At 43.2% G+C, this 144,179-nt stretch overlaps 2 protein-coding genes and 3 long non-coding RNA genes across 6 annotated transcripts; 2 read left to right on the top strand and 3 right to left on the bottom strand.

Annotated features, from left to right (window-relative positions):
- The first annotated feature begins 26,772 nt into the window (after positions 1-26,772).
- LANCL2 (LanC like glutathione S-transferase 2) lies at positions 26,773-57,965 on the top strand. Its single transcript, XM_083825857.1, has 9 exons — positions 26,773-27,294; positions 36,875-36,992; positions 39,813-40,020; positions 42,381-42,528; positions 43,130-43,276; positions 46,969-47,151; positions 49,226-49,402; positions 52,837-52,909; positions 54,698-57,965. Exons 1-9 carry the CDS (start codon positions 27,121-27,123, stop codon positions 54,811-54,813), a joined length of 1,344 nt encoding a protein of 447 aa, XP_083681983.1. The 5' UTR covers positions 26,773-27,120; the 3' UTR covers positions 54,814-57,965.
- Positions 56,603-62,684, bottom strand: LOC310895058. Its single transcript, XR_014580408.1, has 2 exons — positions 61,250-62,684; positions 56,603-60,484 (listed from the first exon to the last, which is right to left on the bottom strand). It is a non-coding gene; the product is annotated as an uncharacterized lncRNA (long non-coding RNA).
- A 2,318-nt stretch (positions 62,685-65,002) lies between these two features.
- On the bottom strand, positions 65,003-132,180 carry VOPP1 (VOPP1 WW domain binding protein). 2 transcript variants are annotated; one of them, XM_083825856.1, is made up of 6 exons: positions 131,860-131,997; positions 113,555-113,664; positions 88,795-88,853; positions 72,185-72,262; positions 69,912-70,048; positions 65,003-66,248 (listed from the first exon to the last, which is right to left on the bottom strand). In XM_083825856.1, exons 2-6 carry the CDS (start codon positions 113,591-113,593, stop codon positions 66,067-66,069), a joined length of 495 nt encoding a protein of 164 aa, XP_083681982.1. In that variant the 5' UTR covers positions 113,594-113,664; positions 131,860-131,997; the 3' UTR covers positions 65,003-66,066. The 2 variants fall into 2 exon arrangements, with proteins under 2 accessions (XP_083681982.1, XP_083681981.1); XM_083825855.1 differs by lacking the exon at positions 113,555-113,664 and having other exon boundaries at positions 131,860-132,180.
- On the top strand, positions 72,271-85,478 carry LOC310895055. The gene is made up of 2 exons (XR_014580406.1): positions 72,271-79,154; positions 79,422-85,478. It is a non-coding gene; the product is annotated as an uncharacterized lncRNA (long non-coding RNA).
- On the bottom strand, positions 128,093-131,853 carry LOC310895056. Its single transcript, XR_014580407.1, has 2 exons — positions 129,577-131,853; positions 128,093-128,636 (listed from the first exon to the last, which is right to left on the bottom strand). It is a non-coding gene; the product is annotated as an uncharacterized lncRNA (long non-coding RNA).
- Positions 132,181-144,179: the final 11,999 nt, after the last annotated feature.

Raw genomic sequence — 144,179 nt, 5'->3', positions numbered from 1 at the left:
CACAGCTGGCTGTATCGGTTTCTGTCTAGTCGTTGAATCATCAAAAGCACTGGAGTTGTTTGTGAATTTAGTGATGGTGGATAACAAATACAGCAACGTGTGACCTCTGCCACTGCGCATGGAGACGGAGCCAAGCCAGGCCCAACACTCCTGGGCTCAATGGAAACATAACAGTGAGGCAGCTCTTGCACAGCAGGGTGGTGAGGTCCTCCCAGCCTGTCCCCCGTGGACAGCCCCACCGTTTGGGGATTGTAGAAATGCAGCTAGCAGAGACTTCCAGAGAGAAAGCTTGTGAAGTTTGCATGGGCTCTGAGGCCTGCGCTTGATGCTTTGTGCCCAGCCAGCACGTTGCTGCTGCTGCAATGACCCTTGCTGTTGAAAGCAGTGGAAGGAAAGCTAACAGTGCCCTCTCTTGGAAGAGAAAGAAACCGTACACAAATATATAGCTTTAATATCCGTCTCCCAGCAAACAGAGCAGAAAAAAATAAAAAATAAAAAATAGCTTGCATGGGCGATTTATTTTCCAGTCCATTCAGAGTACAGGTTCATGCTACATTTAATCCAGGCTAAGTACGGGCTGCTGCTTTAAAGGGTCGCTGCACTGATCCGATGGAAAATAAATCCTTCTCTCTGATGGCTTAGTTTCAGTGGATATGCAGTACAATTACATACACAAGAGATCTGACATCTGACATGGCAATGTGTGTCCCAAGGACATGACTGTACTCCTTGGTGACAAGTGTACGTCCTCCTGCCCTCAAAAGCTCTTGTGCATGTTCCTGTGAAGTACTCCGTTTCCATAGCACTCTGTTATTTTTCATGTCATGCAAGAGAAGCAATATTGTGCAGATAATGCTAAGAAGAGTTAAAATAATGCAGATAGGCTATGTCAGGACAAAGGAAATTAAGTTCATTTTTGGCTTGTGATTTTTGAACTGCTGGTGGGAAGTAGTTTTTCTCCAGACTTCCTTCTTCATATGAGGAAATTCCAGCATACATTCGACCTATTGCAAAGTAAATAAGCATGTATTTGGTGAAAAGTCATGGTCTTGTGTAATCCTTCCAAAGTAAAAACTTCCATATATTTTCAAAAATTATTATATTGGCCCCTGTCTTGCTAATACAATTTTTTCTATTACGTGTTTTATTGCTTCAGAACACAAGGGAGATTTGCCTAAAAAATCTGGACAATCTGTGTTTTGTTGTAAATAAGCATGTTGAAATTGAGTTATTAGCAGGTGAGGCTCTGAATTTTTCTCAGATCAAGTGCTAAGTGAACAAACTTAACTCCCATCACACATCAGCTGTGTAGGTGAGCAAAAGTAACAAAATGCTTCTGTGCCAAAAATGGGGTTCTTAGGGACCTTTTGTATTTGCAGAGGGCAACAGACAGATCTGTGAGACACATCTCCATAAGTGATAAATAAGAGACCATGGATCTGTGTTCCTCCTGAAAGGTGGACTGCTTTCTCCCAGTTTTCATATCTCTGGCGTATGGCAAAACCATGCTTGTTATATTTTGACAATCATTTGAAGAGTAAGCAAGTGGGCTGATACAGATTCACAGATTTTTCTAGGTTGGAAGAGACCTCAAGATCATCGAGTCCAACCTCCGACCTAACACTAAGTACTCCACTAAACCATATCCCCAAGCTCTACATCTAAACGTCTTTTAAAGACCTCCAGGGATGGTGACTCCACCACCTCCCTGGGCAGCCCGTTCCAATGCTTAATAACCCTTTCGGTAAAGAAGTACTTCCTAACATCCAACCTAAAACTCCCCTGTCGCAACTTTAGCCCATTCCCCCTCGTCCTGTCACCAGGCACGTGGGAGAATAGACCAACCCCCACCTCTCTACAGCCTCCTTTCAGGTAACTGTAGAGAGCGATGAGGTCGCCCCTGAGCCTCCTCTTCTCCAGGCTGAACAAGCCCAGCTCCCTCAGCCGCTCCTCGTAAGACTTGTTCTCCAGACCCCTCACCAGCTTGGTCACCAGCTTGATACCCCTGCTTGATACCCCTGCTGAGGAAGTCTTTGTGTGCCAAGGGAATGTTATCCCATTACGTAGCAGGCAGCAGCAAGATATACCTTCATAGTTACCTGATGGTGAGTCAATGGGCATTTGAAATCAATATTAGAAGGTAGGCAGGCAGCAAGCAATTCCTAGGAGAAACTGTGATCTATATGTCATTAAACAACAGTTATTAGAGGTATCACTAAGGCCAAATTCATCTTTGTATGTATCCTTGTTAGAGTGCTAATTACATTGGCTTCTCTGATGCTTTCCTTCAGTAAAAGCTGGTTCAGACCAATATGGCACCTCTCCCAAGGGGATAACAATCCCTGGGAAGCTTAAAATCATTATGCAGCAAGAGATGAGCCCGTTGAGATGCTGGCAGTGGGGATAGCCTGGAGGATTTCCAGCAAGCTGGTTACAAAGGGAAGCCAGTGTCAAGAGACAGGAGACTAGAAGTGGCACATTCAGACAACTGATCCTGTAATCCTGCAGGGACCTCCATGGTGACATTGGCTGCTTCACAGTGGGCAACAAAAATGTAGGTTCACAACAACCCTGGGAGGTAGGAAAATGTATAGTACAACAGGAAAATGAGATAAACACAAACTGGGCTGGTGTGGGTTCACCTAATAGGGAGGGAGAAAATAGGGTTTCGTGTAGCTGCATAAGAGTTGTCAGGATGGAAGAACAGCATCTTTCTTAAGGAGGAAGAGAGAACTTGGAGGAAGGATGAGAGAAGACATGTCAGAGGCTCTTTGACAGGCTTGGTGGGGAGGGAGAAACTGGTGTTTTAAAGAAAAGTGGGGGGTTGTTGTTTCAAATTTTGTATCAGACTTTGGTCACTGAGTGCTCTTCAGATTTTTTTTTTTTTTTTGGACTTGCTTCTTCATCAGAGGAGAATGGAAATCTACTAGATTTTGCTTGGAAAACAGACCCCTTTACTGAATGTGACTTTTGCAAAGAGATGCTGGATATGTGATCTTTGAGTCTAACTTCTTGCAAAGAGGTTTGTTCAGCAGATAGAAAAGGGCATAGGCACATACATAGTCTCTTGAAGGATGCAATTAACTATTTTGCAAACCTATAAGCTGCTTACATAGAGAAGATATTACCTCAAAGAGTGTTTAATGAGTTCGTATCTGACATCTCATCCTGAATGCTGGGTTACTGAGTATTGAAGTTATCATTCAAAATGTTTACCTAGAAAACTTTCTTGGGTGGAAAGACTGCTATTACTTATTAACATCTATTCCAAACTACTCTAATGACCACAACATGAATTTATGCTTTCTCACACAAAGAAGCACCAAAAAATTACTCAGCGGTTATCAGGAAATCAATAACTAGGTTTACTGCAAACTGGATTAGCCCAGGAGGATACATGCCCTCTTTCTCACACACTTCTTGAACACTAGATTTTAGCCACTGGGAGAGGAATGATATTCTGCCAAACAGACCTTTGATCTGATGACACACAGACAGAATTTTAACAATACTGATGGAAACTATAGGGCAAGCCTGGCTCCAGCCACACTTGAAACACTTTTGGTGGTTTACTCTCATTCACCAAGCAGAAGAATTATTCCCTATTGCTGCAGCTGCTTCAGCTCTCCAGGTAGTATAAAGCAATGGGGTCCAATTGGAGCCCTGCTGACTTACATCCACTGAGCCAATGGTGCTTTACATCAGTTTACGACCTTATGGCTTATCCTCTATTAAGTTAACTATAGTATTTAACTTGAGACATATAATAGGGACACTCTTTTTTATTGAAAACATATAGACAGTGACTACTTTCCCACAGATGGTGAGAAATCAGTGTTTGATAAACTTGCAGTGATAATGTATAATATAATTTCAAGAAAAAGAGGTAGAATTATACCATTTCACTTCAACATCATATTACTATACAATTAGTGTTTTAACACAGGTTGGGCTAAAAAGGCTGCTCAGCTGTGAATTTGGTCTTCACTGGGGAAATGTGTTGTGTTTTTCATTGAGAGGAAGTATATATCTTTAGAAATTTTTATTCTGTGCATTGTTCCATCTCAACACGAAGTTAATTAGCAACACTGCTGCTTTTCTCTAATGATCTTTTTCTGTCATAGAGCTTTAGCTGCATTTTATAGGGAAGACTCATTTCAGCATATGCAGAACCAGGGCTGGCAAATGAAGCAACAACCAACCAAGGAACTGGCAGTGACTAAGATGAAGTCTAATAATTTCTATTTGCATCTTCTCAAGGCAAACTCTAGTCTTAGCTATAAACATATTCAAATGTGTAAATGCCCAAAAACATATTTGTACCTATATAAACTGTTTTATAAACCTATTTCTATTAGGTATAAAGTTTTCCAACACAACAATGGCCTCACATAGTGAAAGTTTAATAAATTATGCTTATCAAGATTGCTGGCAGAATAGTATTAGTTACTTTATTAAATATAAAAATATAATCTATTTTGTGTGATGGAGACTGCTGTTTGCCTTGTTACATGCTTCAGTTCCTGTGCAAGCTTACATGGTTGATAAAGAAGGGCCTAGTGAGTTTAATGAAGAGAAAGGCTAGTATCTTGATTAAAACAGCAGAAAGTTCTGAGAATTAGACTTGATTCCTGCTGTTATTGCAGAGCGCTTGTGTTCAAATGAACAGCAGACTGTAATGCATGTTGTTTAGTACTTGGTTCTTTACCCTAAATATTGTTATTTTGTATGGAATTTTATGGAAAGAAGGTTTTTGTCTAACTTGCCAGTGGCAAAGCTGTTGTCACATCTTTTCTACCTCACAACAGACAGTATTTATTATGCTAAGCAGAACAGAATCACAGAATGGTTGAGGTTGGATGGAACCTCTGGAGGACATCTGTTCCAGCCCCCGACTCAAGAAGGGCCACCTAGAGCAGGTTGTCTAGAAGGAACATCAGTGTGTGTTGAAACCTTCAACAAGAAGAGTTATTCACACGGATCTTGTTCAACGAACTTCACTTCCTGGGTTGCAAGGTCATGTTTCGTGAAGTCAAGGGGAAACTCTGATGGACGTTAATGTTACAAACGGGGTGGTGTTGCAATTTGGTCCACGGTGGTTGCTGGTGGTGTGTAACTTTGCACTTGAGCCTAGCTTCCTCCTGCAGCACCAGGCACCCTCGGTAGTGTAAACCCATGAGAGAGGCATTAGCATAACAAAAGGCAGGCGGTACACTCACAAAGTGGAGCTGGTAAAATTGCCTCTGAAAATCTGACAACAAACTGGACTCATAGCAAACCACTTCAGTGCACCATGCAAAACAAAGATATAAGAAAACCCACCTTCATAATCACCAGCATGTTTAGCATAAAGAAAAAAAAAAAAGAAAGAAAGAAAAAAGGGGAAAAAAGCTTTTCATCTTCAAAGTCTTTTACAAATATTCATTAATTAACCTTCCATGTCTCAGTATTACAGCTATCGTGGGAAGGGCCTCAGGGAAAACGGTAGTAAAGTTTCTAAATATTCCTTTAAGATGTCAGTTGAAGCACAGATTTCTTTTTTTATTTTTTTTACTAACCACTGAATGCAAAACACTTCTAAAAATACTTCAAATAGCATTAACAATGCTATTGGAATGTATTTCTGTGTACACAACCTGTGTAAGAAAATATGCATCATTTATGTCCCACTTAAGTCTTTAACGCATGACTAATGGCACATCTGCCTCCTCTACTGGAGTGAATTTCTCTATATGGGTCTGCAAAGCCATGCATACATGCTTAGCTTGTTAAAGTAGTCCCACAGAAGCTCAGTGAAACTGTTCCTGGTGTAATATAAGTAGGCAACATTTGCACAAGCAAGGCTGGAATGAGTATAAATTGGCAGTTTAGACCATTACTCTTGTTTTCATAGGCAGGCCTTTATGCACAAGTAGGTTCTTTCGTCCCGCTGCAGTTACTATTCTCAGTTTTTTGTTTTTATTTTCCTGGGTATCTATCCATTTGCTCCTCAAAGGGTATAAGTATGGGGAGGCAAGTTTGTGGCTCATCTAGAGGCCTAAGCTTGTCTGTCCCAAAAAGTCCCACTGCAGTGGGGTTTGCCGCCAAGCTGGTGATAAGAGCATTAATTGCTTGTGCATATTTTAAAAGCGGAGTTCTACTCACTAGCTGATAATTAAAATCCACAAGTTAAAACTGTAGTAAAATCTATATTTGTGTATATATTTTGTATATATTTCCTCTTAGATTTATGGACATCAGAAACAGTGTATAGCATAATGTGAATCCTTTTGTGAAAGTTCAGAGGAATAGGCTTTTAAGTAGGCAAGTCTCTTCTAAAATGGGACTTTAAATAAACAGATCACTTAGGACCCAGTTCTTCAAAGTATGCACACACACAGAAATTCAGACAGTTTCCTAGCAGTGGTTACCATCTGACTCTCACTGTTTTCAAAATGTCGTTCTGACTCATTTATGGAAACTTTTCCTTAACACTTCATAAACCTTCTTAAGCTGTTTTAGAAAAGTGGTTATAGAGTTCAGATTTCCATCACTGGCTACAATGGGGTTTGAGAATCTACCTAAAAACAAATACTGAATAATCTGTTCATAGGAGTGTTTTCTTCCTGCTCTGAACTAAATTCTACGTGACTTTTTACTTTCTCTTAGATTTTGTTGTCTGATGCAGTTGTGACTACCTTAGTATCATACAGCTTTGCTGGAGACAATATCATTTAGTTCACTTCAAATGCAAATTTTTAAAGGCTCTGCCATGGTAGAATCCATAGATGTCTTCAGTTTTGGGGCTTCTGTGGAGACTACCATTGAAGACTGACAAAATTATTGCTAGCAGGCATCACCGACAATTAAATGAGAGCAGCAGAATTTTGCTTTTTATTAATTTATTTGCAATTTTTACCAATTTCAGCTGTTTTAGTCAAGGGAAATTGTGAAGAATTAAAACTAGATCCATAATGTTGGAGGTGAGTAATTGGAAACATCAGAAAAAATTTCTTCAGTCATGGTTTGCTAACCGTGTTGGAAACAAAGTAGAGTTGTCCAAATGGGGTATGACCTTTTCAGTTTTGTCTTGTGGAAATGGCTGCAAGACACACTAAAATACCAAAAGGACTTTTATCAATGGGATTTTTCTCTTTAACTTTCTTGCAGAAAGAAGCGTACGTCTGTTGATAGAGATGAAAGCCTTTATGCATGCCTGCACAGAGGAACCTCAAAGTTCATTATATTCACTTTCTGAAAAGTATTCACTGACGCTTTTGTCTCAGCTTCACACAAGGCAACCTTCACAACTTTTATTTGAGGTACATAACCACCGTTTGTTTGAATTGTACAAAGGCTTTCCTCATTTTTAAGGGAAACTTCCAGGATAAGAAAGTTCAAAGAGAGCTCGAGTTCACATTGCACTGGCTGAAGGGCACCTCCTTACCTCTTGTAAACCCACATAATCCCTTCCTTCTTGAAAGCTCTGTGGGACTACAGAAACTCCCAGACTACCAGCACATATTCCTGTGAGAAGTTCTTTTCCACACTGGGACCTTTTCCCCTGATTTACAGGCTTAGCCTGGAATTTGACAGTGCTAACTTATACCAGTTGGGCATCTGGGGATATTTAAGTCAAAATTCCTGCCCCTGATGTACTCCATTTAAAACTTTCAGGCCTTGAATCACTCCATATAGGTTTTGATCTCCTGTTTCAAAATTGCAAAGCTATTATGTCAGAAAGTTTGGTACTGTACCAAAGATTATGTTGATTCCTACACTGTGACAAGGAGCAAAATACATCAAAGCTCAGAGCCCCATCCTCACTTTTTCCTCCAAGTGATCAAACATTTTGTTATCAGACAAATGCTATCACAAGCATTACATGTTTCCTGTTGTATAGGTGTATCATCAGGACACACGTTGCACAGCTACACCCACAGTTGCATCACAAAGACAGCCCACTTAAAAAGCAAACAATTTCAGGAAAAAAAAAATAGACTGGTGCTAATTCTAATCTCATCTACTATTGAACCTTTATTTTTTTAGGTAAGCTTCTTAAAAGCTTACTTCTATAATCTGTTGAGGTCAGTCTATCCAGGCATTTACCAATACCTAGAAACCACACATTTCTTTTTTATTTTTTTAAACCCCCCACCTGTTTATATTCAACAACAGAGATAGAAAGGACTATAAATATTCATAGAGAGATCTTGAAAACCCACAGAATCAGCAGAGGACTAGGAATTTCTAAACTAGTGGTGCTTGACTGCTTTGAATTGGGGTTTGCTGAAAGCTGTCTTCTGACAACTGATTGACATAGGTCAAGTAGGTAGATGGATTCAGTTTAATTGTTGGGTGAAAACGATGGCATCATCAAAATGCTGGATCGAATCATCATGAAGGCAGATCTGATTTTCTATTTCAGGAAATAGTCCTGGAAGCTGGTAAAGTCCTTGACTTCCTTCCTTGACTTCCTTCCTTTTTGGGTTTTGCTTTTTTTTTTTTTTGCTTTTTTTTTTCTCCTTCACATTCTCAGTCTACTTGCTGTTTAGTCCATAATCATCATCTACACTTTATGGGACTGTTTACCCTCTCCCCACCTTTCCTTCACTCTGCAAGCCACCTGCTGGCTCTTCAGCTTCATGACCCTTCCTCGCCCTATATTCTTAGGAAGGCAAGATCTGACACAGCTATGAGGAGTATGCACCCTGCTGAGGAGCAAGATCTCATAACCAAAGCCTGTACCTGTCTCTATCCTGTCAGCCACTGAATTTGTTATGCTGATACTATATTGTCCCCCAGGGCTGTTTTGTTTCTTTCTTTTTTTTTTTTTTTCCTGCATGGAAAGCTGATAGCTTAGCTGACTTAATGAAGCACTCTGCAGCCTGATGACTGTGATTTATTCTGCTTCCCATGTGGTTTAATTCTACATTGGTTATTCTTGATTTGTAGAAGAGGAACAGTAATTGGAATGGGAGTCACAGTGGCTGCTTTAGATCAGATTATGCAAGAACTCCCTAGCGTCTTCAGTGGGCCACAGTTTTTCTCTTTTTAGGTTGTACTTTTTTTTTTCCTGGTGTCTGCCAAAAGTGCTTATTTTTGTTGAAAGTTCCAGCAAAAATAGCTCCTCTGTTTGGAAGAGGAACGTCGCGTCAGAGGTGACAGAAAGGAATTTTCTGAGTAAAAATAATCTTGCACTTTTAACAGTCCTGAAAAACAAAGCCACTGAACTAGGCTTTTTTCAGCAACTCTACTTTAAGAAATTGCAAGAGAAACTGATTTTGTGCCCACAGAGTCTTCTGTGTTGGTAAGCTGCACGCATCAGAAACTATTCACTGCACCCAACTGGATGCAACGTTCCCTGGGCTGCGAAATCAGATGGATACTGTTAGGGCACTGGGGGCTGTTGGGAAACCCTTGCAAGACAAAGAGAGACTCCCAGCATTTCATCAAAGTAGGTGCTGATTCAGAGATGTCCCCTGTGAACACTGCTGTACAAAATCTGAAATAGGTCCTTCATCACACAGTGCTGCTTAGGGGGCCTTTTGAGCACAGACTTGTCCTTCAGACCAAACCAAGTGAGATGAAACTGCTCATTAGAGTCTGAACACCTTAGGTTCATTTCTGATGGCGTGACTCCTCTGTAAGTGAGACAAACTAGACTATCAACCAGAAAACTGTTTTTATTCAAGTTTGATTGTTTCTCAGCAGTAGAGCACTACTTACATTTGTGCTCAAATACTTGAAGATTGGCAAGATACAAGTCCAGTATTTCATAAATGTCTAATGGAATAAGTACCAGTGTGGGAGGAACTCAAGGTGTGTCATGTACTGGATTTCTTTACTGCCAGACTGTACTTGGCCATTGCATGAATGCTGGAAAGAAGGGAAGAAGTATAAAAGGAGCATTTTTTCAGTTTTTCAAACTTCAGTAAGAAGAAGCAGGCATCCTAGGAATAGTCTCAGTGGTTTGTGGTCTAAAAATTTTACCAATGCTAGCAAGAAATTATTTTAGTGCGAAGTATTTAATATCCTAACGCACTTGTCTGAAAGCCTCCAAAAAACATTTCCTGAAGCTTTCCCAATATGCAGGCCTTTAATTCCTTTGGTTCTTCTATATGGGATACTTCCTATCCCAGGATATCATATCCTCAGCTCTGCCAAGCATCAAAGACAAAATTAATGGTTCTCCCAGCTCCCCTTGGCTCTGGATACTCCCAATAATTCTCTTGATGTTCTAGTTCTCCCGTGGTATCCAAATACCAACCATCACCTTCATTAAGGTAAAGACTTAGTATTCATGGTAAGAAAATGAATGTGGCTGAAAAGTTCAAATGCTGCAGCATGTGGTGGTGCAAGGACACAAGCATGTGAAATTTAAGAAAAATGAGAATTACTAGATAGGTATATTTGCAAACAAACAAACAAAAAAAAAAGAATGGGACTATGTTAAGACATCTGTCCAGCACATTGTATCTTGATTGGTGTAAAAATAACATCATACAATCGAATGGTAGTAATCTTACCAAAAAGGGCATTTTACTTCCCTGTGACAAAGTGTTTCTCAAGGATCCCTGTGAAATTGCATGGCTTCTGACTAATGCTATTATGGACTGTGTCTAAGTGATACAATTGAGCTTTGGCAAGATTTACAACCAAACTCAGATCCACTCATCTTTAGGTTAGAAAACGTTCAGAACAAAAGCACCCTAAACTACAAAACATGCTGTGATCAGAACCCGACCCTGCTGTTCAGTATGGTGACAGTAAAAACGTCAGGTATTAGAAAACACACACTCGAATACTGGATGCAAAGAAAGAAAGAAAGAAAGAAAAAGTCTGGCAAGCAGAACATATCTGACAATTCTGTTAATCTATAAATCAAGTTTTTCTCCTCCTGTATTTATGTGAACTCCTGGCTTGAAAGAAGATGTAGTGAATATGCATATTCCCTAGTACCCTATATAACTAGTGAGTCAATTCAGTTTGGCATTGAACATAAAATCTATTCCCAGATGATGTGCCTATGATTCTTTTGCATCCTGAAGCACTTGGCAAGAATCCTGACAAACAAGGTTAAATTCAAGAGAGACTCAAAATACCTGAGGCAGCTGGTTTCTAAGGCTTGATCAACTGGAAAAGAGGGAAGCATTCCATTTTTCAGGCAGAGAAAAAAGAACAAAGAGAGGTCATTTAAGCAGTGCAAACTCAACATAGATACCAGGAGTAAAAAAAACAACATTGACAAGCCAGGAGGCAGCAGGCATAAAATATCACATCACTGATGTTGCCAGTAGAACCAAAATAGCACAGGAATGAATCTCCACTGAACACAAAGGAAAATCTGGGAATGGTATTGACTATAACCAGCTTTAGCAATTAGTGAACTCTACTTAGGCAGCACTGAGAGCTGTTTGGTATTGTTAAGAAATAATGTTTCTTCTAAACGTGATGTATTTAATAAGGGAAGGATTATAATGAATTTCAATCTTTTCACTAAAAAGTCAGATCTTTTGAGGAATGTCCATTTTCCTTATTTTACTTGCTACTGCACATTCTGAAAGTGTCACAAGTACAAAACATCTATGGTATTTTTATCTGTTTGTTTAATGAGAGGCCAGGCCACAGCAAAACAAGCTGCATTTCATGTTACACTAATGCCTTTCAGCTTTGACCCTGGATGAGATGGTAGCATCCATTTGGCTCTCTGTTGAGACTGCTGCCTGGCTGAAGTGTGGAATTAATTAATACCATTAAGATGTGTAAAATGTACATCCTAACTATCATAAAGTTAATGCATCTTTTATTTAGAAGAGGAATAATATATATGCATTTCAATAAAAGATATTTCTGTTACACTGAAGCACTAAAAAAAAAACTATGGGTAAAGACGGAGGCAATCAATTTGTAACAGAGAGAAAAACAAGCCAGGATGTCTTTCTAACATACACCTTAATTCAAAGTTAAGTTCTTCACTACATGCAGAAATTGCTGTGTGATGCTCTTTGGTTTGCATTGCTTAGAAAGACTGATGCGCAAAGGTCCACTTAAGCCATAGAAATCTGAATCTCAGAGATGAATTGATAAAACATAGAGAACAAAGTAGTAAAGAAAAATATATTATTACATCAAAATACACTAAAACTTCTGAGTCTTCCCAATTTTTTCTCACAATACTTTTACTGTCAGTGAAATCAGTAAAGCAGCTATATATATATATATAGGCATTACTTTGATATTCATCTGGTCTTATACATGCATATATTCAGAATAATCTATGCTGACTTCAAGATAAAAATACCTATTGTTCAAATCTTACTTGCATGAGCTCTATGAATGTTATACAGCTACAAAAGCAGAAACCAGATCCTGACTTGCTTTGCTTTTCATCAAGAGAATTGTTTAATTAAATCCCATCCAAAAAGATTCTACAAGTTAAAGGCAAGATTTATCGTTGGTGATGACTATTAAGCCAGAAAAACACAAATCACACTCAGTTCTTAGATACCAGAATAAGTTTCTCAGGATTTGCAGTTTGACAGCATCCTTTTGTTACAAATTGAGCAAAAGATGCTCACTTTATTTTTAGATAAATAGGGACACTTAAACTGTTTTAGAGATTACTTAGAGTAGACATCTGTTTAGTGTAATAGCTCCTGATATGGGGAGGATAAGAGATCACGTTCTCTCAACAGTACAATACTGGGTATTGACTAAAATCTCTACCTTCTCTGAGAAAATGTGAGCTTAACTAGTTACGGCATAGGCTGCCACACTGTCAAGAAGTGGAATAATAAGCATTCTTGATATAGAAAATAGACATTGCATCAGTGCATGTTAACTCTTCTCTGCTGGGATGCTTGAAGTCACAGATTACAAAGCCTTTTACTTAATTTTCTCTTATTAATGGGGAAAGGCTTATCTGTAATACACTAAGAAGAACGACCAAAGTTTAAGGTGGACACCCTGCAGAAATCCTTCACTTCCTAGAGTAATAAAATGCCCTATATACATTAGACCTTACCTGTTTTATTGTTGATGGTCAGTGATATCTTCTGAGTATCAGTACTGAGTATCAGTAGCAAAAGAGCTAACCAAGTCTACCCTTCTACTACTTAAGACACCATGTCTTCTTTCTTGATGGGGCAAAGTTTTGCTGTTATTTCCTCTAAGCAACACCACCCCACCTCACCCCATTGTTAAACTCCTAATAGGTACGACATAAAAGATTGCTTTGAATAGCACTTCAAAGCCTCAGGCATTAGAAATCAAAGTTGCTGACCTTGTGGCTTATTTCAAAAGTCAAGTGGACACATATAAGACATAGGTCACCACGTCCCCTGGTCCAGCTCTATTTCATCCCCAGCCAGACAAAAAACAGGTTTCCAGAACGACCGCAAACCAGAGAGTAGACATACTAAAAATCAGATATTTCAGGTGTTCTTCAGGCCTCAGTGAAATGCAGAAAAATCACTGTTTTTTGTTCTTTCTCAATAACAGGAATCCGCTTAAGAACAAAGAATTAGATAATTTTATCTGCTAATATTTGTTATCTCCCTCACCCAATCCTACTTGTCCGCTATGTTGCAGTTCCTCTGAGGTTCAGGTGAATGGGTGTGTAAACCCATACATGTGCTCAAACGGGTAAGAACAGCATTTGCAGTCATTGGTGCGTGAGGATAATGACTCCAGTTTAATAGCCAGGAGATTAATGTGGTGTAAAGCTAGAATTCATTCAAACTTAATTCCCTTTGCATCTGAAGCTTTCTCAGGAGACACACTTTCCTCAGTACAGCTTCTTCTTTCCCTCCTACTCTGTGCCTTTTCTAAATGGCATATCACAGTCTTACACAGTTGTCCTGGTTCCAGTTAGGACAGAGTTAATTTTCCTCCTAGTAGCTGGTAGGGTGCTATGTTTTGGATTAGGATGAGAAGAGCGCTGATAACATGCTGATGTTTTAATTGTTGCAGAGCAGTGTTTACACCAGGCCAAGGACTTTTCGGCTTCCCGCTCTGTCCTGCCAGCGAGCAGGCTGGGGGTGCAGCAGGAGCTGGGAGGGGACAGACCCAGGACAGCTGACCCAAACTGGCCAAAGGGGTATTCCATACCATCTGACGTCATGCTAAACAATATATAGGGGTGGCTGGCCGGGGTGGGGGGCTGGCTGCTCGGGGATAGGCTGGGCATCGGTCAGCGGGTGGTGAGCAATTCCATTGTGCATCACTTGTTTCTTACACATTATTATTGTTAATACTATTATTATTATTATTACTATTATTATTATCATTGTTATTATTATTTTCCTGTCTTAATAAACTGTCTTTATCTCAACTCACAGGCTTCACTTTCCCGTTTCTCTCCCCCATCCCAGAGAGGGAGGGGGGAGGGTGAGCAAACGGCTGTGTGGTGTTTAGCTGCCAGCTGGGTTAAACCACAACAACAGTATATGCTGGGGTTTCTGCTAAAGAGTGGTAACCATGTAACAGGTCTTTTCCTATCAGACATCAAGATTGAGGATGCAACAGGGACAATATGTTGGTTACTAATTGGAAAAGGAAACCTTTTGCCCCAGACCATGGGACAGCTCCATTTGCCCACTGACCCCAACCCCCTTCTTGTGTTGGGGTCTCCACCTGCCTTCCCCACACAAAAGGAGGCATGGAACCCAGGCTCAGCCCCATAACTCTTGTTTGGTGAGGACATCATAAGGCTCCTGTCCCTACAGAAGTGCTGCCGCATCTGGGCCAGGACAATCCCAAGCACAAATACAGGCTGGGTGGAAAATGGATTGAGAGCAGCCCTGAGGAGAACCTGGGGGTATTGGCTGATGAGAATCTCAACATAAGCCAGCAATGTGTGCTTGCAGCCCAGAAAGCCAACCGTATCCTGGGCTGCATCAAAAGCAGCGTGGCCAGCAGGGCAAGGGAGATGATTGTCTCCCTCTGCTCTGCTCTCATGAGACCCCATCTGGAGGACTGCATTCAGCTCTGGGGCCCCCAGCACAAGAAGAACACGAAAGTACTAGAATGAGTCCAGAGGAGCGCCACAAATATGATCAAAGAGCTGGAGCACCTCTCCTGTGAAGACAGGCTGAGGGAGCTGGGGTTGTTCAGCCTGGAGAAGAGAAGGCTTCAGGGAGGCCTCATACCAGCCTTACAGTTCCTAAAGGGGGCCTACAAAAAGAACAAGAGGAACTCTTTATCAGGAAGTGTAGTGATAGGACAAGGAGGAATGGCTTTAAACTAAAAGAAAGAAGATTTAGATTAGATGTTAGGAAGAAATTCTTCACTATGAGGCACTGGCACAGGTTGTCCAGAGAAGCTGTGGATGCTCCATCCATTCAAGTGTTCAAGGCCAGGCTGGATGGGGCTTTGGGCAACCTGGTCTAGTGGGTGGCATCCCTGCCCGTGGCAGGGGGGTTGGAACTAGATGAGCTTTAAGATCCCTCCCAACCCGAACCATTCTGTGATTCTATGATAAATATTCATCCTTTACATTCCCAGCTTCCCAAGAAGATTAAGGTCCTAGCTCTCCAGTGGCCCCTGTACTAGACCACATCATTGAATAATGCAAATGAGTAAATTCTAACTTTGGAAGCCTTTACTGCCTCTGCCTTGGCTAACATTATACAGAGTGGATTTGGGAATTAAACATATTTCTCTGCTATTGCTTCTGGTTCTTGAGATCTTCATGACTCTTACAGCCTGCCCTCCTTGCCTTTCAGTTTCTCGTATGGTTGGTCTTTCACCTTAAAATTTTGGTCTTATCCTCCATTTTGTCTTCCACAATATCAAACGCTGTTCTTTCAGGGTCTGCTCATTCAGCCTGCTTTCTACCAGCCAGGCTACCAGCTCTGCCTGTGGAAATTATTGGGATTTCATTATATACACCATATTTAATTCTTCACAGACCTCCTACAGTTCCTTAATTATATCTTCTCCTCCACATATCATTATTCTTTAACTGGCCCCAAATTTAAATCAGTTAAATTTAATCACATTCCTTTCTTACTTGTGATTGTCTAACATCCATATAAAACAAAAGAGGCCTTATAATAGCCATGTATATTTGAAACTTGGAACTGAAAATTATCTGCAAAGATAATAACAGTCAACCCTGCTGTGTTCCTGGTCTTAATTTAATAGAATAATGGTAATGCAAGCATGGTACAGACCTCCTGGGATCACATAGTCCTGCCTCCTATGTGAAGGATAGGGCTATTACACTTAGACCATGTCTAATAATTTGTCTAGCTTGATCTTAAAACCCTTCCATAAACAGTCTTCCTCTATCTAGCATATTTAGGCACTGCACCACAGATACTTCCTAATACCAAGTCCCAAAATATGTACAACACAAATTCATTGAGTTTGTCATAATCTGTTTGCAAAGGTCTTTGAGAGTAAACTACAACCTCTCTCTTTAACAGGTCTTTGCATATGGGTTTATTAGTACATCTTACCTTTCGTTTTCCTTTTCCTAAACCAAGCATAACCATTTATTTCAATCTTTACTCACAAGTCATGTATTTGGATATTGTCTTCTGGTCGCATTCTCTTTGCCTCCTACCTTTTCAAACTCCTTCCTCTGTACACCTCTCAGTTTGGCAACACTTCAGAAAGTGTGGTGTCCCAAAATGATGTGTTCAGAGCCAATGTCAGCCTCCCAGGGCCAAGCAGGGAAGAATAATTACCTTGCATATGTTACCTACAACACTTGTCAGCACTGCACAGTGAGAGCTTTGCTTATTTTTGTAATGGTATCATATTATGACAATTTCATTCATGCACCATTAGAGCCATCGCATCTATTTATCCCCTCTTTTATAACTGATTCTGTAATTTCCCTTTCCCAAGAGAATTTGACTTTGTATTTGACTTTATTAGATTTCCCTTGTTGGTTTTGGGTCTTTTGTGCTAATTATTAATATGGCTCTGACTTCTGATCCTGTATCACAAGGAGCTTGTAATCCCTCCTAGCTTGCTGGAAACTTGTGTGTTTCATGATTTGAATTGTTAATTAAAATACTGAGTAGAAATATGATTTCTGCAAACCCCTGCTTTTAATTCCTTCCCAGTTTAACATCCAACCATGAAAGTGTGTGTGCTCACTGTATCGTGACTCTGGGTAGGTACACACTTCTCTTGTTTCCTTAAGAGAATGCAAGGCAGCACCTGCCAAAAGCCTTATTAGAGTCAAGACATATCTGCTGCTGCTCTCTTATCCATGAGAACAATTATCCTGTCAAAGAAGGAAATGAGGTTAGCTTGACATGATTTATTCTTGACAAATCTACTCTAGCTGTTTTTATTACCTTATTATTCTCTAGGTACTTATAAATTGGTTCTTTAATAATTTAGTCTTGTATATCTTTCGGGCTAACGGAGATAGACTGACTGCTTGTTAGCTCCCTGAACCTTCTTTTTCTTCTTTTTAAGGATGGCTTCTGTGGTTTTGTTTCTTTCCTAGAGAACTTTCTCCTTTTCTATTACCAACAAGTGCTAACAGTTCAGATACTTCTTAAATTTCTTAGATATTCCAGGGTAAATTCCACTCTAATACGTGTAACACATTAAATATTTTCTAACCTTTTCTTTCCCTACTCAGACTCATGCATCTGTGCTCTTGTAAACAACCTAATTGCTTTAGGCATTTGGTAATGATTTACCTTCATGTCATGCCTGAAGAAAAGATGTCATTGAATATCTTGTCCTCATCGTAGTTTCTTATTTCCAATCCTCCCCTATTAAGGAATAGGCTTGAACTTTATTTTTTTTTTCTCTTGTAAGTGCTCGTAGAATCTTTTCACATTAATTTTTATTACCCTCAGTAAGTCATTTTGTCATTTAATCATCCTGGACTCAACCACAAACCCTTGGTCTTCTTTTTTTGTAGTCAGCTTTACCCGGATGTCCTTGTTCCTTATTTGTAAATAATTCCATTTTTAATATCTGAGACTTTAAAGAGCTTCTGTTGCAGTTATTCCTGCTTCTTACACTGATTCCTTTCTCCTTCACAGCACAATAATTGGCTGTTTTGCCTTAAATACAGCTTCTTTCAGTAATTGCCATCTCTCCTGCACTCCTTTATCCTTAAATTACTTTCCCAAGAGAACCTACTTACAAATTCCCCAAGTTTATCAAAGTCTGCTTAACTGAAGCCCATTATCTTTATTTTGCTTCTCTCATGATGTCCTTTTCTTAAAATAGTAAACGATGATCAATAGCTTTGCAACCATTTCCTCCCCCTTAGTCCTTGGAATCTATCATTTTTACAGAAGTCAGGCCAGTGTGCTAACAAACCTGTATGTCTGAAATCTGCAACAGTTTCTGGTCAAATAAAAGATATGAAAAAGCCTGCAAAGCATGTCCCATTTAAGCACGGATACAATATTGTACTACTTGATGGTTAGCATTACTTCAGAAATATGCAGAAGTGATCTGCTTAATTCTGAAGTGATGTTGCAACCAAATTGCAACACACATGCAAAGTAGTGTTAATCTGTTTTGTTAGTTAAGGAAATCTAAACCAGTCAATGCAACCGTGCCAGCCGAAATTAGATTTTCTAAGGTGATAGCAATTACCACTCACATTATTCAAGCTTATAAAGTTCTGTACTGTATTACTTCTGCTTAGCACCTACATTGTCCCTTCCTAGCTGCAGAAATATCTACATTGGTAGTATTCAGCCTTATAGAGAATCGCACCCAGCCCAACAGCGATGGAGAGACTATACAACAACTAAGTCATCCCTTTATTCCGTGAGCCAAAATGCAGTTCAAAACAAGAATATTTGAGGGAAAAACGAGAGCACACTCCCATATCTTCTTTATCTGTACAATTTAAATAAGGCAGTATTAATAGCCTCTTTTAGATCACACCCAGGAGGGCACCACTTTCATATTTCAGCTGTCTTCTCATTCATTGTTAGACCTGGAAGTCCAATGCTGGATGACAGAAATATTTGTACAGTTAAGTACCAGGAGAGAGGTACGGAAATATAAACACGTCAGGAAACCAACTGAATGGGGAATTCACTTCAGACTGAAATAGCCCTTCAAGTCATAAAATGGAAAACTTCATAGATTCATCGTTTCCTAACTTTACTCTCTCTTATCTGTCAGCCCAGGGATTTGGCCTGTCAGTCCCCTGGCAGAATTTTAAGCAGGTTCAGGTGCCTGCTCTCCATCCCCACATAAACTACAAACGTGCAGAACTGTTAATGGCAATTAGACTTCAAAAGCCTGCTGAACGAAATCTCACTCAGGACCTCAGTGAATATTACAACCATCTCACTTGCCAATTCACCTTCCTCACCAGAAAGTTTATGATGGGCAAAAAAAAAGCCTAAGTCCTTTAATCACAAGTAAACAAAACCTATCTAAGTTAGGTAGAAGCTCTTTCACACCTCCTGAGGCCACTGTATTTCACAGAGGCACAGGACTATGAGAATCTTTTCTCACAATAACCACATTATAGCATTTTTTTCAAGATGTTCATCGAAGTCTTTGTAAAAAGCCTCACCGAAAGTCTGCTCCAAAACCTTCCCCCTCTGATAGTTAAGTCATGGGCAACATATAACTATTTTGTTCAGTTGCAAATATTGTCCTTAATCATTCTGTCTCCTCCCTGGTATAGATACAAATCTGTATTTATACCTCTCTGGTATTCACGGAGAGCAACTACACACCATTTCAGCTTTTGTTCTGCTAAAAAAGCCAGAGTGGTCTAGGCTTTCTGCATAAAACAGACTCTCTACTCCCATTCTCTGCATTTGCTCCAATTTTAATGGATTATTTTTTTTTTTTCTTTTTAAGCATGCCTGACAATCTCTACTGCAGAGTAATTATGACCTTGCATTGTGGTCAGTACACCCTTATCCTTACTGAAACTACCGACCTTACATTTATGGCTACCAGCTCTACTACAAAATTCTGAACCTTCTCTGTGTCAATGGTCATTCCATCACCAAAGTTAACTGATTTTTTTTCCTTATTTTCTGTACAAACATTGCTAATACAAATGTCCATTAGGATCAGTCAAAAATCCACTCCATTATCAACCCCATTTACTGTTCTCTAGCCCATGCATCCTCAACAACAACACACTCTTCCTCCCTTTCTGCCAGATCCTTGCTTACAGTACAATAATTGCATTAATCTGCTCCTGGGCTACATGGAAAATTACCTGTTATGCTACTGCAACTGTACAGATGAGTGATAGCTACTGTACGTGCCTTAGCTACAGAACCAGTTGTCTAATCAAAGAACAGTGGCAAGTTCCTCCTGTGTGAACTATGTATAACAAACCACATTGTATTTTCCTCCATTTCCATTTATGTCTCTCTCCCCTTTTAATCTTTTCTTCAACATTTCTTCTGAATCTTTGCATCCCACTGAGGTCATACTAATAGTTGGTCATGAAGTGCCTCGTTATTTTTCTTTTCATTAAACAGGTCCTATATGTGCCATTCACCAACCACACAGTACTGCCTGATTTTATAACTGCACAAATAAACATCACTGAGGGAATTGTAGCTACATTTGCCAGCTCTTATGATCCCAGTCAAGCTGGGTATTAAATAATTTGTGTTGCTGCAACCCCTACCCAGCATGTGGTAATTTGTTCTCCTTCACTTGTTCCCATTACCCTGCTTTCACTGCCACATTCTGTAACCTCCATGTTACTGAAAACAGCCAAAATACTCATTTTTCTTCTCACTAGACCTAGATTACACTTAATCTCCTTAATACTCTTAGCCTTCTCCTTAAGCTATTAAAAAACAAAACAAAACAAAACAAAGCAAAACAAAAAACCAGCACTCTTTCTTTGCTCTTTGTTGCTTACCTAGCTAAAGGAAAATTACTGTTGTTACAGCAGATGTTGACTATCTTTCCACAAATCTAGCCACCTTAATTTTGGGAACTCTGAATTTTTCCACATACTTTCTGATGAAACAGAGATGCAAATCAGAACTTGGAGACAGGTTACAAGAATTCAAAAGATGGGATCTGTCAAGCACATTTGGCAGAATGCATTTTTGGTTAGCATGGACCTGATGTGTTTCAGTTGTTAATGGAAAAAAAAAAAAAAAAACAAAAAAAAAAACAAAAACAAACAAACAAACAAAAAAACAAGCTGCCTCTTTTCTGTCTCTGTCTCTTCCCAACCTCAAGATGCAGAAATCCCAGGAAGGGAGAGGCTAATGGCATAAAGAAGCAACTGTAACAGGGGGACGTGTTTATTGTTTTGTTGACACCCATCTATCTCCATATGTTTTAGCCCAGCTCTTCATGCTATGATTTTAGCTCAGGCTTGGACCTAAGGCACCAGATGAGGCAGTTCCTGCTTCTGTGACTAAGACCGGGGCATGTAGCACGCAGTAAGGGTTGAAAAGAGCACTGTCAGGTGCTCTTCACAGTATCAGGCAGCATCTAGTAAAATACATGAGTGGTACACATGAGAAGGGCAGAATCCTGCTGAGTGTTGAATGCTCCAACAATGTCTTTGTAAATTGGTTTCTGATCCAGGCTTCTGAAAATAATACGCCCATCAAAAAACAAGCTCTCCACAGCTTGCAGGAACAAGTCTATAACATATGGCAGAAAATTAGACTTTCTACACTTCTACAAAAGCTGTAGTCCCAAGGGCTCTCAGAACAATTAGTGGGAATCAGCTGAGACACAGGAGTACATTTGGCTCTTCTTTCACCTTCATTCTGCTTTTACGATACAGGTCTCTAGTTAAATGCTTGACCTGACAGATTTTTTTTACTGCTGGTGGCAAGCCAGGTATCTTCAGGGCCCTTCTGGAAGAGAGCTGCACGTAACAAAGGAAGCTGTAACACAGTTATCTGGACAAAACAATAATCATCAAATGAATGGCAGACAAGAGATTCAAAATATCTTTCTACAAAGGTGGGGGACAGTGGGAAGGAGTGGGGTGTTTTTCAGACATGGGGCCCATTTCATTCCTTGCACTATGACCCACATACCTACACTGTGTTGTGGCTGTTGTGCTAGTTACGATTTATTAGCAAGGCTAATTAATTACTTATGAGAGGAATGAATTACTGTGTAAACTCTTCTCTACATCCCTGGGAGTAAGATGAACAGCACTGGCCTGACACTACAGCAAAGGAGTCCAGGTTAGATACAGGGAGTAATCAGCTCATGGGAATAACAGCAGAGATGACTGCCTCTAGTACTCAGCTCTTCTTGGTGGTGATTTTTAACATCTGGACAAACAAATGTGTCAGCACGGACCTCTTGCAGCTAGAAGGTGGATAAGAAGATTGCTTGTCCTCCCTCTCAGCCTTGTTTTGATGGTTCTGAAGGCCGGTGACTGCCCACAGCAACTGGTGGTGGTTGGTACAGACCGTGCTGGAGACTTTCTTGTAATTTCACTGCTATTGTTATCCAGGTTGTATTATCTTGAGCAATACTGAGCTGAACTACAATTGTGCTTTCAGTGTCAGGGTAAAGATAAAATCTTCCTCCATTTCCTTTAGTAGGAGCAGCATGGCACTTCACTAGACTTTGATGTTTTTTTCTTTCTCTGTCTTGTCGACCACACATTCCTTTGTCTCCCCTTATTTGTCTTCTCCCTTCTTGTAATGTTGTAGTTCTTTCTCATCCAATAGCAGTTATAAAGCTACTTTGCTTGAAGGTGCTTGTGTTTTGCATGTTTGGTCCCCTAAAAACCTCCACTTCGTTATTCCTCTCTATGCTGATGCGGTGAAAAACACTGAAGATTGTACCTAAAGCTGTGAAGCCCATTTTGAAGAACGTAACTCCCCCTAATCTCCCCCTGCATGAACAGGACAGAGAACATTCAGTGAATCACAGCACCATCCCATTAATTCTGGTGAATTTCTGGGCCTGGGTCTTTCACCTATCCTTATCTCAAGGTAGCGACTAGGCCTGCTTTTTAAGCCATGTTATGATCGTGTCATTCAAAGGATACCAGAAGAAATAAGAAAATAGATGTAACAGAAATAAAGTCAGAAATTTTAAAATCCAACTTGAAACAGTTTCCTTAGACAACAGGAATCCTCTCATCCAGCACTTGTATTGTTGCTCTTATGTATAGATACTGGCCATCCACAGGTAGCCTAACAGAAAACGTATTTCACCTCTGTTTGTTATGCTTCTTGCATTTGGGAGAGTTGTAGTTGCTTTTTTACTAACTGGACTGTTCTTTCCCTGGGTTTACAAACCTTGTTAGGCTTAGAATTAGCTCCTTTGAAAATTTAATGCTATGCCAAAGATTATTAAGGATAAGTTTTAATAGTAGTGAGTGTCAATATTCATCACGGACAGTTGGTAAAGACATGAGAACATTCACAGGCATCTTTGCATAATTTCATTATTAGTTCTGTTCCTCAGGATGTGAAAAAACAAGAACCACTAGGATTAAGGGGATAAGGAACTGAAATGTTTGATTATGGCAAAATCCATTCTTTAAAAACAGGCTGAAGAGCAACAATTGCTGCTCAGGCTTACCATTGATTAGTGTGCTCTCACCAAAACAGAAGTGCAACAGACTTGATGACAGTGCTTTTTCTGCTGCAAGACCAAAGATAATAACAGAAAATCATCATAATAATAAAAAAACTATATAAGATGGATTTATTATTAAAATATTTATTTCGTGGTGAGTAGCACAGTGTCTTAACAGATTCACAGAAATCTTTGAGATCTTAAATAGCAAAATTATGCTTTAATAAAGATCAGTTACTTAGAGCAGCCACAGAAATTTGTTGCTACCAGAAAGCAGTATGATATAGCATATCACACAAAACCATTTGTTCTTGTGAACTGTCATACACTACCTGAATCTGAATTGAAATACAGGACTTAATTTGGTCCAAGGTCTGTGAGTCTTTTGCAAGCAAATTGCAAAGCTTGATCCTGCAGATTTTATTTCATAACAAGCAGTCCACCATAGTTTATTACGCCTAACAGTTTTAAATAATTTAATTGCAGAATATGATACTGGACAGTGGTAGAGAAGGAAAAAAGAAAAAAAAAAAAAAGGGAACTAGGATATACAGCTAAGGGGATGGGATAGTAATGGTGAAGAGGCATATAGGAAGTCCTTGTATGCTATTATAGGCCTATTGCAGTGCCAGAGGAGAAAAAGGGTTTCTGCAGAATGCAAAGGCTGCAGCATGGACAAAGTGTAGTCTGAAGAGGAGAGAGGAAGCTAAGGTCAGTATGAAAGACTACAATTTTCATGACATATAAATGTATGATCCATGATTTGCAGCAGGTGTAAATTGCCCCATCTCCACTGACGTGCTGGCAAGATAAGGCCCTGCCTTGTTTTCCGTAGACACATACTGAAGAAAGCAGTGCCCAGCCTGGTCCTCTATTATTCATTTAGCACTTTAGCAGTGTTTGTTCATTCTTGAAGATCTTACTTCTCTGAGATAATTTCAGCTGAATCTCATCGATCTATATTTAGAAAGAAAATGAGATTAATGCCAGCTGGTACATTGGTTTCCCAGAATTTACAAGGTAGTTTACAATGGGTGCTGAAGTCACATGCTCATCACCCTATCTCCACTGAACGAAATACAGACAGGGCTCTTGCTTGCACGTATCTGGAGGCATTGCACACAAAAATAAATGATAGCTGTTAGAGTGTAATAAGAATGAACACAGCTGCTGAAGGAACCATTACACGTGTCACAGCTAGTGCTTCAGAGATTCCTTATGGTTGTTCATGCTGATTCTGTAAGCTGCAGATTCTGTTGCTCTCATGGGGCACAGTGTGAAGGGCAGCTGCGTGCTGGCTCTGGGAGGGTTGACTCTATGATATACAATGCTCCTTCCCCTCTTGTTAGTTACGATAATTTACTAAGTACACTGGGAATCAAACAACAAAATATGTGGGAAACCACAGCATCATTAATGGCTTATGAGCGGATTACGATTGTTTAGTCCTGGCCCAAAAAGAAACAGATACTTTATTTTACTGTTTTAAAAACTGGCACTAGTCCCATCAAGAGCACAGTATCAGACATTCAAGAATGCAAGGGGGGTTACAGGAAGGGAGAGCAAAGAAGAATTAAAAGAGAGGGTCTTGTGAATTCCTCCTGTGTTAAGAACAATTAGCCCAATTATCTGTTAAGTAAAACTTTTAATGATATACATGAAGAAACTGATATTGAAGCAGCGATCAGGCCTTAGTAAAATATTCATTGCAATTTTACCTACATGACAGAAAGGAAAAGGACATTGTTCAGCTAGAACAGCTTGCTGCAGGGCTGCATGTTTGCCAAGGCTGCAGACGGCAGATTACAGGAGTGCATAGCATGAGTGGGAAGAAAGGATGAGGGTACACTGCTTTCAGTAGCACTGAGATGTGTTCTGGATGGAAGTAACCATGAAATAATGATTTCAGTAGGCAAGACCTCTTGCTCCTTACTGCTACAGATGAGAGATGTGAATGTATTCTTGCTTAAAACATGTCCAGCCTTTTTGTTCCGCCTTCATCCATGATTCCTACTTAGGCGGTGGAGTTCTCTTTGCATCAAGGTTATTAAAATAAAGAAAAAAAAAAAAAGGAAAGGAAAAATCAAAATCACCAATTAAAAAGAACAAAAAAATAAGTCTTTTGAACTATACCCCACCTGCTAAGAACAAAAGAAGGTCTTGTACACTTAAGACTAAACAAACAATAACGTTACAACAAATTCAAATAATGGTGAGCATGGATAGAGAAGTTCCTCAGAAATCTCAGGTCCACAGGCACAACAGGGTGTTGAAGCAGCGAACCTGCTCTTGTTCAGTGCTGTGGAGCATCCTTCACTTCTCATCTGCACGCTCTGAGCAGATACCAGCTGGCATGATTTGGCCTTTACATTCCCATCTTTTGTGGAATGTGTAAGAAAGCAGAAGCCACACACATCTGTACTAAAGGCTCAATTCTAATCTCAGTAACAGGAACGTACTAGCTTGCACTGACACAGCTGGTCTTCGCTGAGAGCAGGACACCATTTAAGATGAAACCACGCTCTTTGCCTAACAAAATATCTACAGGAATACATAAATAGAGGACATACATAAATATACATAGAGGAAATACATAAATATAAATAGAGGAAATAGAGGAAACAGGAATACATAATAGAGGAAAACATAGAGTGATTTTTTTTAATGGTTACACAACAGTATATTTTATAGATGATCGTATAATTTTTGAGTTGATGGTTACTTTCACTTACAGGGTAAGACAAGCCATTTAGAATTTTTGCTTTGTCATCAGTTCAATTTCTAAAAATAAATAAAATGAATAAAGTAATTCTTAAAATGTGTATCTTGCCACAAGACAATGGATACGTTCCTTCTATTCACATCTATATCTATATAGACAACTCTAAGTTGAAGCCAATGCTGAGACAGGCTTCACCTACACTTAATCTTACACACTTAATATGTAGTTTGATAGCAATAGAATTACTCAGTGCATAACACTAAGGATCAATACATCTGCAGTGTCCAGATCTTGAATTAATAGTTTACTGTCTGGCTGAGCTACAATTGCACAAAAGCCATGGCATGGTTCAGAGTAAATATTTAATGGGACAGCAAGCTCTCCTGGGGAGGCCTGTGGAGAACCGCCGGGGCTGGGGGCACACCGAGCAACGGAGCGGGCCCCCTTGGGCGCTTTCATTTTATTTTATTATTTATTTAGTGTTTCGTTTTGAACACGGGCTGGCTTTGTTTTGTTTTGTTTTGTTTTGTTTTGAACACGGTCTGGCCTCGGGGAGGTGCCTGCTGCAGGCATGGCGGTGCGCGCGGTCACCACAGCGACACGGCCGTGGTGAGCCGAAGGCGGGACGAGGGAAGGAGACGGCCTCTTTCTCCTCCTCCTCCTCTTCCTCCTCCTCCTCTTCCTCCTCCTCCCCCCGGGGCCGGGGCTCGGAGGCTGCGGATGAGGCGGGCGAGGGCGGTGCTGGCGTGCTGCCTGCTCCTGGGGCCGGCCTTCCCCCTCGTCCTGCTGCTGCTCTGACATGAGCCGCGGCCGGGGGCCGGCCGGCCGGAGCCGGACCCGGAGGGAGCCCCGCTCCGCAGCCCCAGGGCCTGACGCCCCCGGCGGGGGACGATGAGGAGCCCGGGCGGGCTGAGATGGGAGAGAGCATGTCCAAGCGGCTGAAGCTGCAGCTGGGCGGCGAGGCGGAGATGGAGGAGCGGGCTTTCGCCAACCCCTACGCCGACTACCAGCCGCAGGCGGCGGAGGGCGCCCCGCGGGACAAGGCGCCGCCGGGGGACGAGCCCCTGCCCTTCGGCACCGACGGCAAGGTGAGGCTTCGGGAGGGGCGGCGGGGCTGCCCCCAGCTCTGCCAGCCGGAGGAACGGCGGATTTAGGGATTTCCCCGCGGGTGGGTGGCGGCAGCACGGCTCCAAGGCGTGTGTTCACCTAAATACGCACCTGGAGTGCTTTTGGGAACGGCAGGGTGCTCGCGGTGTGTCGGCAGCCGGCTCAAGCCAGCAGAGAGTCTGTGTGGTGGCAGCCGTCCCGTTCTGCTCTTCTCCTTGAGACCAGGCGCTGTCTGGGAGCTGTTGTTCTCCAAGTAGCTAAGCACAAAGCTGCGCTGGCCTGTCGTCACACAGGTTGGCTCGAGCTGGAGAAGGAAAGCCAGAGCACGGATCTTCTGTCTGTCTGTGTAACCCCGACCAGCCTTTCCTTTCAGCGCCGCTCTGTGCTGCATCATCCTTCCTTCCAGTAGAAACACTGCATGGTGACACTGCTAGACGTGCACACGGGCTGGGTGCAAAATCAACTTTTCTCGCTCACTTGGTTAAACACAAGCTTTTCATCCCAGCTCTGTGTTTCCTGCCTGTGATGATAAGCAATTACCTTGACTCTCTTGCAGCTTGGAGATCCGTGGTGATGCACAGCTGTCAGAGTAGCCATCAGGTAGCGGTGTAGTGCTCCTGACCATCGTACGAATGAGCAGGACACCTAGCTCGGGGTCAGGGTGAGGAATTAAAGGTCTCTGAAGGAGTAGGGACTGAAGTTGATAAAGTTGTGTGTGGCTAAGCCAAGCGCACAAAAAGGATCGCTTTGGGGGTCTGTTAGACCTCACTGCAGCTGTCAAAAGTAGAACTTGGCACTTGAAAAGGTTAAAAAGCAAGGGTAGATGAGGAAGTAAAATCTGAATTGTTTTTACAGAAATCCCAGGTAGCATGCTCAGTGTTGATCTAAAACTGTTTTTTCACAAAAGACAGTTATGGGTTCTTTATTTATTTGTATCTGGGTTGGTGTGTATAAAAAAACAAGCATGTATGATGATAAGTTGAAGTGTGAAGGTGAGGGGGAGGGCTTTGCTGTGTTCAAAGGTGTGAAGCTCCTGTGGGAAAAAAAACAAGTCATCTTCTATACTGCAATAAAGCAACATAACTACAGCAACTTTCAGTAGGCTTACTCTGATTTTTTTCAACTGTACGTTTCACTGGAGAAGGCAGATCTGTGCCTACGTTTTCTTTCTGCATCTGCAGAATCTGAGGAATTGTCCTACGTATTACAGAGTTAGATCATGGCTATGAGTATATTCATGTGTAGTTGTACTGTTGGCAGCGTTTGCTTATTGTCAGTCGGTCCTAATGCCATCCTGACTTTTTTGAGACTTCATGAGTATTTTAAGGTGTTCTTTTTTGTTTTGTTTTGCTTTGCTTTGTGTTTTTTATTGTTGTTGTTTTTTGGTGGTTTTTTTTGGCATTTAACAGGCTCCAGTGCTGTCAGAGAAACATCTTAGCCTGCCTAAAGCCCCTGTGAAGGTAAAAGGACTTCACATAGGGTGGGGAGTGTGTTGTGTAAACTGCTCTACACAGTAGCACAGGTTTCTTAAAAATTAAAGTGGCTTTCAGAAGCCCTCAGTGCATTGCGTCTTTTTTTTTTCCTCCCATCTGCTGCTCTGTGTGATGGTGAGAATTGAGTGACTCACGTAATGACAGCCAGAAGTATATGGGGTTCTGCTGTTGTCATGTGAGGCAATGCATTATTAATCCCTCCATTTGATTTCATAAGCTGCCATGGTTGCCATCTAAAATTCTAAATAAAATAAAAGGACAAGAAGCTCTTCAAATTATTGTCTGAAATGTGAGACAATTGGGACAGAGTGCTGCATACGAAGGTATGTGCATGCTGCTTGTATGCATAAGGTATGGTGCAGGAAGCCGGAGTGTATGGGAACAGCAGAAGAGCAACCAAGACTTTGGCCTGCTGATTTGCCATCTTAAGAGTAGTTGCAGTAATAATGACTCTTTGAATTAAATACACGTATATCCCATGACTCTTATTATTTTGATATGGACCCCATAGTGATACTTTAGCCTGGAGAAGTACCTGTAGATGTCAGAGTGGTCCAAAAGTTTAAAAAATAAAATAATGTAAATAGTCCTGGGGGGTAGAGAAATAAATACCCATAAACTCAGAACAAAGCATATTCCCTACTTCATGGGGAAAAACAGTTTGTCTTTTTCATTTAATGTTTAATGTGCTGTAACTGCTTATTGGGGAAGGTATTAATATTTGAAAAGCAGATGTTCTGATATTTTCCCTGCATCATAGGTAACTCCAGTTATAAACCCACCTGTTCTTAATTACAGGGTATTATAATACTACAACATTAGGGTATGGGTCCCTGCAGTTTGGAACCCAAAGAGTAATTCTTGTGAGCAGCATTGTGCTTTGCTTTCCCTTTCCAGCTGAACTGGAGCAGAAGCAACCTTCACCTTCAGTTAATGTCAAGACTTGTGGGCGTTTTGTTGCCCTTTAGCTGCAGTTTGGGAACTTAGGATGGGAAGATCTTCACAGGCTTGTACAACGCAGGGCTGGTGGCCAGTTGTCCTGACTCAGAAGCCATTTATCAAAACTTTCTTGTAGCAGAGGGCTTAGAAACTGTTTTGGGTTTCCTGGGAAGGGGAACAGTGGGGAAGGCTCACTGGCGAGGGGTGCTGATGGCTTGTTTGAGAACAGGTCTGTCCTGGCTCCTTGGGTGGCCCACCAGCATCAGCCTCAGATTATGCACCATCCTCTGAGCTAGCACAGCTCTGTGCCTATGTCCCTGGCCTGGTCAGATGCAATTTGGGAGCCACCTTCAGTCTGCCTGCAGGCTGTCTTACCTGATCACCCAGGGGAAGGTGGAAGCAAAACACTGCACAGGCAACCTGGTACAGATTCCATGTTAAGTACAAGAAGAGCACCCCTGACATCAAGACGTTATCACATCCTTGTCCTCAATTGAAAATTGTCTGGATTTGTTGTGGAATCACATGGGTAGTCTTGGACAGCACTGAAATTTCATTCAAACTTTATGCTAGGTCACTAGGAAACCCAAACAGTAACTCCTTTTTAGGCCAATTCTTTCTTAATAAGCTTTTCTCTGACTTGTCATAAGGTTTAAGAATATTGGTAAAAGGTTGTGTGTTTTGACAAATGTACACAATGAGGTTTTGCAGGAAACCTGTTTTAAAGCTCATCATGCTTTCTGGGAAAAGCTATCACTTAATGGGATGAGGAATATTTCCTTAGGTTATCTTTTGGGTGATTGAGTGGTGCTCAGTTTCCTGGTGTTTTCTCAATAACCTGTTCTGATAATTCATTTCTCTGGCTTTTCAGTCTCCATCCTCTTGTAAAATTTCCAATAAAAACAAAAGTCTACACCACTCTTTGTATTTGTTGGAATGCCTTACTGGGCCTTTCAGTTGTCACGCTGAGAGCACCAAGCTCTCTCTGTTATGGGACTGATTCTGCAACCACTTACACTAACGGGAATCATAATATTTGTTGCAATGGAGGCAAAATCAAACATCTAGAGCCAATAAATATTTCTTCCCACCTTTTTGTTGTGGGGTCTGCATTTCCTGAGATTGCTATTCTTTTCACCATTTTCTGGCATCCCATGTCAGGTATGTGCTATTTTAATACAGACTACAAATATATATTTTAATATATACATTAATCACACAATAATCACGTTCCTGTGTAAGGAAAGTTTGCTTTTCTTCTTGGGACTCTAGGTCAAAATTCAGCCTGAGAATCCCTTTTACTGCAGTTCATTGTGCATCACTACCTCAAAAACATCTGATTAAGTTGTCTCACATCTATCCAGTCTTCACTGGTTTCTAGTTTTATCTCGCAGACCTGTTTGTTAATGAGTTGTTACTCTGGCTAGTTGCACAAGCAAGTGTAATAATAGGTACCCTTTTGTGTGTGTTTGTGAAGATAAATGAAACTTTAATATATACAGTAGTTGGTTCTGACCACACAACATTGATGTACTGTCAGGTTCATTATGTGGAATCTACCTGCTGTCTATGCATCAGAATAATTTAGACAGTATTGGGGGAGGTTTTAGCTTTTTTGTGGCTTGTGGACCACCTAAAAATGTCCCAACAAGGGTGGAGACATCTGTGTAGTGAATGTAAATCCTACTCGCAATCTCACAATAGTTTTTGATCTCCTTGCCTTTCAAGAAGTAACACACTGCAGTTAGACTACCTGGTGGACCAGTGCTTTTCAGTATTGCTCTTTTGCTTTATCACCCTCCACTTCTCAGAACATGGGATGATGTTGCACCATATCTTGCAGTCTTTTTTTTTTTTTTGGCAATAAACTGAAGCTTTCTTTTATGACTCATTGTGATGATGTGAAGTTTTAGGCTTATTTTTTTCCCCATCTATCACCAATTAAATAGCTCATTTTACATGCAGGTGCATTTTTTAGAGGCACGGTCTCATTATTTCTCACATGCTTTAAACAATACCTTGTGTAACTTGAATGGATTGCTGCTTTTCATTCTGTTCTTCTCAGAGGTAGGGTGATAAATGCATTTAAAGCTTATTCCTAAACTGGCACTTGTAGTCGTTTGCCTACAGCTATTGTTTTTCTCTTTCTCCACCCCCTATTTTTTCTTTTTTTCTTTTTATTTTTTTTTCTTACTACCACATTTATGGAACTAAATGCCAGATCACTGAAAAACAGAGCAATGTGTTCTACAGACAGCAGCATTTCAAATAATTTTTCAGCATGTGGTTTTGCAGAACTGGCATTTATTTCTGGAAGAACCTAATTGAGAAACAGCAGAGAGTGTGCTTAACTGTTCCAGGGATTGGATGAGGAGAATTCTTAATATCTGGTATTTTCAGAGAAGAAGAGTTGCTCTCGGAACTCTAGCAATTGCTTGTTTTAGATTAAAAAGAAAGTGAAACTTGGTTTTCTGTGCAAAAAGGCAGGCCACTCCCCAGCTGAACATGGGATCCTGCTGCCATTCCTTCGGGGTTGCTCTTGCAGGAGCCCTGTGGAGGTGAGTGTGAGATCTCATCCCACGTCAAGAAACGTGTGCTCCAGCACACAGCATGCGAAACCTGGCTCCCTTTCAGGCAGTGGCAAAGTTCCCGTTGATTTCAGCAATGCCGGGATTTCACATTTCAGTACCGCTCTGTCTTTTTATTTTTTTCCCCTGCTCTCCCTTATCAGTGCCTGTTGTGCCCCTTGTGTAGTCTTCTGCATCAGTTTGGTTTTTGAATGAATCCTTGCTGCAGCGTCAGCTTAAGCTTTTTTTTTTTCTTCTTTGTGAAATGCTCCTCGCCTGAAAGACAGCCCAGTACCATTTTGCCTCCTGTTCTACACATCACCAACATTAATGTCACTTCTCTCTGAAATAACTCTTCTGTTTCATCTCTGTTTGAATCAGGTTAGCCAGGAGTGTTTTGCTTGTTCAGGAGGTAGCACCCTACGTGTAGACAATCTCTTCTCCTGAGACCATCTCGCTTCTCCTACGTGATCAGTCACCTCCTTCTTCAGTCTACTTTTGCACATAGCATCAGTCCTGCAAAAGGCAACCGAGCAAAATGAAACAGCTAATGATAAAAAATATATACATTAGTAGAAAAGCAGTGTTTTTGGGAGCCAGTGGTGGCAAGAAAGACATGTATTGGCAACTCGTTAGGAAGCTGAGCTCAGTTCTGTGTCTTGCCATGAGTCTGCACGAGTTACTTGGCATAGATGTGGCACAATGCAAATAAATGCTGAGAGGTGTTTTTGAAAAACACATCAGTATCTAAAAGTGTCTTTGAAAAAAGCAAATGAAGTAACTCACCCTGCATCTGTCAGACCAGAGTATTACTTACTTCTGTGCACAAAAGGAGTGCCATGCGTTCTCACAGTTGCACTGTCAGACTTAACGTAAGCAGTGTGGTATCTAGTCCAAATGTGCATGCTTTTAAAACTTGTAAGACTTTTAAGTTCCATGCTCCTCTTCCCTTCCTGAAATTGTAGTACAAGCTGCATACATTGCAGCCGTGTGTTGCCTCGTCTGCTCTTGGTGCTGCTTGCTTGTAAAATCACAGCTGCAAAACTGGATATGATTGTAATGGGGAGGTGGTTCAGTAAGAATCGGTACGTTATTCTAATGTCAACTGCAAGTGAAATTTTTTTAGGGGATTTTTATTTGCATCATGATGGGTGTGTGTGTAATTTTAGAGATGGGTTTACAAAAAAGATCACTTAAGTTCTTCTTAGGAACTTTGCAAATGGAAGAAAGCAAATAGGGGAAGGACATAATAAATGCTGACAAGGACAGCAAAATTTGGACACCGTGTCATTAGTGCCAAAGCTGAGTGGTGTTTTATATACCTACATTCCTTACGTTCTTTGTTGGCTTCAGAAGGCTTTGCATTGGGATGTAGGTTTGCATGCTGCCTTACTGCAGTGGAAACAACATGGTTCAAATAAATCACGAAACAATTCGCGATGCCAACGTATTTGTATTTTTCTGTGCTACTTTTTTTTCATGCTGATAACAAGCCTTTCTTGTTACCGTAAACAATATGGCACAGGGTTGTGTTGGGTATTATTGGGGGTTAGTCCTCATTTTTTGTGTTTTGTTGGTCTAAAACGTGAGCAGTGGTTGGGGTGGTAGTGTTTGTTCTTCCTTCAGCAGCAGAGGAATAATGCAGCAGTTGAATTCCTGAAGAGAGACGTTTCTACTTGTTAAAGATACTCTTCTGCTCCTGTTATCACTCAGTCTGTTGTGAGCCAGGAGTAAATGTCATAGTGGATATCAGAGGCCAGCTATCCTGGTTTTCGTTTTTCCCAATGAGAGTCACCAGCAGAAAAGGCTGAATGCCAGCTGGAATCATCCTCCTGAAACAAATATGCTCCTCGTGAAAATCAATCTGTGCTCAACGCGAGCTAGTGCGCTTCATGCTCAGCTGTAATGCTGCCATAAGATTCCTTGAAGGAGTCTTATAAATCTTAAAAACCCACCTTTCAACATTCATTTCTTTGTGTAATTAATTTATTCTGTGACATGTAAGCATCTGTTAAAAGCTTACAGTGGAATCCTACCAGATGAACAGCGACAGTGCTCTGTTGTTAGAGCTTCAGAGCAAAAAGAAAAGATAAAAAATGCAAGCAGTGGTGGAGGAGTAGGTAGCTGGGGAAAACTTTGCTGCCACATGTAATCTATTCACACTGGCACGAGCTTGGGAGTAGCTTTGTTTGGGCTGATAAAAGATTATAAAGTAATTAAAAAAAAATCCTTTCATCTTTACTTTTCCAAGAGCTGAATCAAGATAGGTAAGTTACAGATCCCACTTTAGAGAGAGGGAAGTGCCAGTCTGAGCTAAACTACTTCTGTGGGACTGAGGTTTCAAAGCAGAACCCGGGTGTCCCGATGTCCCAGTCCTCTCCTTCTGCCTCTAAGTAGTTTGATTTAAAAAAATAACCTGATTTAGTAACAGCAGGTGTGCTGTCAGAACAAAAAGATAACCAGCTTGCACCTGATGTGCAGTAGGTACACAAACCCCGTCTGAAGCCTTTGTTCACTCTTGTTGGATAAACCGAGCAGTGTGCCCGGATGCGTTAGTGCTGATTTCCTCACGCTGCTTCACCATATGCCTTGGCATGGCTGCCTGGGGGAGGAGAGATGCCCTGCGCTTGGGAGAGGTTTTGCTCTGTGTTAAGACTTCACTGAGCTGGCTAAAAGGCTCGAGGGGATGACGTTGTGTGTGCGCGGTATGGTTTCCTAACAAAAAGATGCTTAATGCCACAATAAGGCCAAAGAGCACATGCCAGATACTTACCGTGTTTGTTTCCTGCTTTTGGAGTTACCGGGGAAGGTTAAGGGAGCTCTTGCTCACCCCTAAGGCAGATGAGAGGGGTAAGTGTGTGACATGAGTTATAAGGGCACAATTTCCCTCTCCCTTCCTATCTCACCATCATAACATGGATTTGGACCCTAGAGATTTTGGAGTGTTTCAGAGGACCTGTACGATCCCTGTTATCTTTCTGATTTCTGAGTCTGTCAAGTGGATGTTTGAATTCACTACTTGCTATTTGAAGTTGCACTCCGAACAAGAGTGCGAAGCATGGTGTGTTTTGAGTAATTGGTTGTACAGCAGCATTTGGGATCTGCCTTTTGACTGAACCCTTCCCTGTTGGGACGTGTTGTAATCGAACAAGAACATGACTTCCTAATGAGCTACCTTCTCTTTCTCTAGTGAGAAACCATAGCTGCAGATGGACTGAATGTTAAACCAAGCCTTCACAAATCTGACTCGTTCTAGCTGATGCTTGGGAGCAGACCAAGGCAGCAAGTGGTGGATAGAGATGGAGCACTGTTCAGAAAGCAGTAGTGTGGGCTCAACATGAGCTGACAAGTAGCCAAACTGCATCATGCCATTTTTCTGGATGCTGAGACCATTGTATTGTTACTCGATTTGGGAGGTGGGAGAGCTGTGCTGGCTTTCACGTTGGTAGCAAATTTCCTTCTACCTGTTCCTGCCTGGATAACTAAGACATGAATGCCAATCATTGCGTGTTTAGGTTTTTCTGTAGAGGGTAGAGAAAGCAAATTCAGGAAATATTTCTTGGTGTCATGAAGTTTTTGTACATCATCAGAATGATGCAAATATCCAATAATGATAAAGCTTTTCTTATAGCCCAGGAAGGGAAGAGGTGGGGTTTTTTCTCTTTTTCAGGCTCTACTTATTAAAAACTATATATTTGAGTTAATAGGAAAAGTTTATCAGTAAGTCATACAATTTATAATATATGTTTATGATAAAACATTCTTGAGTGTTTTCCCAGATGTTCCCACTGCAAATGTAACCTCGTTCTGTGAAGGAACTTCATGAATATGCTTTCCTGTGGTAGTTAATAGAGAAATAAATTCTAGTTAATTGACTATTTCCATGTCCCGTAGTCTTAAGGGAATAGTCAGTTAAGTATCTTAGGTTTAATGGGAGAGGAAACGGTGGCAAAGATACAGTCTCCTGTGTAATATTTCATATATAGTATCTGTAAACTTTTCTTGCTCAAAAGTAAAAGCAAGCAATGAATAAGATCAAAGGTTTGTTTCCTCAGCTTCATGCTGAAGGCAAAATGGATGAGCTGAAGCTGCCAAGCTGCGTTTATCCATCTTCTTTGTGTCTAGCTTATTCTTTTAGGTAGTCATTCTTAAATAGTTTGCTGCTTTTAACAACCTCCTCTCATGATAAAGTATGCCAATCCTAATAGTGTTTTGGTGAGAGGAGAGATCAAGGAGCGAGAGGAAGGGCATTTTATGGCTCTTAGATAGATGACTTGCCTCATGTGTGGTGATCGCAGACTGGCAAATCAAACAGAGTCTTGGATTTAAAAAGAAAATGTGAATACATCATGGATGATGTGATTAAGCACATCATATAAGATGATGGTTTGCTTTTGCCTTGGCTGTCTCAAATATGAGCATCTATTTTTCTTTAGCTGTTTCCTTGACGCTGCTGATTGCGGCATATAGTATTTTTTCCCCCAAGCAAAGAAGTGGAGCAGCTGGCTTCTTGGATTCATTCCTTTTCTGACTCACTCCCTTTTCTCCTTTCCTGCTTTCAGGTCAGCGCTCAGTTCACAAAACGGATCCAGACAAAAATCAAGGACCTTCTGCAGCAAATGGAAGAAGGGCTGAAGACAGCAGATCCACATGACTGCTCTGCCTATACTGGCTGGACTGGTGAGAAAGCTAGAATGTGAATGTTTCTTAAATGGTATGGTTGAGTGTTTTCACTGAAGGAGCTTCAGATATTCTCATAGGAGCAGCAGAAGTACTGTGATACAGTCATTTATATGAGTTGTTTTGACTCTGGAACCTTGGTCACTGTTGTCTGGGAATGACTTTCACTGACTTCAGTGGACAAAGGATCTCGTTACAGAGAGATAATAAGCTTTTGTATATTGAGATCTTTATCCTGCAAAAGGAGTGGATTTTTTAAGGCGGCTGCTTCTTTTGAGCTACATCTCTCTCTTTTTTTTTTAAGGTTTTCTTAAAATTTGTTATTTTCACCTTTTTTTGTTCAACTGACTTACAGTAAGTTAGCGGTTTTCTAATGGTAACGGCATCTTCTAATCATTGAGGAGAGGTTGCTCTGTGCCCAGGAGCCTTAAAATCTGCAGATGGGTAGTTTGGCTCTGCTTGTTCTGTCTGTTCAAAAATGGTAAAATGAGCGTGCGAGGGGGAGGAGTATGGAGGTAGAGTTGCAAGATTTGTGATGTATATGAAGATAAACAAGCATGTGCTGGTTATCACTAGGCACTATCATTCCTGGAGCTTTGCATCAGCATTACTGATGCTGCCCAAGTGTGAAAGAGCCCTCTGATCCTTTAGGCAGAGCCTGCAGTTGTCAAGCCTGACACAGACACTGCTCTTCAAGCTGCCAAAACACTTTTCCATCTTGGCCTCCTAAGTGCCACTTTGCTACTTACAATGGCATATTCTATTCCTGCTCCGTCTAGCTCACGCTTCAGACACACTTCTGCTTTTAGCACAGCATGTTTGAAAAGTGCCATGAGGAGATCTGGTCTGTTATCCTTGTGTCAGGGAGGGGGGAGCAGCCTCGAAAAAATCTCCAGGCTTTGCCCGTGCTTAGCCTCAATTCTGGCAGTGGAAGTGTAAAATTTCTTCGCTTTCTTTCTTCTTGATATTTCAGTACAGATGGTGCGGTGGGTGGGTGGGTGGGGAAGTTTTGGACAACTCAGATTTAAGCGATAGATGTGTTTCAAGGTCTAAAAGCGAGCGGCTGCTAAGCGAGCGCAGAGGAGCTCAAGGGGTGGGCATTCTCGCAGCGACATTACAAAACGGCTCCCAGGGAGCAGCGCTCTGACACCGTGACTGACAACACGAGTCACAGCCGATGAAGCAGAGCGTGCTGAAAATGAGTCATAAGCTAAAAGTAACACAGCCATCATTAGCTGAAACAAGAAGATAGATGAACAAGTAACGCAGCCTAATGAGAATGGTGTTTTTCCATCCTGTAGAAGGATAACCAACATCTACTCCAAGCTGTAAACTTCTTTCAAGGTTTCTGTGGAGTTAACTCTGAATAAAAATACTTAAATGATCTAGATTTTTAAATACTTTCTCTCAAACTTCTTGCAGCATTTTACTTGAGTGTGCAAATCAGAAGGTAAAAGCAGTGCTGAAAAGAACTGTCCTGCTTGTTACGTACCAAGTCTAGACAAACCTTGCTGGCAGTGAACAGTCCTGAGCATTGGCTTGTATTTTATGAAGCATCTTTAAAATCTTGAAGTGTGTGTTGTTAAAGCCCATGTTACAGTCCATCTTGCTTATATGAGTACTGTTTGTACATGCCAGAAGTCTTGGAGGATCTGCTTCAAGGGTTTTACACCAGGAAGGATTAGATGAGCTGTGCCTCATGGCTACCTTCTGATCATCCCTTGATCAAACCCAAGTATCTGCACGTTTGTTGCAAGATAAAAAAGAATTGTAGAAATCCCAGACAGACCAAGTCTCAGAAGCAACGTTTTCTTGTCGCTGCTTTGATGACAGGGACGATAAGTAGCCCACAAGCTTCTGTGCCACTGAATCGACCTAACCAAGCTCTGCAACAGACCTCTTGGAGCCATCTGTAAAAGCCTGTTAAGGCTGATACGGAGAACGTCTTAGGGTGCACCACCACTCTTGTGCCATTCTTCTCATATTCCTCAGAAAGCCTTTCTGTGGAGCTAAGTGGGCCTGGCTTGCTCTCCACTTTAGTCATGGCACAGAAGAATGCTCTGCCTGCTCAGAAGAAAGAGGAATTTGAGGTCAAGAGGTAAATTTTTTGCTTCTGCACGTGTACGTGCAGTTGGCCAACAAACATCTTCTGAGATGGATTTGTTTAACTTTCTTAAGTCTACATCATTGCCATTTGTAGGGTTGGGTTTTGTTTTGTTTTCAAGGAAAACTGTATAATGAGCATAATGGAGTGAAGCTTGATTTGACCTTCCAGCATTCTTCTAGCATGTGTTTGCCTTATGGTTTTTACAAGCTAGCTTAAATTGTAGAAGCTCATAATCTTACTGCAAAATACTTAGAATGGTTATAAAGAACTTGGCAAGTTGAAGGCAAGAACTCATCAAAAGACCCATTTAAAAATCAGATGGGAAATAAGTCATTTCTTGTGTATGACAGACGAGTATTGTAAACCAAGTGTACTTGGTTGTACGCATGCTTGTTAGCCTAAAATTCTTCACCTGTGGTGATTTCTTCACCAGGCTTTAGTGCTCATCTCATGAGTGTTCTTCATTCTCTGCAAAGTGTGAGTCCACCATTGGGCTTCAGTCTAATACACTTATATGGTTGTCATAATTGAAATAGAAATGTAATTAAGATAGACTGATGCCTTCCTTTTGCATAAGCTAGGATCTTAGCTGACATGCTTTAATTGACCAAACACCTCTTCATACTTGAATTACTAGTTCAGAGGCACTAAAGATGGGGGTGTGATGTACTCAGAAGGAAAAGTAAATGAGTCTTCATGTGTTTTTTTTCCAGGCATTGCCCTCTTATATCTCCAACTGTATCGTGTCACAAAAAACCAGAGCCATTTGCAGCGATCTCTTGATTATGTGAAGAGAATCCTTCGCAATCTGAATGGCAGAAGAGTTACTTTTCTATGTGGTGATGCTGGGCCACTGGCAGTAGGTGCAGTGGTTTATCACAAGCTGAAAAATGACAGTGAATCTAAAGAATGTGTTGCCAGGTGAGTGGTTGGTGGTGGAAAAAGCCATGTCCTTCTTTTATAGAGTGCATTAATTCAGTAAAATTAGCAAGTGAAGTTGTGGAAGACAGGTTTAAAAAGTGGAGGCACTTTTTCCCCTGATGTATCTTCAGTAGAATACAGAATAGGCTTTATTACTGTGAAAGCTGGCTTACACGTGATTGGTGATTAGCAGGTTAGCGAGTCTCCTGTTGCTATAAGAACAGCACGGCATGGGCATATCTGTAGTGCATGCACGTTCTGATTTTGTCATAGTAAAGTGACATTTAAGAAAAGTCATACGCTTGTCGTCAGCAGCTTGTACAGTATGTGATTCTTCCTGGACTGCATGGGTCTTAATTACAGACGCACAACAAAACATGTACACTGCAGGGAAACACCCAGGCAGAAACACAGGATATTGGATTGATATGTACCAAAGATTTAATCAAGAAAAAGGAGGTATTTGCTAAACTGTCACAGGCAAGGACTCTAATTAGGTCAGATCATATGAAGGGTAGCTTGAAAAAACTCCATCCTCTTTTCAAAGTAGTCTAAATGTAACAAATGTCTTGAGAAATCCCATTTAGAGGTAGAGCTTCCTTAGAGAACTGACTGTCCGTTTGCTGGTGTGGAGATGACTGCTAGCCAGTCAAGGACTGGAATCACTGAAGTCCTCTGGGGTTTGCATTCAACACCAGCAATACACCTGGTAACAGTCTACCAGCATACCTTGCACGGCCAGAATTTGCAGGCTAGCTTCGTGTCAATATCTCCATTTGGGTATATAATTGATCTCTTTCTGGTCTAGAGTCCTAGTCTGATTAATATCAGTTGCTGCACCTGAGCAAGTATTTCAGTTTTGAAATGGGTGGAAGGTTTGTTTTTTGCTTTTAGAACTGGCATTATCTTGGGCATGACACTTTGGATGCAGCTAGGGAAGCAGTGTTGCTATAAGGCATGAAGCATGAGTACAGCAGAATGAGATTAGCAATAAATCTTCTAGAATCACCTCTGCTTGGAAAGTCATTTCCAGGAGGAGGACTGAAAAAGGAGGTTAGTTTGATTATTTGCTCCCTTTTATTCTTCCTTTTTTTGTTGTTGTTTACGAATGCATTCAGAACATGACCTGAGGGATACATTATAGATATCAATATGTATATGATTGCATTTCTAACTTTTTACTTTGTAGCTGTCTGGTTGTAGGATGACTTGAATAATAAAATTTGAATAACAAAACTTAACCGAGGACATTTTAAAGGTAAGTAATTTAATTCCAAGTCCAAAGAGTAGTTCCAAAAAAGGAGTGATAATACAAAGCTCTCTTTTTGTGAGTGCCTTTTCCCTGATATTAAGTAGTGATGGTCTAAACAGGACATTGGAGTCAGTGGTTTTGCTCCAGCATGATGCTAATGCTAACATTTCTGTCAAGTAATAGCTCTTGGGGGGATCCGGGAATTGAATTTGCTCTTAATCCAGATTGTCTTCCTCCCTCTCCAAATTTAAAATCTGACCATCTCTGTGGTTTCATCTAATTTCCAGTTTCATCAGAAAAGATAGGAAGAGACAGGTCCAGGGAATGGGCAGGAAAACAATTTCTCTGCTCCTCCTCAATTCTAATGTAGACTGGTGGAGTAATAGCAGGGAGTCTATTTGGAACAAATGAGAGTTGCAGTGGCCATCCCATGTGTTTTTTTTCCCCACTACTAAAGGCAAGCAAAACACTTCTGTATAATAGCAGTGCCCTTTCTAAATTTAGCTTTTAAGCATGTGGAACAATATGTGTCTAAAGAGGGGAATGCTGAGTGTTTTTCCCTCTCTTAAACATCCCAAATTAAGGGTCCTTGTTCAGGTGAAATACCAGGCTGCAGGAAGCTTTCATCATTCTTCCCATTAACTTGTAGCTACTTTTAAAGTTTAAGTGGCACTTCTGATTAATTCAGAGGTCAGAAGTGATGTAATTGGTATCTGTGAATCTTTCTGCTTTAATGCAAATTGGTTGTCAGCACCTCCACATTGGTGTTAGTGGTTTCTTTTCCAAGCAGTGCTCCTTTTTTATTGGAGTAGCTCTCCAGCCTTATCCAAACTCCCCTTGCCCATATACATCTGTTTCTGTCTGCACACAACCCAGGTATTTGCACTGTACTCACTCACTGCTCCAAGTTGCCTGTCTGTCAGGGTCAGCATGCATACACCGCTTCTATGTGTAGAGCTGGCAGCCAGCTGAGCTGGGGATAACAGAAGGGAAGTTACGGGGCTTCGGCACTCTTACTGCTTTGGGTTTGGTGGCTTATGTAGTGCATAGTCTAGTACAGTCTCTATAGAAAATGCTCTCTCTCTTCTACCATTTTTGTCCGATGCAGGTTGTTGCAGCTCCAAAGGACAGTCGTAAGCGCAGATGCTGAGCTTCCAGATGAGCTGCTTTATGGCAGAGCAGGATACCTGTATGCCTTGCTGTACCTGAATACTGAAATCGGTCCAGACACTGTCCCACAGTCTGTTATCAAAGAGGTAGGACACTTCTCTCTCCAGTGTCACAGCATCAGTGCAGTTGAACTGGAATTACACCTTTACATAATTCAAGGGATTAAGAGGGGGAGGCTGCAGAGGAGAGGAACCTACATCTGCAGGCTCAGTCTCATCCCTCCTTCCACTCTGTTACCCCTTTCCCTGTTGCCCAGCTGGGACTGAAACAGAGGTCAGTACAGGTGGGTCCACAGTTGGCCATGGAAATGGATCTAACATGGAAGTTGTGGAGCACATGAGAGTGAGAAATCGTTATGGAAAAACTTAACAAAGAAGTGTGAAAGTGTTTTAAGTGAAAAGAAGAGAATTTAATGCGGGGAAGGTGCATGATTGTTCTGCAGATACCAGAACCAGAGAAAGTAGGCCTGGAAAAGAGTGATAAGAAATATCTAATATTCAATTTCTCTTCTTATAAATAAAGGGTTATTCTGTCATTCAGGAGAAACTCCCTTTCTAACTCAGTACTCGTATCAAAAGGAATTGAATATCATAGACATATCGTTGTTTGTTGTGTGATTTTAATCACGACAAAACAAAACTCTGAATCAAAGCAAGTGAGATGGAAGGAGTGTGTTTTCCTTCTTAGGTAATAGATGCCATTATCGAGTCGGGGAAGAACTTCTCGAAGGAGGAGCGTAAAACAGAACGTTGTCCTCTCTTGTATCAGTGGCACAGGAAGCAATATGTTGGAGCGGCCCATGGGGTGGCTGGGATCTACTACATGCTTATGCAGGTAAGAGTGTCTTCTGTGGGCTGGGTCGAAACTCCAGAGATGTCTTGTTTTCCATCAGAAGATGCCTTCAGCTTTCATGCACATGCAGTGCGAGGTTGTGGTAGGTCAGAGTCTTGCAGTTGGGGTCAGACTCTGCAGCACAGAACTGCGCAGAGATGCTAGCAAAGGCCCCAGCAGCAGAGGAAAACTATGGCTCACGTATCCTTGTGCTCAGCACCATGGCTCCTCTAACATTGCTGCCAGGGCTCCAGCTGAGGGCTCAGTTCTCTGCAGCTTACTCCAGTCTGTCAGCAGGGTGTTCTGTATGCATGATGAAGATGTACATCCTTGTCCCAGAGTATTTTATACCATCTGTTTGTGAATATGAGTGAGTTGCATTTCAGAGCCCCAGCGGTCTAGAAGCTAAAGTTTCCTATCCTCAAGAAAGTCAGGTGTCTTCCCTCATCCTCATCTTGATACTCATCAGAAGTAATCTGATGCCTACAGTTAGACTAGCTAAATATTCATTTACTCACCACCCATTACTCTTATCTTCAATTTTTTTTGCTGTTTTTCAATGAGTGCATCACTGATGCCTCCTATCCTTCTGCCTACCATGTCCTTCATCTCTTCCCCTATGATTTTTTTTCCCCTCACTATTTTGAAGCTTCTGGAAAATCTGTTCTTAATCACACATTCATCTTCAATATGCTTTTATTATTTTTATATTCTTCCTTCTTCCCACCCCCGCCCAAAAAATCTAACGTTCCTGATTGTGTTTATGACACCTGCTCTCCTCTTTCTGTTGTCCTGAGATTCTTCTGTTTTGTATACCTCCTCTTTCCAGCACTTAAATCCATTCCCTCCCTGCTCTGAGATTCTCAAATAAGATTATGATGTTTTTCAAAACAGACCTGTATATGTTTTCTAATGCCGTACAATGTGAAAATAGAGCCTTATGTTTCATTACAGAAGATGGCCATAGAGCTGCAAATTCTGTATCATACCTTTTTCTGGTGTTGAAAGGTGCCGCCAGTCTGTGTACCTTTGTAAACGGTAATTTTCTTACCAGCTCATGCAGAAATGATGTTCCTTCAGGCAAGTGGAAAGAATGTACATCCTCTCCTCACAGCCTAGAGGTGTGTACAAATGTTCATTGCAAAAGTGACTCAGATGGTATTAGCTGTTGCCACTGCTCAGCCATTCCTCATTTGCAAAAGATGCCGTGACTTTTTCCCATCTGTTTGAGATTAGCTCACACCCCTTCCACCAGTAGCTCAGGCTAAAGCAGCTGACTTTGCTGTGGAAGTAGCTACTGCTCTGCTGCCTGGGGTCCATGTCTTAACTTCACTACAGCTGTTTTCTGCAGTGACCATCTGACTGGGGCCTCGGGATGCTTTAATTTATTGTGTCCTTATCTGCACTTCCTGATGCCTTTGACAGGGTGGTCCATACCCTTCCTATTACCTCGTCTTCCCTGGTTTCCTTTTTTCTTCACTAGATTTTCTGAGAAACTTCTGTTCCTTTGAAGAAGTCTCTTTAAATGCTCCATCCTTCATTTGCTGTTTGAGGTTGATACCAGAAATAGTTGTGCAATGCTTTTTGGTTTAAGCAGAAGCTACTCTGTCTACATGGTAAAATCGTAAAATATCTTTTCCTTTACATATAATTGCTGCTTTTCAGAATTACCACAAAGCCGTTGTTTATGCAGCATTAGATTACTGTCTTTTCACTGTACATTAAACATAGTGAGTCATTCAGAGTTGAGTCATCTGCTGCAGAAGATGGCACATTGGAGTCCATCCTTCCCCCCACCCCTCCTACACCATTACTTTGTATTTTCAGCAAAGAATTCACGAGATGGTTTGTTGGGTGGTTGTTTGATAACAAAGAAAGCGTCCAACATAGCACCGGAGATATGAAGGCCACTGATCATTTCTGTTTTAACACCTTTATGAGGGAACACATATTGCAGAATCTGCTTACAGAAGACTGCTGGAAGAACAAGAGCTCAGCAGTGTTAAATTACTCCTCCAGGATGCAGAGGGGAATATTCGATATGCTAGCAAGGGAGTCTCTAGCCCTAGCCTCTTTCACTAACACCGAGACAAAAATGTCTGTCTATTGTTGCTCTTGGCCAGATAGTCAGGACACATACCGCTAGGTTACTTTTTTGCTGTTGACAGTTCAGTGCTGAAAACCCCAGCAGTTTAGGAGAAAGAACTCACTTGTGCTCAGATCTTCATGGAAGCACAAGTAGAGAAGGAAGGTGTGTAAAGATCTCTGCTCTTCTTGGATTTACCTCCCAAGGATGGGCACAAGCTCAGTTAAGCCCTGGGCTGTGCTTGCCTTGCACAGCTCAAGACTGAATAGCAGTTATTGCTGGTGCCTGTCTTTGCCTTCTGCTGCAGGTTTCCCATGTGAAATGAGAATCCTGAAACAGGGACCTTTCATACCGCGAAGGTCAGTGTCTGTGTAAGGGCTGATCAAGATGTTCTTCATGAAAAGCTGATCTATATTCAGATCTACTTCCAGTTAGCAGCATGAAGGTGACTGTTCCACTCAGAAGAGTGTAGAGGTGGAGTTTGCTCTAGGGACCTGGTGGGTAGGAGCTCAGCAGAGATTTCCAAGCTGGGGTAAAGTAGAGGTTTTTGGTTGTTTCAGGTTACTAAAAATGCAGCTATCGAAAATACTCCTTCATTTAGCTGTAGGACTGCGAATGGTAGCAGCATGCTCACCCATTGAATGCAAATGTGCGGGAGCTGGTAGGAAACAGTAAAATTGTAAGACATAATTAGCAAAGTTATAAAAAAAAAAAAAAAAAGCTCAGTTATTGGTTTCTGTAGTCTCCAATTTCTGCAGTTGTTCCCACAGTGTGCTGGAATTCCATAAATCATGTAGGCTGTGTAAAAATAGAGAGCTTTGTTATGAAAATACTGTGAAATAGGCTGGTAGAGGAAGGAATATCAACTAAGAACCCAACAGATACACAGATCCTAAACTTTTAATTGCAGGGAGTGTACAGTTTGATGGATGTATTTGCCTCTTGGAAAGGACATAAGCTAAATAGAAGAAACGGAAAAGAAAGCCTGAGAAGAGCAATCTAAGCATAATTGTGTAGAACAAAGACATTTAGTTTACTTTGTGAAGTAGCTGTTGCTTTTGACATTGGAAATGCTGATTTATAGCCCATAGCTTCAGGGAGTTTTGTTTTCGATGGAAAACTTTATAAAACTTTGCTAGGTATGCCACTACATACACTCTTCATTTATTGGGAAATAGGACAGGTTTGTCTACATTAGTTATTTTTAAAACGTTTAACCAAGTGTGTTTTAAGAATGTGTTATAAGCAACTAATTTATAAAACTGTCTTTCTCCTGAAGTGCTTTCTCTATATGAAGGTATAGGTGGAGGCCTGGGAGTCTTGGGGTCTGCATTCTGTTCTCAGTTCTTCCGTAGTCTTTCTGTGTCACCTCAAGTAAGACAAGTAGCAACTTGGTGCCCCAGTTTCTTTGTCTCTACAGTTGCTGTAACACACTCTTCATAATGGTATTGCAAGCAGACATTAATTAAATCTGTGTGAAGCGATTGAAAGTATTTTGGATATAGAGCACATATGTAGGGTACTTGAAAATAGGGCACATAATTAAGTGTTGATACATGATTTGTTATTACTCCTGTGGTTTTGTTTCTTCTTTCTGTATTGTCTTCAGCCAATTGCAAACGTGGATCAGGAGACCCTGACAGAGCTGGTGAAGCCGAGCATTGACTATGTACGTCATAAAAAATTCCGATCTGGGAACTACCCATCATCACTGAGCAACGAGACAGACAGATTGGTTCACTGGTGCCACGGTGCCCCTGGAGTCATCCACATGCTCATGCAAGCTTATAAGGTGAATCATTCCGTGTTTATACAGACCTGTATTTTTACAGACACCTATATGCAGGCCTGTTAGATTGTAAGGCTTGCATTTTAAGTCTTTCTAGATCTAGGCTTTCAAACAAGAACCCTAGGCTAGGCACCTAAACATCTCAAAATATGTGCATAAGGAAGTTTGTAAAGAAGTTATAAGTGGGTAAAATTGCTTCTCAGGGTGTTAGTAGTTACTAGACTTTTGGTTTTCTTGGAAAAGGGCCATGTATTTAAATGACTTGATATCAGAGTCCTGGTTCTGAGAACATTGACCTAAATTCTTTGAAACTTTATCCAAGGTGCTCTAAGAATTATGTTGGTTTTAAAGAATGTAGGTTTGTGTGTCTTGCTAAAGCATGTCTTCCGTAAATTACTCCATTATTAAGATACAGTACTGGAGAACCTAATGTCGGAACAAAGATCGCAAGCCCCTTACAGGGCATAAATATAACCTCTGAGCTACTGTGAGCCTACTGTTTGCTCCCCTCCATCCTTAAATAGGTTTGCTATCTCTCTGGAGTTGTGCACTTTTGATTTGCATAACATTTGAAAGCGTGCCATTTAATTACATTTATGCAAATTAATTCCTTCTCTTGACAGCCCTCCTTGGCAGATTCCCTGGTCGGCCTCAGGGTGGGCTGATGAAAAACAGGTTTGGTTTATGGAATAATTACTTGTGCTGCTACCTGAAAAGTGAACTATAAATCTCTTAAAGTGCTGCTGAATGCAGCAACAATTGCAATTGCTTTTTCTTGGGACTGTGGTAGGAGGCTGACATAATACTACAGTCCTTTTTTTCACTTCTTTCCCAGTGCGATGCTTTCCCCAGCAGAAAATCTTTTCCAAGAGATAAGAGGGAGAGAACCAAGTTCTGCTTAGTAGTCTCCTTTCTGTCCTCTTTTTATGTTTAAGGTGATGGGGCATATGACGCTTTTCTTTTTCTCCTTAATCTGCTTTTTGAAAAAGCTACAAGAAAAATTGGAGCAGGTTTTGCTGCCTGTGTTTTCACACCGAGCACAGGGACTTGTGATAGCAGACAGCAATGTTTGTCCTGGAAATCAAATGCTGTTTCTAGGCCTTCGTTTGAAGCTTTACAACTGAGTAGCTGGCAAACCATGTTCAGAGAGAGGGACTGTCTTTATCAAGCATGTGGATTTAAGACTCCTGCATGTTAATTGCTTCTGTTACTTTATTAAGTCACATCCGTGAAGAGGAGGCCATCTCCAAAGGACTATATCTATAGTAGTGCATCAATTACTTTCTTTGTCTTGTTGATCTGTAGTGTGACCTAGGCAAAGGGGAGCACAGAGTAGTCTTACGAAAACAGAAGTCAGTGGTGCTGTTCACTTTGTTGTTTTTTTTTCTCTTCTTTTTTCTGCTGCCTCGATGGACTCTCTGTGCATCTAAAATGCACTTCGGTTGCATTCATTTTGTAAAATTGGTCCTTTGTCCAGCTGGCTAGTGCCTCTTGAGTATTTCCAATACAAATACTAGTCAAGGTAATGGATTGTTCCTACTTGTTCTTGGGATAGAGGAAACAGCCCTGTCTATGCAAAGAGAGATTCTTGTGCATTTTTCAACATGGAATTGAAGACAGACAGTGAGTAAACAGCAGGAATTAATCAGAAAGATCAGGAACTGGCCCTTTAGGACCAGATTTGATGGCCAGTGTTCTGTTACATTTCTTGGAGGCAAGAATTACTTTTCTGTATTTCAAATCAAATTATGTAGTGGCTGGGAAATAGAGGGGAGAAGCAGAAAAGGGTCATGTACCCTTCAAATAGATTACAGGCTGTGGAACCGAGGACCTTGAACTTGAGGGTTTTTTGTTTTTACTAATTACAGAAACTAAAACTTAAGTTCTTTCTTTTTCCACAAAGAGAAAGGAGAAACAACTTAGAAAGGCAAGTCTATGACGGATGGAGTCTTAAAATCCAAAATAAACTATATTTGAAAAACTCCACCTCCATAGCAAAACATCTTCCAGGTCCACAATCCTTTTGTAATCATTAATACCTCAATTTATATGTTTATTCTCTGTTTTTGTTCTGCAGACTTTTAAAGAGGATAAATACTTGAAAGATGCTATGGAGTGTAGCGACGTCATCTGGCAGAGAGGTTTACTGAGAAAAGGCTACGGGATCTGCCATGGTACTGCTGGCAATGGCTACTCCTTCTTGTCTCTCTATAACCTAACTCAGGACAAAAAGTACCTCTACCGAGCTTGCAAGGTGAGCTCTGCAGCATCCCAGCAAAATCACTCTTCCCTTTCACGTGTTTCATGTACTTCCATTTCGTGCCAGTGCAGTAGAGTAATTAGAGTGATCAGGCTAAGCTGTTGAGTGCTGCGTGTGGAGCTGTCTCGGGGGGACGAGAGCACACCATCACATGCTCCCCTTAACTCACACCTTTGACTAGATGACTTCAGCTGTGTATGTGGGCACTCGCATGTTAATAAAAAGAATGGTTGAAAAAACACACAAACGCACTTTGCTGTGCTGTAAATAGAGTCGGAAAATCAGCCTGCCTGAACAACAAGAGATAAATGTTATGTGGTGCTAATTATTCCATTGAGAGATCCACTGTCATCCGCAGCTCCTCCAGCGATACTGTTAGTAGTCTTTTGTAATTATTTGCTTTCAGACTAGTGTCTGTTTGGGGCTTTTAGAGCTCTGAATTGCAGTTATTAAATTGCTCACTTAGGTTTTTTTCATTAATATGAATTGCAGAGAAAGACGTAGTCATAATTTTTCCACTGGGAGCATCCAGGTTCTGCTATCAGCTTTCACTATGCTAGCAATTGACAAAAGAGAAGGCTTTCTCTGCCTCTGTTTCATGGTTTTTGGTTTTTGGTTTTGCTTTGTTTTCTACTTAATTCACCGATACTGGGTTTCATGCTGCATACATAGCTACTTAACTGAGGTCTACTTAAAGGTCAAGCAGTGGGAAATTTGATGAGTTGCTTTCAAGATGCTTTCAGATGAGCCACATGTAAAGCTATTGCATTCACCTCTACTGTTAGCCTGTCCATCATCAGCAGAGCTTTAAGAAGTGGCTGTTCCTGTCACCTTATGTTTACATGTGCATCAATCCGTGAGGACACCTGTGTGCATACATGCATCCTAGAGAATGCAATAAACCCCTAATAGTGCCATGGCAAATATGTGACCTTGTTATGTGTGGACTCACCCTCTGCTGACGTGTGAGCCGCGCTACCAAGCATACATTGCTTTCAGCACAACAGTTAGGCTCTCCCTGTCATCTTCCACTTTTGTACATTTCCTGGGGCTCTGTGCAGTATTAGCAATTCCTGCTCACGCTGCATTTCTTGCCTGGGGGAACCCTGTAGCTCTGTACAAAGCTAACGGAAAACAAGCATACCCAGATCAGAGCCAAAGAAGGAGGACACTCAGTTAGATACCTGAAATTCCTTTGAGAAGGAACATGTGGCAGTGAGCCAAAGACTACTTGCTGGAAGTGCCCAGTGCAGTCGGGTCTGGCAGCACATTTGTCGCCGTTCTGCATTTTAGCATCTGCAATGTTCAGTCAGGCCCCTTCTTAGGCTCTTGCAGGGGAAATCTTGAAATGGGCAAAGGAGTTTGTTTATCTTTGGCATTCTTGAAATCTTTTCTTTCTGAGACAGAGCATGCAGGGAAACAACCGTGCAGCTATATTGGTACCTAAAGGCAATGGAGAAGGCTAGATGGCTCCCCTCCCAAGGGTGTTTGCTCACACCAAAACACACGAGGCCTAGAGGAAGAAGTCCCTGGTTACCTCTCAGGAGCTGACATAGTGTTAGAGAAACTAACTGAAAGGGTTTGAAAGGCAGTTGCTCATGGGGGCCACTGGTTTACATGCCTTACTCTGTCTGCACAGCTTCTGTCCAGCATTATCAAATGGGCTCCCAGGAGGCTGAGCTTCTAGCTAGCCTGCCTGGGAGAAGAGAGGGGTCCTGGTGGCATCCTGAGCTCCAGAGAGCATCCAAGCCCCTTATTTTTTGGAGAAAGGAGGAGAAGGGGTGGTTTGATGTGTTCTTTGTTTTTTTTCCTCATTTCAAGACAAACCTTCTGAGGTCTGAAAGGCTGTTTCTTGATGGCAAGCTTGTTCAGCCTATGTGGCAAATAATGGCAGATGTCTTTGTACTAGAAGAGATCTCTTTTTCCTTGGTTTAACAAAGACATTAATGTGGTTTATTGGATCTGTAAGGTTTACTGAAGCTAAGGATTTATAAACAGTGATTGTGCTTTTGCTTAGTATCCTGGGGATGCTACTAATTTTTGTAATTTCTGTTGAAGTTCCCAGGCTGGCAATAATAATAATAATAAAGGCTATTATGCAATAAGATGGGGATTTTGCAAAAACTGATTGTAGTTTAAAACTTTTAGAAACGTGCCACAGACATGTTCTGTCCTCGCGTAAAAGAGAAGACTATATGGAGAATTAAAGTTTGGTTTGAAGAGCTATAGGGGGCCCCAAAATACTTCATAATTTCTCAATAACCGTGGACCACAATGTTTGTGAGTTTATTGCTGGGTTTCCTCAAGACATTCTCGCATGGGGACACACACTCACGTCCCAAGTGATGAAATCCATTCCTTAAAGATAACAGAGGGAGTGGGGGAAGAGGGAAAGCTGGGAAGGGGCAAGATACCACTCTTTATCTTCCTGTTTAACGGCTTGATGGTTCTGGGAGGCCATTCACATGCCGTGTAGCTCCAACTGTAGAGCCCGAGCACCCTCTAGTGAGTATGATGAGCTGTTCTCTGTAGCAGGCTGCCAAAATCACAGGGGAAACAGGGAGAGTTCTCTTGATTCTTTGCTCTGCAGGAATCTTGTACTTTTAGCGCTGTGTTTTGGATAAGCAGTGGTTTGCTTCCAGGCACAGAAATACCAGGGGAACATGTGGGCCCCGTCCGTGTCTGCTCTGGGGAGCCATAAAGGAGAAATGGATTGTTGCTCTTAAATTGAGCCAGATGGGGTTTGTGAGTAATGTATGTCTAGCGTGGCTACTGCAGCAGTGTTGATCAAACACAAGAAAGACACTGTTAGCTTGTTTTTAAAAGGTATTCCATCCTCTGCAACAAAATACTGACAACCATAATTGCCTAACTGTATTCATAACGATTTTTTGTAAGGCTTAAGGAGAGAAAATAGATAAAGCTAAGTAATGGCAGCTGGAGATTTAATACTCTAAATCAGTGCATGGAAGTGGAAGAAAACAGAAACGCAGTTAACAACTCTCAAGTCCTTAGGAGGTGGATAAATTAAGTGCCAGCACAGATAGGAACAAATGTATTATGGTATTAGAAAATTTCTGCCCCTGAAACTGTTCATAGCTGTTCTTGCAGCGCTCTTCATTGATGTGTAGTGTGGTTGATTTTTTTAAAAAAAAAAAACAACAAACAGTTAAGTACAGCCCACCTAATTATGTTGTTGTGAAGCTGAAACTCCTGCTGTGGAAATGCATATCCTAAAAAATAATTGCAGCCATGTCATGGTTGAAGTGAGACGAATTAATCTTGGATGGTGATTCCTGCATTGTTTCTCTGCTTACACTATTTTACATTTAATACCTATTAAAGTGCCTTCCCATGCAGATATTTAAGCTTGTGTTTATAAGTCTTCATCTTAAAATAAATAAGCAAATATTTTATGTCTTCCACAGTTTGCCGAATGGTGTTTGGAATATGGTGCACATGGATGTCGTATTCCTGACAGACCTTATTCTCTCTTTGAAGGTAAGATGATGGTATTGCAGATGGTATTGTGTTGTATAGGATAGAAAGGATACCTTGCAGTTTTGGTACGTGCTTGGGAGTTTGGAAATCTTTGGTAGTTCCTTTACTATTACAAAAAGAAAACCAAAAAAAATGCCAGCACCTCCCTCCTCCAAAGGATAAAAAAATAAATAAATAAAAAGAAAAGAAAAGCATCCCCTATCTCCCCTGTCAAGACTTTCCCTTCTGGTTGCATTTCAGCAGCTTGCAGCGTAAAGCCAGTGGCACTGTCATTCTTAAATAAAATTCTGCTGTGCTGATGCCTCTTAGCTTAAAGCAAATGAAAATCCATGCAACACTTCTGTGTTGGGGTGTTGTTCAAGAGGGACAGGATAGAGGAGCAGCCATGGGCAGGGGGTCTCAGAGCAATTGCTAGCCTGAAGGAACTGGACCGATACTAAAGCAAGAAAAAGCTATTTTATAATATGAGCCAAGATCACCCGAACAAAGAGAGAAATGCAGAGTTCTTACGGACTTTCCTGTAAGTTTAAAGGTGTTCCTAAATCCTTTCTTAGAGCTTTGTATATTTTTTTATTTGTAGTTTACTTTCTATGTCCTATCTCATCTTTATGCTTTAGAAACACAGTGGCAAGGAATCATAGAACAGGTAGGATTTCAAATAGTGCTGCTACTCTGAGAGCAGGAGCATAGTGCGCCATCTATCACAAATACGTGAAAATACAGCAGACCAAGTAGGATTATTTTACAAGTAAACCAACCCGAAGCATGAATGCGAGAGAGCAGTAGTTATATGCAAATACAAAAATTCCAAATACAGAGTTACTGTGTTAATGTTTATGAGAAAAAAAGTACAAAGATTCTTACTCCTAAGAGATCCCTTGTATGCATTTGTAGAAGAAAAAATCAGACACAGAGTCAGTAGTAAAAGAGCTTTGAAATTTGTTGAGCTGCAGTAATGCCAACAATAGTCAGGGTGATTTGTGCTTTAATGCTGACACAGATTTTATTTTAGTTTTTCATGTCAGTGATTTTTTTGGGAAAGATCTAGAAGCCTCAAATCTAAGACAAAAAAATCTGAATTTTGTTCGCCAGAATTGTGCTTGAAGTTGTTGTCCATTTCAGCACATATATGCATCCATGCACAGTTCCATGGGAAGTTGCATGTGGTTCTTACGGAATTGTCGTAATCACTTCATTTCTATCAGATGCCTGTATTTAAGGAAAGTTCCTTTCTTTGTACGTGTTCAACTGCTGATACAGTAGGATCTTAGTGTGATCATAAAAGTGAGCTTTTATTTGCATGCTGTCTTTCTGTAGGGTAGCTCACCCTAGTAGTTTGTCACCCTGTGAGTTTTATGAGATTTTGCTGGTGTTCGTGCTGCAGATTCTGGATGCCCTCTTTATGAATAATGAACGAATGAATCAGTACATCACAGGAGTAATACATTTTTGCCTTTGTTTTCTAACCAGTGAAATGACCAGTAAGAGCTGCTGAAATTATGAGACAGTCCAAATTGGGATTTACTTTTTCTTAATTGAAGTAGCATTGAAGTTGTGCCTCTGAGAAGACAGTAGCAGAGAGAACTCTGTTATTGCCTCAGTCTTTTTAAATGAAACTTGATTTTCTAGGCAAAGTACAGGTGAACATCCCTTTCTAGAGGCCCTAAGTTCACCAGTTCAAAAAAGACCTCGCAAGGTGCTAAGTTCAAACAGATGCAATTGCCTTTGTTGTCAGCTATGCTATTTTCATGTCCAAGATGCACAAAAATCTTTCTCATTATATTTTAGGAATGGCTGGAGCTATTCACTTCCTCTCAGATATTGCAGTACCGGAGACTTCCAGGTTTCCAGCGTTTGAACTTGGTCCTCAAAGGAGGGAAAACAAAGTGGAACAGGACAGCTAAAAGATTTTTAAAAGTGAACTGATGCCAAAAGAGACAAGACTGTTTAGTGCCTCTGATACTGAACCAACTCGACCCTAGCTGACGGATGGATAAACCCCGTTTCTCACTTCCCCTGCCGCGAAGGGACTGCGAAGTCATTAGAGCATGAATGAGAGAAGCCACATTTAAGTTCTGTTAGTGACACCTTCACATGTAGGACAAGAGAAGTCAAATTTTGAACTTTCTCTCTTTCGTTGTATTTGTCTTCTCCAGGTCTTTGACATGCTCTGCACGTTTATTGGTGTTGTCTGTTGATTCGAGTCTTCTGTTGTTAGCAGAGAGCTGTTCTTTGTGTGAAGCTCTGTCCTGTACCTTCATGCATGACCCATAACAGCAATGTCGCTGACCCCTAATAGCAGTGTTGCTTTCTGCAGTGTGGCTAGCCAGAGAGCTCCACTTCACACCAGAGAGTTCACTGTAAAACAGAGTCCAGCTTCACTGGTGAGCTGGTAACTTTAAAATGATGAAGAACACGTCTTATGTTCATAGTTTTCTGCATTTTTCTCCATGGTCCCTAGAAGCTGAGGCGATGGAGATCAGCTTTACTTGGTGAAGTGGTATGACGCCATCACGATTTTCAGGAGCGTGTCAGGTTGGAGAGGACCTGAATTAATTTTCTTTTGCTGATGATGTGGGAAGGATTTTTTGTTGTTGTTGTTTTGGTTTGGGGTTTTTTTTTTTGAAAGCCTGAAAGAGCGGCTGCCTGCACTTGGTTAGTGCGTTAGGCCCATAGTATGAGGAAGAGATGCTCAGCATGGCGTGAGCTTAAACTGCAGGCAGAGTCACCCGTACTAACCTCCCTCTGCTGCCAAGAGAAGAGCAGGGCAGCGTAATTGTGCTTCTTCACTCATATACGTGGATTTGTAATAAACCTCTCTCCAGCAGCACATAGTGTACAAGGAAAGGGGGAAGTCAGGGCTGTTTCTCATGCTGGTAACTGAGGATGGTAACTTGTTCCTGAACCAAGGAAGTCATTTGTTCGAGGCCTTTCTGTTCCTTTCCCGGCCCCGTTGCATTTAGCCCATGTAATATGACAGGAGCAATAAATACCAGCTGCTTGTGGAGGCTGCAGAAGATTAATGAGCAATATGTAAGCCATTGCTAGAAGCTGTAATTGAAGTTATTTCAACTTAAAAGCAAGACAGAAAATGCCCTTTGCCCTTAGTTTTTGACTGTTTTGCTGTTAGTGCTTTGCTTCCCCCTGCACTGTGATGGAGTTGTGAAGTAGTGGGTCCTCTCTCTGCCAGCAAGGTGGTACTCAGTTCTGCCTTCACGAGCTCGTATCAGTCTGGGAGGAGAAGTGGCGCATACTGTAAGTACACTTACAGCATGTTCATGTTTTCCAGGCAGTAAGTATGCGTGCTATTTGAGAAAGGTAAGTAAGCAGAGCACTCTCTCACTTGCTCAAGCTCTGTTGTCATTCTCCCTCTGCACCCTCTCGCCTCCCCCCCCCCCCCCCGAGATCCTACTGTGTTGTGTCATTCCAGGTGCTTATTTTAATTGGTACTTACATCAGGTGCAGATGTGACAGGTGGCTGAGACTTTGACCTTTCAGGCCCACATACATGACACATGCTGAGTGCCAATGCTTGCGGTCAGGCTTGGAAATGCATTGTTGCACCTACATAAAACGCTGACAGGTAGCAGTTGACTTCCTTGCGCTTCATAGTATCTGTTGCCAAAGCCATTAGGATGCTAATATTTTCGGGATTTGGTTCTGCTGTTGCAGTAGCAACAGTTCCAGTGCTGGGAGAGCGTAAAAGTCATGGCGTAGCTCCTCTGCTGATTTGCCAAGCAAAACATGGAGCAGGGGAGAGATTTCTCTACCCCTCTGGCAAAGGGTAGAAGAGTTGGTGGGGGGCATTGAACCCAGCTGCATCTGTGCCGCCAAGCAGGAGGGAAAATGCTGAAAGGCAGTGGAAAGGAAGGGAGCTGCACGGCAAGCAGCTGTGGTGAAATGAACCTGAGCAGAGAGGCAGAAAGTGGTGGAATCAGTGCAGAACGGGAGGAATTGGTTACAGGAGGTAATGCACAGAGCATACCAGCAGAGGCCAGCTCAAATGAGAGATTCTGCCGTGGCACGTATGCTGAGGTCTAACGCTGTATTTCTTCATCCTGTGGCTTACTGTTCCTCCTGTTATCTATTTCCTCCTATCTGTGGAGGAAACTGGCCCAGGTTAGTGTCTCAGAAATCCTAACAAAAGCAGACGTGGAGGTAGAATGCAGCCGTGATCCTCTGTTCCACGTCATCCCCGCTCCTTTTTCCTTCCTCTCCTCTGCAAATGCAGAACATGTGAGGTGGGTTAAGAAGGAAGGGTGCATCCCTTTGGCATGTCTGCAAGACCCTCCTGCAAATGCAGAAGCCACCAGCCATCCTGGTAGAGCCCAAGCATGTGTTTTACTGACTGCCTAGCTGGGTGGTCAGTGGGGAGGGTTTTTCACTCAGTTGTTATAAGCATTCTTGGCTTGGAATGACACTTGCAGGAGGTAATTTTGGCTAGCTGGAGCCCAAGGAGAATTAAAATTTACTGTCTGGCTTAAAAAAAAAACATGTATATATAGGTACATGCACACTTAAAACTGCTTAATACTGAGCAGATCTTGGAGGTGCTTGAGTGCACCAGTGGATGTAATGAGCAAATCCCCAGTGCTAGCTCTTTCTGTACCATAGCCAGCCTTGAGGTGGGGTGAGGCCCAGCACTGTCTTTCTCTGCAGAATCATCCTGGAATTAAGTAAGACTGGAAATAATGTATCACATTAGGAAGCTTATGACTCTGTCTGGCTTGTCTTCCTGACATGACTTTCCCCATAGCTCCTCCTCTCTATTTGTTACAGCTTCGTGATACACAGGTGGCCCATTTAAAAAAAAATAAATGTGTGAATGAGTGAAAAAATGCATTTCACCAAGACACTGTTTTCAGAAATCACATCAAACTAAAATGTGGAAACTGTCTTAATATTCCCTGGTTTGCTTTGTCCGTGTGTAGTAGTCCATCTGGTGCAAAAAGCAGTAATGTTAAAAATGGAGATGCTCTTTAGGCAGAAAAAGAAGAAAAATGCTGATGTTTTGTTCTTTGGCTTTATTAGTAAAGATCAAGTTGTGTGGTGGTAATTTGTGTACGCTTATTTTTTGGTGTTGTACGCCTTCCTTTCCTCCTGCACTGTGGTGTTTGAGAGTTGTTGCCCTGTTGGGACTACTGAGCTGCCTCCCGATTTCATAGTCCTGCAGGATGGAACGGAAATGCCAGAATACAGGCAAGTCTCTTTTTTAACCTTCACTTTTTACTACCGTTGAAGGCCTCTTCACAGTCATTTCTCACGGGTGATTTTAGTCTGGATTGCTTAGTACCTGAGTGCAACACTTCTTTGCTCTCTGGTGAAATAGGTCCCGCTGAAGTTTGCAGCTACAGCTTTACTTAGGACTGCATGTTTTTAAGAACACATACATGAAAAATCTCTGTGTTCAGCTGACTAATATCTGCTTTCCACCTTTAAGACAGGTTGAGGTTTTTTTCTAGCTAGGATTTAACAGAATTAAACTTCAAGTGCACTGCAGTAAAACAGTATTTCTGTTTCAGAAAGCCACTTTACAGTCCTCCTTGCCACTGAGAGCAACTGCTTTTTCTTTTGTTCTCTGTTTAATAGCATTATTTCTGATCTGTAGGTAGAGGCCTGATCTGTACAAATTTATTTTCCTTCCTCTTGAGGAAGTTGTAGCTAGGAATATTAGAGAAGCCCTCCACGCATGCATGTAGTAGTTCTCAACCACCAAAGCGCTGTTTTCAGACAGTAAAGAGTAAGGTAGGAGAGGATGGAGAGGTGGGAGGAAACCTCTCTGCTGTGCCTCAAGTAATAGCTACACAGTGGTGTGCTGCCTGAGCCACATCATGTCAGGGTGGTTTGACACAGCAGTCTCTTTCTCCTGGCAAAATTGTTCACTTTCTATCCATTTACTTTCATTTGTTTCACGTTGATTTACAGGCGCAGGAGCCCAGCCCGCACAGCAGAGTGGCCACAGTTTGCATGCAGGGAGCATCAGTGACCTGTGTTCAGCCACTGCTTTTCCTCCACAGCTGTAAATCCACCTGTAAGCTATTAGATGAGCTAGGGCTAGGCAGCAGGGGGTAGAAAAACACACCAATCCCTGTGACTTTCCCTGCTACACAGAGCCAAACTAACACACAGGTGCAGCCAAGGAGCTGCCTCCCTCTGCAGGGGCTGAGGGCTGCTTGTGCCCGTTTCTCTGCTTTCTCTGGAGCTGTCCCTTTTACCTTGCTGCACCCAGCAGCTTGGGACAGTGGCTGCCAGTTGCACCTCTCCTCTTTAATAGCACTATTATCTACTAGTTGCTTTGGAGAAATTGCCTTGTGCTGGCTTTTCCCTTGCATGCTGTCTCCAGTAGCTTCCCTCTGATCACATACAAACTGTAGGATCCCCTAAGGCAGCTACAGCCCCAGCTATAGGGCATCAGAGGGGAGGGCTCCCACAGCCACAGGGCTGGCAAAGATCCTGGCCAGTTTTCTTACCCATTGAATTAGCAGCGATGTGTTTTAGATAGATAAAACTGTTAGATAATCCACTATCTGGCAAGGTGTCTGCCAAAACATGGCTGCTTGTGTATATGCATGTAAAACTGAGCCATCTGTTTCCTTGATGTAAGCAGGGAAGAAAGAGCAATACCTTCTTTGCTCCTTTGTGTACCACATAGGCTGGAGAGTTTGTTGGAAAAAATGTAGTCCCAGCTGTTTGTTTTCACAGCAGTGTAAACTGTCATAGGGCTTAAAAGAAAGAAAAGAGCAAAACACCACCCACAAAACAAAAAAACTTGTCACATTACCATTTCCTGACGTGATAATGAAGCAGGAACAGCTGCAAGGCAGTGGCTGGTGGGAGCCCAAACAGAAATGGCAGGGTTGGTGCCATCCTTGTCAAACCAGGTCCTATTTGCAGCACAACTGATTAGTCAGCTTGCTAATTACTGGGCCACAAGGAAGCGGCTGCATTGTGTTGTAGGTGAAGTTTGCCCTTCTATCAGCGACGAGGCGCTTGGTCACACCAGGAAGGAGGAGGTTGAGAGGAGAGACAAGAATGCATGCATGGGTACACACAAATAATCAGAGGTCAAGGAGCTTCAGTGGCCACTCAGCTGCTGCTCTGACTGCTAGTGAAGAGTGACTCTCTAAAGCAGTGAGCTAGGTCTGCACAGCACTCACTGCATTTCACCTGCTCCACTTCACCAGTGAGTGATTCCTTATTTTGTCTCCAGACAGTGACCAGCATAACAACTGCTCTCATATATGAGTGGTTGTAGTTTTTTTTGCCACTTGCTTGTGCTGGTATAAAGCAGAAAAATAACAGACATAGTCCTTGAAGGGTGGAGATTCTTACCCAGCAGCTTAATAATTATTAAGCTTTTTGGGGGGCGTGGGAGGAGGATGTGAGCAGAGTGGAAGGGGAGTTGCTGCCTGAGAACATTTACATTGCTGCTAAATCTTGCCTTGCTCCTCATCAGCCCCGAGGTGCTCTGGCCACAGCCAGCCCTTACCTGAAGAAGTCTGAGCGGCGTCACCAGAGGCTGAAGGGGGAGCTTCAGCCTGTCTGCTGAAAGAAGCACGCCTGGCTGGTTTTTTTCTGAAGGGAGAATTGAGCTTGAGTGAGGCATCAGTCTCCTGCTGTGGAGATGTGCAGCACTTACAAGAGGGGGAAAAACCTGAAGTAATTCCCAAAAACACTCAGAGCAGCTGAAAGGCTGGTCCATGACCACACAACCCAGCTGTTCCTGTGCCTGCAGCACTGCCCCTCTGCCATGCAAGGCAGGGCTGCGGTAGAGGACAGGCTTGGGATTGATTTTCTGCCCAAGCTGAGCCAGTGAGCACTTAATCTGCAGTGCATGGGCAGGCAGCGCCCTACCAGCTCCCTGGCACGGCCTGCATCCATCACAACAGGCGAGGGGAGGCACATGGTGTCTCCACACCCTCCTCGCCCTCCAGCTTGCCCCCTAAACCACAGCGTAAGAAGGTTTCTTCTGCCAAAGAGCACGTTTCTAGAGCGTGGAGGAGCTTGTGTTTATCTGCCCCAAGGGTTACCCTTAGCAGTCATTGGGCAGCTAACCCATTTAACATAATCCAAAACAAAACTCAAGGCGTTCGGGTATCTGTAGCCAAAGCCTGGCCCAAGTAATGACCTGAAAGATGCTCAAGAAATGAGCTCATCCCTCCACCAGGGGAGCAGACCCCCCATATAGACATGTCCACCACAGAGCCCATTTTTCCAACCAAGCCAACTGATGAGGGACATGGTTTTTTTTTTTGGCACTGCTCCCTCTCTACCACAAGTAATTCTTATTCATGGCTCAGCAGTGCTGTGCTGCTGCTATATAATGATGGGGGCTCTCACCGGTTATGGCCGTAGAAGATAATTAAAAAAATAAGTGTTTGTACAGGTGATGCAGAGCACCAACCAGCAGCTGGAACCTGAAACAAGACAGAACCAAAAATGAGGCCAGGTCTGTGGCCATGAAACTCCCAAGGTCAGGGAGCTTTGCTGCATGAGCGAGGAGACGGCTGCCTCCCTGCTCGGAGTCTAAGAAACAGTGCAAACAGAAATGCTATGACTGTACCTGGAGGCATGAGCTGCACACAATGATCACGGCATCCTCACGAGTCTGTAAATACCTCTGCTTATTCCCTCCCCGCATGGTTCCTAAGGAGGTACAAAAGCAGAGCCCAGCCATTCATCCACAGCCTTTGCTGTGCTTTGCTGAGACAGGACCAATAATGAAACCTCCGACAGAGGATGGGCACGTGCCCTGCCCACCCCACAGCACAGCCAGGGCTTCTTTTCCAGGCCCTGGACATACAGGCAAGGTGCACCGAGAGTCAGCAGCGATGCCTTCTCTTTTGAAGCTGCTTCACTGGAGATTTCCTTGTGGCAGACAGGGACTGACAACCCTCCCACCACAAAGGGTTGCAGCAGCAGAAACCTCGAAGGTTTTCTTACCCGCAGTGACCACCTAGGCATGCTCCTCCCGATCGCTGCCCCATCACAGACACGAGATGTTCTGAGGATGCACTACCAAAAAGCAGACCTCAAGAGGGCATCACTCATAGTTCCGGTTCTCCCCTGGCTGGGTCTAAGCACCTCCACTCTGCCCAAGTCCTCTTTAGGGCATTTAAATCCCTCGTACCAAGCACTACTGCAACAAACAGGAGGCTGATACCCACCGATAACCTGACCTCCACACAGGTGCCCCCAGGACGCCCCAGCCTGGGCTCCCAAGTGCCCACATAGCCCTGGGCACCAAACTGATGAAAGCCAGACAGACCACCACCTCCACAGACCATGAGCCACCAAACCCCCCCTCCCCGTGCCAGAGGGATAAACAGTAGCAGCAAACAGAAATATCTGGCACGGAAATCCCTGTGGGTGAAGCAGTTCCCTGCCATGTGGAAGGTCACATTTGTGAAGAATTAGCCCTGCCTTCTCTCCTGCTTGCTACTCAAGAGATGATGCTTTTATATCTGCTCATTAATATAAAGAGCCTTAAAAATACACCTCAGGAAAAAGCAATGAAAATAGTTAGAGGTATTGCAACATCTAAACTGACTTGAAAAAAAAATAATAATAACCATTTCAAAAGAAAACCTGCACAAGTTTTAGGAGCAGTAGAAGCCTGAGAGTGTAGAAAGCCCAAGCTCTGCTCCATCCTCCAGCCCACCAACCCAGCTTTGCTAAGCATGCAATACACATACCCAAGCCACTTCACATTGTTGATATGACCCTACAAAAAGTTACAGGGCTTCTCCCTTCTTTCTCCTTCACCATTTTTCAACCTAACACATATAAAAAGTAAGGGGGGGGGGGGGGGGGGCGATGAGGAAACCTAAACACTTCCAAAGGCAAAGCGAGAGGAAAGGCATGTAAACAGCCTGCAAGTAATTCATAGGGATGCCCACACTGCTCCTGGCTCTCAAGAGAAGACCAAGCAATTCTGCTAGAAGAGGAGTGTATATCTTCTAGCAGGTAGCATCATCCACCAGTGCTCGCAAATAGAACAACCAGGCTTCAGGAAAACTTCACCAGAAGTAGAACTTCAATGTACAGCATAAGAATTCACTATAAAAGTTTTCTACTCAATGTTATCAAGAAAACATCTATTCTCAGAGATACATTTAATAATACCAAACTACTTAATATCTGCTAACATCACAAGTCTATTGTCATTCTGCTGACAGAAAATGAAACGTTGGATTTAAAATATATATATAGTGTCTACACAAACCTAGTGACATACACAGCTTTATATTTTGAAGAAAAATTTAGAAAATACATATAGTTATGGCATGCATAACCATGTGGTGGACCTTACATACAAAATGTATCTTTTCCTATCTTAAGTGTCCACTGAGCTTATACTGCAGATGCAGAAGTGAATGCTTCGTCCCTTATGATGCAGAAAGGGAAAGCATTTTAGTATCAAAACATATCTCAAAAGTATTTCTGCATTGCCTCAGGTTCAACGTGAGGGTGAGCAGAGGAGGTTCTCCAGCCTGCAATATAGCAGGGATGAGACAAGGTGACCCCAAGAGCTCTCCCAGCAGCACTGCAATAGAAGAGGGGAATTCACAACTCTGCCCCTTCCTTCTCGTCCTCCCATGCATGATGAAGTTAATGCAGAAAACCCTGATATTAGTTAAGAAAATCAAAGCATTCACTTGTCAGGCAGTTGTCTCCAGGTGTTTACATGAAAAACTGGTATTTGACACGAGAAGTCATTTCCATGTTTCACAACTTCAAATGAAAAGAGCCAAGTGACTGGAAAACAGCTCTGCCTATCGAAACACCTGCAATGACAGAAAGGTTACTAAAGATTTGGCTGTAGGTACACCATTTGCTCATATCAGCTCTGGGAAACTAAGATTTTTGTCCTTCCTAGGTTCACTGTTAATAAATTTCCAGTCAGAAGGCTCATCCAGACTGCCTTCATTTTTTCATTCGGAAGTGCAGTGAAGAGAACAATGAAAAAGTATTGGAAATTGGATGGCTGAATTTTAATCCATAAAGCACTCTCTGTAACAATAAGCAAGAGACCGGGCAAACTTCTTTCTGGAACAGAGCACAGGAATCCCACTAGCACAACAGAAAGCACACTGTCTTACCATACGCAGGGGTATTTTGCAGCCTAAGGTAAAATTATTCAACATTTTTTAAACATATGCTGTACTTAAGCAAACCTAGTAGGATACGGTCCAGGTGAACCCTGCAAGGACTGTAACACAAGGGCAAGCTCAGAGCGCAGATCTACCCCTCGCATTGGCTCTGATTTCCCTGGAGTCCCTCTTGGTGAGGAATCAGCTCAGTAACGTTTTGAAGATCTTTGAGGCCACCTGAGAATCACCCATCCTTATGCACCAGAACCTCAGCTCTCACCACGTCCTACAAGTGACGGTGTCACATAAACGGTTTTCCCCAACTCTGAGCAGCCACTGGTCATTGCAGAAGGCAGGTTACAGGGGAGGGTGTTGGGGAACATAACACCAACATCACAACATGAACCAGAGTTTCAATGCTTCTAAGCCAAGCAGGTCTCCCCAGCACACATCAGTACAGCAGGTTGCAAAATACTTGTTTCCCCTTCCCTGTCAAACAATGACTTCAGTTACAATTTCACCCAAGTTCTGCTGGAACGAGCTCCTCAGAAGTTCGCTCTGCTCCAGAGTACCACTACCAGCACCACCAGCATTCAGAAGCACAGTGTCCCAGAGTGTTTTCTGTTAGATACTCACGTTTATGATGAAAGGGATGCTCTTTCCTGTCATTTCCACAAATCTAACTTGCTGCCTAGGAACAAATTCTCACAAGCCACTGGCAAGCCTTAGCAGCACAATAAAACTCTTGCTCCCTGAGCAACATAGATCTTCGAATTACTTCAAATTACCTCGGTGACCTCTGTGCCCTGGCTGGAGATGGGTCTGAAAGCCCTCACAGGAAAAGGGACTCTGTTTCTTTGAAGGTGTCGACTTGTGGTCACTCAGATAGTCAGCCACAAGCATGAGATGACAAACTGGGAAACAAAGCAAAGCACGCAAAGAGCTAACGCAAAACCAAACCATTTGTGCATCAGGTTAAGGAACTGCTCTCAAGCACAAGTCCCAAAAAGTTATTTATTTATCCTAGAGAGGAGAGCATTTTACAAATCCGTCACCCGGACGTGACAGCTCTTCTTTGTACTCTTTGTGGCAGCAGCAAGACCATAATAAAAAGTATTACTTCTCAGTGACAAAACTCCCATCAATTTCAAAGGGAAATGTGCTCCCGTTCCCTCTTATTGTAATTGTTCTCCAAATTACAGAAGAAAATTTTCTTGAGTATTTCATTATTTCTAACCGTTTAGTCTAGAGGCACAAGCACAAGTAGTTCAGAGGTTCTAACACTTCCCTCTCACTACCCACGTTTAGGTCATCAGCTGTTTCACACAAGCTCACCTTCGGCAAAACAAGGGGAGCCAGGACGCAGCTCACACAGGCAGAGTCCAGGTGGTGGCCAAGAAACACGCGGCTCCTGGTCCTTCGTTTTTAGATGCACCATTTCAAGTAGCGAAGGTCTCTTCTCTAGGGCACTTGGCAAAGCTGCTCCCGTGACTCAGCCAACAGTGGTGCCCCAGTCACTCAGCACCTTCTATCACAGCGCCTCTCTGTTGTGCATCAGAACCAAGTTTTACAAGAAAACCATAAATAAAAAAGATGGTGGTCACCATTTCTGGTAAAAGCATTGCCCTGATTTTTCTATGTCTGCCCTCTTTCTCTGTAGTTTCCCTTAGGTGAGGGCATTTCTTCCATTTTAGGAGAGTGCACATCACTCTGAGGTTGCATAAAGAGCTGCTATGGTAGCCTGCCACAATGCGATTATACACGTGGTTGAAACAAACAATAAATAAAGAGAAAGACATACAGGTTTTAAATATAGGTTTCCATTAAAAGCATTACAAAGACAACTTCTTTCATTCTGAAGACAAAGAAAAAATTCACTTCTACTGAAAAAAAAGATTAAAAATCACCCCTTTGCAAGTAACTTTAATGAGGAAAGGTGCAGGGAAGGGAGGGAGAGAGGACGCGGAGAACTAGCAAGTGTTCAAAAAGGGCAGATGCCCACCATCTTGGTCATTTTGCAATGGCACCTTCTTCTCACAGTCAGGTCAGAGCGCCACAGAGTCCTCACGTGGAGGATTTCACCACCTGCTCGTACGGGGGAGGCGGCGTGTTGCAGTAGGAAGGTGGGGGTGGGTAAACCGGGTTTCCCTGTGGGGAGTTGGGCTGGACGTGGAAAGCCATAGCCATGGGATTCATCACAGGTCCACCTGGATCTGTGTAATACGGCACTCCAGGCTGTTGTGACCCTGGAAGAAAGAAAGGGAGAGAAAAGGTATCAACAGCAGCAGCAACGTCAGGCAGCAGTCATGCTCTTCCAGGGGTTAGGAGAGACCGTGTACCTGTGCTCTGTGCACTCACCAAGTGTCCACCAGACCAAGGACACGGAACCAAGTTTCTCCCATTCCAGGGAAGACCCAGACTGACAGGACTACATTCACTTCTCAAGATTTCACCAAAAAGTTTCAATTTTGCATGCCATGGAAATAACTTAGTGGAATGAAGGGCGCCACTGCCCCAGCAAAACGCCACTTGAAAGGGAGCCCTCCTTGGTTCTCCAGACAGAAGAGCTGTCATGCCTACAGAAAGGAATCTCAGATGGACCAAAAGGGGGTTCCTGTTGCACCTCCCGACTCTGGTGGGAAGTCTTCTGAGACAAAGAGGTCTTCACAGATTATTTTCTAACATCCTGGGTTCTCTTGTATGTCAGAGCACATCTCAGACAGACCCATTTCCCTCTAAGACAGGATATGGCTAAGGAGTAAACACGTACAAAGCAACAGTCTGAGTTGAAGCCAATTATGGCTGGCTAACAAAATGGGACAATATTGTTCAGCACAGATTAAATTTAGGAAACGACAGCAGAGCCTGCAGGGACAAGGAGCGGAAACTTACAATCAAACACTAAATTCCTTAATTGTGACACATGAGGAGTAACAGAAAGCGCTGCCGTGAGGAGTAATGGAAATAGCATCTAACCCTCCTCAGACATCACAATGTCCAGTGGAAGACTACTGAATGCAATTTTGGCAATTAAAGTCACAGAGTGCCTCTATCTCAATATGTTAATTAGTTTCCTTTTCTTCCTCTCTGTCTCTTTAAATAAGGCTGGACTGGAAGTTTATATATATATATTATGACTGAGCAACACACTTTCTTCTTTTGGTAGTAGTCTATCCTTCCTATAATGAAACAGCCTCTAAGGGATTTTCAACTCAATCTTTCATTTTCATGACTTGCTGACTCTAGGACTCAGTATTACCACAGAAGGAATACAGGCATCTTGAAGCTTTAGGCATCCTTTAGTACTTTAAGCATTCGGGAAGGACTTACATACTGCATCCAAAAATGCACCCTTACAATATTAAGATCAGATTGGTCAAGCCATAATGCCCATGGATGCAACTAATCCCAGAGCCTGGAGTATCTGGCTCAGGAGGTTTTTTTGGATGCTTATCAGCAAAGAGGACAGAAAGCAGATTGTGAATGCAGTTACTTCCTTCATAACAAGAAGGATTTTTTCTTTTTGCCTATGTGAGTGAAAAAGGCTACTCCACAGCCTCTCTTCCTTTGCTGTGGAGATGAGGAACCCTTGATCTGCTTCCACCCAGCATTAGCACGCAGCTGCAGGAGAGCCAGGCTGGGAAAAGGACCCAAGTGCTCCTTCTCCAGAGTCTGTGCTAATATCCTCTTAGCACAGAGCACTTTTTCTTAAGCTTTTTTTGTTTCAAACTTAAATCCTGCTCAGCTCTATAGTTTCCAGGTGCACAGGGAGAAAAGAGGTAAGGTAGCTAGCTCGCTGCACTGTTTTTTTAGAAAAACTGGTGTTTTCAAACCCAGCATTTTCATTGCATTTCTGCACCACCAGCTGTCCCTCAGAGCACAGAAACTCAAAAATGAAGCCATGAACTGGGGCACACGCACCACCTCGCAAGCCCACGCAGCCGGGGGTCACAACAGAGACACCAAGAAGGTGCAGGAATTCAGAAAAGGCAGGACAGCAAGCAAGGAACAGGGAAAGCACTCGGGATTGCTGAGAGACTGACTCCAAGTTCAGCAAAACAAGTACAAAAAAGTTTTGGTGGGCTTAGCTCAGATCCCAAAGCTTTTAGAAACAGCAACAGCAATCTGGAAGTAGGTGGCACAAGCAAGCTACCAAAGGTCTTGTGCTTATTTTATATCTGCTCACAATTTGTATTCCATGAGGTGTCATGAAAAACTAAAAACATGTTCTAAAATTAAATCTGGCATTCACCAATCCAGCCAAAGACGCTCCTTGTTTACATAATCTTGGAGTTATTTTTCAGGCTTAAAAATATCCTTTAGTTAGTTTCATTCCCCGCCTCCAAACCTCCACTGCTGAAAAATAAATACTCTCTGGGGAAATGCGTGGAAAGCAGAAAAACAGATGCTGAATGGATGCTTTCCAAAAATAAAATAAAAAAGAAACAAAAAAAGAAAAAAAACAACTTCGGATTTAAAAAAAAGGTGAATAGAGTGATGGTTTGTGTCTGTAACATCTCTTTATCCATTTAGACCTGTGACAGAGAGGGAGAAGTGCATGTCTATGAGCACACGCTGAAGAATGCGAGAAAGAGCATTTCAAAAATCTGTACAATGCATGAGGGTGTCCAATAGCACGCATGATGGAGGGGAGAGCCTGAATGCTCCATCTCTGTACAATGGTCATAGTCAGAGCTCGCTGAAATGGTTTCTATGACACTTTTCTAAGGAGGTTGTCTAGTATGGCACAGAGATGTGATGGTTTAGCAAAAGAAGTTTTTTAACTAAGAAGTTCAAGGCAAAAGTTCAATGCAAAATACTCACTTGTACTTCCACTTCCAAGGCAGTGTGAAACAAAAACAAATTGCCAGTTCCTAAAAACTTGTCAGAAAAGGTTGTTATCCTCTGGCTTAAGCTCGCTCTAATATATCTTGTGACAAAATGACAGCCCAGGAAGAAAAGTGCCATTGTACCAAGCAAGCCTGCATATGTGTGCCTTCACAGGCAAGCGTGAGCACTGTCTTTTGCCATCAGTAGACTGGTTAAAAATGTCTTGGTTTGGCCTTGCTGTGACTGGGAAAACGCAAGCACCTGAACATGCATTCAGGTGTCATCTCAGCACTGTGCATCTTCCAACTAGAGGCAGCTGGATTTAAAACGCTCCCACCAGGTACAGACATCTTCTGCTTACAGGTGAGTCTTAACTCTGCAGGATTCTCCCAACTGGGACTCTAACAGCCAGGGGGTAAGACATAAGCTTAGAAACAGTACTGCCAGAGAAGCCATCACTAGGCAGGTCCTCCTGATGCTCACAGCCATGACTGACCAGAGAGCAATCACATTGACAAAGGCAGAACTTTGCCACAAAAAAAAACCCTAGCATAGAACATGGAAGGCAAATCAAAAAGAGAAGACTTGCAATACTGCCAGACCACAGAAGAATAATATTGGGCTTTCCTTCACCCCTGCCAAATGTTATTAACTATATTTAAAACTCTTTCTTCCTATTCCTCACATGAAGAAAATGTCATTGCTGATTTTGGCTACCTATCACCTTGTCTACGCTGCAAAGTGAGCTCTTGCCATCCCATTCATGGGTACACAGCTGTAAAGATGCTAGGAACCATAATGGAAGGGAACTGAAAGTTGTGTTATCCTGGGTTTCAAAATACTGTTGCACACTGCTGCTGCATGATGCCATTTGGAAGGCAGAACTTCATTCATCAGAGGAGGTGGCTGAATGGTTTAGTGCAGGGCAATTCCTTGTCCAAATCCCCCAGTTTTCAAAAAGCAAACCCACCCACCCACTCCCAAAGGAAAACAAACAAACAAAAAACCACCCACACAATTTCTCATGATTTGGTAAATATAAGATATCAATGGAATTTGTTAAGCGAGCAGTCTCTGACCTGATGCAGTGTTGACTGGTTGTCTGGTGTAAGACACATTAAAAGTAGGTTCTTCTACTAGTGGAGGAGGGTACATCCGCCTTCGGATAAAGAAACCAGCTCCACAACAGAACAAAACTCCCATCATCAAAAGAAACCTAGGCAAAGAGAGGAAGGAGGTCAAAATCCACCTGCATTCAGGCAGCTCTCAAACTGAGATTGTTCACTGAACGAAACCTACCAGCCATCAACCTATGGCTTGTATTGGGGTTTCTTGCATCACAGAATCATTTAGGTTGCACAGGTTGTCTCTAGAGAGCAGACCTATGGCATCTGAGATCGCCAGTTCTTGGGGCACTTGTGGACATTTCTTGCGCTTTATTACTGTTCAATGTTTACTGGCATATAAAACACAAATCTGAACCTGAAACACCCTTGAACTTTTGGAAAGTTCAGATTCATATCTGACCTTCGTTACTGGATTGTTAAACTGAAATTCCACATCCGTACAGATACAAACTGCGCATCTTGCACCCAAGTCTAGCTCTCACAGCACCTCGGCTGGCCAGTAGGTTTGGGGTGGGGAGGTCTGGCTGTAGGAACAGGAATGTTATTCTGCAGCTGCTCTTAAAAGAAGATTCTTAGATGTTCTTAAATGAGTAACACTGCAATTTTGTCTCTCATGGGAAATAGGGTAACTGACATTTAAGTTCAAGCAAGAAGACTAAAGCATTGAGCAGTGAAAATGACAGGTTTTGTTTTGTGCTTCCTAGACAACATATACATTGTTAAAGAAAAGGACATTATTTTGCTTCAGTTCTCCTCAGCTCCTCTTCCAACCTGACCAAGGCTTCCTCATCATTCTCCTGCCCTGATGCTGTGAAAACAGGCATATGCAGCCACAGCACATCAGGAGATTTTGTTCTTAAGAGTACTTTAATTCAAACAGTGACTTTCCCTGTGTTTCTTTAATTAGTTATCAGATGCAGTAGTGACTGATGCAAGTTCCAGTAAACCTAAGTGGTTCTTCGACTTTAATTGCCACCTCATTTCCTTTATTCTCAGGGCCCTTTTCGGGAAGACAATAAAGCTGTGCTCTTTTGGAAAGGTTGGAGGCAAGAAGAGCATTTTTGTATTTATTTTTTCTGCCTAAGTTGGCCAGAGGCAAGCCTACACACCACACTTATCTTCTCTGGAGCACTCCCAGAGGCCTGAGAGGAACTGTGACACTGCATGACAGTGGGAGATATTTTATGCAAAGGGTCAAATTCTGTTCTTGTTTCTACAGTGGACATGAGAAGAATGAGGTCCTGTTTCCCTAAGCCAAAATTAATGTATTCCTTTTTGGCTGCGTTCCTGCAAAGGATTTGCTCTGAACAGAAAAACAGAGATTTACGACGTCACTCTAGGGATTCAGATGTAGAACTCTTCAGTTATATCAGTAAGGATTGTACACTGAAATCCCACAGTCTGCTTTGGGAAATCTCTGTATTATATCAGGCTTCTGTTTTTCAGTGGTTATTCATTTCAATTTTGAAGGCTTTTTTTTAAGCAGTCTTCAAATTCTAAAAAATTCCTAAAGCCAGGTTTTCTTGGAGAGCTTTTGCTTTCTCTCTACTGTAATGAGAAGGTTTTATTCAGGTGTTTTCTTAAATTCCTCTCTAAAAAGAATTTACCTTATTTTTTCGTTATGCATATAAAAGTGATTAGTTTAAGCTTTATCCAGAGTACTGAGCTGCTGATTTCGCAAGCTCAAATCTTTCTGCCTTCTTCTCCCTTGCTGTCATCTCCAGTAAAATCCTTAGAGTCATAAATGCACTACTCTTTCCTTTTTATTGAAGCCTCAATTCATCAGGCAAGACTTCCTTAAACCCTGCATAAGCACGCAACTCTCCTTATGCAACTCCCTTTTAAAACTCAGTGTCCAACAAAACTGGACAAATGCTGCCATTTGGAAGTAGCTGGGATGGGTGTAAGGACAAATGTGAGACGCCTGCCTGTACAGCCCAACAGGATGCAGAAACAGGAAAGGCCAACCTGAAACAAGTAGCCTCCTTTTCTAGTATTTTCTCACTGTTTATCATAGAAACACTTCTTTGTTATTGTTGGGAGCATCAAGAGGAATGTATAAGCAAAAAAATAAAGTCCTTTCATTTATGCGCACACGTATATATTACCACACACTTGTAACTATTTTAAAATACTAGGGCTGGCAATACCCTGATTCATGTCCTACAAACACGACAAGAAAAGACCACTGGAAACATTAAAATCAAAATTTAGCTGTGACCTACCAAAAATACCATAGTCGCTGGATAGAGAGAGCTCTTACACAGCATCTTGAACCACAGCAATCCTCATAGGAGCGACATCTGCACAGGAAAAAAGACAAAAGGATGTTAGGGGAGTGGTTATCACTCAGAGCAAAACAGCATCAGATCAGACTGGGGAAGGGAATACAAACTCAACATAAAACTTCCAGCAAATTCAGTTGTTTTAAATTAACACTACAGAGCTTAAACACAGAGAGGAGTCCCTGACTCAGATGCTGCTAGCCCCCCTGCCAGAAGCTTTATTTACAACATCACTGTGAGCCTGGGAGGCAAAACCTGCAACTGCTGCCCTGCTGGCACAAAGCGCAGCTGGGGCTCTTGATAAGGACAGACACCACTGCTTATTTAGGGCTGTGAAGGAGCTAACATCTCAGACAGTAACCCCGGCCTGATCTACTCTTGCACCCTGTCCATTTTCCTGGAGTTGCTCCTGGTCCAGGAAGTTGTAGGAATAAGAAAATACCACGGTCCTCACTCCTCGACTGCCATATATACATGCTCGCTGGGACTACCACCCAGTGTAGGATCCCAGAGCTACCACCAGGAAAGAAGTCCAGCTGAACTGCTAACAGCAAACTACACGTGGCTAGGTAAGGTTGTCACTCACGTGTACATGTCCATGGCACGGCACTACCACAACCCAGAAGCTTTGTACATGTTATTGAAACTGTCTTCCTATATACTTCTTTGAAAGCTGCCTCAAAAAGATTGATTTTAGCATTTAATTCTATATAACAGGACATGCTACAAAGAAAAGTGGTATTACTGTATTTTGTTTCACAGTAAATGAATGCTGCATGCATCAAACATGAACCATTTGGGGTTTTATTCACTGCAACAGTCGAGAATTACAAAGTCAAAAAGTGCCAGATCACTCATTCTTCACACATTGGCAGCATTCAAACACAGAAAACACCAAGTGCAGAAAAAACTTCAAGTGTACCATTATTAGCAATTTTAAAGGCATTTTTTGCTTTCCAGAAGTTGCAGCAGACTGCAGCTGCCAACAACTCCCATTATTTCAGTAGGCTTTCCTCCAACAATGCATTGCAAATTAATATTTCATATCGAATGGAACAGCTTTAAAAATATTACAGCACCAGCCACTGCAAGCACAAGGTACAGCTTCACTCAAACCAGAGCCAGCACATACGTTAACAGCAACAACCTCTGAACAATTTCTATGGTAACTGCCATTCCCAAACCAAGGAAACACGCTACATGTTTAGCAGGATAAAGGACAGAGGTAACACAGAAACCATGGGATGTTACAGACTTGGGTGAAAATATTCAGATTATCCGCATACCAAAGGAAACGAGGTGGGTATCACAACTGGATAAATCTTTTTAAGGGTGGTTATATCTGTATGTTCAATGAACACATTTAATTAAGCATCCGGGTTTGGGAAAATTTGCCCAACTAAATAATTGTGCTCCCATACTGGCATGCCAAGCTAAAAAAAAAACAGTTGGGTAATTGTACAGCCATTTACACAGTTACATGCTCAATTAACACACCTCCACTCAGAAAATTCATCAAGTCTCACAGGCTTCAGCCTGTAAATGGGGGCAGAGGAGGATGATCTACGGATACATAATCTGCCAGTGAAAACTGCATCCACCCTTCTGATGACAGGCAGGCAAGATTTCTTCTAGTAAGCCTGAGGATCTGATACTTCGGTCAGCACGGCAAGGTCCCCTCTTGTGCTCAGACACCCAGCTTGGCATTTGAGCGTCGTAAGCTGCTAACACCAGAGGAGAAAATACCCACTTTACTGTCCCTGAACCAGAAAGCATCCCCATCGCCAACATCTCTTTTTTAAAGCTCACCATGACCCTAACAATTGCTCATACTGAAAACTACCAGATATCAGAAAACTACCAACAGGACTTTGCAAGCCAACATTAACTTTGAGCCTGACTGGGGCCAAGAAATAAAGCATTCCTCCATGCTCCCCGTGCAGATCGACCCAATGGGAGCTTTAAAGACAAGCCTTAAACGCACTGACAGGATTAGGCCACTTACAAAATGGCGGGGCAGCCTCTGCCTTCTGCTAAAACAACAGTGACAGTAACCCTGATGCTGTTAAACACATTAACAGCTGTTAATCCACACCAATGAGCGCTTGCCCTTTTGCTGATGCTGCACAGCAAGGACTTTTAAGGCTCTTTGGGCCAGAAAAGCAGAGGAAACGGCTTGTTAATCCATCCAGAAGGATGGAGCTGGAGGTCTACTGTGTGGGACAACTGTGCTAGCATATAAAAACACTTCTCACCGATTCTTGCCGCTCCGCATTTCGAAAGAGTGAGCTATGCTCCGATCTGTGAAAGACAGGGAATGAGCACCCAGAATCACCAGGGGACTGCCCTCTTGTAGCCCTTCTTCAGGCAACTGAGGCCCCAAAAATTGAAGGGTTTGGGGGCTGTGGGCGCTCTGCACCTTGGCCTCCACACGCACACCTCACCACAGCATCTCACGGGACAGGGAGCGGATGCTCTTCTTTCTAACTTGAAAGCCCCCAAATAATTTTCCTGATCAAGCCAAGCCCCAGGAGCTTTGCTTTTATTAGACTCCAACTAAAATCCAGAGTCTGGGAGATGAGACATACTCCTCCTCCCCCAGCTTATTTTTTATCTGTTTTCTCTAGAGCAAGAAGGGATGGGAAAAGGCTATTTTAAAAATCTGTAATTATGGTCGTTCCAACAATGAATATTAAAAATAGCATCTGTGTGATGAGTGCAGTACCTGAATTGACTTTTTACTTTTAATCTCTAAACTATCTAGGCTACAAGTCAGCACCATTTTTAAAGTGTCAGTACCTTCAATTTTCTTCCTGCAAAAGAAGACGAAGGTACCAGCTGGAAGGCAGAAAGGCTCAACTGCTGAATGTTTATGAAGCTCTTGAGACCACTGAATGGCAAACAAACAGGCCATCAAAAAGGAGTTTTGTCTCCTACACAGATGACTGCATTTTCAAATGGTTGAAAATGAGATGCAAAAGACTGAGGAGTCTCTCCCTATGGCTGTGTTTAGAGTAAGCCCATTTTATAATAGCCAATACGCTTTCCAAGGCAACTCATCCAAGGCTAAGCATTGTGTTTACTGGGTTGATCTGTGAAGCTAAACCAGTGTCATGACTCAAGGGAAATCTCTTTGAGATCTGACACAAGTAACACTCACTTTTTACCTATAACAGCAAGCAAGTGATTTTGTGTCTGTGAGTATGAACACAGGTACGTAGGAGTCCAGAATCACGGATGGTACCACGATCGCAATGTGCTGGCTGTTCGTATTTTCCTCCAGTTGGTAGCAGCTGCTCAAACAGACTGGCAGAACAAGCGGCCATTTGCTGCTAGCACTGCTCGGGCACTGTTCGAAAGCTCTGCTCATCTTTTGTTCTTCGTTCAATGTACTACGAAAAAACAACACAACTTCTGCCAACATTGATCCTAATTACAACAAAATTAACTTACTTATAAAAGCCATTATTATTTGCAGGCAAAAGATGACAATAAAATCAGCTTATTAATGGAGCAACAAACAAGCTTAAGCATAATCAATCTTTGATGTACTATCTCTTACTGCCTGATAGCAAATCCCAGCAGAATTAAGACTTTGGTTCGGAAAAAAAACAATGAAGCACACACACATATATTTATTGAATTGATATGCATGTCCTTTAAATTACCCTTGTGCGTTGGCTGTGCTTAACAGGGAAGGACTGGTTGTGCCTAGTGCTGGTATACCTTCCACACAGCAATCCCAACAGTTATAGTCCCCTGGAACGTCTGTCTGCCTCTCATGCTGGATTAAAATTTTGCTTTGGGGCAATTTTACTTGAAAACAAACAAACAGAGTTGCTTGGAATTAAAAAAAAACATTTGTCACGTTTGGTTCTGTCTTCCTTAAATTGGACACATCAGTTATTACAGAATTGCATTCTTGAGGAATGAGCTATACAACCAATCTAAACTGGACTGAGCTCATCCCCTGCAGAAGACTATTCTAAAGCCAATTTCCCTCTTTCACACATAAACAATGATCCAAGATCTGCATTTCCCCAGGGCAATGCCTGCATCATAGATCAAAATTTAATCCATTATGTAGGATAAGACATGATCCACTAGTTGCTTTGCTAATCTGCAACTTCACCAAGCATATGTTCTCTCTTTTAGAAACTGCCCGCGACATAATTTATGATTTAGAAGGTACATCTTTTCATTCATAATTCAGTGAAGTGAAATGAATGCATCTCCACGTCTAACTACGTGCATTACTAGCACACCAAGGAACTGCTGTGTCAGGGATCAAAGTTACACTCTGTAAGATCACAGCAACAACCTTTTTACATGTGTTTTCACTTAAATCATGAAGCCGAATTTCATTCCTTAATAGACAAGCAAAGCAACAAGTTTCACACGAAGGGTACAGGGTATGACCCAAGCCCCAAAAACAAACCCTGTACTTGCATGTGTTCTGCAGATAACAACTGCTTGATTTAACAGTCCAGAAGCTATTTTTTCCATGTATACGTGCATCTACATAACCAAACAAGTCCCTTCTTAGCTGAGCTGCTGCAGGAAAGAACTGCATCTAAAAGTAATTCCCTGATCAGCACTTGATGAAAAATGGAGAAATTAAAGAGGTAAACAAGGATTACAGTCTTTAGAAGACCGTATGGTCATAGCGGTCTAACTTATTCCCCATCAACACCATCCCTTTGAAACGCAAGCTGTAATGTTCCTAGTTTTCCTCTCTAAACTGTTTGTATCATATGTGCCAAAATCTGATTTAACATTGAAGATGTTTGACTAGCCATGTCTTTTAGAAGCATAAAACAAAACACAAATTGTTAATCCACATGTGGTGGCAGAAAGCCTGCTCTAGACACAGGGACAGAGGAAGGAAGGGTGAAACAAAACCACGAAAAATCCACAACCAAAAGTCCTTTACATACAGTAAATTGTGTGATTTCTAACTTGCGTCCTGTAGACAAGCCTGACTGTGATTCCAAAAAAGGCTGCATGCCAGTGATAAGTTAAATGATTGCTGCATCATTTATGACCCCTTGGCAGAACCAAGAGTTAAATATAAGTAACAGAGGGCGTAGCAGAAGACTGAAATTAAGAACAGAAGAGAAAGATTTGTGGGAAATGTCTAGTAGCATTAGATGAAGCTAAGGAAGTTCCAGCTGTGGTCTTAATACTGGCACAGGCAAATCACCAGAAGGAGATCCACAAGTGTTCGTAAGAACTGAAAGGGATAAGCCACTGAGACTGGGTCACCTCCATGCAGAGCTGACGCTGGGCCTTCAAGTCAGGTCTGCTACGGTTAAACAGATGAAGGCAGACAGCTGAAGTATGCATACGTACTTATTTGTTCAAGGACAAAAAAAAAAAGTTGCGTGCTTTTTCAAATTTTTTTTTTAGGATATTTAATCTGCTTGAAACTCAGATGCCAGGATGCTGTGATGCTGAACAGAGAAAAAAACAAACAAAAAACAAACACCAAGCCACGAAACAAAAAAGAAAAAACAAAGCAGGCAAACATCACACAATGATCAGCAAAGACAATCCTGATGAAGCTTAGAGGGCTTGCTTGTGCCATGAATGAGGAGCAATGCCACTAAGCTCAAGAGCAATACCCTGCCACAAAAAAATCAGAATTAGACCTTAAGGAGGAGGAACAAGGAAGAGAATCAACACGAAGCATACTGGAATCCAGTATACTTCACCAAGCATATGGTATACTGGAAGTTATACTGGTATACTGGAATACCAGTATAACTGGAAGAAGGGGAATTATTTTTGTACCAAGTTCATTTCACCACTGATCAATTAATTTACAGCCATTTTGCATGCGCGTTTCCGTTTTTCAAGAAAAAGCAGTTTTCAAAACAAAGCCACTGCCTGTAAAACTATGGAAATAAAGACCCAGGTTACTGACTAAAGACATGGGGGAAACCACCAGACAAGAGAAGGAGCTTAACATTATACGTATGGTGGAGAGGTTGTCTCAAGGAATCCATTTTTGCTATAGCAGCCCACTGAGCATGGAAATTGTTGAGTACGCCCCTGAAAACACAGAGTCCAATTCAGGTGTCTCACCTAAGTAATTTTTCAGCAGCAAGTCCCAAAGTGGTTTAATCTCTCTCCAGAAAAATGCTACAACATGAATGCCATATCCCTCCACTGTCATCCACTTAAATGCTTGAGGAACAGCAACAAGTGCAAAGTCTTTGGCTGTTAAAGTGAAGTGATGGGCAACATCTGCTTTCCAGCCTCAGTCTTAGAGCTGGTTGTGTCTCCCTGGCATAATTTTAATTTGGCTAATTTTAAGGAAGGAGACAACCTCATCATGGTTACCTGTAGTCACAGGTTCTCAGCACCCAAAACCATCCATGCTGAGCATGCTTACATGCACACACGCTACAAATAAGATACCTTTGACTAGGAGTGATCTATTAAAAAGGTCTTTATCTTACCACCTGTGGCTAATGTTGAGGAGAACCAAAACTCTCAAAGGGATCACAGTAAAACACAGAAGCAAGCCTACTGCAGCCACACCTACATTTGCTATGCAAAAGCATGCATCTCTCCAGATAAAATTCAGGGCCCAAGAAATTGAAACAGATTGAAAATCACTGGTTCAGTAGTTATGTGCAACAATCTGGTTACCTTTCTGTCAGCCATTGGCTTTGCTTGGGTAAGTCACTCTTGTGTTTCTCTTCTTATACATAGCAAAGGTGATCTCTCAGTGCATGTAAGAACAGCATATTTTAATATGTAGGTCTGATTTTGGCTAATATAATTATAAGGAATATAACTGCTTCACAGATGAAATGCAGCTGGGACCTCAGTGGAACGTCTGTACTTGGACGTAAAAGACTGCTGCTGGTAACCAGGGGAGCACTCGAGACAGAGTTACCAGGTACCTGAAATCACCCAGCTCTTAACTAGTTAAAATGTAAGGCAAAAAGAAGGTCAAAAGGAGGAAAGGGGCTTTCAGGTAATTTTTTTCTACTGAGTAGAAATAACAGAGACAGAACTGATATTTGCTCAGATTAGATTTCTGTCTGCTTTGGGACAATTAAAATCTCCCACAATGAGACAAGATACTTGACCCCTGTCTTTCACATAAACATGAAAAATAAGAGCAGGCAGCAGATGAAAAATGAATTATTTCTCACTTCTTTAGGTGAAGAGCTTATAAAACGCTATCTCCTTGCAAGAACTCAGCAGAATACAGTAAAACCTTCCCTACTTCTTATGAGCTAAGAAGTATTTGCTCAGCTGCTACTATCAAACCAGCCACACCACAAACCTTCTGCTACCCAATGGCTTGCCATATCCTCAGCTCTCTCCTCTTAGACCCCAAGAGGAAAGCCACTCTGCAGAGGGATTTTTTGTTGTCTGTAAAGGTTGCAAATCTCCTGGCTTTCTGGCCCACACACACACATTTAGACATTTTCTCTGCTCCTACTGTGGCTTTGGGCTTTATCCATCAGTGGCAGTATACAGCACCTCAAATACCCATGTTTTAACAAGGCTGCAGGCTTTTCTTCAGCTGAACAAAAGCAGCGAAACAGCCTAATTTAAGGTTCTAGCAAAATGAAGACATAGATAAACTGTACCATGACAGTTCTTAATTTTCTGAAGTTGGACGTGTAAATTTCTCATACCAGCAGGAACCAGAAGGTCTCATAGTTAATCATCCAGCCCCATATTAAACACACTATTAGTACTTCATCTCTCTCCCAGTGGGCAAGTAGTCCTACTACATCTAATCCCTTATCTGCTTCAGGAGATTACGAGCAATCTGCTGGCAGGGGGCAATGGGTGTCCAGGAACCCAGTAGGTACTAATGGTCAACAGTTAGGTGCTAGCAAGTCTTTCAAAATTTTCATTCAAGGTCTCCCTGTCCAGAAAGGGTTAGAAACTTCAAGATGACTTTAGGGTCCAGTGCTCCCTGATGCAGTTCACTGGAGCTCAAACCACCTACCAGCCTTCCTATCCCTCTGACAGGAAGCCAGAAGAAATTGCCTCTCCACCTTGCATTAGGGTTCTTCCTGGGACGTGGAAGAGTTAGTGCTCTGATGAACATTTCAAGCCAAACAGCTCCAACTGGAAACACTGAGGCTCACTCACAGTAAGTCACAACTGTGAAAGTAAAAGGGAGTAGGACTGCATTTCCTGCTCCACCTAAGGCAGAGTCTGATTTCAGACCCCACATCTCCCAGAGGAGTACTTCACAAAGAGACAGACTGCCTCCTTTCCCTCCTTCCTCTCTTTTTTTTTTCCCCCCTCAGACTAAGCTGCCTACACCTTGTAAGCCTCCAACTCTGAGTGAGATGAGACCAGAGCTTCAAATCTCAAATTTGGTCAGTCACCTGCTTGACTGCCTGTGAAGGCAGTGATATTAAATTCTTCATCCCTCACCAGGAATCACTCTTACAAGCTATCCTTTTTGTAAATTTGATAGCCTGACTCACCCCAGGTTGTGCACAGGACAACTGATCCATCAACGAAAATTCAAGGCTTCTAGTAGGTGGGTGATTACGGTGCTCAGGATTGCAACATCCACAGATTTGTCAACATCAAGGGAATCCAGCACCTTATTTGAAGTAAGGACATGGACAACTGAAGCTAGTTGTGATGTTTTGTATCATTATTGTTTAAGACCACATAGGGCTTAGCAATGGTGGTGGGGTTTTGTTGCCTTTATATACAGATGGTATGATAGTTCCTGCTGCCCTCCTTCAACAGACAACCCGTGCGCTTTCGTTCCTGAGTTGAATTAAGTATACAAACAGGCCCTTCCTGTAGCTGCTAAATTGGTAGCCCTGGCCCAAATCCAGGTCTGTTTCTTTACTGTGCCAGCCATTTGAGATGTCTGGAATCGTGCAAAAACTGCTACGCTGCGTCCCCTCTCCCTCCCATGCTGCTTTCAAATCAAATGGAAGAATAAATCAACAGCTAGATTACTGCCCTAAGCACACACCTGCTGACATTTCGTGCAGCTGTAATTGCAATTGGAAAGCTAAGTGTATCATCAGGAAAGCCAACTTAATTAAAAGCAGTAAACATAACAGGATGCAGAGCACAGAAAGTAACGCCCATAATGCAACACAGCCCCTGTCTAGATGGTGGGTTTTTCCTCAGCCTCCTGTACACACTTTGACAGAAGAACTGCTTCCTGAGCTCTCAGGGTAAGGGTGAGAGAGAACTTGTCTATTGTTTGCACCTGGAACATTTTTCAGGTTCTTGGTAATGCAGAACTGTTGTTATAGACTGGCTACCAAGCGAATAAGGGCTTACATTCAAAACCCAAATGAATATGACTGTGTGATAATGTGATAAATACAATAAAATTTAATCAGCAAACCAAGAGAATTATGTGGAAATACACAAGAAATTTCAAAAGCCACAGAGAAAAAAAATACAATCAGCATTCTTCTCTAAAATATGAGAAAGAATGGACTGTTCCTGTACGCTGCAGAACATATGTTTGCTAGGATTATTTATGTTCAAAGCATTCATTTTTTAGATTTATAAGGTTCTTAAACTAATTCCAACTGAAAAATCAAATAGTTAACATAACTGTGTACATGTGCAGCTGTAAGCTATACGCAGTAAACTACCTTCCATGGCAGGAACATATTAGCCTAAAAATACTGTACTTCCATCTGCACAGGCTTTTAACATGAATTCAGGTCCTGCATCACGTAACAAGAATTAGAAGCGGTTACAAGATGACACTCCCCTTCTGTTCTTCACTTTTTTTGTTAGCAGCAATGGTAGCATTTTCTTCTGAAGAAAGTTTCCATGTTCTTTTCTGGAGGTCTTCCTTGTAATAGCACACCAGTGACCAGCCAAAACATACATACACAGGAAACACATGACAGAGCTCATCCAATGCAAAAAGTCTGTATTCAAGAGGTGGAACCAGGTACAGGCTCCGAAGGAGGAGTTTAGAAAACATCAGATGCGCAAGTAGAGATGATATTTGGAAAGCCAAGCCTCACCTAAAACTGATACTTGCAAGGGACACCAAGAGCATCAAGAAGAGCTTCTATTCCTACACTAACAGTGTAAGAAAAAAAAAAGGAAATGCAGACCTTCCACTGAGTGGGCTGAGCAATTTCATGACAGCATACACAGACAGGCTGAGGTATTCAACACTTTCTTCGCCTCACTGCTCACTGGCAGTATCTCCCAGGCCTCTGTGCTTACAGGTAATCTTGGAGAAGGTGATGGAATTACCAGAGGTAGATGAGGATCAAGTCACAGATTGCTTACAAAGGTATACAAGTCCATAGCACCAGATGAGCTTCACCCAAGGGCAGAGGGAGAGTTGGCTAATGTCATATAGCAACACCACTTTTCAGCATCTGTGAGAAGTCATGGATACTGGGGGAGATCCCCTGCCACTGGAAAAACATAAATTTGCACCCATCTTCAAAACAGGTCAAAAGTATGATCTGGAGGACCATAAGCCAGTCAGACTCGTTTCAGCTGCTGGCAAAGAAATAAATTAAAAAAAAAAAAAGGACAGAGTCCTCCTGATACATGTTTTTGGGCATAGGAAGGAGAATAAAGTGACTGAAAACAGTTGGCACAGGTAGATTTACCAAGGGTAAATCACACCTGACTTGCCTAAAGGCCTTTCTAGGGTAAAACAATGGTATCTGTAGACAAGCCAGAGAGCAGATGTCACTTACTTTGACCTTAGCAAGGCCTTCTGCACTTCAGAGAACAGTGGTCTATGGGTCCCACTCCCCCTGGAGAAGATGAAGTAACCCCCTGATGGTAGCTCAGAGGCCTGGACTTGTTCTGTTGACAAGCGTGTAACTAATTGGTGATATGGTACTCTCACCAAGTCCACAAGATAACACCAAACTTGTGGAGGATCAGTCAGTGAGCTCAAGGGCAGGGCTGCCACTCAAAGACCTGGACTGATTGGAGGAATGACTTGACAGGAACCTCATAAAAATGAACAAAGACAAACACAAAAGCCTTGCCTGTGGAAAGGATGAACATCCTGCAGGTCGTGGAGCAGATCTACTGGAAAGGCCCTAGGGGATCACAGCACATAGCAAGCTAAACACAAGACAGCAGTGTGCCACAGCAGCAATAAAGGCTAACAGAAGCCTAGTGAGATCAAGCAAAGTAACTATCACCCTTCACTGAGCACTCTTTATACCACATCTAAAACACTAGTCTATTTTGCAACCCCCCAGTAAGAAGAACAACACTGATAAACTGCAGCAAGCTCATCAGAGGGGTACATAAAGATATTCAGAGGCTGGAGCACTTGCCCCATGCAGAGAGGTTGAGGGACTTGAGCTTGTTGAGCCTAGGGAAGAAACAACTTCAGAGGAACCCAAGGGCAGCCTGCCAGTACCCAGGAGGGGGTTACTGAGAAGATGGCGTCAGGCTCTTCCTGGTGGTGAAGGGTGGGACAACAACAGACGATGAACGTATACAAAGGAGGGTCTGACTTAATATGTGGGAAACACACAAAAGAAACACACTTATTCACCACGAAGACAGACAGGCAACAGACTGTACTGCCCAGAGAGGCTGTGCTCTCTTTTTCCTTGGAGGTTTTCCCAAGACCCAACCGGATAAAGCCCAGGGCAACCTAGTCTGGCCTCATGGCTGACCCTATTTCTGAGGTTGGACTGGAGATCTCCTGAGAGCCCTTCCCATCTGAATTACTCTCCAGCTCTCTAGTAAGAGTTACTCTCCTTTCCTCACTACTTCTCTTAGAATATCACATCATTAAAAACTTCAGCACATAATAATTCATCAGGATGATCTGAAATAATGCTAACTCAATATTGGATAACATCAAAATTCTTTTCTCCCTTTAAATCAGCCAATCCCCCTTACTGTGGGTGACTACTTCATTAACCTGCCGTATTTCCATTTCCCTGAACATGTGCTTACCAGTCACACTCAAAAACATTTGTGCTGCTTTATAAATATGCCACAGCGTCTAGAAAGGAAAGGATTAGAAACATGCAGGTTCTAGCATCTGGATTTTATCACTTCATTAGATGTGATGGTAGCTAACAACAGGAGGAAAAATAAACAGAAAAGCCCTGTGGGATTGGTCAGTCATACCTGGAGCATACTTCACCCTGCAATAAGATATACATTCATAATTATTCTAATCAAACTACTCCTCATCAGTGAATGTAAGGCAGCCTTCCCTCCGCTATTCATTCCCAACTGACAAGTGAAAAAAAAAACAACAATTAGAGTATCTTCAGTGCTGCTGGCATCTGTATCCAGAGGAGGAGGTTCCGCAATCTAATGCATTCACTGTGCTGTGTTGTGTGTCATTATTCGCTGCGTCAAGTCGGAGAAGTATCTCGACTGTCTCCTCTGCCAACTGTCAGCACTTCAACTACATCTAGAACAAGACTGAGCTAGTTTAAGTGAGGGTAGGATGATGATCCTTGTGGAGAATCAGAGACAAGCCTGTTCCGGCAGCTTCGATTTTGAACTGCTTTTTGTGCATCCAAACAAGAAGTAGGATCTAATTCTTTCAGCACAGTCATGGACAATTTGACTGTCTTCTTTTCCAAAGGACAAAAATTAGAATTCAATGACTAATTCCTTTCCCAGTTTAATTTGTGTTTACTTATTTTTCCTGACCACAGAAATAAATATTTTGCTGAAGCAAGAGAGAAGTAACCAACTGACAATATCTCATGACTCAACTAGTTGGTTAGGTTAAAGAAGTAAATTAAGAGTTCTCTTAGAAATTCTCTGTATCAACAGCCAAGCTGCAGTATGTCTCTAAAAATCCTGGCAAGCTTTCATGAAGGCTTCCAGCCTGAAATAAGCTATACCTTAAGTTAACACATTCACACAACAGCGTTAGAAAACTTTGGAAAGTTATCCTCATAATTCCCCATAATTGCCTGAAGAAATAGAAATCTATCTGGAAAAAAAAAAACACCAACAAAAAAACATTAAACTAAAGCTTATTGCTCATTTATGAAGGCTATAACAATTATGGCCACTGGAAAAATATTTTAAAAATATCAATACCATTAGCTACTTAGAGATATATGATCATTTCTGTAATAGAGACTTCCACCTCTGCCTGAGCTTTAAGTACAGAAAATACAACCAACACATTTTAAGAAGGTTTTGAGCAACACTTGTAACAGCGTTTTCTTTTCAAAATAATTACAGTAGAAGACAAGCTGAATCAAAAAAAAAAAAATATATATATATATAAACCAAACACTTCAGTTACAAAAAAGACAGTTGTATTGCTGCAAATTTTGTCCCCAATCTAGCTGTCTGTCCAGGACACTTATTTTAGCACTCTGATTTCTTATCACGCTCTTTTTGCTTAGCAGACACAACCTTATCTCTGGCTTTGGATAGCTGAAGTAGAGGCTTTACAGGGAAGATTATCTCAGCTATTCTGCCACTTAACTTTTATCAAAAGTTCACAACCATTTCATATGATAGGTCACCTCAGATTTCTGTTACTTTGCACAATTTTAAGAAAAGAGGCGCCTTCTATGAAGAAATGCCTCCCCAGAAGAGATATGGCACACTGACATGCCAGTCCTGGGAGGCCTTACTCCAAGGGTACCACAGGATCTCTCTGAACCAACACAGGACTTCCTATTTCTGAGCTGACAAGCTAATCTATTCATTCAAATACAAAGTGTCTCCAAGAGAGACATGACATACTATCAGCACGGGACTGAAATCACAGGGAAATCATTAAGGACTGTACTGTTGGGTGTCATAAGTCTCCCAAGATAGTCTCAAGACCGAAGGACAGACTACATATGTTAACTGGGTGGAAAAAGCTTCTGTTAGAAAACCAGAGATAAAATGGAATGGAATCTATTATGAACCTGGGTGACTAAATATATCTGCTTCTTATCATTTTCTGGAGCAGCAGTCCATAAGATAAAATAAAACCCACCTCACTACAGCACATTCCAGATCTAGATTTGCACAGAGGAAACACTCAAGATGCAGTTACATATTAGATGTATGAGCTTTAGATGATTTAACATCTAACCACCATATGCTAATGGAGGAGATCCTTTTCATGTATCCTCCCCCACAATATGCATAATGCTCCCTCCTTCCATCCCATTTCACCAGCATTCGCCAGAAACCGTACCAAGCTGATTCAACACTGACTTTAATCTGCTAAAACGATCTACTTTCTGTGGGACTAGCAAATTGAATTAACTCCATGAACGGTCAAAGAAACGCCAAAGCAACAGGATTTCACCCTAAAATACCAAGATTGCTGTTGTGCATCTCTTTTGCCATGCAGGTGTTGAAAGGCAGCACAACTAGGAAGCAGTGAGCGATCCTATCCAATAGGATACGAAATTGCAAAAGTAACAAAGCAGGAAACTCCGGGCATTGCAGAGACTAATGACTTTCCTACAGTTTTGGAGCATGCCTCTTCCCCCCTTTAAAACTTCACTCAAATAGACTCTCCCCTCCCTTCCACATTTCTTCACTTGTCAACCTCATCTACCCTCTGAGCTTTATCATCCCCAAACCCTTATTGCTTTTCTTTAGTGTTTCTTCTTCCCCACTTAAATTCATAATCACAATAGTAACAACGGCATCAATACAACGCTCATCACCATCACAATAATCACTGAGCACACACATCCCACCCCCTTCCTCTTCCTTCTTCGATTTATTTGCATTGTCCAGCAGACTGGCAATTACCACGCATTTATGCAACGTCTCGGATAATAGGGTGCTGTAGCAACTACCACAACAAACACAATTATGAGTAGCAGTGTTCTGATTGACCTGACATAGCCAACAGATTTCCCTCCACGTTATAAATCAAATCAAATAAAAATCTCTGAACAAAGCAATTTTTTTTTAACAACCACCCTCCAACACCACAGCCCCTCTCCCAGTTCTCAGTTTTATTCACAACTTTCTTCCTTCCGATGTGCAAAGACGTGTGTGATTCCAATTAACCTCTTTGATGAACTGGAAAATAAACACAACGCTTTTCTGCAAGAGAATCCATTTCAGCACACAAAGAAAACAGTAAACGAGTTACCAAATGAAAACCAATTAAAAAGCAACCTTGTGTGCATTAGATCTATTGCAGATAGCAAGCCTCCCCTTTGTACTCCCCGCTTTCACAGGACTCGGTCTGTGTGCACCTGTGGCATGAAGAGCCTGAGCTAACAGCCAGTATCCAAGCAGCTACCCCTCCCTTCGCATTAACAAGGAAGACAAACATTGACTGCAAAAACATGCGGGCAGAAACGTAAGCAGAACCCCAAGGTGATGATGAATAACATACTCCTGAATGTCAAGGTACTGGGGGGGGCGTGTTCATAACACCCCAGCTTCTTTCCCACATCGCATCAAAATAAAATGTAGGTGGAACCAACGTCCTGCTGTTACTAGTATGCAAAGAAAATTAACTCATTGAAATTCACCCATCTGTTCTGGCCAACCATTTATGAGTAACTCTCAACATTTCAGTCACCTGAAAAAAAAGAAGACAGTAAATTCTAGGCCCAAACACTTCCTAACCAGTTAATATTCAAGATCACAGATGATTAAACCACACAGCGTTTCATTCTTTCAGTGAGCTTTGTTTCTTGCCTGACTTCCTGGCTGCTTTTTGTCTCTAGCATTTCTCTCCTTCTTCTGGCAAACAAAGTGGAGAAGAAAAGTGAGGAAGGTTCCTGGGGAGCATCAGGATTGCAGTAATTTCCTACCCTGAAGCAAGGAAAAGTTTGCTCAGGGAGCAATGACCTGTTGCTGCTACCTAATCCTCCACCCCCTTTTTTTTCCAACTTAGGTTTAAAAGGTGTTTGCATTTGTAAAGTTATATAACCCAGAGGCAAAGCCTAGTGCATTTATCTCCTTCCTACCCTCAAATCCACAGGAACAATACCTCCCACCCACACATTTCCTCCACCTTTTTATTGTCGCTGTGGGCAATTTAAAACAGAAAACTGCAATTCAGAAAGATCTTCAGTCATGCACCTACAGTTCATTGACATTTGGTTCACATCCAAGCCTGATGTGAATGTAGATGCCACTCATCAAAAGGACAGTTATGCCATGGATAACAAATCTTCTCAAGTCCCTAAATTAAACAACAGTATTACCACAGGGACAAAGTTATTTTCAAAGCATTCTTGGTATTCTGCCTGCTTACCTGCCCTTGTTCAAAACAAAGGGAGAACTGTCCTCGCACAGCTCTACTTACATTTCCTTTCAGCATCCTGAAATAAGACCTGTTTAAGATCCAACATTTTGTTTTCAACTGGAAAGGTCGTCTGGGGAACTGAGTCTCTACTTTTTTTTTTTAATGGGGGGAAGGGAAAATATATGACAATACATAGGGAAGGTGGGGAAAGAAAGTTTTTTACATCATCGCTTTTTAAGTTAGACACAAAAAAGGTCTCAAAGAAATTATGGAAGAAATATCATTAACGAAAGAATAACATTTTAAGAGACGAAAGAATCTACTTATCTCTTGCTCACTAGAAAACACAAACAGCAAAGTAATGACTACTTACATATAATACGTAGGATATAATCCTTCAAAATACCAGCAATGCTTTTTGGCCTCCGTACACTGCAAAGAAAGAAATATATATTATTGATATTTACATAGGACAACATGAAATTCTAAACGCAACCACTGAGTGCTTATAAATACCGTAACTTTGAGCAATTAGAAAAGGTGTCTTTTCTCAAAGGCTTCACAATCCTAGCACACACAAAAACTGGGAACTCAGTTAATTGGAACTGCAACATGCCCTGTTAGGATTCAGATCCTTCACACCAGGCTTTGTCTACAGGGCCCCAAAGGTTACCACAGTTCATGACCGTGGTTAATAGATTCTGTGCAGATACGGGATCCAATTGCATAGCAAAACTCGGGTCTTAAAATCTGGAGAACTTAAGAGCCCATCACGTCTGTAGTCACTTAAGAGACCTCCAAGGCATGCCGGGTTTGACGACACGAGGCATATGACTGTAGAGCGAATTCATTAATCGCAGGGAATTACTCATCTTTGTGGAATTCTCTGCGTGTGGAGCCAGGCTTGGAAAGGAACAAAACAGAGAACCCATGCTAGGATCCCAGCTCGTCTTCCTACACCTTGGAAATGTTTCAAGTGTTCATTACAGAATCTGGGAAAGGAAACTGCTTTCTGCAGTCCAGGGGCATTGTTCTCTTTTGCAGACTGTCAGCGTATCCTTGTTAAAGGATGGTGACAGGCATTCTCTCGGCGTGTGTGTGTGCAGGCAGTGTGGGAAACGCACATCATTACAGGCACGGCTCGAGTACAGACAGCAGCGAAGAACAATAGCGACGCTTAAAAAACAAAACCAGATGTCAAGCCCAAACTACATATACAACACAAAATATTTCTGCATATCCTGCTGACATCGCTAGCATAAAATGCTGTCTCCCTTGCAGATGTGGTTCCAGAAGCTCCACCACAAGCCATATTATCTGGTTGCACACAGACTGGGTGTTCCGGGACACCCTCCACAGAGCAGCAATCATTATCTTGTGGGATTTTAACAAGAGCTCTCTGCTGCTCACACCTGACACCCAAGGTCAGGGAGCACTCGCACATCAGCAGTACTTGGATCATCCTTCATGCTCACTTGGCAGCTCACCTTTAAATAATAGCTCGTATAAGTTTATTAGCCTCCCTGAATCCCAGAATACTAAATGAATCCAGCTAAGACAAAGACAAAGTGTTTTTACATCTCTGACTCTCACTCCTCATGAATAAGAAAGGCTGCAAGCTCTTTAATGAGCATCTGATGAGCTAAATCACAGACAGATCAATTACAGCCCATGAAGACAAACTGCTATGGATTAAATTGCTAAGACCAGTATGGAGATGGGGGGAAGAAGGAGATTTTTGATGCATGTGATCAGGCCTGTCCACTAATCATAAGATGGGCTCACACCAGTCTTCAAGATACGCAAGCTTTAGGTTCTGTTGAACGGACTGGAGCTTCTTCCTTTGGGGAAAAACAAAATGAAACAAACAGATTCCTCATTCATTCCCTTCTCAAATCCATGCTGCTACTACAGCAATGTATGCAGGAGGGCTCCACAGCTGCTGCTGGAACAAGTGGTGTTCAGAGAGCTATCTCCACATTTGCCCTACTCCCCTTCCCCCCCCAAAGCTTCCAACTTCTGAAACCTTTCTTCTGAATCTTGTCATCAGCATGCTATTTCCTCTTACTCTAAAATTAGAAGCACGGCAAGTTTCTCTTGGTATCACTGCAAACATATATCCATTGTAAATTCAGCAGGTCCACTGCAGATACAGGGCAAAATACTTTGGCTCTTTTCCTTTGAAAGCTGTAAATCAGCAAGCCCTGGCTAAAACCCCAGTGCCTGCAGGTCATCCCCTTGGGAAGTCTCATTTCAGAGTCCAGCTTGGAGCGTACGCTCCTAAATGTTTTTCTTCCTGCTCCTGAACCAATATGATTCACTGTTTACCTCAACATCCTTAAAGCCTTCATCAGTCTCAAGCATTTTAATTGATGTTTTCCTAGCAATGTTTCTGAGCCTGTGGAGCCCGCATACCGTTTACAAGCGTAAAGGAGGCATTTATATTCAGTACTCGTTCTGCCACCCTCCTCCCCATACTTCAATCCACTTTGCAAGTTCTAAAATGAACTGGGAAGATTCCTCCCTTCCCACATCTTCCAAGCTGTAAAAATTCTGTTTCTGCCTCGATTTATTTTGACTTCTCTGCTTCAGACAGCCAATATGCTTACTGCTATGCAAAAAAAGGCTCTAGCCTAGGAAAGTTTTGCACATAACTATTCCCTTCAGCTTACAGGTCTTAGACACATACACTAAAAACTCTTCGGTGCACAGACTTTATTTTTGTTCTGGGTCCTAGAACAATCCTGATTCTGCCTTTAATATCCATGCGTTATTTATACTGCTGTGAAGTTGTTCAGCTCTCCTACATAGGAATTGGGCAAACAAACAAGTAGACCTCAAACGTAAGCACCATGTCAGACCCTGGTAGAATCGTGGTTTGGGTTGGAAGGGACTTTAAAGACCACTCAGTTCCAACCCCCTGCCATGGGCAGGGACACCTCCCACCAGACCAGGTTGCCCAAAGCCCCAGCCAGCCTGGCCTTGAACACCTCCAGGGATGGGGCATCCACAGCTTCTCTGGGCAGCCTGTTCCAGTGCCTCACCACCCTCTGAGTGAAGAATTTCAGAACAGAACAGAACATCCTGAGTTGGAAGGGACCCACAGGGATCATTGAGTCCAACTCCTGTCACCACACAAGTCTTCCCAAAAATTCAGACCATATGACCAAGAGCACAGTCCAAATGCTTCTTAAGCTCTGACAGGCTTGGTGCCGTGACTAAGTCTCTGGGGAGCCTGTTCCAGTGCACAACAACCCTCTCAGTGAAGAGCCTCTTCCTGATACCCAGCCTGAACCTCCCCTGTTGCAGCTTGACTCCATTCCCTCAGGTCCTATCGCTGGTCACCAGAGAGAATAGATCGGCACCCGCCCCTTCACTGCCCCTCATGAGGAAGCGCTGAGGACCATGATGAGGACTCCCCTCAGCCTCCTCTTCTCCAGGCTGAAAAAAAAAAAGTGACCTCAGCTGCACCTCATACATCATCCCCTCTAGGCACTTCATCTTTGCAGCCCTTCTCTGGACACTCTTGAACAGTTTCATGTCCTTTTTGTACTGTGGTGCCAGAACTGCACACAGTACTCAAGGTGAGGCCAGACCAGTGCAGAGTGAAGTGGGACAATTGCTTCCCTTGACTGACTAGCAATGCCATGCTTGAAGCACCCCAGGATACAGTTGGCCCTCCTGGCTGCCAGGGCACACTGCTGGCTCATATTCAACTTGCTATCAACAAAAACACACAGATCCCTCTCTGCAGGGCTGCTGTCCGGCGTCTTGTCCCAAAATGTAAATAAGTATCTGAGGGGAAGGTGTCAAGAGGATGAAGCTGGTCTCTTTTCAGTTGAGCCCAGCTACAGGACGAGAGGCAATGGGCATAAACTGAAGCACAGGAGGTTCTGGCTGAATATAAGAGGGCACTTCTCCCTCACTGCGAGGGTGACGGAGCACTGGCACAGGTGGCCCAAAGAGGTTGTGGAGTCTCCTTCTCTGGAGATAGTCAAAACCCGCCCCAATGCCATCCTGCACAATGTGCTCTAGGTGATCCTGCTCGGCAGGGGCATTGGACTAGATGATCTTCAGAGGTGCCTTCCAACCCTGCCCATTCTGTGATTTTGTGATTGTGTGATGATTCTGTGACGACACCACCACTTCAGGTAAGCAAGAGATGCTGTTCGTTTCTACCATCCTCCTTGGACAACCAATAGCTGCTGATGTTCTGATATTCTTGGCCGATGCTGAGCTCCCAGCCTGGACCCCAGCCTGGCAGATGTTGCTCCTATCAGCATGGAGCACCCATTTCACATCAGCATTTTCTCACAACAGTCACATTAATTCTCTAAGTGCTGCCATCAGGGGCACCCCAAGAGCTGTGTGACATCACCACAGGGTCACTCAAAAAAGCCTCACAGCCTCAAAAAAGTCACTCACAGCCTCAAAAAAGGCAGCTGGCCATAAGTACCCTGAGCGTCCAGTCTGCGTTGAGTCCAGCTGGTGGCACTCGAGAGCTCGAGATCCTATTGCTGGAACGTCAGAGGTGGTGTTGCTAGTGGAAGGTGCGACGTCGAGGTCCTTCCTGTGGAAGGCGAGACATCAAGGTCCTTCCTGCGGCAAGAAAGACGGTGAGGTGCTTCGGGTTGCAGGTGAGGCATTCAGGTCCTTCTGCTAGGACGTGAGACGTTGATGTCCTTCTGGGGGCACGTGAGATGCTGAGGTCCCTCTCATTGCAGGCAAGGCATCCGGGTCCTTCTGGTGGGGCACAAAGTGTTAAGGTGCTCCTGGTGGGATGTGAGCCTTTGAGGTTCTGCCAGTGACCCGTGAGGGAGGTGCTGAAGACTGGAGACGCTTGACACCCACTTGACATCAGAGCAGCATCCCGCAGAAGACACTCACCTCCACACCGGAGCGGCCGCGGGCACAATGAGCCAGCCACGCCAGGAGCAGCCAGCGGAGGCCCCTGTAGAAGAGAGCTGCACCATCTGCCTGGGCCTGCTGGCTGACGCAGCTCGACTGGACCCCTGCGGGCACTCCTTCTGCAGGGTGTGCATCCAGCCCTGGGCCGCCCACAGAGCCACCTGCCCGCTCTGCCGCCGGCCCATCATAGCCATCGTGAGGCTGGTGCCGCCTGCCCAGCGTGACACCTCGGCCTGCCGGCCACAGGGAAGGGCCTAATGCAACATGGGGTGGGGGCGGCGGCGGCAGCAGCGGAGCCCTTCCAGTTACAGGTCCCGCAGTGTCTCGCCCAGGCACAGGCAGCGCAGCCCTTCCTTGTCACGACAGCTCGTCCGCAGCTTCTCATGGCACTGGGAGCAGGACAGGCACAGACGGCCCCGGTCCCCACTGAATGCCGGGGACACGTCGTGGCTGCAAAGGGCCCAGCAGGAGGAGCCGGGGGCTGGCGACCACGCGAGCTGCCAGGCTGGGCCCCGCATTTAAAGAAAAAAATAAAGTAAATCCTAAAAAGGAACCCAGTTGGAAGTCATTTGGGGGATGGGAAATTATCATGGGATTGGGTAACTGAGTGAGGGCAGCAGCCATAAAGGTGACCATGCCCTAAGTAGAAAAAAGGCTGATAGAAATAGTCTCCTGAACCTGGGGTAGAAGAAAATGCCTGCCGGGCTGAGAACTGCCAATCTGGGAGCCATACCACAGGGTGCAGTCCTTCAGGAGCAGACTGCTCCAGCATGGGCTCCTCTCCACAGAGCACTCTCCACAGAGCAGCACAGGAAGTTTCTCAGACGAAAGAAGCTCCGTTTGGGGTAAAAAGCAGGCCCATTTTATACCATTTATAACTCTTATACCTAAGAAGGCATAGGACACCACCACATCAGGTAACCAGGAGATGCTGTTCATTTCTACCATCCTCCTTGGACAGCCAATAGCTGATGATGTTCCTGATATTCTTTAAACAACTTGATTTCTCATGCATGTTCCCACTTTCTTGGGCCAATTTCCTCATGCCCAGGCTCTTTTTCACCTTCCCAGGTGCTAAGTTGTTCCTCACATTCTTTTTGTTTCTTCCTCGATGGTCTCTTCAGGATGTCTCAGGTGCTCAGGTGTCCAGCTGCACGTCAAGAACGTCCCTGGCTCCCAGGCCGAAGGCCGAGCTCCTACCCTGGACCCCAGCCTGGCAGACGTTGCTCCTGTCAGTGTGGAGCAACCATTTCACATCAGCATTTTCTCACAACAGTTCCTGATGTTCTGATGTTATTTTAACAACAGTAACAACAGTTCCTGATCTTCCTGATATTCTTTACACAACTCTTGATTTCACATACTACATGTCCCACGGACTCACATATGCAGGACCAAGTGCTGCAGTTTCTGCTCAGTTAAAACTCCCGCTCTCCAGGGCAACTTTGTTGGAGTAAACCCCAACACAAAGCAGTAGGCTACTAACCGCTGTCTGCATTGCTAGTTAGCAGACCTGACGGGAATTCACTGATAAGAAGAGAATGTCATTGCCTCTACGGACCTCCATCTCCTTAGCACTGAGATACCAGGGAGACGAAGAGGTTAGTTAGGACATGGACTAGTTTTTCCCCATCCCACACACGTTCTCTGAAACAGATGATGATGATCATTCATCTCATGCAAAAATCCAAATAATTCCCCTGAGCCGCTTAGTTAAGCCAGTGAAGAGCCATATGAGCTCACAAGGGGACGTCTGCCACCAGCACTGGGTCTGATGCTCACCGTCTTTTGAGGATTACATCCTTGCAGTTGTTTGAGACAAACCCCCAAGGCAGCTAAGAACCCTCAGCTGGCAGCAACTAATTCCAGTCCACAAACAGAAACAAAGGGAAGATTACATTGGTGAGATAGGACCTCAGACATCAAGGCTGGTGCCCACTCTGAGAGCTCCTGTATGAAGCCAGACGATCTCAGAGTTTCTAGAAGTGTTTGTTCATGTCTTAAAAAGCCACGAACCTATTCACTAATAACAAAAAAGTGTGCTTATGGTTTTTAAACTAAACTTATTTATGACCCTGTGGAGGCTTTCGACTTTTCTAGGAGAACAGCTCTGCACATTTCACTTATAAAATTCCTCCTTCTATGTCCTTTAACAATTTGGCACAGCTATAAAATATAAATACAAGAGTATGTTCATTTTTTAAATAAATGATGCAGGTCTAATTGGGTGTGCATATGTAGTCTTTAGAGAATTAATGGTATGCGAATTAGCCAGATGCTTGAATACGTTCCTTGAGATTGGAGAGAAAAACCACAAAACTTTTTTCTTTTTAAATAAATCAGCATCTCTCTTGTAGCCTGTTTTCTCTGGCGGACGTGGCAACGTGAACTGCAAGCCATGCTTTTCTGTGGCCTCTAAATTCATTCAGATTTCCTCTAAGAAAGGAAATGTGTTTCCTGTCACAGATTGAAACTGCAAATGCTACCGCTGCTAGTACGAACAATGAAAAAGAGAAGTTACTGAAACATTAACCAAAGACTGGTTTTGATCACACCATAAGATGGAGTACATACAGATGCACATGGTGTGGGGGAAGACAGAGTAGGCAAGCTGCTCACTGAATGTCGGAAGGTATGATACAGATCATTAGTTATGCTTTGCAGGGTTCGCAGAAATATCTAGCAGCAATATTCTCCACATTGCACATCATTATCTTTCCATTCACAGGACAATAAAAAGAGAACAGATCTGATCAATTAATTACTCTTTGCAATCAAGGGAACAGTGGATTTACACCCAGTGCTTTTACTGGAGATTTAAAAAATAATTATAAAAAAGTAAAGAAAACACAAAACAAAACACTTTCAGCACCATCTGTAGATGGTAAATACTTTCCAATATAAGTAGAATCAATTTTTGTTATGGGTAGCAATGAAAAAAACAGCCTGCTGCTGGTGGACATGGTTGTGGAGGGCAGGAGTAGGAAGACTGCTATCTGTATTCCGAAGGAGCGGTCAGGCTGAGTTTGTGACATCTGCTCAAAGCCAGATTCTGCAAGAGGCGCAGGTCTGCTATCAATCACAAAGCCAATGAAACTGTACCAGCTATCAGTAACTGCGGGTGCAGCTCTTTTTAACCAGACAAAAAGCTAGATGCTACACACAATTGTCCTTAAGGATTACAATTACAAGAGCCCAAATAGGTAAATTCAGAAGACAAAAAGCAGGAATTTAACGTAGTGACCTGCCATCCTGACAGGACAGAAACAGCTCCTGGTATTCTGGGATGTCTTAGTGGCTGCAACCTCCTGTCCTACTAGTGCTAGGCAGCAGAGTGCCGACTAGTGCTACTAGTAGAGCACCAGTTGATCCAAATCTCATTCTTGTGGCTACAGCCTCTGAAGCTCTGTTATAAGTAATTCATCCACAGAGGAACAGGGAAAAAGAATTAAAAGCCTGTAAGACATGGCATAAGACCTCATTATTTCTGAGCATCACCCAATGTGCGATGTTAGAAAAGGATTTCCCATGCCAGCATACAACCAGAACTGTCTTCCACACAGCCAGACCAAAACTGGCCCATGAGGAAGTGGGAAGGACAAGACCTTTGGCTCCAAACCATCGGAGAAGCAACTGGCTTTGCCTCTGTCACACAGGCTCTGTCGCAACAGTCACCTGCATTAACGATCTGCAGTTTTCCTGGTCTCTGCACCTGGCAACTGCTTGATGGAGCCCAGACAAAAAGATGGGGCAGTCTACAGCACAACCCTAGACTGAATAATCGGTTCCAGAAGGGACATTATTGGCTAGGAATCACAATGCTTTATGGGATTTGACCTTTAAAATTGTATCAGTTTTCAGAACACTATCTACTTCAGTGCCTAGACAAGAGCTGAAAGCATTATGAGGTACAAGCTGCTCATTAGATATGGTGCACTGAAATCAGAGGGATTTCTGCATGCTGAGTTTGAAAGATTGGATTTGCAGAGACAAGATGAGCATACTGCTCTTCCATAGCCAAGAAAAGGGCAAAATATCATCCATTAGAGTAACAGACGGTATATACTGAAACGGAAAAGTGCAGCCTAAGGGTGAAAACAATTTACTACAGAAAATACATTTTGCTTTAGCCTTGCCTGAATCCATCAAAATTCATCCCTACTTCTTTCTCCTGTGACGCTAACAGATGAGGGTAGAAGTAGCCCATCTCCAAACTATTCTAAGAGATGGAGCTCGCAAGGCAGTCCACCACTGACTGCAGCAAATACTTTTGTATTTTGTATTGCAAAAGCAACTCTTACTAAAAACCAGGATTGCATTAAGGTATTATTTACTAAGCTAATGAGGAAACAGCAGAAAAGTCTGCTATAATAGGATGCTGGCTCTATCCTACACCAAGCTTTCCATCCTGCGTAATGCTAAACAGAACAGATATTATTCCAGATATCCAGTTGTTGCAACAAAACCTCAAGTTTACAAAGTCATGTAACACATAGTACAAAGAATTAACTTTTATATTTTCCAGAGGGAATTGTTTCTGTTCCCTTAGAAAGAAGGGAATAGTTCTCACATAAGGTTCTCAATAGAAGTAACTTCTCTGCTTCTTGAATTAAACACTCTGTTCTTTGCAACAGTAAAATTTCAGCACAAGCATTTAACTCGTGTTAGTTCTTCTGGTGCTCTGAGCACATGCATTAATTTTGAGTTAAAAAAAAGATTAATGTGGGTTTAGCATTAGATAGCCTCTCATCAAAAAGCTTTACTTTACATTTAGATCTATTAACCTTTCTCACGAAAGAAATACAAATATCCCTCGCATGTAATTTCATTTCAGGAGCCTGACTTTTTTTTCCTCTCCTCCCTCCCACCATTATGCAGCAAATTGCAAATGCACTCCAGTCCTAGAATGCTACAATTTCAATTGAATATAATCCTTTAATCAGTCTCCTGGGGGAAAATAAAAATATAATAAATAAATAAATAAACAGAAAGCAAAAGGGAAAGTGAGCCTCGTGTCTTGGAGCCTGCAAGAGGCCTCAGTACCTCGGACAGCGCCCATCACTCCTCTGTCCTCGCCGTCATCATTGGGACGCTCAACAGGAAATATCCCACTTGGTCTACGTTGGGACACCAAGACAGATTGCCAGGAGACCCTCAGCACCAGAGGAGGTTAGGACTTGTGTTCCTATTTCTACATGCGTGGACTCGGCAGAGTTTGCACACGCATGAAAATGGGGTTGGGTCCTAAACCCCAAGAGGGGAACCGACGGCACAAAGGGAGGTCTAATGGCAGATGTGTAAAAAAGCACAAGGCATGCCACATATTGAAAGCATTTTCACCTAAGAACAGTAAAAGAGTCAACATTCCAGCAGAGTCTCACAACTTCAAGGGGGTAGTGGTAACCTTTTCTGTTCCAACTGGAAGGAAAAGGACGTAACATTTTCCCAACTCTGCTAGAAGCAGTTGATCTATTCCAAATGGTACTGGGCAGGTTCCACAGCTCCAAAATTGAATTTAGCTTCTGCAGTTATTATGTTTCCTTTTATATGTGCAGGAGAAGTAAAAGCAAGGTTATTATTTGCATTCTTTAGCTACAGAATAAGTCATAAGTCACCTTATAAAACAATCCATAAAGGAGGATGTGGGGGGGAGGGATCGTTTGTCAGGAATTGAAATAAAACCATGCCAAGAGTGAGGGTATTTACAATTTCCACCCTCAATCTCTTTAAAACCAAAACAAACCAGATACTTTTTTTTTTTTTTTTTACAGTCAAAAAGATTTAATCATACAATGATTTTACTTTAAAGCCTCTGATGAATGTAGGTAACACTTTAAGTGTCACCATCAAGACACCTGTATCTAACTTGATTTCCTTCGATGAAGGACTGGACACTTGATTCATCTCCAGCCCTAACCGTAGGCACTCACTCCTCTCAGGAACTGCTACGATTTAAAATATTTAGTTCATTCAGAACAAAGTTTAGATTTAGCTTCCGCCCCCCACCCCTCCTCCTTTTTAAAAATAAAACAAATCTAAAACCATGCCACCATTCAGCCGCTTCAGTTCATGCTGAACCGGCACATTTGCCTGTTTCCCATGTACATTTCATTCTTACAATTTACCATCCCAAGAATGAAAACAGCCTTTAAATTACCTCATACTTAAATCCTCAGGGGGCATCTTTCATCTCCCATAATAGTAAAACCAAAGGAAAGAAAGACTGAGTAAAGCAAGATGGATTCAGAACTCAATTTTCTCAGTCAGTTGCAGAGCAGACAAGATTGAGGCAGTAACAGCACAGAGCTACAGATGCTAGCTAGTTAAACTATGACAGCCCATCAAAGCCCATCAAAGGCTACAGGAGAGTACATTTCTTTGGTGGTTGCAACACGACGACTCAGGGTAGTTGATTTGGGAGTTCCCAGGCTCTGTTCTGCTCATGTTATGCATCCCCCATGCACTCATTTGTCCCACAGAGAGAGCTGACAGGACGGAGCACAGCTGCATAATCACAGCCAGCCTTGCTCCCCTTCCTTGTACCCTTATTTTTCATTCCTGACATTTAATCCAGTGATGCACACCTTCCTCAGATCTTTCTTATGCACAGTCATTGGAAAACAAAGTATTTGTTTATTCAACTAACACCTTCCTTTGCAGTTTTGAGACATTTATTTCAAAACTGCAAACACCGGATCAAAATCCTTTGTGCTTTGAAGTCCTGAAGACATATGTACCACTGAAGGCAACACCTCAGACTCAAGAAACAAGATACAGAGTCCATGACCAATTGCACACCCAGTGCAGGGAACAGAAGAAATTGGCCATAATGAAATATTGCGTGAGTGCTGTTCCCCTGTAAGGTATGCAAGGCCAAGGCAAGTTCTCACTTTCAAGAGCTTATTCCAGAAACTCATCATGCTTAATGCCATATTATTGTTAAGAGCATCTGTTCATTTTAAATCAGATTACGTATGCCGTGTATGTATTAAACAAGTGAGCATCTGAATACAGTGGAGATGAAAGAGGTTACCTTGGAAACATTCTGATATCTGAAAACCAGTTTTTGAAGAACCTTGGCATGTGAGAACCCAGGTACTTCTTTGAGCAGAAATAACCTACTTCAACACTCTGCTGGGGGAGCTTCATTCTTAGACAAATCCCACCTGCTTAATGGTGAATTGTAAGCCCTGCAGTCAGATGTTATGGACGGCTCCATTAGCCATCGTTATTGTGTTGTTCACATCCTCAAGGTGTCCCAATCTCTCAAGGTAAAAGCACAGATCTGTGATTTATGGTGCAGGTCCAATCTACACTAAAGCAGACTGAAGACCACAAAGACCAAAATGGAACTGGAGACATAATTCTAAAGGAAACTCTAGTTCATTTGGGCAAGCTCCATTAGAGTAGCTACCTTGAGGTAAACTAAAACAAACAAACCAAAAAAAACCACACCTCACATCATAACACAAAGGTGCAGTTGGTGTGGTCTGCAAGGCTATCTCAGAGAGCAGGGCTACGTCAGCCTGATTATTAAAATGCTGAAATAGTCATCTCCGTGTTGCAGTCCAGAAAGCCTTTTGCTTTGGCACTCAGCTTCTAGAGCACTGGAAGGAATTTATGGGTTTGGGTTCATCAAGACTAATAATCAAGTCTCTCTTTGCTCATACACAGTCCATTAAAGTTCCTACTAACTGGCAGCAAACATCCCTTTCTCTGGGCAAAACTTTCCTCAAACAAAACCAGCAGAAGAGTTTGACCTGGTATAATTTGTATTTGTTTAACAAGTCAATTCAAGCTTTCATGGAGATGCTCTATTATGGCTTTTGGGTACACACTCACCAAGTAGACTGAAACATCAATGCCTTTTAAATTAAACTAAGAATCTAGACTGACTGCTACTTAGACAGTCCAATACACTGCCATAGCGATGGTATATGATTATTAAATTCCAATGCAAACACAATCCAGCAGCTCTACCTCACTCCTTATTTAAGCAGAAGAAACACTGTGTTTGTCCTTGGAGTGTTTCCCATGAAAAGACTACTCAACTCTTTCTGGCAAGTAACAATGCCTACTAATGGCAAGACATTTTTCAAAATGAAGTAACTTCCTACATAAAACCATAATATTTATTTTTCTTGTATTAGTAACCTGGATGTACATAGAAAATGATCTCCAATGTCCCAGTTTGTCAAATTTCAACATAATCCACTAGAAGCATTGACAAATTTCTTCATTTAAATCAAAAGCACACCAGCATTTTTTCTTTTAAAGCATCATTTTGTCAGTGTGAGTGATCACCTGAAGCTTTCCACATTTAAAGTGACCCCCTGGAAGAAAGATGTGGGGGAAACTGGAGAGTGTGTGTGTGGGGGGGGGATTTACTGCAGGTTCCAAAGATGACTGGCTTCATGTAGGTACTGGATACACACAACCAGAAAATTTCAAATAATCTTTGTATAGCAACCGTGTCTTGGCTCACACTGCTTTTTAACTCACACTCCACCCACGTCACAACTTGACAAAGCACATGCTGGATGGTGATAACTTTTTACATGCCTCTTCTCTCATTCAATCAGTGCATGCTCCTTGCCCACCCATCTGTCCTCCATACACACTGGGACTTTCCTTGGGACCTCATCAACCTTTCAGCTTTCTCTACTAACAGTTATGATGCAAGTTTCCTTGCCGTCATCACCAGACCTCTAGCTACCACTCTGGTGGTCTGTGTTTCACTTGATGTTATGCTCTCCTGCTTGCATTTGATAGAACACATCCGTGTGTGGGGAAAGATACTTGACAAGACATACAAAAATATCAGGATGCTGCAATCAGCTCCCTTCTCTTTCACACAGACTACACAGATATCACAAATCTCTTCAATAACATTATTTTCCTCACAAAGAATCTTTGAAGTTTCCTTAGGGACATTCTGCAAATGATAACGGCAAGGCTGAGATGACGTATAAATGAAACATCAGCTCCCCATTAACATGCAGTCTATACTCCAAAAAAGTTCAACACTCCTGCCTGGAGGTATTACTATGGATGGATAATAGCATGAGATATCGTCATAAATGTTTAATTTATAAACCTAGCAGCTAGAACATCATTCAACTGGACTGAAAGTGTTGAGGACTTTAATAGTGCCTGCCCACATTAGCAGATGGAAATGGTCAGAACAAAGTACAGGTGCACTTGCAAATTTAGTCAGCATTCACAGCATTGTTTAAAACGAACTTTCGGAGGAAATTCAATCCCTAAGAAAGCATTGGGCAACTCCAGAGGCATCAAGGGCATTGCTTCTGTTTCCACAGGATGCATCTTGGCTTGCTGCTCCTCTCTTCAGGTCTGCCAGCTGACACAGAGCACTTTGCTCTTCCAAGCATTACAGCGTTATTTCAGATGAGAAACAGCATCACAAAATGAAGGCTCTAAAACAGCATCACTGTTCTTAAACATTTTTAGGATAGTTTTGTTCAGGCAAATAACCCTTTACACCATAGCCATAAATGTAAACTCACAGATGGGAGAAAGAAGTGGAATAGGAGTGGCAGGGCAGAGAAGTGAACAAGAGAAGTGTCAAAGACAGCAGGCAAGATGAGAAGTGGAAATAAGGCCTGTGAATAAGCAGAAGAAAAGGCAAATAGGGGAAGGAAAGGGAAAGGACAATCAAAGACTGGAATGGCATTTGAGAAAGGAGCAAGTTCTCGTTTCTAGCAGGTATTATCAATTATGGCAGTCTCCCAGTGAAACAGATAGCCTTTCATTCCTTTCCTCCATTAGGGAAACAGGAAGAAATGGTAAGAAAAGAACTACCTATAAAATTTGGGGCTGATTGTTCTTTTACCAGGGTATATACCAGCTGGAGTTAACAGGTAACAAGCAAAGAAACAAACCAGAATCATGTTTAGCAATCTCCATTGACCCCCAAGTGACATTTTCAGGATGTGGATTATGCAGAAGAATTTCAGACCTCAATCAGTTCACTTCCTCTCCTCCCTTCTGCTCCTCAGAAACAAAACTGTCAGGCAGTAGACAAGGAGGCCAACTGGAACAAATGGCACAAATTCTGAGCTGCAAGCAAGGCTTCTTCCCTTCACTTCTCCAAAGAGGCTACTCCCATGAGAGGCCAGAAACCAACAAGATGGCAGCCAGAGAAATCACAAAGGCAGTCTCCAAATGAGATGTAGTAGCAGGAGGGCCAATATATAGGAGTGATGCCATCTTGGGAAAGGTATTGGTGAGAAGCAGCAGATTCCACCGACTTTGTCTTTGTACCACAGCAGATGCCTGGTGCTGCCAATCAGCCACAGGTCTCCTCTGTGCAAGGCAGCAGTTTCAGCTACAACAAACTGACAGAGAAGCACAACACTATGAATTAAACGTGGCTCCTCATCCCAGCCCACCGCATGAACCTGGAAAGCTTGGTATCACCTTCACACACTGCAAGGCAAAAAATTCCCCTTCATTTTTGAGTGTGCTTAACCTCTAATGTGTGAAAGAACGACCGGCACAACAACATTGACAGGTTTCTCACCCTTGGGTCATGCTTATCATGACATTTATCTTTCCATTGGAAATGAACAAAGTTTCTAGAATCACAGAATGGTTTGGGTTGGAAGGGACCTTAAAGGTCATGCAGTTCCAACCCCCCTGCCATGGGAAGGGACACCTCCCACCAGACCAGGTTGCCCAAACCCCATCCAGCCTGGCCTCGAACACCTCCAGGGACGGGGCATCCACAGCTTCTCTGGGCAACCTGTTCCAGTGCCTCACCACCTTCTGAGTGAAGAATTTATTCCTGGTGCCTAACCTAAATCTCCCCTCTTTTAGTTTAAAGACATTCCTCCTCGTCCTATCCCTACCTTCCCTGACAGCCCCTCCCAGCTTTCCTGTAGTCCCCCTTTAGGTACTGGAAGGCCACTATAAGGTCTCTCCAGAGTCTTCTCTTCTCCAGGCTGAACAACCCCAAGCCTCAGCCCATCTCCATAGAAAATGTGCTCCAGCCCTCTGATCAGCCTCGTGGCCCTTCTCTGGACTCGCTACATCAGGTCCGTGTCCTTCTTGTGCTGGAGGTCCCAGAGCTGAACGCAGGGCTCCAGGTGGCGGTCTCACGAGAGCAGAGGAGAGGCGGAGAAACCCCTCCCTCACCCTGCTGGTCATGCTGCTATATATATACAAACATGTATACGCAAACAGGACCCTGTGTTACTATTCCTGGTAGTGAAGTTAAGCACATGCACAAGGGTTAATGGGAACAGATTTGGCTTTGTCCTTAAAGTTTTAAGAAAGTGAGTAAGAACGAACTTCATTCATGCCCACTCTAACCTAGAAATGTAACAATGCCTTTTCAATATGTCTAAGATAATAGCTACAAATTCTCAGAGTCGCATGCATTCTTTTGAAAACTCTGTCCAGCTTAAGAAATGGATGTGTTAACATGAGCTAGATCACAGAGAAAGGCAGAAGAACTGGACCACCTGCCCTCCTCAGCTAAAGGAGATCACCTCTTGCTAATCTGCTTTACAAATAAACCAACAATGCACCTATGGCTTGTTCCTGTTGTTGATCAACAGCAAGGCTTCTAAGAAGCATCTTTTTGTATTTGCAGAAAAGGTAAACGTTTTAGCATAGGCTTCCTCCCATTCATCCAGCATTCGTTAAGTCTTTAGTCAGAATATTAAAAAGGCCACAGATTAAGCAAAAACCTCGCTTTTTTCCTCAGTGAACCTCACAGCTGTGTTTCTTGCTACATTCCAAACTTCAAGACAACATCCTAGCTCCTTGTAAAGAACATTCACTTCAGGTGCTCCAAAAAGCACCAACGGTGAACTCTGATACGTCATTCTCCCCACATCAACTCCCCAATACCAGTCTGAGAGCTGCCTGGTACTGGAGGGGAAGGAGCAGAGGAGGAACCCGACTCCCCCAGGACCAGAATAAGCAACTATTTCATGGATTCATGCTGACCTTTCCTTTGGGAGCACTGTCTCCGCATCGTCATTCCTGATGCATGACTACACAACTTCTGGGAAAAGATTTGAATAGCTGGACTACTAAGGGATATTTGAGAAATCCTGTTTTACCATCATCCTCTTAAGCTTTCTTAGCTTGATTTTAGGGCCTCACGCAAAAATCGTTGAGTGGCGCGGCTGCCACGGATTTGGGCTTACGTCTATGGCTGGTAGTATAAAACAAAACAGAAAATTGCTTGCTGCTGTTAATCATCATGAAGGGCTAGGGCAGATGCTCCTAGCAGCAGACCTTTTAAAGAAGCAGGCTGGCTGCAGAAAATGCTGGTTACCAAACCACGTACTAAGGTGCCAGGCTGCTCTACAACCTCTCCAAAGTCATTCATACCACCAACCAAACTAAGGGGCCCATGCAGCGCTGGATAAATTGCTATGCTGCCCTCTGTACTATTTGTTTTATGGATGCTTTTGTTAGGCAGGCCCTTTTTTTAATTAAAAACAAAAAGTCAGTCTCTTGGGGGATCTATTTTCCTTTCCTCTCTAACTTCAGCACAAACACACTAGAAAAATTATAGCCACAGTACAAATAAAAATAGCTGAAGAACTTGCAGCTGTTGTTAATTTCCAAAGTATTCAACATTGCCCATTTAATGATGAAACAATATGCTCCAGTTTCAGTCCTGGCACAACGCTGTACGAACAGGAGGCAGATATTTTAGTGTGAATGCCAAAGGCAAGTAAACTCTTACAGCACCCAGAGAAAGGGCAGGAGGACAACAGAACATAGACCACTGGATGTCCACAGAAAATGCTGCTTCCTGCCTTTTCTTTCTCATTTAAAGCCATTTGTCAGCTCACCAGTTGATAAGATCAGGCTCACAGGCTTACTAATATGTATAGCTGGAAAAAAAAAATGTGCTCAATAAAAATTCACAATGTGGAAAACATTTTTACAGATGAAGAGCTAATTTTTTCTTTCTATTTTAAGTACCGAGTGTTTCTAATGTGAAATGCATTACACAGGGAGGCTTTGCTTACTTTTCTCCCTCAGAGTCTTTAACCAACTTGCCTAGAGTTAGGAATAATGGGTTTCCTAGTTTAGTACAGAACAAAGTAATAAAGTGCTGGGTATTTCTAGGGAGCCAAAATGAAAGAAAACACGCCTCTTATGCTTTGCAAAGGTCATCTAAAAACTAAAACCACATCTAAATACTAAAAACACTTTCGAAACACTGAGGTCAGAAGCAGCAGAAATGCTTATTTAGTTGCATCCCTTGCAGTTCTATCTGCAGTTGCTAAGTATTTTCTCACACTTACCCACTTACAAATGAGACCCCACAGAATTAACAGACAGACAATGCTTATAAATTCACACACGACACCCAACAGTAGCAATGAAATACAAAAGAAAAATTAAACTTAGGTACAGGAGTAAAATTTAAAGGCTCAGAAACAGCAAGGAAATTGTGAAACTTGATTACAATTGGAAATATAGACCTACTTCTGTTGGGCTCCATTTGCCTCGTTCACATGCATAAAGGCACAGTGAGAGATCATAAAGTCACAGCGTTCAGCAGGTAATATTTAATGGAAGAAATCTCTTCCCTTGTTAAGAACCCACCGCTACAGCAACACTTAGAGCATGACAACTAAGGAACAGTTTTAAAGCAGGGGAAAAAAATAAAATAAAAGTCAAAGTTGACAGCATTGTCAAGACTACATTACGCTCAGACAGTTCTGATCTTCGACAGGAAAGAAAAACAACCCAACTCCACAAGCAACCCTTTGGTGAGACTCCCCCCAACTAGCCGAGGCAAGCGGTGCTATCGCTCTGTGAAAGCAAAGGCTCTGTCACTCACTGCACAGAGCAGAGAATCTGGTTTGGAGCTCTCCATAACATCAAATAAATCACTGTGCAAGGCATAATTAAGGTGGCAAAGGAGATGCAGATCGGGCTGAAAAACAGTCATAAAAAATAGTTCCAGACACAGCCGGTGCCTTCCTGCAGGTAAAGCACGGGCTGATTTTCAGCCAAAAGCCACCAAGGACCCCGACTCAGGTGTCCAGAGCGTCCTCTGTGGCACACCGCGCAACCCCTGCCTTACTTTTGGCACAGCCTGGGCTCCCCCGACCTCATCCTGCTTTAAGAGGGTGCCTGAGCTCCTTTCCACTTCCTTTCTCCTGCTAGCTGCTGCTGTCTACACAGAGCCCTCTGTCCATATCCCTCTGATGGCTGCGGAGAGGGCAGTAACACAGCTGAACTCATGATTAACGTCAGAGTAACTCTTCTGGCTGCTTGCAGCTTGCTCCCTGCGTGCATGTCTGCTTGCGTGCCAGAAGATCCTTGTGCACATTTGGTCCCATCACGGGGCAATACGTATAACAAGTAACACATCCACTGAGGCTGCAGCCCTCCACAATAAGAGGCTGGGCATTCATGGTTTGACCATCCAGGGCTGCTGCTCTGCACTCAGACAGGATCCGTTCGGTGCATCCTTGCCTGAGAAGATAATAAATACCCCAACATTTCGCCAAAGAAGGAGACTAGACCACAAAAGTAATTTTTTTTTTCCAGCTTTTGTGTTTCACATTAGAGATGCGATTAATGTATGCACCCTCCTGAACCTCTAATCAATTGCAGGAATAGGTAAAACAAGACAAGGAAAACAGAAAACATCTCCACAGAGAATCCCACACCTGGCATCACAGCAACGCTCCTGCGTGCACTGCGGCATGAAGGTGAGGCACAGAAGGGTTGAAACAGGACCATGGCCATCGCCAGGCTCCAATGACCCACTTACTACAGCTTTCAGAATGAGAACTTACCCAATATGACACAGATGTGAACAGATCCTACACAAGCACGAGCAGGCAGCCTCTGCATCCGTCTAAACTAGCCCACATGCCACCAGTGGGACCCACAGCACACTTGGGCAGCCTTGATGCTGGAATACTTCCTTCACACTTAAATCCCAGCCCAGCCAATAGCTTTCAGTGAGACTTCAAGGCTTGCAACTATAGTATCATACCAGCTATTGCCATTAAGGGACTATGTTTTCCCTTCCACGGGGTGGGGGTGGGGGGGAGAAAAGAAAGAAAAGATATAAACCACCACACCATACAGCTGTTTTACCATGGCTCCATGCTCACAGAGTACTTTGAAAAAAAAACCGACTCAACACACTAACACATATGGTGCATACGTTCATTTAAATTAAAAGAAAGGAAACGCCATCAGGAGAAATTCTCTAGTTCTGAACTGAAATACTTACCAAAGTTAGCGGGGTTTTGCAGCAGGACACTGTTGGAATGCTTCACACAGCGTATTTTTGTGTTGACTTCTTAATAATTCTGTTCAAAGAATGTCTTGCTTGTAACCATCAGGCTACAAAGGTCCCTGCTCATTCATGGAAGTGATCAGAACCCCTTGACTGCACCAACTTATCTTGGCAGGGAGATCAGCCGGCATGAGACTGACAGCTAAATGGCAAGGATTACTGAAAATAACAATTCCACAATGCACCAAAAGTCTAAGGATGACCATTTGGAAATTTCTGTCTTCTTTCAGAACAGTGCTACAAAAAAAAAAAAACACACACACAACCCTGCCACTTAAAAATGAAGCTAACACAGTAATGGCATTCTTAATATGTTAGAAACATCTCCTTTAAACCCAGCACACATCAGGAGATAGGAAACAAAAGAATGAGCATTCTTCAAAGGAACGCAACTACAAAGGTAAGCCAAAAGATGTAAGGAAAGAAAGCACAAAGAACCAGGATGTCAGATCGTGAACTCTTAGACTGCTGCCAAACAAGAGGTACTGCTGAAAATAAGTAAAACAGATAATAATGTAAATTTAAGAATATGTGCAACCACAGCCAACTAGATGATTAGCAGATGTTCTATATGGACAGCAAAAACATCTTAACAGAGAAACAAGACCTGGACCAGAAGGAAAGGCAATGATACATGTGCTGCTCACACAGTTCTGTAAAAGTGAAGGGACAAAAGGGAAGACCCTACACTAATGCACTGAATGCTTTTCCAGGTTATATGGACAGGTAGAAATCTGAATTCCCTTATATGTGCCTAATGCACAACCAACTAAATTAAAACATAACCACACGACAGAGGCAAATTCTTTTTTTTTTTTTTTTCAGTCTGTTTGGAGATAATTTCATCCTCTCTCCTACCCTATGCTCTCCCTGAGGTCATCTGCATCTCTCTTTCAGCATCTGTCCTGTCCTAGCTGATGCTGCATTTTTGAAGTGCTCCAGCTGACTATCCATTTTTGGGAATGCTCACACTCAGTGCATGTCTTAGGACAGTTTGAAATGCTGAAAGCTTTTCCTGGGAAGAGCAATCACATCTTGTAATTTTACTTGCTGAATTTAAAAGGTGAGCTTCACAGGAAAGTACCTGGGGCGCACGCACTCCAGCAGGCAGCCCCCGCATCTGAACCCAGACTATGCAGGTACCAAAGCCTGAGCCCTGCTTTTGTTTCTTAAACACTGCAAAACACTAGAGGATAACATATAATCAGATGGTATTAGTTTATACCTGATTAGGGTTAACTGGTAGCTTTACAGTTTCTGTACACTTTGGAATACACAATATATCAATTGTATAGGCACACTTACCAAACCTTAGGTAAAGAGAGTGCTCCCAGGATTATGTTTGTCGTTCCGCAGTACGGAAGGCTTCAAGTGCTGGGTGTCACGACGTGGGCACGGGTAACCACAGGCTTTGTACAAGGGAAATCTTAGGTCTCCTTTGGGCCTTGTGGGGAGACTCACAACCTTCAAAGCCAACCCACTGTACCTGACGCGTGGGTGGAACACTGCAAACACGTTAGCTGCTAGCACTGCAGGACGGAGCAAAAGAAGAGGCCAGATCGGCCGGTCTCATGCATAAAATGCAAAACCTGTCAGGTCTCCGTGCACGCAAGTTAACTGGAAAAGCTCCTCAGACTCCTGGGAAGTTGCCAGCATTGCTGGAAACATTGCAAAGGATATTTACAGAAGACAAAGGAAAAAGCCAGAATCTAAAGCAAATTATGAGAAAGCACTGACTTCTCAACCTCAAACAAAGACTTCACAGCAGCCAGCACACATAAGAGTGAGCCTCTGGATTCACTGGCACTAAGTTGACTTTCTTGGAGCCAATTCTTGTTTTTGTCACGGCTGTTTTTCTTTGTCCAGAGCCAGTAATGTTGTTTTGCTAATGGTTTATGCAGGAGTACTGGAGCCAGCAGCACACACACTGGTTGCTTTTATTGGTCTATTAAAATGAAATGAAGCTGGTGCTAAAGCTTTAATAATCATTTAGGATATTTCATTATTCATTCAGGGTAGAAAAGCAAGCAACAACTCGTTATACAACTATACAGGTACAGTACATCTGTCCCTAGGTCTAAGGAGAAATCCATATAGACTAGAGGGAAAATGAACAGTGGGAAAGTCAGTTCTCCAGAGTTTCTGCTGGTAGAGGCAGCTGTTTACTGTGCTTAGCACTGCAGAAAGAAATAAAGTGGAAATAAATTCACCAGAAGTATGGTTTGACAGGAAGTATGTCAGGATAATTACTATTTCATATTTATCACCTGTTGCATCTAGAAGCCCTATTCAGGAACCAGGACATTGTTGCACAATCACTACACACAACTCGAGCAGGGACTATCAAAGTATAAAACAAACAAAAAAGGACCAGAAAGCAAGACGCAAGAAAGGGTAAAAGCAACCAATGAAGCAATACGCCTTTATCGTGACAGTAAATGGTCTCAAGACATCCACTCAACAGCTGTTGAGTTCTGCATTCATGTCACAGAGTCCACGGCAGGACCTGCACAAAAGCAGGGGAGGAGATTGCAAACATTTCCTGAAAGCCATTCCCAATGGTAAGGGTAAAAGGCAACACAAAGCAGGCTTACTGAGGACTTCATACATTTATTCGAAGATTAGATTCGACTTAGAAAGATCGAGGACCAGAACAACAGAACGGGGTCTATCCACCCAAAAAGTCTAATCCCAATTACCCTGTTTATGTTTTCACCCAAGCAGCAGTAAAGTGGGGACGTCTTGTAACAACATCAAGGAATGAACATCAGGGAGCAATAAGGAATGAGCCACCACGTTCTTTTCTGGTACTGAATCCAAACTTAATGCTACCGTTCACACCCCTGTGCTTCTGCAAGTCTGCCTCAAAGCACAGTGTCAACAAATACCAAGTGCCCACAGCAAATACATTAGCCTAACAAGCCCACAAATATTTTTATTTGGGATTTAGATCTCAACATGTCCTCACCAACAGTGTTCTTCCAGAAAGAGCGATTTTGCAATCCCATCTGTGCTGACAAGTTTGCTACCTGATTTTCTGGCCCAATGTAATCAGACAACACTTTATTTTGGCATTAGGCTGTCAATTAATCTCCTCTCTCTTTCATTTTTTTTAAACCCTTATTAAGTGACACTCTTGAATTTACTGAACAAATTTTTAAAAGAACTTGAAACTAAGTAGAGGATTGCTGGTGTAATATATATTTCCCAATTCAATGCAAAGAAAAGTAGTAAGTGTATCTGTGATCCAAACCCTCAGAAGAATTTGACCTAAAATTCAAACTATGATTTCTATGCTTGAATTTCACGTCTTCCATTCAACTATCTCAGGTCTAAACTATGGTAATAAATCACCTTTTAATTTATATGACAGAAATCACAGGTCTCTGAATTTTGGTATCAGATATGCTTAAAACAGTACTACTTAAAACAAACAAAAAAGCTATTCACCAGCAAAATGCAGGCAAATCAAAATCTCAAAAGGCTTTGCAAAACAGACTGCATATAACTGGTATTAACAAGAATGGGCAAACAGGAGAAGCAGCATCCCTCTGAGCAAGCAACACCCAGCTTCATGTGCTTTTTCACAAGGAACATTAAATTTGGGGTATTTTTATGAACAACTCTATATGGATGAACTAACTTACTACAGGCCCCCACCTAGAGCTCATCTAAAAAAAAACACCTCATCATGTTGGCTCCTCAGCAGTGGAATTTTGATTTTATAATATTTAATGTAAGATACACTAACAGAAGCATTGGTTGTTAAGAACAGCAAAACTATGTAGTCTGACTATTTGATATAACACAGGTGAAAACATATATTCCAGTTACTTAACTCAGTTCTCTCTCCAGCAGCTTGTATTCAGCTAACCAAATTAAGGCTCAAAAGCATCAATTTTCTTTATTTACTGCAATGCTGAAATGATTAAGAGAGACCTGGATGTGATTGCTAACAACGGGCAGATGATTTCTCAGCTCCACCTGTATCTCACCACTGTGACCACAGCAGTAGCACTGCGGTGACAGGATTAGCTCAGGAAGATTAAATGGGCAGCAGAATGCATTTTGAGGATTTTATTTTCAGTCATCTCTGCACACACATCCCCCAGTGGTCAAATTTGCCTGTGATTTCAAGGGCATCTTCACATGCCTTCACTCAAGCAGAGCACAGTTAAGAGGTGCTGGACTCTAACACAAGATGGACAACGTCTTGGCATGGATGCCTTTGCCATAAAGCATGCATTCACATGGTACAGCTCTTCTGAGTCAGCCATGATGACGAACGCCCTTCTCTCTGATGCTCACACCACAGAAGAGAACAGAGCATCTGCTGAAGAAGCGTGTGCGGATTCTGATTGCCTTCTGACAGCTGAGCTCATCCACAGTCCTTCAGGCTAAAATCTGTCCGTCTCTCCCTGCAGGCACACACAAGCAAGTCTCTGAGCATTGAGTTTTGAAAGTAACGCTAGACTGGCTCCTCTTTCCCAGTCTCCGCGCAGGAGATGAACACACGCTGTTTTACCTCCTGTCCAGACCTATCAAAAGCAATGAAGCTTTATGAGGTATGAGTCAGTACACACTTTGCAAGGAAGGTTTCATGGTCTTTAGCTCTGTGTTGAAAAGTTCTTTACCCCGCTAATAACCACATGCAGAGAAAGTTACAACCACCACTCTAACGCTACTGGAATCCGACTCAGACCAATTATTTTGTTACAGTTCCTTACAAGCTTAAAAGTTAAAATTAGCTTTATTTTAACGATCAGTTTGAGCTGCAGGGCAATCCCAACTTTTCAGCAGACACTTGTGAGAATTTTCCCCCCAGTAGCTCTTCCAGCACCTCTAACACTTCAGGAATTCAAAGCATCACCCGGCGCTGCTGGCACAGCCAGGCACACATCTCGCCCACCTTACTTCTTGGTGTGCCACGAGCAGGAGCTGAATCCATCAGCAGTGGGAAGGCAACACCACTCTGGTCTGTATCGGAAGGTGACACGGCAAAAAGGCTTTATAAAGGTGCTGGAAGCATCCTCATAAAACAGGACAATTAAATCCCCCTCAAAAAACACTCAAAGAAATACCGGGATTCTTCCAACAGATTAAGTTGGATTAAACAGAAAAGATTTTGAACGTGCCAGTCGTGACAAAGTCTTTTAAAATAAAACCAGCATAGCAATAACATTTTATTTCCTATTTCAAACAAAATAACTGAAATATTCACTATTCGGTATAATCACTGCATAATCACCATTTTATTGAGCTTTAACCACATATCTCAGGGGCAAGCAAAAAGTATTAATTACCTAAAACCCACACAACACAAAATATTTCAGATACATGCTCTCTGGCCCTATAGAGAGTTTGAGGCACAAACCAACTAATCTATCAAAAACATCTTCGGCAAGTTCATACATGGCTCCATTAAATATTCATATTTTCCCTATGTAGTTGTGGTGGAAGAATCCATAACGCATGATCCTGCGGATTTAAAATCCATAAACAGCCCAAGATGAGCTCGTGCCTGCAAGACATGGACCACGCAATTCAGCAAAAGAGGAGCAGCTCTTCCCTCCCATGCAAAAGCTCCACAGAACTTAATGGCCCAAGATCTGGCTAAATGAAGCTTTAGAAAGGTCCCTAATTTTAACCAACACCTCCTGAACAGCAACAAATCCCAAGGAACACATGGATTAGCCTGAGTGGCAGTTTGAGGGTGCTTTTCATGAAAGCATCATGATAAAGCCACAAAAAGGATTTCAGGCTTTAAAATAGATCGAAAACTCTGGGAGGTCTTTTCCACTTAAAATATTTTCTGACAAACTTGGGAAGCATCTGGAAAACCATGGGGAACTCATGACATTGAGATAACACTCAACTTTGCTTTGAGTAAGAGTTCATTTGAAAAAAATTCATTGAAATTCCTTGGAAAAAAAAATCACAAATCAAAACTGCACAGATTTAAATGGGAGAAGTTCACTTCTTTTCTTGCAAAATGATGCGTCAAAGTTCTGTAATACAACAGAAATGGAAAATATCTTCATACTGGGCTCTTCTGCGTGCAACAGAAGAAGTGACCGCCACCACCAGGATTCATTACTGACTTTGCTGACAGCCTCGACTGAGGAACAGGGCACTGGGGAGGTGAGAAGCATGGGCTGCGTTTGCACTCGGGATTTATTCACTCCAGGTCAGGTTTGAGGCATACATCTAAGGCACAGGTGTAGGAAGCTTGCTTCGACACTGACTGCGCTGTGCCTGCTTGATGGTAGAGCAGAGGAGTCTTCAGGGACGTTGTACAACCCAGCGCTATTTATGTGCGTAAAACTGGGAGGCTACAGATAATAAAAATGTAGGGTTTCCTCTGTGCCTAAATGCAGTGTGCATCAAGAAGCCTGCAGAGCCAATTCTACACGTTGGTACAGGAATTTCTCAGCTTGGTTTGATGCTGCTAATGCACATGCTTTCATCTGAAAATTAATCTTCCTTTTTTTTTGCTATTAGTTTCATCACAGAGAATCCTTTAATCCTCTCTGCTGACAACGGGCTGTCAGTGCTAAATCAATCCCGATTTAACAGCCTGGTCACCAGCCACAGAAACGTAAGATTGGAACACAGAACTAGTCCAGAAAAAGGTGTGCTATCAAGCTGTTGTTGTCACTGGATTACTTTAAAGCATTTTGGGGGGGGGGGGGGGGGGGGGGGGAACAGCAGCAGATATACAAGATGTATACAGGAATGTATAAGCTCATCACTTACTGTATCCAGATCCAGGGACCACATATAATCGGTTTGTATTTTAACTAGATGACAGCCCAAAACCCATTCTCAGCATGAACTCCCTACCTCAGGAAGGAACTTAGAACAGCAAGGTCAGCAACACACCAGCCCAGAAACAATCTGGTGCGCTGAAAAGACACCACCAACACACTACACCCATACGTTATACTGATCTATTTCACAATGGTCTTTAGGGTTGGGAAAGGCATACTGGGTGCTGCCTTCTCTGCTGTCCCCACTGAACCACCTTCCCCATGCCACCAGTATTGCCTGAATGCCTCCCTGCCTGAATGTGCAACAACATCCGTAACACTACCGTGAGACACTCTTGACTTAAAAGGAGGAGGGGAGAAAGATTTTTTTTTGAATGAGTTATTTATTAAATATAAATATTTCATATCAGCATATGAATTAGTTATGTAGTGACAGGTAAACTCCAGATGGTGCCAGCTTGATCTGAAACCTTAACAGAATCTTCTGAGAAACCCACCCGTATTAGGGAGTTGGGCATATAATTGTATTTCTTGGTTCTGAAACTAATTATTTCTCGCATTCCTAATTTAGTTATTTACTTTTAAGAAAACTTTGGGGTTTTGGCATCTGTTAAATATCCCAAAGGATACATCTGCAGAACACAGAGGTAAGAGAAAGGAGGAGGTTGTGCCTGTCCCCTTTCAGTCAAGACCTATCCGAGCTGGTTACCACACTGCCAGGATGGGGGCAAATCTGCGTTCAGGTCCCACTTGCACCCAGAGAGACCTGAGCTTCTCTCTCTCCTCGAGGTGAATGAGCCATCAGGTTACAGGAAAATTGAGGAGAAATCTCAGATTTTTCTGCTGGCAGTATTTCTACGTGCACGAAATCCATAAATACAGCACCACATGCCCATCTACACCAGCATCCGATCTCCACCAGTAGAGAGCAGCAAAAAAATTGGGACATCCCATAGAAAAATGAGCAAGGACAGATTTACCTCCTTCCCTAACAGACCCAAGCAGTATCTGCAAATCCCTCACTGAGGTACTTCTCAAGTCAGAGCTGTTTAATAGCAACCAAAAGACCTAACAACCACCACGAACATCTGTCTTTGGGTAGCCGTCTTAAACTTGCACATTCCTCTACTTCTGAAGCAGTGTAATTGGAGCAAGCACTACAAACACAGGTCTCCCTCTTTGAGAGGGCATCTAAGCCACTGAGCAGCTTTCCACCTGGCTTAACGTGCATTTCCTTTGTATTTTATACCATGGAGAAGAAGGATAACAGCAACGGATTAATTCCAGTATACACCATCTCCTGCAGGCTAGGAGCTCTTCCAGGAGATGAGTGATAAACATTCAAATCATCCTGAGGACATAAAGGAAATACAATTGGCCTCCCACACTCTGGGTAAACGCCAAGTTTCTCAGAAAAAGGGTTCCACTCTCCTCTGGCCACATTCTGTAAACCTACACTTTCAGTTCCTTAGCTTTCGGAAGTATATAAGCAAATTCAGACTTTTTAAGTGCTGAAACTGTTTCAACGTGCTGTTATTTCCATTTTGACTAAAACTACTCAGCTGCATTGACCCATTTTGCAAAGCCTTGTCCTATGACTGCATTTTTCAGAGAGCAATAAAAAACAAAAAAAAAATCCACAAGAACAAAACCCTTCAAACCCAAGTGTTAGCTCTTGCAGTATTACAGCACGTATGAATGCAGCACTACAAAGACAAGTTCACTAGATTTAGTCAGAGATCCAAAGAAATAGAATGCAGGTGAAGACTTTTGCCAGTTCTTATTCTACCCTAGTAATTCTTATTCTACCCAAATTGTCTAGTCTAGACTAGATTAGATCAACAGAAAATCATTAAGTCAAGTCCAAGTACAACCACAACACAAGTACAGTTCAGTGGTAAATATCCAGACACATAAATCATAGAGTTAAAGAATGGTTTGGGTTGGAAGGAACCTTAGAGATCATCTAATTCCATCTAATGCCCAGGGATGGAGCATCCTGGAATCAAAAGACCAGGTTAAAAATGCATGGAATAAGAATCTGGATGCATTTACTGATCTTAGATTCAGTACTAGCAGAATGCACTGGACAAACATCAGGGTGACAATTCAGTATTCACACAAAGCGAAGAGCCCCATTCCAAGAAATTTTCTTCCAGACCATTCAAGTGCCTGGAAGGATTCATCCCATCTACAGGCTGTGTAGCAGGGGACTTCCAAAATTGCTTGTATTTAAGTGACCATGAAAAAGAAGTGCTAAATTGTCCTTCTGCACTGCAAAGCATGTGCTTACCTAGGCCAAATCAACCGTTTACTGTGAAGTCAAAGAAGTTTCCATATGCTGCACTGGACTCAGAAACCAGTAGTCAAAAATATTAGGTTACTAATTCTGCCACTAACACTGCACATGACACTTTCACTACTTTCAGCCCACCTATCCATCTGTACAACAGTTACGCACCTGACCCGGACGTGACTGGAACAAGACACGGCATATTTAACGTTTCAGAAGTGCCATGAAATCCTCTCGTGAGAGGTGCCTAAGAAGCACACTTATTGTCATTAGAAATAGTTGCATGGTTTTTATGGGAAACCAGAATCTAAATGCTAACTGTCGAAGACCTCTGAAGCGTAACAGCTCGATTTATTCTTAATTTGATTATTTGTATTTGAATACAGCATGAATAAATACCCTAAATTACAGATAGGTTTAATCTAATTTGGAAGATGGGTATTTGGAGAAGCAGTTACCATGAATACAGCTGATATAAAAGCCTACGAAATCATGAAGAATAACTCCTACAGAACAATGTACAGTGCTGAGAGAGACAGGAACGTTGGTTTGGTGTTTGTGTGCGTGTGGGTTTTTTTTTTTTGCAGTTAAAGAACCAGTTATTAAAATCAGATACATGGCTACAGGTTTAGTTTTGCTACCTTCAGTGCGTGTCCTAGGAACGGGCACCGGGGCTGGAGCACAACCTGTCCCCACAAGCCCAGGTGTGCCCTGCAGACACAGCTGCACGTGGCACACCAGCAGGACACCAGCATCACCAGCTGTGAGCATTACACCAGGTCCACAGGCACTTTACACCAAGCTGATCCAAACGCAGTCCCAGACACATCTGTTTATATGCATGGCTTCACAGTTAGGTCTCAATCCTTCCTCAAGACCCGCACATTTCCAATCCTTATGAGGGAGGCAGTCACCTTCGTGGAGATGTCCAGGGAATCATTACTGCTGCTAGAATAACACTTGCACATGCTGACAATGAAATTACAAGTGCCCTTCCTACTGCTGTGAACAAGGCTGTGGAGCTCTCCCTAAGCAGCATCAGAAAACCCAGTATTAATTGTCCCTTTAAGAATGGAGAAGCAAGGTTATAAGTGTTCTTGCTTGAAGGAAAGCCCTTTTTACAAAGGATCCCTGTTTCCCTGCCTCTCTAGATTCTATTAAAAGCTTGCTGCAGGAGCATTTCAAAAGGAAGCTCTTTACAAGTTATTAATTTGGCTCCATCAGGCACTTCCAGACAGCGGGATATTTGCAGACACTACTAATTTTCGTCTTCACAGGACCTGCTTTTGGAAATCTATTTAACTGAACTTTAACTCAATCTATTTAACCGAACCTCCTTAAGATGTTTAATGTCTTTACAGCTTATTTTCTTGGAAGTTTACACGTCGCAGATTAGGACCAGAGCTGAAATTCCAAGAACAAGTAACTAATTATCCTCCTCCCACCACAGAGTGCTGCCACCAGATTCATTAAAGTTGGTACATTCCAGCTCATTTCCAGGTTTTCCGCTGAGGACTAGCGACCTGCGTTATCAAAGCTGCATCTGGAATCCCAGAATACAGAAGAACATATGCTCAGACTAAAATTAATCACATTATACATGCTATATCTGACATTGGCAGCACAGACAATTTGGCAAGAAAAGCTTGTACACGGCTTTCACTCTAGATCCAAAAACTGCACTTCATACCTGTATGCGCTATATTTATATATTTTTAGCCCTGGTATTCAACTGTAACTAGGATATAACATTTTTCTTTGATCCTAGGCAGGAGTTTACAGACATACCTCATAAATATCATGTGATTTGCATCAACTTTAGAGCTTCACTGGTGTTAGAGTTAATCCAGTGGGCAAATTTGGACTTCCTCCTCTTTTCACCACCCCTTATTTGCGTATCAGTCCATTAGGATTGTTCTTACTGCGTTGGCACAGCTGCAGGTTAAACAGCTTTCATGTTTAGGAGCTCCTACAACAGCTCTCCCACACCTTCACATGCACTTGCACAAAAACTCTCCAACTCCCATCTTTTCCTAGGTGTGTAGTTTGAGATAAGAGAAGATAAATTCATTAAAATTCTGGGAATCGACACATGTAATTTTATATTACCCACAACTTTTGGCCATGGCAAAAAAAAAAAAACAACTGCAGGTCTGTCATGTTCTTTGCAGGGGTTCACGGAAAGCTTACGAGCAGCATGTGCAGTCTCCTCTTCCTTGTTACCATCTACGTTATAAAACAACCAGGTGCTTATTAACAACGCACCCCTAATACTCTTTTTGCCATGACAGCAATAGCTGTATATTCCAAGGCTGACACTCTACTGAAAAGTGGAGGCATAAATAGGAAGGAAAGAAGGGTCTGTACACCAGGCAACCCTCTGTAATGAGGTCACCTGTGCTGTGAAGAAAATTATAGGGATAGAAATCAAGCTGAACCCTGAAATCTCGACACTAACATATAAAAAAGCACAGAAACAGATATTCAGGCAAAACGGACTGGATGGAAATACATATTTCTTTCAAGCAAAAAGGAGTATTTTTTCCTATCTGTATCCAATGCCTAACTGCAGCACACTGAAAACGGATTTACAGGGCACTTAAGCGCAGATGGTACACCCTCGGGAGCAGGCCTCTGCAGACACAGAAATGTGAAGAAATGGTGGGAGAAACGAAGTCCATGCGGGACATGGATGTGATAGGGCTGAATCATAGCTGGGACAGAAGAAATCCTAGAAAAGAAAGAGGGGGAAAGCAGAGAAAACATTAAGGGGATGAATTTTAAAAAGGGAACAGGGGTTTAGCAGCCAAGAAAGTAGAAGTGATTGCTAACAGCATCAGAATCATGAAATCAATAACGCACAAAGACAGAAGGAAGCCACCCAAAGCCAAGAGGAGTGGAACAAATATCCAGAGCAAGCCTGGAAGGAGGAAGAAATGGGGTCAGAACTGCAGGTGGAGATAGGTTTATGTGGCAGCGTGAAGACAAGCAGCTCGAGCTTCAGGCAGCAAGAGATGCAGAGCCAATAAAGCAACTCAAGGTAGAGAGGATGATGTGGCTGGAGCAACAAGAAAAGGTGACAACGATGCAGTCAGGACAGTGTACAGGAGGAACAGGGGAAAAAAAAAAATCACACACAAAACCAAGAGCAGGGGAAGCCAGAAATAAAACAGGCAGCCACCCAGCTCCAGCAGTCAAGCTAAGAACTGCGGCAACATCTTAAGGGTTGGGATTCGTGTTCTGAGATGAATCACTGGTGCTAAGAAAACTCCTTTTGCTCGTTTCCTCTCCCCACCAGAGTCTCTCACTCCCCTCCCGCCTTCTCCTGAGCTATCCTTGGCTTACCCCCGCGCGGTTTTCTCAGGGCTGAGAGATTTTAAGGAGCGGCATCCTTTTCCTCCCCAAGAGCTGTGTGTCCCCCCCACCTAAGATTTCAGTTAGCTGTATGTGAGCTCTCTCCAGCCTTGGCTGCATCTGATTTTTTCGTGAGTCACCTCCCCCTCTGCAAGGGAGGCAGGCAGGAGCTGGGCTGGAGCACACACAGCTTTCTCAGTCATCTCAAAGCAGCACAGGAGGCTTCTTACTCCTCACCAGGAGCCTGGGCACAGTCCAGCCCTCGGCATGCCAGATACCTCACGGGGGATACCAGCAACATCAGCACGAAAAAAATACACCCTGGGAAGCAAGAGAAAGTGAAAAGGGCCCCAAATTCACCGAGAAGTGTTCCCTTTTTGGTCACCCGATCTGCTGATACCTTACACGTCATCTTAAGCGTGCAGCCAACAGCTAGCAGCATCGTATGGGTTTATCTAAAGAGTCGAGAGCAACTCGCTGTCCAAACAGCTTTAAAACTTTCCTGCACCTAAGAAGCAGGCAGCAGGGTCATGTCACACTTGGGGAAAAGAGAGAAAAGCTGCTGACACCTTGCTGCAGCAGCAGGGACACCGGTAAGCTGGGGAGCCTGCAAGCAAAGGCACCCTCACTGGGCGCTGGGCCTGCTCCCACCGACACCCGCTTGGGGCTCCTCTCCCCAGCGGCCGGGTACCGAAGGAAGACATGCTCATTCGCCAGCTATTCTTAGGCTCACCGGAGAAGCGATTACAGAATTACTGGGTTACATAATCTCTTTTATATAATCGGTACGAGGCACTTCACTTACGCAACGCGAGCCGGGCGCGGGGAGCAGGCAGCCGGCCGCGATAACCCCTTCCCCGACGGTGGGAGACAATTCGAGTCAACTGAGCTTTTCAGAAGCAACAGGGGACAAACACCTGCCCTTGGCCTGGGGAAGGCACAAGCATCGCCCACCACGCTTGCACTGATCCAGAAGACACACGGAGCAGGGCCTGCCCGCATCCCAGGCGCGTCGGGATGCCGGAGCCAAGGGATGTGACACGGCGCTGAGCGCTCGCTGGGATCAGGCAGGGCGGCTCCGTTGACTTTTAATGGGCTTTGGATGGGGCCCGGGATTAGGCCTTTAATAAAAATAGGAGGTCAAGATTACCACAGAATTAAAATAAACTTAATCCAAATGCCCTTGGATTTATACCACGGCCGTGCCCGCAGCTTCTGCCTGCAGGAAAACTCGGGCAAAGCTGCAAGAGGAGCGGGCTGGCTGTTGCCGCACAGAGCTCACAACGTGCGTCACTGCAGGCACTGGGGACAACTTCACCTCTCCGAAGGTTTGGGGCACGCTCCAGCGCATCTGCTGGTGCATTTTCAGTACCCCACCCAATGCCTTCTAGCTAACACTGGACATCTACACAGACCATCATTGTGTATAGGGTACAACAAGACCCAATCCACTAATGTTTGCCCAGTGCTTTAAGAAACAAGCACCAGAAGCATTACCTTCAGTGAGACGCCCATTTAAGTCCTGCATACTGAAAACATGAGGTGTTTCATGAAATACAAGTTGTGAGATCTGGAGATTGCACCTGCAGGCCCTAGAATATTTTACCATTACCGCACACAGCGCTGGGCATTGGTCAAAGTTCAATTATAGCTGTGGACTGTTGCCACTGAGGGAAGAAACAGAACTGTGAACCCCCACAACAACAGGGTATCTACACTGCTAAAAACAAAGTCCTCTTTCTCTACGGACCAAAGGAACAGAAAACAGAAGACAAAACAGAATCAAGGCTTTGATCTCAGCTCACCTCCTTCAAATGACGCTCAAATCCAAAGGTCTCTGCCTTGGCATTTTCTCAGGGTTATGAAACTAGCGGTATTTGGCTATTATTTAGCACTTAACTGCCTCCTCTGCTCTCTGGTTTCCCTAGCAAAAACGCAGACCATCCCAAACAAGACGTAGGCAACCCCCTGGCCCCAGCGTGGCACACACTGCTGGTTTAGGCAGGGACACGGGCACAAGCTTGGGAATTGAGAGCGCCATTGTTTCAGTTACAACAATGAATGAAGCAGCTTAATGTCATCTTACACCACCTCAAAATAAGGGGTGACCCAGTTCTGAGGAGGTTTAACTCAACCCCGTATGCTATTATTCCTTCTGTATTACAGACGGGAGATGTGAATTGTTGTAGTCAAAAAGCAGAGCAGAGGAAACTCCAGGTCCCTCACACAAGACCGTGCTGACACACATTTGCCTGCCACTGCTACCCCCGGATGAGCCGCTGTCCTTGGCACTGCTACTTCTCAAACCCCTGAAAATCACGGCTCTTGTTAGGGATATGACATTTGCTTGGGATAGACAAGACAGCACTCGAGATAGGAACAGCTCACGTCAGCTTTAAGAAGAAAAGCAAGCCATACAGAAGCAGATTTAAGACTTCTCGCACCTCTGTTCTCCCCTTTTTTCCTCCCCCTCTTCAGGCTAGACAGCTGTCTGACCACTTGAAAGCATGATTTTCAGAGTGGAATGTTTCTTCTTCTGTTTTGGACTGAAATCTTGCCAAACTTAATGGCATTGAACAGATTAAGGTAGAATTTTAAGCCTTCCTTGTACTGGTTTGAACCCACAGCTCCAAACATAGCGACGAAGTGCAGCCCTGAGCTGGGAACTCAAATTGTAAGAGAGCCAACAGTGAATTTCTGGATCTCACACCAGTACTGAGATAATTATCTTTAGCGATGAGCAATACATTTTCCCCCTCGAGGTGCACAAAGGAAAGAAAACACTTGCCTGACTCATCCTTACCCGGTTCTCGCATCAACAGATAAAAGCATGCTTAAAGTCACCCCTGAGAAGCGCCTGCGCTGACTTTCCTCATTTACTGAAATATCGCAAGGAAGGCTGAAAGGAATTTGCAAACCATGTTAATGTTTTGGGTTTTTTTTCTATCCACTATGAAATTTAATAAAATAAAAAAACCAATGAGTTACACCTGGACAATTCCTCTGGTGGAGACCATTATACTGTGTGCTTTATTGCACTGTCATTCTCCACGAGGAGTCACCGTGCAGTACAAGCACTGTAACTCCAAGCTGCTGTGCTTACACTGAATGGATTGCACTCAAAGCAGTGTGGCATAAACAGCTACACTTCTGTTTAGGTGAAGAGTCTCTCTTATCAAGGAAGGGGGAAATACAGACTCAGGTCAGGATACACAAGAGAATTTTGTTGGTCTACCTATCTTGTGTAAAAGAGAAATATGCCAGGAAAAAAAAATACACAAGTTAGAAGCAACTTAAACACACCTTTGCTCCTACAGCTCATTGTCTCCCCACCCAATATACATACCCAGAGAAAGCCAGCAGCCAGAGACCCCTGCCATCCTCCCACATGCTATGTTCCTTTCGCTTAATATTTTCTTTTCAGGGTTCACAAAATGGCTTGGGTTGGAAGGGACCTTAAATGCCATCTAGTTCTTCTTTCTCTGAAGGAGATGCAAACAGACAGGAATACACATAACTAGAGAGGCATGGAATGATGATAAATGTGCTTGCCTTAACCTAATGTACTTGAAGGTCAGACTCGTGCAGGTATGGGCTGCACATATGGGTGTGTGTGATCCTAACCTCTAATGCCACCAGCACAAGACCTGAGAAGTACAGATTCAACCTCTAAACTCTTGCCAGCTATTAAGTTGCACGACACCATCAACATCAGAGGCAGGAGACCTCTGGGGGCTGTTTGTTTGTTTTTGTCTTGTTCTTACCCACAGCACGGGAGTAGGAAAAGATTCAATCAGAAAAGGTAACAAATGGGATTGTTCCCAAGGACACACAAGCTGTCAAATCAGACAAGCGGTGTTGTGCAAAAATTCGTAAACAGAGCTGTTTTCCTACATGAGCAGGAAAAAAACCAAACTGCTTACAGAGGGCAAGAGAGCAGCCAGGGCTGAAGTCAGACGGGCACTGGGCAGGGTGCGCTCCTGGTGCCATGCTTCACCATGCTCCAAGAACAGCTGTTCTCCACAGTCATTAAACTTTGAACCTAAGGCCACATCACTCCATCATTACCTCTCTCCTGGATGACGACCAGGAGCCCCCCACCTGACAAGAGGCCTCAGCCCTGATCCAGCTCCAGTACAAGTGCTGAGGTTGTCGTCTCACGCTGTCTTTCATGGTCGCTTTCAATAAAAGGGATGCAACCGAGGTTCTCTCTTTCAGACCTGCTTTTAATTCATCCTCCAAATGAGAGAGCCCCATAGGATGGAAGAGGAGCGCCAGAGGAACGCCGGGTTGGCCATCACTCACCAGCTGGACTCCAGAACTACAGCTTCTCCCGCAGCACACCTACCAAGGGACCTTCTGTGGACATGCTCTAGCGCCACAACCCCTCAGCTGCCCCACTGAAAAGAAAGGGCAGGGAGGTCATTAGCTCCAGGTCGAGCACTTCAGCTCCAATGAACACTTGGCAAGTAATGTGGGAAAACAACAGGAACATTTTCTGGAAAAGTCGGTCTCAAGAGCATCTTCCAATGGAAACAAAAACCAGACTCAGCTAGTTTTCCCTTTTAGCAGTGCGTGGAGAAGACCTGTTTTCTGCCCTTGCTTATCGTTACAAATGCAGGTATTGTCTGTCCTGTAACTCCGACCAGAGGTGATGGCTAACATACTGAAACAAGTGTGCTACCAAAATGGGCAGTCCTGCTCCAAATCATGAACTCCTTCTCCTCCCTTGCAGCAAGTTTTGTGATGCTACTGCCGCACAAACCTCTGCTGAACCAAAGGAAAACTATTCTTTCGCTTTTTCTCATCCTCTTTTTGGTGACTTTAGTTCTCCATCACACCAGCGGGTTGATCTGATTCCTCCGCAGCCGCGTGATAACCAGACCTGTAGGAGCACGCAGCCGGCAAAGGGGTTAGGAAGCACCCTCGTCAGAGACAGCCCACCCTGCGTTAGATCAGGTACAGATTAGAAACCACTTCTTGCTAATTCCTCTCCTACAAATCTGCCAGACTGAAAGCTGAGTCAGAGAGAAAGAGGAAGAGATTTTTCGTCAAGTTATTTAAAACACGGGTTTAGTTAGCACCTATTTAACACAAAGCTGAAGACACACTTGAGAAGAAAGACATTTTTATCTTCCCAGTACAAACTTTTCCACTTAATATGCAAGAAGCCTCTCAAGACACATCATTCTCATTAAAATACACACTTCTGTGTCTTTTGTAGTACTTCACAAATGTCAGGAAAGTGACAACATCCACTATTTGAGACCTTATCTTTCTCTTGCCTTGCAAGTGCTCTTTCACACCTACAACTCTGGGTTGTGACCCCAGCCTCCACACAGAGCTAAGATTTGTTGCCCAAAAGACACTACTCAAGGAAAGAAAAAAAAGATGCTTTTAGAAAGGGTTTTGTTTTTTTTTTTTTTACCACTTGCTAGTCAGAACAGAGTTTTTATTTGCCGTAATAAATACTAATGGGATTTCAACAAAGCCTTCAGCAACACACACACACTGTGGAAACAGGTACACTGCTGAGGACACAAACTGATGTGGCACCTTCAAAAACGAGGCTGGCCACTGCTTTCTGAAGTGTCTTATTTAAATGGATTTTACTTCATATCACAACAGACTAGGAGTACACAGGCAGCTACCTTGGCTGAGCCAGAAATAAGATTTTTTTTTTTTTAAATTCAGTAACATAAGCTCAAGCATCAATCTGCTCCTGTCCATAAATTCAGCCTACACAGATGAGAAGGGCAAACCTGTATTTGGGCACACTTATTCCAGTTTTTCCTAACCCAGTCCTATTGTAGTAAACCAAAATAAGTTTGCATTAAACCAAGAGTTTCCTTGAAGCCTTTTTTTTTTTTCCCCCTCCACTGATTTTAGCTAAGACCATTTTAAAAGAGCAGCTTAAGCCTAAAGGCATACTTCGGTCAAGTTTAACACATCCGTCCAGACACCTGCATTAGCTGAGCGGGAAGTACCAAGATCAAGAGCGTCACAGGACTTTCTTTTTATAGAGAAAGCATGACGGAAGGTGCTAAGCATTTCTGACTGCTTTAAAAAAAAAAGTAAATAGGTTTTATAGATGCTTTTTTCTGATGGGGAGAGGAAAACACCAAAAAACCCACTGCACAACTATTCATGCCTTCCCTTAAAGAATGCAAATAGCAGTCGGGCACCTTGCTTTTCCCTTCCCTTCCCGCAGCTAACACGAATCCTTCTCCTCAGCAGCCCGAACAAAGTGAGAAAGGGGTGTAAGCTCAGTCCTCCTGCCTGTAAATCACAGCCCATCTCACTGCTGTCAAGAAGCAGGGGAGACTTGCCAGCACCAGTCGGATCACGAAATGATTAATCTTAAGTAAGTTCTCTCCTGCCTTCACTCAGCAAAGCAATAGCTACTTCCCACCCAGCAGCAAGACAGAAAAATAAAAGACTGCCTAAGCTGCTAAGCCCCTATGTAATAAAACTAACATGCAGCAGAGAGTAAGCGGGCACGTCCATGCTAACAACTCCCTCGCAGAAGCTCTAGTACAGCCTCTTCCCATCGCAGGTTGATGAAAGGATCATGCTTCTCACCGCTTATGCAAAGCCCATAGAAGTTAAAGCTTCTGCACTCCATCAACAGGACAGCATCAGTGGGCTTTCACGGAGAGGGACACCGGAAAGATAACCTCGGTGTGCACACACATTGAGACGTGCAAGGGTACACGCATTCCTGGAACACATATATAAAGGAAACCCTGACAGTGAATGGAAAAAAAATAACTGTATGTATATATCAGAACCTGTGAGGATTATTGGGAAGATGCCCACAACAATCAGAGCTCTAGCTGTGCCTATCATCATCAAAAGTTGGTGTTTTTTTCCCCCCCTTTAAGACTGGTGTTCTTGCCCATCTTAATGTGCTTGTTCCCACAAAGGCAAAAATCTTCAGAATAGCCAAAGATTTTAGGCTTATCTTATATGCTAGAACCTCTCCTGTTGAAATCCATTTACAAAAATAATAAAACGCTTCACACAGCAGTTATCCAACTGGGAAGAAGCTGGCCAACTTTGCGTTTTATTTAGATGAATCTTACATGACAGACTGTCACAAGTGCTTGAATTTTATTTAAAGTTAAAACATTTTGCTGGTCACATTACATGTCTGTTCTTCTGTTCTTTAAGAAAAAAAGGCATTTGACTCATTTGTAGTATCTCCCATCTGACAAGTTAACAATAATTACATTCACCATTTTTTTCCAACCATCCAATTATCAATATTTCTATCAGCATACACATTATAATTTCTAGTAATGAGAAACTGAGCATGCAGAAACTAGTTCCGGGGTTGCTTTGGACACACTAGAGGCCAACCAGAAGCTTAGGTAGCTAAAATTATTTGACAGTTTTCAAGAGCAAGGCTACCCAGCAAGCTACAAACTGAGCTGCCCTCAGCAGACGTGACTCTACAACTCCTCCTGGACTACCACCAGCAGCATCCTCTGCTGGGCTTCAACAGCTCAGACCAGCTCTTCCCATCCACGAGCTCAGCGTCAGCCACCCAGCTTAGCCTGGCACACCTGCAGCTGCAGGAGAGGAACAAAAAGCACTCGTTCTGAGAAGCAACCCACCAGGAAATAGCACGGTGCCCACATTCAGGCTAAAAACTAGCTCACTTAATCATATGGGGGGGGGGGGGGGGGGGGGGAAGAGGCTGGTTTAGTTTTATTTTTTCCCATCCCAAAGACAATGATACTCATTAAAGCCAAATGTGAGCAAGCCTTGGGATGCCTGAAGAAATAAAATCAGAAAATCTTGATATACACCCCAGACTACCAAACAGACATCATGAAGGCACTCAAGTCAGTCCATTAAACTGAGAGCCATCTACCTGTACAAAGCTGAGACAAAATACAGTCCTAACAGAGGAACTACATGCTGCACTAGTTAGCAGGACTGCTGACTGAGCAAGCATCCCAGCAAATGCTGAATGCACTACGAGCTTGCCAAAAATGCAGCCTCTTGGAGAAACATGGAGTTTCAGGCAACTGTGGTTAATAACACACTGCTACCTCCAGGTAGCTGAATTAATTTGAAGAAGAAAGATGGATGAATATTTAACAGTATTCATTTCTTCCTGCAAGAACCAAAATTACCTAGCTAGTCATTCGTCTCAAGAGTTCCTCATTTTAGCTTACACATTCAACCAGACAATAATGACAAAGTTGTGAGCAAAACTTAAGGCATCTTTGGCTCCTCTCCTCACAGCATCGTCTTCTCAGAGCATAGTTATCTGGGTCTTTGAGTTGGGGATGTTTCTCCCATTGTAGAGGGGGGGTGGAAATAGGAATAGCATTGTAAAAGTCTTTGTAGTTATAGTGGGAAAACGTTGTCAAACAAGAAAACTCAGAATTAGTCCCTTTTTCCTGCCAACACGGCACTCTGGGTGTTTCTGTAATTACTGTATTTCAAGCTCTTCTAGAGAAAGGACGAGTGTCCTAGCATCAAGCGCCAGCAGTTTCTTACATGTAAATCCTGCTCTGATAACAGTGCCTTCAGTTGCCTTGGCGCGATCAGCCACCAGCGTGTACCAGCACCTTCCCCTCAATCCCCCTTTCTCGTCTTCTCCCTTAAATTAGAAGCAGCAAACAAAACGTGACCTCCCCAGGGGAGCGCGGTGCCGTGGCTGGAGTCCAACCTGCAAGTCACAAAGAAGCACTCCACACGCCCTGAATTTGATGTACACCTCCTGCTGAAGGAGTTTATTCCTCTCACCAGCATAAACAGAAGCTTTTAGCATCCGTTTGGACAGAAAATACATGCACATCTTATGAGTATTTTGTATAATTTAAGTAAGGAGAACTTTAAACATCAGCAAACTACTGCAAACTGCTCTGAAGGGCTAAGTGGCTTTTTCCCCCCATTATTCAGATAATACTCAAAGCCATTTGCAAAACGCTGAATGAAAAATATGTTCCTCAGCTAACACTTAAGTATTAATTAAGATCATGTAGAAAGTGCAAATAGATTTAAAAAAAAGTAACAGTGCAATCTCAGATAATAGCCAGTACGGAAGTCAGCACAGAACACAGCAAAAGTTTCAAATACCAGTAACCTTCTAAACAGCCAGATGTCTGTGATTAGTTATTTAAACTCTCAGTGTTCTGTTTCTGGGCTCCCCCCCCCCGTAGAGCACAACTTAAAACAATTTGTATTACTTCTTATTTACATCTCATTTAAAAAGGTATCTTAAGTACTTCCAAAAAAAAAAAAAACAAACAACACTAATCCACAGACCCAGATGGCAAAACAAACATTCTAGATCAAAAGGGAAAAAAAAGAAAAACACACCAACAATCCACCATTAAAATCAGTATAAAAGCTTAAATAACAGCACCATGGGCTACATCCAAAGAAGACTTATGCAAATTACTTTTTCAGGCAGGCAGGATCTTTTTCAACAGAACACACATTACAGAGCAGAGACACCTGATCACACTGATCCTGGCCACGCACAGATGAATAATCCCCTCTGGGGAACTCCATCGCCCATTTCATTAATCGACATTTTGCCATTTGTACTTTCTGAAGAGCTCTGGCAGAGTCAAGGAGCGATCACGGGCCAGGCCCTGGGCCAGGTTTACAGCCAGGGTAATGAGATGCAGCCCAATTAACTTCAAAAGAGTTGCATTTGTTTACATTAAACGGCAATTCTGATCAGAGCATTTTAATGCGATGATAATGGATGACATAGTGGGCAACATACCAGAAATCGTTCATCTGTGTAGGTGGCATAAACATATAGTAAACACCGTATTCATGAATTATATTCATTACTGAAAACAGTAATTATACAAGCCAGCACTCCAGTTTCTATGTATGGGTTTGTTCGGATTTTTTTTAACTATTAATTCATTTTCTGCCCTAAACCCCACGGAGGGTTGTGCCTTGCCCCCCACGGAAGCAACACAGCTTGCTGCACCTCCCAGACCTGCAGCTGGCCAGCCTGCGAGGAATCAGGGCTTTATAGAGCTGCGAGCATGTCTCAGACAAGCCCACAGGCATCGCCAGTGCCATCTCAACAAGTGGAGAAGGCAGAGACCAGCAGCAGGAGCACGATGGCAAAACCACCGTGGGGACCGAGGGTGGGCATCGGTGCCCTCGGTAGCGTGCCTGAGCTTCGAAGGCAAGAGAAGAGCCAGCTCCCCGCCTCGCCAGCAGGCAGCTATGGATCTTCCTGCTAAAAAAGGGAAGAGTTTTCCAGACCTGTGACATAATTAGGTGGCACAAATCCCCTCTCTGATTAACGTGAGCTGCTATTTTGTTTGCTGTAAGTACCGAAGCCACGCTGCCAAGGCTCTCCAAGAAGTTTACCACGCTGCTCCTCATGCCAAGGCGACGCCAGTGCATGCCTGCCTTCCCACCTACGTTCTGCCCACAAAATGATACTCAAAAAATAAAAAAAGGAAAGAAAGAAAAAGCCACCTTCCACTCTCATCCCTCCTGAAACACACCAGCTGCTTGGTTTCGCTCGCAGGGCCAGCCACCATTCACCGATACCAGCATCCAACAGCTCCGTACCCCTGCCTGCAGCTCCCTTCTTGAGCCCACCCTGGTTGGCGAACCACCCCGTGGTGACCCAAAAAATAAAAATGATAAAGGAACGAAGGCATATCGCTGCCGGCGGCGACTCCCGGGGCACGCCGGCGGCGACACCCGGGGCACCCCGCGCCCCGGCAAAGGTCCCCGTCTCCCACCTAACCGCGGGGGTCCCGGAGCCCAGCCCGGCCGCCCCCTGCCCAGCCTCACCTCCCACAGCAGCGACAGCAGCAGCGCGACCCCCGGCTGCAGGCGCCTCATGTCGCCCCGTCCCCGCGGCGCCCCCGCCGCCTCACACACGCCCGGGCGCTGCCGGCAGCGCCATGCCCGGCGCCCAGGGAAGGGGCGGGCGGGCAGCACAAAGAAGCCCAGCACCGCCACCACCACAGCGGCTGAGGGCGGGGAGAGGCGGTGCCCGCCCCGGTACCGCCCCGCTCCGCTGCCCGGCCGGGAGGAGGCGGTGGCCGCCCTCGCCACTGCTTCGCCGGCGAAGGTTGGCGGCGCCCGCAGCGACATGGCGGCGTCTCTCTCCCCGCAGGGCAGCCCCTGGCGAGCAGCCCGAGCCCCCGCGGTAAATAGCGGGGGGCAGCGCAGGGGGGCCCTCAGGAAGAGGAGGAGGAAGGGGCAGCGCTGTCTTACGGGTGGGGAGCCAGAGCTGTAAGGGTGGGCTTCGCCCCTGCATGTGTACCTTTGGTGCTTCAGGGGGGCTGTACGTTCGTCGTGGTCATTCACATGCTTTATTAATTATCAACAGCCCCTGGCCACCTTGTCTGAAAGGTCTCAGGACTTGCCTTGAGCTGAGGTGCACCCTAATGTCCTCAGTGGGCGCCGTGACAGATGGCTGGTGTAATTACGTCCTGGATGTTTCCTTCACCGCCACCTTGTCATGGTGCTTGGAGCCTCCTTTTCCAAGCCCTTTTCCACCCTTAGCACAGCTAGACCTGGCGCTCCTTCAGGGAGGGACAGCTGCCCTTCAAATTTACGTGGGACTGGAGTTTGCTGAGGTGTTCTGCGTTAACAGGAGAGCTAGCTCAGTCAGTGGGAAAATATCAAGCTGGATATGAGGGGGGAACTCTTCACCTTCTCCTGCTGCCATCTGAATAACAGACCTTTCTCAGCAGCATTTCTGAAGGAGGTGTACACTCCCACGATCCTGTTGTGGGCTAACGATTTAAAAATGATTAGCACATCCTTGTAACACACATCTCGTTCAGCGCTTCCCCATTGTCAGTCTTCAAGGAAGAAACTTGCTGCCTCCTGATGCCAAGTTGCTCAGTGAAATGTCATCAGGTGGTTATTATTTCCGTATGGTGAACTTTGGAGGAAGGCTTCTTCACAGAGGCTTCCAGCTGGCACTGTTAATCATACATCCTCTCAGGCCCAGGTCATATGGTCTGTATAACAGGTATCTGTACACTAAGAGATTCCCACACACTGTATGACATTATGTACTTGGAGGTAACCGGTACAAGTTTTACCTGAATGACCACTGATTTTGACATCTCCATTGAGACGTTTATTTGTCTCTATTTGATGCCAAGCAGTCCAAAACTGCGAGGTATTTTTCAGATGAACACACACATCTCGAACTGAATTTGCTAGAAGATGCCTAAGGAGATGTGACAGCCATCACTTTGTCCAACAGTAAAGGCTGGATGAGGTAACTTCTGAGCTATACACACAAATCTCTATAGAAGTCTGAGTTTAAAAGTACCACTTTATTTGACCTGGGGTATAGAGAAAGAAACAATGTGTTTTAGGTATCCTCTAGAACAAGTCAGCTCGTGTTGCCTCAACATACAAAGTCTGGAATCACTTCAGAAAGGTTTCAATGTATAGAAGTTTGAAAAGGACATACACAGCTGTCTGAGATCTAACAGTTCATTGCTTATTTTCAGAGCCCCATCCTAGCATAGACTTTAATGCTAAATTTCCTTCCCACCCCTAAATTCTGTGTTGCGTGACCCGTGAGGTGATCTTTTAGAGACCCACCAAGTCAGGATGACTCTTCATGCGGAAACCAGTCTGCCCCATTTAGGGGCACCAAATGAATCTGAACATGGGGCTGTGCACAGAGTCTATGCTGCTGCTGCTGGCAGAAATTCTAGCAGGACCCTGGAAACATGAAGGCATGAAGAAAAGGTAGGAGAGGAATCTGGAATTTTGTCCCCTAAGACACCATGGCCTTAAGAGGCCAGCTCTGCCTGCACTTTCAGCTGATGGCCCTGTACCAAGCATGCCTAGGCAAGAGCCAGCTATCAGGTACACGTCAGTTAATTATGAACACATATAACCCCACCAAGTTTAGGCTGAGAACCAAGAAACCTTGAGAATCTTTTTCTAGAAAAAGCAAGGTTTCAGCTGGGGCAAGAAAGAAAATAAAAAGATTAACACTGTGGTGGTTTTTTTTGTGTGCGTGTGTGTTTTTTGTTTTTGTTTTTCCAATGGGAAGATTAGCAAGAGTAAGATAGAGGCAGCGGGCTGGAGGAAGAAGAAGCCTCACAGTCTGGAAGCATATGCTTCCCTGTGCATATATTATCCAGCCTAGATAAGGGTATGAATATCATAAGCTATAAAATTCTTTCCAGGCCAAGAGATAAACTGAAAAAAAGAAGAGCAGCTCCTGACCCAGGCATAAATGGTTTCAGATTTCATTTTGGTCATATCTTGGCTCCCTTAAGTGATGTCTTCTTTCATTTCCGCCTAGATTCAAGGAACCATCTTCATCCCTGGGGAAAGCCCATTAGCTTTAATGGAGTTAGAGTACAAATGAACTTAGCCCAGCATGTGGCATTTTCTCAGCAAAAGTGCAAGTTGCAGCAGAGCCCCTTAGAGCTTGTCTGGGCTCTAATGAACACTTTCTATCCACCACGCTACAGCTCGTCAGCAAGGAAGGCAGGGTGTGTGTGCTGTGCCAGCTTGACAGAACAGGAAAATGAGATAAGTCTTTTGTTGGAGGCAAGGTCCCTGGGTGAAAAACAGCCCCTTATTTCCCATTCTGATTCCAGTCTTTTTTCAGGTACAGTGTTCAAACAGCTTAATATTCCTGAGTGCCCAGGAACTATGCATAGAAACAAATATTTTAAAAAAAATAAAATCTAGTTCCATGAGTAGATGCTTTAATGAGACTTTATTTTACCTGATCAAGGCTTGCACTGCGGCTGGAATATTCACAACATCCCTTTCCTCCATGGATTCCTAGGTGTTCCTTAATATTGCCATCCTTCTTTCAGTGGAGGTACCAATATTAACATATTTCTTTTACTCAGCCATCTGTATTTCCTGAAACTTGAAAGAATATGATATACTTGAGATAGCCACTCCTCTCCCAATTTTTTTTTTTCAAATAAAGTAACAGGTACAAAAATTACTAGGGTGGACTTGCAATACATATGCATGAGTGTATTTTCTAGACCTTATTTCTTCTGAAACAACAGTAGTGAATATTATTAAAGCATATAGTGCTTATAAACTGCTCTTTATTGAGCATTTTCTCATTCATGTTGGGACAGTTGTTTCTAATACTATTGAGAAATACTTGATTCCATGAGGGCTGTGTGTGAAGCAGGTAACAATTTTATTATAAAGGAATTCAGTATTCTCATTCTTCCCATGAACTGTAAATAATCATTTGTATCTATGATTTTGAATTTATTACCATTACCGTTATTGATATTATCTGCTTCACATGTGCTATTAAAATTAGTCAAATTCTTGTCTGTTTTCCAAACTCTGTGATTTAAGTGTAGAACAACCTGATATATATTTTGAGATTCTCTTTTATAATTATTTAAATGGAAATAGCCTTTATCTTTTCAGTAAAAGAAAGCCCTTTTAAATTACATAAAATATTCACTAAATGTCTCAGCCTTCCTAAATTGTCACTTACTCCTTTTGAGAAACTGCATTAGTGTTATTCATTTGAAAACAGATAGAAAAAAATATTGTATTCATGAATACAGCAATAACTCGCCAAGACAAACATGTCATGTTTCTGCAGCTTCTATATCTTGTTCAAAGCACTTTGTTTACCTATGTATTTTTTTTAATATCCTATGCATCTTATAAGATGTGAGACATTTTCTGAAAAAAAAAAAAAAGTGCCTTTCTAACTGTCTAGCAGAAGGAGAAGCTCACACAAAGGTGTAGTCTCTTGGCAGAATATTAGTTAAATTATAATCCAACTTCCTAGAATAAAGACTTTTTTTTTTTTAATTACTTTCACCAATAAGTGCCCATCATGACTGACTTTAAATGAAACTCAAAAGAAAATCTGACTCAGGAACTTGTTTAAGTTTTAACAACCTGCTCCAAATTCGGTAAAGTTATCCTCAGTGCCTGCATCTTCAATACTTACATCTTTAGGAAGAGTCCATGGAGGTTTAGAGACATTCTTGCCTTTCTTCAAATTGAAATGCAAATATTTATATGTCCTACAACTTAGTTTTAATATGGAGAGATATTACTGAGCTGATCAGCACCAGACAAAAAAATACCTGATTTGTATCTTATTGTTCCAATACACCCAAATAATATATTTTTTTAAATTCAATGCCAGCAACGTCATTCACATCTGCAAGGCACATGGAAAGCTCAGAATTCCTACAGTTTTCCATAACTACTGAAATTAAATAAAAATGATAAACTGAAATAAAATAACTTCCTACTGGACTGTGTTCGTCAAGCAGGTCCTGCTTGATGAACCTGATCTCCTTCTATGACAAAGTGATGCGCTTAGTGGATGAGGGAAAGGCTGTGGATGTGATCTACCTTGACTTCAGTAAGGCTTTTGACACCATTTCCCACAGCATTCTCCTCAAGTAACTGGCTGCTCTTGGCTTGGACTGGCGTACGCTTTGTTGGGTTAAAAACTGGCTGGGTAGCCAGGCCCAAAGAGTCATGGTGAATGGAGTTAAATCCAGCTGGAGGCCGGTCACTAGTGGAATCCCCCAGGGCTCAGTACTGGGGCCAGTTCTCTTTAATACCTTTATCGATGATCTGGATGAGGGGATCGAGTGCACCCTCAGTAAGTTTGCAGACGACACCAAGTTAGGTGCGTGTGTTGATCTGCTTGAGGGTAGGAAGGCTCTGCAGGAGGATCTGGATAGGCTGGACCGATGGGCTGAGGCCAACTGTATGAAGTTCAACAAGGCCAAGTGCCGGGTCCTGCACCTGGGGCACAACAACCCCAAGCAGCGCTACAGGCTGGGAGATGAGTGGTTGGAAAGCTGCCTGGCAGAGAAAGACCTGGGAGTATTGGCTGACAGTCGGCCGAATATGAGCCAGCAGTGTGCTCAGGTAGCCAAGAAGGCCAACAGCATCCTGGCTTGTATAAGAAGCAGTGTGGCCAGCAGGGCTAGGGAAGTGATTGTCCCCCTGTACTCGGCTCTGGTGAGGCCACACCTCGAGTACTGTGTTCAGTTTTGGGCCCCTCACTACAAGAAGGCCGTCGAGGTGCTCGAGCGAGTCCAGAGAAGGGCGACGAGGCTGGTGAGGGGTCTGGAGAACAAGTCTTATGAGGGGCGGCTGAGGGAGCTGGGGTTGTTCAGCCTGGAGAAGAGGAGGCTCAGGGGCGACCTTATCGCACTCTAGAGGTACCTTAAAGGAGGCTGTAGCGAGGTTGGGGGTGGTCTATTCTCCCACGTGCCTGGTGACAGGATGAGGGGGAACGGGCTAAAGTTGTGCCAGGGGAGGTTTAGGTTGGATACCAGGAAGAACTTCTTTACTGACAGGGTTGTTAGGCATTGGAAAGGGCTGCCCAGGGAAGTGGTTGAGTCACCATCCCTGGAGGTCTTTAAAAGACATTTAGATGTAGAGCTCAGTGATATGGTCTAGTGGAGGACTTGTTAGTGTTAGGTCAGAGTTTGGACTCGGTGATCTTGGAGGTCTCTTCCAAGCTAGATGATTCTGTGATTCTGTGAATGTGAGAAAACTCAATAGAAAAAACACCACAGTAGATTGTATATTCTTTCATTCATTTCTTTTCCCTTCTAAGAGCTTGATAAAATTAATCTTACAAGAGTAATTAACAGTCCTGTTAATGCAGAACTTTTCAGAGTCCTACATTTTCCTCTGAGCTGAGTCCTATTACGAGCTTTAACAGCAGCGTCTGTATACTTCTCTCATGATGCTGTGTATTGATTTCCCTTATAATCGTCATTCTGCCTTTGGAGGGCAGATAGTTTATTAGCACTATCTTCCTCCTTTGGGATTCATGTGAAAGCCTTGTCATTATCCATGGAAGTTACACGAGCATGTTGGCATAGTGGTGCCTTTGCTGCTGTCCTGAGTTGTGTTGCTTTGGGAAGTTCTTTAATTTGGGTTAATCACTTTCTGCTCCTCTGTAGCTTGCTCTTCTCGCTGAAGAGTTATGCAGGCATAAAGGTCTCTTTCTTTCTCTATGGCAGAGATTTCTTTGTCTGCTCTCCCTTTGAAAAAGCTCTTTGCTAATGGAGTGCTCTCCATGCTTTCTCATCTGCTTCGAATGTCCTTAATTTGGTGAGACAGACTGTAACAACTGCAGGAAGGTTATATTTAGGTTTTGTGCCTGGTACATGTGAGCACTGTGCTTGATTTGTTACATTTTCTCCCCTTTGCTGTCAGGTACTACTTTAAAATTGGCTTTCTCTAGTTAGTCTGCCAGTGTTTTCTGCTTAGACCTGCTGCAGAGCGCCAGGGATACAGTTTCAACCCTTGTGTTTGAGTTGCTAACAGATGATCCAAATAATGCATAGGACTTTGATTATATTGTGCCCCAAAGATGCAGAAAATTGGATACATGAGCATAGTACTCGATGCTCCAAGTTTCTCAGCATAACTCATAAAAGGCTTTCAGTGCGCCATATAGAGGTCCAATAGCCTCATGAAGCTGGGGGAAGGGGGAACAATTCAATGGCCAGACATCAGCAGTTCTCTTGGGGTAAGGTAGACCAGGGCTTGTGGTTCCAACAGAATGTGTTGAAGATGAACCAGAAGGGGTAATCCAGCCACGGTGTGTTATTTTCGTAATTTCTATGATTCTGTAAAACTGAGGAACAACTTATCACCTGGGAAGGTGGAAATTTTTGCTCTCACCTGTTTTCCCAGTTGGGCCAGCTCACCTTTGTGGCTGCTCCCATCCCCAACAGTTTGCAATTGCCCTTGGTGGTGGTATCTTCAGGCAGCCTCTGGTTCTTAGGTACCCTTAGGCTGCACTTGCAGGAGGCCAGCAGCACCTTCCAAGGATGCTGCAGGTTGCCAGGCCAGGTTCCCCAGCTGGCAGGCATTCTCTTCTGGCAGGCTTTTAGGAGACTTTTGCTGTCAGCTTTTTTCCCAGTCGGGCCAGGAGACGTTTGTGGCTGCTCTCACCCCCAACACTTTCCCATTCCCATGACGACTTCTCATCCCCCAAATGACTTCTCACCCCCAGGTCTCACTCGGGGACCCACCACCCGCAGCCGCTCCCCATCAGGAGCAGACATCCCCAAACCAATTGGCGACGCGGGCAGCGGCAGAGGGCTGCGTTCAGCCCCCACCCCCCCCACCCCCCCCCCGCTGACCGATGCAGGAAATAAGTGCAGGCAGAGGCTTTGCAGGGTGGAACAGTTTGTAATTTATTCCCGAGGTAATTAATTGTGGCTGCCACCCCCAGCCCGTCCCCAGGTGAGGCCCGGCCGCCTGCTCAGGCGGGGGGCCCGGCCTGCCGGCCCGTGCGGTCTCCGGCCCCCGGCTCCTCCTGCCTGACCCTATGCAGCCAGGACGTGTCCCCGACGTCGTCGTCCTGCTGGGACCTTGGCAGTCTGCGCCCCACCTGCCCCGCGTGCCAGGAGAAGCTCCTGACGAGCTCTCCTGCCATGGAGGGGCTGCGCTCCCTGCGCCGGGGCGAGACGCTGCGGGAGCGGTAGCTGGAGGGGCTCGTCTGGCGCTGCTGCTGCTGCTGCCGCTGCCCCAGCCGTGCGTTGCGCTGGAACCTCCTGCGTGGTCGTCGGGCCAGGCGCACGATGCCAATGATGTGCCCGCGGCACAGCGGGCAGGTGTCTCTTTCGGCAGCCCAGACGTGGACACACTCCAGGCAGAAGATGTGCCTGCAGGGGTCGATGCGAGCCGCGCTGGACATCCGCTCCAAACAGATGGGGCACGTCTCCTCCTCGGGGGCCTCCTCTGGCTGCCGCCGTGGCCGCCAGCTCATAATGCCTGTGGCCGCCGCAACGTGGAGCTGGTTTTCGTCTGGGGGAGGCTGCCCTGGTGCCAGGCACTCAGCAGCAGCCTGGGGTCTTCAGCACCCCCCGGGTCGCCGGCAGGACCTCGATGCCTTGCGTGTCGCTGTCTGGATCTCGACGCTAGGCGTGACACCAGCAGGACTACTGCAGATAGGAGCAGGAAGAAAACATTGTAGCAGCAAAGAGACATCAGCTTTCTAGGTTCAACCAATTGTCTAGACTACTGTAGCGGTAACTGTTCTGTGTATGGATTGCAGACATTGCCGTTAGAATGGCAAATCTGCTTGTGGTAGGTTATACATGGCAAGACCGCGCTTAGGACAGATGAGGCACATAGATGTCTATAGATTTGAGAACATTACCGAAGGACTTCGATGGCTCGTGTGCAACAGCAATGGCTTCGCGTGTGCCTCTCGGCACACCTCCGCCTCTCTCTTTCCTTCCAGCCTTAGGACCTCGAGCTTTCGATACCACGAGCTGGACTGGCCGCAGGCGCGCCGCTCAGGGCGTTTATAGCCAGCCACCTTTTGTGAGGCAATAGGGTGACATCACCAGGGTCTCGGGGTGCCCCTGTTGGCAGCAATGACAGAGTTCACCTGATTGTTGCGAGAAAATGCTGATGTGAGATGGCTGCTCCATGCTGACAGAAGCCAAGTAAGGAGAGCGGTATCAGGCTAACTAAGAAAAGCCATCTCGGAAGAGACCGAACCCAAGAGTGGGCCAAGGAGTGGGCCCTAAGGTATCAAGAATAAAGTGTCACTTCAAATACGTTCAAATACGTGAGACTCCCATCAAGTCAGTGCTTGATGGGCACCCTAAACACATGCAAAGCACTGTCAAATTGAAGTGGGGACTTTCTGTGCTGCCTTCAAATTGTTCGTAGACAGCATGAGAAGGCCTTCTGGGCCAGTGGTCATGTGGCTGTCTGTTGGAGAGGAGGACAGCGCTGAACTTCACCAGTGGGGAACAACCTAACTTTGGCCAGATGGAATCAGGCTCGAAACTGAGTAAGATTTTGTTGGGAGGGTCTGGAGGCCGTGAGAGTATGAGGGAGATGGAGCAGGGTGGGACCTGTAGAGAAAGGCATAATGCAACAAAGCACAGTGAACGTAAGCAAGATGGTGTGCAGGGGTGGAAATGACGTGAAGCAGAGTCCTAGTGGTGATAACACATACCGCTGGTGGCCTGCAAGCTGTGGAGTGGTAGTGACGTGGGGCAGATAAACGCATTTTGTGTTGTCCCATGGGAGAGTGAGAGCCTGTGATAGGCAAGGTAGGAGAAGGAGAGGTGGAGCCCTTTTCCCCTTACAGCCAAGTATTGAACCAACTGCTGCTGCCTGCCATCACTTTTTCGTTTAGTAACCCAGCTGTAATTTAAATATAAATATGTAATATTACAAACCACATTTTGTTCCAGAGTCTTTATTAAGCAGTACAGTAAGCTGCAAATGGAGAAAGGACACTGTCAGTGCCTACTTGCTCTCTGCTTTGCCCACCACTAACTTCTTCTGCAGAGCAACTTCATGATTTAAAAACATAATTATTCGCCCTATGCGTTAAAGGAACAGGGACAAGGAAATGGATGATGACAAAGACTGAAAACTAGAACTGATCATTGTCTGGAGCGTGTTGTATATCCAGACATGCTCAGGGAGCTCTCTACACACTAGAGAAGGTGCCTAGGGGAAATAATTCCAAGCACCAAGCACATTGATAAATGTTTAATTTATCCAGCCTTAGGACCTCGAGCTTTCGATACCACCAGCTGGACTGGCCGCAGGCGCGCCGCTCAGGGCATTTATAGCCAGCCACCTTTTCTGAGGCAATAGGGTGACATCACCAGGGTCTCGGGGTGCCCCTGTTGGCAGCACTGACTTGATGGGAGTCTCACGTATTTGAAGTGACACTTCATTCTTGATACCTTAGGGCCCACTCCTTGGCCCACTCTTGGGTTCGGTCTCTTCCGAAATGGCTTTTCTTAATTAGCCTGATACCGCTCTCCTTGCTTGGCTTCTGTCAGCATGGAGCAGCCATCTCACATCAGCATTTTCTCGCAACAGTCAGGTGACCTCTGTCAGTGCTGCCAACAGGGGAACCCCGAGATATTCATCCTGAATGGAGTCCAGAAGCACTTCACCTTGGGAAATGCATCACTCTTTGCAAGCAGAATCCCTGCAAACATCGAAGGGAACTCTATTAATAGTAATAAATAGATAATAATTAGTAAATAATTGATGCTGACATTACCACTTACTGCTGTGTATAGCTCTGGTGTGTGCAGAGCAAACTGAATGGTTAGCTTCACTGGGAAAAGCTGCAGTGCTTTTTGGCTTCTTGATACCTGGCTGGCTGTCACTCCACTGTCTAATGCATGGATGTCTGATGGAACTGTAGGATACCAACACTTCTATATGTAGAAGCAATTCTCTGCATCTCTGGCTGTATCAGAGCATAACTGTCTCTTCTCAAGCAAATTTTTAACACAGCTGCATTCCAAAGTGGCTCTCCTTTGGATCTATTGTTCAGTGTTTGCTATCCCCAGAAAACATGCTTGTTTTAAATCTGTTTTCGGTTCTTTTGTATGCCTTGCTGTTTGCTGCTAAGAATTCAGTCTGTCTGCTAAAAAAATACACCTTGGAATGCTTCTTGGATCAACTGTACAATAGTTTTATTATTTTTGGGGGGGCTATGGCTGCAACTATATGTTCTTAAAGATATTGGGACACTTCAAATCTGCTGTTTTTTTCCTTCCTTGTGCATAATCAGTTGCTGTTTTGGAATGAGAGGAGGTAGAAAGAGATGGGATGATTGAGGTTGGAGAGACGGGGAGATGAACAGGGAAACATTTTTCTCTCAGTTTCTTTTCTCTTGAAGGATCTGATGCTTATACCATTCCTGAGTGGCTTTCAGAAAATTTCTCCTCCTCTATGGGGTCTGCACCTTCTTAGGTTTCTACCTCAAATGCTTCACCACTTTACGCTTCTGGGAGGTCTGAATGCCATGCAGCCCCTGCTGTCAGACAGAAGCACTAATGAGATACCTGCCCATCATAGCATACACCATTGGTTAACAGTGGTTGCTACAGAGGGCCATGTTAGGTTACCAGCTTTTCTTGTCTTTGGTGGGACTGGTTTAGTTCCATCCTGGTGTCCCAGCAGTGTTATCTTCCTCTGCCACATCCTGGCCCCTGTGCCCAAAAAACAGCTTTATGTCTGCAGTTGGGCACACATTGCCTGTTCTGCATCAGCAACTCTAGAAAATCCATGTCTTCTGTCCTATAATTCAAGGATGCCCTGGAGCGTGTTCATAGCTGGTGTCTCAAGGCTGGGCCAGCTGGAACAGAGAGCATTACAAGAAATGGGCATGGGAATACAAACGCAGATTTTAATGATAGGACTTGAAACTGACTGAGGGCAAGGCAAATACACGCTAACGTATGATAAGTTGCACTGATAAAATCTATTCTAGCTGAAAACAGAGTTGCCTGAAAGTTATTTAACAACGCACAGCACACTGCAGTAGTTTTAGGAGTGCTGGCAAGGAGCATCTTGGATAATAATACCTGTAGTGCAGTTTAAGTAGGCGTGAGATGTTGGCCATGCTGAACAGCATTAGCAGCTTCTTAAGGCCAAGTGAATAATAAATCACTGACTTCAACAGACTTTACTGTTTACCAAGTCCTCACATTTATATTTACACAATGAACTGTACTGACAGAATGCATCTTGAGTTAGTAGAGCAAACTCCTCCGCTGAAGGAGTTATCTTGATTTTCATGACAAGCAGTATGCATGGTTAAAGAAAATCAAGGTAGTTTGCTCATGCAGGGCCCTACATGCTTCAGTGCCTGCATGTATACTCGCCTGCGTGCTAGTGCCAGGGAGAAATTCTTAGCTCTGGTCCTCAGATTTCCTGAAGAAGGTAGGCCTGATGGTTAAAGATACTCCTTTTAAGGGAAAACAAAGCAAAGCAAAACAAAACAAACAAAAACAATCAAACAAACCACTATCTATCTATTTGAGCAAACCTAAAACTTTCTTGTCCCCAGCTTCTCAGGATCCACTTAGGTAGCAAAAGCGCTGTGTTTTGTCCTCGAGTGTTGTTTTCATGCTATAAAACAACTCTGAGACAAGTGTTTGGAAACCCTGCCCAACGGGTGAAACCCACATCCTACATGCTGTACTCTCCATTGACCTTCCTTGACTCATCATCTCTCTTGAAAACTTCCTTACCTGACTATACCTCACACAAGCATATGGTGGACCACCCTGTCCAGCGTTCAAACAACAAATCATGACTCTGTTACACCTTGTGCTGTTCATGCCAGCTAGCTT

The sequence above is a fragment of the Anser anser genome, assembly GCF_964211835.1.
Source record: "Anser anser genome assembly, chromosome: 2".
Lineage (NCBI taxonomy): Eukaryota > Metazoa > Chordata > Aves > Anseriformes > Anatidae > Anser > Anser anser.
Note: the sequence above shows the minus strand (reverse complement) of the source record. Positions and strands in the feature narration are given on the sequence as shown.

Excerpts from the sequence above, each read along its gene's own strand:
- LANCL2 (XM_083825857.1), top strand. The coding sequence starts at position 27,121 with ATGGGAGAGAGCATGTCCAAGCGGCTGAAGCTGCAGCTGGGCGGCGAG. Across the intron at positions 40,021-42,380 it reads TCTAAAGAATGTGTTGCCAG|GTTGTTGCAGCTCCAAAGGA; the intron begins GTGAGTGGTTGG and ends TGTCCGATGCAG. Across the intron at positions 49,403-52,836 it reads ACCTCTACCGAGCTTGCAAG|TTTGCCGAATGGTGTTTGGA; the intron begins GTGAGCTCTGCA and ends TGTCTTCCACAG.
- VOPP1 (XM_083825855.1), bottom strand. The coding sequence starts at position 132,165 with ATGTCGCTGCGGGCGCCGCCAACCTTCGCCGGCGAAGCAGTGGCGAGG. Across the intron at positions 88,854-131,859 it reads TGCTGTCGCTGCTGTGGGAG|TGTACGGAGGCCAAAAAGCA; the intron begins GTGAGGCTGGGC and ends CTTTCTTTGCAG. Across the intron at positions 66,249-69,911 it reads ACCAGTCAACACTGCATCAG|GGTCACAACAGCCTGGAGTG; the intron begins GTCAGAGACTGC and ends TCTTTCTTCCAG.